General features: G+C 39.2%; 3 protein-coding genes across 5 annotated transcripts; all 3 read right to left on the bottom strand.

Annotated features, from left to right (window-relative positions):
• Nucleotides 1-37,831: 37,831 nt before the first annotated feature.
• Nucleotides 37,832-101,246, bottom strand: SPAG6 (sperm associated antigen 6). Of its 2 annotated transcripts, XM_046012901.1 has the most exons (11): nucleotides 101,116-101,246; nucleotides 100,928-101,023; nucleotides 83,829-83,995; nucleotides 80,008-80,191; nucleotides 60,114-60,319; nucleotides 59,066-59,239; nucleotides 57,752-57,904; nucleotides 54,618-54,809; nucleotides 45,912-46,028; nucleotides 41,512-41,657; nucleotides 37,832-38,856 (listed from the first exon to the last, which is right to left on the bottom strand). In XM_046012901.1, exons 1-11 carry the CDS (start codon nucleotides 101,138-101,140, stop codon nucleotides 38,787-38,789), a joined length of 1,530 nt encoding a protein of 509 aa, XP_045868857.1. In that variant the 5' UTR covers nucleotides 101,141-101,246; the 3' UTR covers nucleotides 37,832-38,786. The 2 variants fall into 2 exon arrangements, with proteins under 2 accessions (XP_045868857.1, XP_045868858.1); XM_046012902.1 differs by lacking the exon at nucleotides 41,512-41,657.
• Nucleotides 101,247-115,594: 14,348 nt separating this feature from the next.
• Nucleotides 115,595-125,721, bottom strand: BMI1 (BMI1 proto-oncogene, polycomb ring finger). Of its 2 annotated transcripts, none has more exons than XM_046012539.1 (10): nucleotides 125,470-125,721; nucleotides 120,545-120,675; nucleotides 120,103-120,199; nucleotides 119,448-119,503; nucleotides 119,303-119,353; nucleotides 119,026-119,134; nucleotides 118,902-118,947; nucleotides 118,381-118,479; nucleotides 117,940-118,020; nucleotides 115,595-117,850 (listed from the first exon to the last, which is right to left on the bottom strand). In XM_046012539.1, the coding sequence occupies exons 2-10, from the start codon at nucleotides 120,654-120,656 to the stop codon at nucleotides 117,521-117,523; spliced, it is 981 nt and encodes a 326-aa protein (XP_045868495.1). In that variant the 5' UTR covers nucleotides 120,657-120,675; nucleotides 125,470-125,721; the 3' UTR covers nucleotides 115,595-117,520. The 2 variants fall into 2 exon arrangements, with proteins under 2 accessions (XP_045868495.1, XP_045868496.1); XM_046012540.1 differs by lacking the exon at nucleotides 125,470-125,721 and adding an exon at nucleotides 124,969-125,111.
• Nucleotides 125,722-126,975: 1,254 nt separating this feature from the next.
• On the bottom strand, nucleotides 126,976-130,876 carry COMMD3 (COMM domain containing 3). The gene is made up of 8 exons (XM_046012541.1): nucleotides 130,720-130,876; nucleotides 129,290-129,401; nucleotides 129,116-129,179; nucleotides 128,992-129,026; nucleotides 128,575-128,635; nucleotides 128,429-128,485; nucleotides 128,273-128,332; nucleotides 126,976-127,341 (listed from the first exon to the last, which is right to left on the bottom strand). The coding sequence occupies exons 1-8, from the start codon at nucleotides 130,856-130,858 to the stop codon at nucleotides 127,282-127,284; spliced, it is 588 nt and encodes a 195-aa protein (XP_045868497.1). The 5' UTR covers nucleotides 130,859-130,876; the 3' UTR covers nucleotides 126,976-127,281.
• Between the last annotated feature and the right edge of the window lie 13,303 nt (nucleotides 130,877-144,179).

The following is a 144,179-nucleotide window of genomic DNA, read 5'->3' as shown; positions in this document are numbered from 1 at the left end:
TGCTGGGCACAGCCAACTGGATCAGGGAGGAAGTGAAACAGGAAGGTGCCCTGTGTCTAGGTGTAGAAGAGCAGGTGCTAGAAACAGTGAGGCAAAATTTCCAATGGTTTCACCTACTCACTTTCCACCTCCTTAAAAGTGAGTTTCCTTTCTCTGAAAATTCAGACTCTCACTTAAAGTGAATTTACTTTTTGGCTTTGAATTTTGAATGCTAAATACTAGGTTTCTGCTGAAGACTCCCTTGGGCGTCTTGGGCCAGCCCTACATTGCTGGGCCCATCTGTGGCCTTCACGGTTTTCTCTACATTTCTAGGGCACTGCTCCTCGGTAACTCTGAATACTTACAGACTTTTGCCACAAGAACTCATTAAACACAAATCTACTTTCCTGACACTCCTCGCCATCCTTACCTGGCGTAACACCTATGAGAACACACCTGGGGTTCAGAATTCAACAGACTAATTTTTGAAACTTCTATCTGCAAAATCATAGCTTCCTGAGCCTTAGTGTCTTCAGTTGGTTCTCGGAGGATTAAATTTGATAACTTGTGTGAACTATTTAGTACTTCCCCTGGCAAACATTGAACATACATATAATAAGTGATAGATAATATTATTAGCTGTTATTTAACATCTTACCTGGTGTATTAGTCTGGGTTCTCCAAAAGGTAGAACCAATAGGTTTTATACAGAGAAAGAGACAGAGACAGAGATGGCGAGATGGTGGAGGGCAGGGGTAGAGATTCGTCATAACTAATTGACTCACAAAATTATGCAGGTTGAAAAACCCCAAGATCCACAGTCTGCAAGTGGGGCACCCAGGAAAGCTAATGGTGGAGTTCCGGTCTGATTCCAAATCTGAAGGCAAGAAGAAAAGACCAATGTCACAGCTCAAAGACAGTCAGAGAATTCTTTCTTCCCCTGTCTTTTTGTTCTATTCAAGCCTGCAGTGGATTGGATGAGGCCCACTCATACTGGGGAAGGCCATTTGCTTTACCCAGTTTATAGATTCAAATGCTAATTTAAAACACCCTCACAGACACATCCAAAATGTTTAACCAAATATCCGGGCACCCTATGGCCTAGTCAAGTTGACACATAAAATTAACCATCGTACTTGTCAAATCATAAGGCAGTTTGAATTAGATGAGCCATTTCTTTTTTTTAAGATTTTATTTATTCATTTATTTGAGAGAGAGAGAGAGGCAGCGAAAGGGGGAGCACAGCAGGGGGAATGGGAGAATGAGAGGGAAAAGCAGACTTCCTGCCAAAGAGCCTGATTTGGGTCCCAATCCCAGAACTCTGAGATCATGACCAGAGCTGAAGGCAGACGCTTAATAACTAAGCTACCCAGGCGCCCCTAGATGCCTCATTTCTGGTGAGGTTGCACTGATACCATGGATGAGGCCACATTAGGGAAATACTCCTTTACGGCTAGAAAAAGCCAGGCAGACAGCTGTGGGTTAAGGGAAGGGAGTTCAATGAATGGTCTGGTTGTGTTTTTATCTCTGAAAATTCAGTCTTCCAGAACCTTAGGTGTTTTGACTTAGTCTCAGTGTTCTAGAAATTTTCTTTTGTGGGTTGTTAATTTCTCCACTTGTTCTGAAGCAGGACTGAATGAATAGTGAAGCCCAAGCTGCATCAACCTTTCTGGTTGGTTTGTCATTTTCCGAATTTAGATCACTTTTTCTCAAGCTTGAACTTGGTCTCTGGTACCATTCCTTTCCCCACTTTTTCTTCGTATAGTTTTATGCGTTCAGCTGTGTTCCCAAATATTTTTCCTAAGTGGTTATTGGATAATTGTACATAGCCAAGCCCAAAAGTAGGCTTGGGAAATATGGGCAAAGCACCTTAAGCTCCAGGCCTAAGGAGGTTATGGCTGTACTACTCTGACACTTGAATGATTTGCTGAGATTATCTAAGAAATATTTATTAAACATCCGCTTGGATCAAGAAACCATGAAGGCCCAAAGATTAATGAAAGACTGTTCTTGAGAGGCTCACAATCTTGAGGTGAAAATATATAAACAGAGCACAGGGGAAAAGAGTATAAACCAGGGTAAGTAATATTCCCCTCCCTGCTCCACTGCTTACAAGTTCTGTGACCTTGGCCAAGTTCCTTATCTTCTCTGAGCTTTACCTTCCTCGTCTTCAAATGGAAATAGTAAAATTCTTCTTGACTGTTAGTTGGGATGAGTAAATGAAACCACATCTGAAAAGCACTTAGCAGGTTAGCTGGCATTGTAGACTTTCAATAAGTGTTGGTTCTTACCCTTCATCCCTACCTTCCAGTTATACAGCAATACTCACACACACCTTTAAAAAAAATCTCAAGATACACTTAAAAGAAATATTTTCATTAAACAGAAATATTTTAATTAAATTTTTACATATAACATTGCTATATCAATTAAATGCAGACATTCAATGGCAACCATCAGTTCCAAGGACCAACTGATTCAGTGTCCATATATCACAGGGTGAGAGTTCTGGGTTGGGGGTGGTTCAGGATAATGAGCCCCTCATCTTCAGATTACACTGGGCAAGACTAACAAAAGAAAATACAAGTCTTGATACATACTCTTTAAACTTTAGAAGATATTTATCATATGGGGCAGCTGGGTGGCTCAGTGGGTTAAAAAGCCTTTGCCTTCCACTCAGGTCATGAACCCAGGGTCCTGGGATCCAGCCTGGCATCAGGCTCTCGGCTCAGCAGGGAGCCTGCTTCCTCCTCTCTTTCTAACTGCCTCTCTGCCTACTTGTGATCTCTCTCTGTCAAATAAATAAATAAAATCTTTTTAAAAAAAGAAGAAGATATTTATCATAAAAATCATCTAGGGCAATGTTAAGTTGAAGATACAGATAATAAAAGATTCTAAGTAACCAATATTGTACAAACTGATTAAATGAAGTTTATGTTTTCTCAAAAGCACTGTTCTCTGGGGCCCCTGGGTGGCTCAGTGGGTTAAAGCCTCTGCTTTCGGCTCAGGTCATGATCCCAGGGTCCTGGGATCGAGCCCCGCATCTGGCTCTCTGCTCAGCGGGGAGCCTGCTTCCCTTCCTCTCTCTCTGGCTGCTTCTCTGCCTACGTGTGATCTCTGTCTGTCAAATAAATAAATAAAATATTAAAAAAAAAAAAAAGCGCTGCTCTCATGGGTATCACCACGCCTTGTTTAACCACAGCGATAAGCACCCCTGGAAACTCACTGTTTAACTCATGGAACTTTGGACTTTGTGGAAGTGAACAAACTTCAAAATCTACTTATTGTTAATGTTGTTGGTGACTCTGCTTGGAAAACTTTTTCCCAAATTTGCTTGGCAACTAAAAGTTGTCTGCAAATGGTAATAATACTAAAAATACTACAGCTTACTAGTTGATAGATTCAGCTAGTTATCACTACAGATAGCCCTTTGAAGAAATGTGTGCGCCTACAAATTGGCTGAAAGAGCAAATGTCTAAATATAAAAACTCTATTTTCTAATTGGTTTTACTTAATTTTTAATTTTTTAAAGATTTATTTATTTATTTAAAAGGGATAGGGAAGGGAAAGAGGAAGAAGGAGTGAGAATCATAAGGAGACTCCGCTGAGCCCAGAGCCCCATGTGGGGCACAATCTTACAACCCATGAGATCAAGACCTGAGCCAAAACCAAGGGTTGGATACGTAACCAACTGAGCCGCCCAGGTGCCCCTTATTTTTTTTTTTAAATAAAGATGTTCCTTTGGAAAATGTTCTGGCACAGATAAATAATAAAACTACACATTTGAAAACTTTTCACACTGAGATGAGAAGTAATCATTTTAATTCTGTGATTAGAATAGTTATTGTAGGGGCGCCTGGGTGGCTCAGTGGGTTAAGCTGCTGCCTTCGGCTCAGGTCATGATCTCAGGGTCCTGGGATCGAGTCCCGCATCGGGTTCTCTGCTCAGCAGGGAGCCTGCTTCCCTCTCTCTCTCTCTCTCTGCCTGCCTCTCTGTCTACTTGTGATCTCTTTCTGTCAAATAAATAAAATAAAAAATCTTTAAAAAAAAAAAAAAAAAGAATAGTTATTGTACCATATGAGACACCGGCATGGTTCAGCTGCTTAAGCATCTTACTCTTGATTTCAACTCAGGTTAGGGACTCCTCACTCCACGCTCAGTGCCTCATCTGCTTGAGATTCTCTCTGCCCCTCCCCTGGCTCTCTAAATAAATAAGTAAGTAAATAAATAAATAAATAAATAAAATCTTTTAAAATAAATAAATAAAATAGTTATTGTACCATAAAATGTGAATGTGAAACATAAGGTATTTTTAAAAAAACTTTCTATTATTTGTAAACAATGCAATAAACATTTCAAGCATACATTAAAATATATATATGGTGATTCTTTCTGTGCCCTTTGCTCAGCCTCTGCAACCAACCCCCAGGCCAACCCTGCCCCATTCACACTGCCATCCACTTCCTCCCACCTATAATATTTTGAAGCAAATTTCAGACATTATATAACCTCACCTATTAACATTTCAGTATTTATCTCTATAGTCTACTGTTTCCAAATAAACACAAGACTATTCTCACATCTAAAACAATAATCAGCCCTTAAAGTCACCAAATATCTACTCAATGATCAAATTTCCAAAGTCTCATACATGCCATAATTTAATATTTTTAAAATCAAGATCCAAATAAAGTCCTTGCTTTGCAATTGACTGATAGATCTTTTAAGTCTCTTTTAAGTTATCGGTCCTCCTCCATCCTTCTTTCACCCCCTTGCAATTTATTTTTCAATAAACTAGGTTATTTGTCCTAAAGTTTCCTCTCTCAGGGTTTTTCTGATTGTATCCTTGGGTGGCATTTAGCATCTTTCTCTGTACTGTTTTCTGTAAATTGGTAGTTGGAAGCTTGATCCATGTGTATAATTTTTTAAGTGTTTTCTTTGGCTTTCATCCCCTTTCATTCATTCAAGTGTTACTGAATACCTACTATGTGTCTGCCATTGAGGGCTGCTATGGAAACAAAATGCCTCAGGAGTTTAGATAAGAGTGAAGGAAATGCATGCAAACAGAATTTTAATCAATGTGTTCAGTGTTTTTAAAAAGTGTAAGATAACTGCAAAAGAAGCCCCAAGGAGGTAGAAATTAACTTACCAACAGAGGCTTCTCTGAGGAGGTGACTTTTGAACTAGGTTTTGAAAGATGGGTAGGAGTTTTCCAGATAAGAACATAGGAAGAGAGGAAGAAGAAGCAATGTCTAATCTAAGAGATCACCCCAAGTTAAGGCAGAAAATTATATAAGAAAATAAGTTCAGCTCAAAGATCTACCTAAGGTAGGAAAACTGATGGACTGTTCCTGAACTACATAAAATATCTTTAGCTCACTCTCCCCTATTTCTGCTTCAGGAAAACCCGTTGCTAGTTCCTTCCTTCTCAGTGTCCAGAGAAGTTTGTAGCTTCTATAGAGTTGATGGTCTTGCCCAAGGGGAGCAGAAGCAGTGTATGGAGAGGATTCCAAGAGCAACAGAGAAGGAATAAGAGGAGATAAAAGGTCAGGGGATCTGAGCACTCATGACAAATTCTGGGTAGTGCCCAGCTAGCCTGGCCTGTGGCTGGGGTCTTTGGCAGGTTCAGTGATGGGCATAAGATTTTACACACATGTTCTGAGACAGCCTTTGGGAAGAAGGTCAAGTGAGTGAAGTTTATTCTTGTCATTTCCTCAGCCCCCTTAGCACTCCATTCTCATCTCCTCTCATCTCTCATGTCCCCCTCCTCCTTCCTTCACCCCCGCCCCCGTTAATATAAGGGCAGAGTCTGATTCTGCCAGTATGAGAAGATGCCTGGAGTAGAAAGAACTGGAGGCAAATGTAGGGGGTAGGGATGAGCGAAGCAGAAAGCTCCTAGGGCAGCTTTCGTGGCACAAATTTCCTGATTATTCCAGGGTGCCCTCTCTGACACGGTGTCAATCCCCACCCCGATTCCTGTGCTAACCACATAGGATCTCCTATTCCCAACCCCTGCTGGACTACCTGACACTTTATTTTTTTCCCATTACTTTTTTATCTTTCTTTTTTTTTTTTAATTTTTAAAGATTTTATCTACATTCAAGTTAGTTAACATATAGTGTAGTATTAGTTTCAGGAGTAGAATTTAGTGATTGATCACTTATATGTAACACCCAATGCTCATGACAAGTGCCCTCTTTAACACCCATCACCCATTTAGCCCATTGCCCCCGCCCTCCTCCCCTCCAGCAACCCTCAGTTTGTTCTCTACAGTTAAGAGTCTCTTATGGTTTGCCTCCTTCTCTGCTTTTATCTCATTTTATTTTGACCCATTGTGATCACTTCCACGAACTCTGGTCATGCTGATTGCCATCATATGATGCTCCCATCTCTCCCCTCTCTGACTGGCCAACTCCTACTCAACCTTTAAGGCCAACTAAGGGGCCACTGCCCCTTGTCCTTATGGAGCCTTCCACTGTGTCCAGGCTGGAAGAACTGCTCCCATCCCAGTGCTCGCACAGCACATGTACAGATCTTTGTTTCTCTGCCCACCACTCTTCACTGTGACCATCTGCTTAGAACCTCCATTTCTGTTCCATTTGCCTCTTTCGGTATAGGGACCGCGTTCCATTCACCTGTTAGTGTCCATGCCTAGCCTAGGCACACAAAGATATTCAGTAAACATTTGCTATGTGACTAATTGAAAGTATTAACTAGAAAGGTGTGGCCTGCATCTTTTGCTTCACTCTCTCTTTTTTTTTCTCCCAATTATCAGAGGGTATTACAGATAGTGATCTAGAAATAATGTCCTGACTTTACTCTTGTGGCATAAGGTATAAAAGTAAGGCCCACTCTTATTTATGTCTTGACATCTAGGGAAAACTGGGATATTGTGAATGGCCTACATGCAAGTTCCCCTCCCTACTCTGTTCCAGAGGATAATGTGCCCTTGCCAAACAACCCACTCTATCAAACAGATCAGGTGCCACTCCTGTTTATCCCTGTCTACTGGGTTTCGGTTCCCTCCAAACCCTCGAAATTCAAACTAGTCAAAAACCTCCTCCCATGGGAACCAGGGACACCCCACCCTCTTGAGACTACAAATAAGTCTGTCCCCAACAACTCCTGGTTGTTCATTCTGTTCCCCAGAGAAGACCGGCCCTGTATATGGTGCCCTCCTCTCCCTGGCTGTCAGTATAGATGATGAACAAATTGTTGTCAAACTCATCTCTCCAATGTCAGATGTGTGTCGCTCCCCAAAACTCTAGGGTGGTAAATCCCTCCCTCGCCAATAGTATGAATAGGAGGTAATTAAAACAACCATCAGTTCCAGAAGGACAGCAGTGATAGTGGAAAGTGAGAACCAGCTTGGCAGGGATCTAGACCTGAGAGTCCTGATTCATCCCCCTTGTGAGTTTCATATCATATTGGGTTTCTGAGTTCCTGAGGTAGGACTGGAGATCTGTTTGGGCTTCCCAATGCTACTGATAAAAACTTAAGAAAATGGGCACCACATATCTGAGTAAAGGCTATAAAGGATATGAATGATAAACACTACATGTTGTGTAGTCCAGCTATTTTAAAACATGGCAGCCATGGAGTGGAAATGTAAGTTTCTTATAAGATTTTATATATTTATTTGAGAAAGAGATTTAACTTTTTAAAAAAGATTTATTTATTTATTTATTTGAGAAAGAGACAGAGAGAGCACAAGCAAGGGAGAGGGGCAGAGGGAGAGGGAGAAGAAGGCTCCCTGCAACAGGGAGCCCAACACCTGGCTGGATCCCAGGACCCTAGGATCATGACCTGAGCCGAAGGCAGATGCTTAACTGACTGAGCCACCCAGGTACCCCTGGAACTGTAATTTTTAAAAAGGTCTTTGGTTGAGAAAATCTGGCTTAAACCAAGGTAAATTTCAAGGATTGCTGAAGGTTAAACTCTAAGAGAGCCCTCGGCTAATTTCTTTATATGCCATTGCTTTTCCCTCTTTAACCCAACTTAATCCAAGGGGAATCAATTCAGAACCAAAGCACTGCCCAGCTGAGGTAATCAAAACAAGAGTAGATACCTTTGGTTTGAATTGTTTGCATAAATGCCTCACTTTCCACCTGGCATTAGTGTTGGGTTGGGAGAGTTATTCTGAAACTGCATTTCAAGTTTGTGAAAGAACAGGATCCTTCTAATCAGCAGCTTTGAGAAAGAAACCACAACTTCAAGACACAAAGACATTTCCCTTCATTTAATAAATTATTTACCATATAGTAATTTTTAAGACATAGGTATTAGAAAACATTGTTGAAAGAAATTGAAGAAAACACAAAGAAATGGGAAGGCATTGCCTGCTCATGGACTACACACGCACACACACACACACACACACACACACACATACACATATGTACATATACATAATGGAATATTATTCAGTCATTTTAAAAAAGAATGAATTCTTGCCATTTGCAACAACATGGCTGGAGCTAGAGATGGCTGGAGCTAGAAAATATAATGCTAAGCAAAATACGCCAGTTAGAGAAAGACAAATACCATATGATTTCACTCATGCATGAATTTAAGAAACAAAACAGAGAACAAAGGGGGTTAAAAAGGGAGACAAACCAAAAAGCAGATTCTTAACTACAAAGAACAAACAGATGGTTACCAGAGAGGAGGTGGGGGGGGCGGGTAAAATAGGTGAAGGGGATTAAGAGTAAACTTATCTTGGTGAGCACAGGGTGATTTCGATGAATGACTGTATTGTACACTTGAAACTAATATAACACTATATGTGAACTACGCTGGAATTAAAAGAAAGTAAATAAATAAAACACCTTTAAAAAAAAGATACAGGTATTAGAAAATTGGGGAGATAACAACCATCCAAAACTAAAATGAAGAAAAACCCAAGATTCAGAAATCTATCAGAGTGATGTTCTTTTCAAAAAAAACTTGTTGTTGAGGGACGCCTGGGTGGCTCAGTTGGTTAAGCAGCTGCCTTCGGCTCAGGTCATGATCCTAGCGTCCTGGGATCGAGTCCCACATCGGGCTCCTTGCTCGGCAGGGAGCCTGCTTCTCCCTCTGCCTCTGCCTGCCACTCTGTCTGCCTGTGCTCTCTCTCTCTCTCTCTGACTAATGAATAAATAAAAATCTTTAAAAATATATAAAATAAAAAAAAAACTTGTTGTTGAATCATTCTTTTTTTTTTTTTAGTGTTTTAGTAACTATTTTCAAAGGTGACTTTATGGGTGCCTGGGTGGCTCAGTTGGTTGGGTCACTGCCTTCGGCTCAGGTTGTGATACCGGAGTCCCAGGTTGGAGTCCTGCATCGGGCTCCCAGCTCTGCAGGGAATCTGCTTCTCCCGCTGACCTTCTCCTCTCTCATGCTCTCTCTCTCTCAAATAAATAAATAAAATCTTTAAAATAAAAAAAAAATAAGGTGACTTTATGTTAGCAAAAAGTCCAGATTCCATCCATAGTTGAAGTCCATAGTTCTCTGCCTAATTGCCCGAGATCAGAAGGGTATTACTTAATAATACTGGGCATTATCAGATGAACACATCTGATAAATGTCTGGGACACTTTGGACAAGGTTTCAATTCATTTTTTTCTGGAGAAAAACAGTATACTAAACATAGAGAACTGACAGTGTCCACTTTCCAAATTTTCTAAATATATTTTGACATTTCCATATTACTATAGGTTGCAATACTATGTATTATTATTTCAACTCTATGGAGTACTTTATGAAAGCTAGCAATAATTATTACCTCAGCCTGAAGGGTGGTCTTGTTAACTTTGAAAAACCTAAGTAAATAATAATGTTTCAATAGTTCCATAGTCTCCTTGTCCTTTCCCACCAATAATCTCTTAGATAACCCAAAGATAGCATGGCAGACAACAGGTGCTGTGACACAGTCCAAATCCTCCCACACACACATGCAGTGTTCAGTTCTATTTATAAATATTGCTCCATCCACCTTTATTTTAGACAGCGACTTATGGAATAGTTACAGGAACTTGTCCATAGTCTCTCAGAACTAGAAACAGAGCACAGAACACTTGCTCTTGACTTTTCATGCTGACTACTGGACCCTAGAAACTTCTAGAGTACTAAGGGATATGACAGCTCTCATAGTCCAGTCCTCATTTCCATATATACCCACATATAAGTGAACCTCAGGAAAACACAGGCTCAGGGCATCCTTTTCTCCAACCTTCTAAGAAGCTGTGGGAAGGGAGGAGTGACAGGAAGCCTATGGTCAGGAGTCTGGGTTCCAGTCCTGTTTTTTTTACTAACTAGCAAGTTCCTCTTTCTGGACGTCACTTTCCTTTATCTGTAAAATGAAGATACTGGACGAAATAATCTTCAAATGTTCTTTCAGATCGAAGTTTTTATGTACAGTAGATTATTTCTGAGAATAATCACAATAGTCCCCTCTACTTCCTATTTCCTGTTCTTTAAAAAATTTTATCTAATAATCATAATAAAGTGCACACATTTTGACAAAGGTATACACCTATGTGTACACCACCACAATCAAGGTACAGGACATATCTATCACCCCAACAGGTTTCCTCACGCTCTTTTGCTGTCAATCTGCACCCTCCAGCCCCAGGCAACCAGTGAAGTGCTGCTTTCTGTCACTCTAAATTAGTTTGCCTTTTCTAGAATTTCATACAAATAGAATCACACAGAATATACTCTTTTGTGCCAGTCTCCTTTAACTCAGCATAACCACATCTGTTTTGCAATGTGCCTCTATGATTGTCCCATCAAGAACAGGATCTATTTCTCAATCTCTTGAATCCATGCTGGCCCTGTGACTTGCTTTGACCAATAGAATATAGGCAGAATAGGGGCGCCTGGGTGGCTCAATGGGTTAAAGCCTCCGCCTTTGGCTCAGGTCGTGTTCCCAGGGTCCTGGGATCCAGCCCCATATCAGGCTCTCTGCTCAACAGGGAGCCTGCTTACTTCTCTCTCTCTCTCTCTGCTTGCTGTTCTGCCTACTTGTGATCTCTGTCAAATAAATAAATAAAAATTTTTTAAAAAGAATATAGGCGGAATAATGTTTGTGCGATCCCTTCCACGCCCTTGGAGGACAGCCACCATGTAAAAAAAATGTTTGAACTAGGCTACTAAATTATGTGATACCACATGGAGCGGGAGAGGGAAAGAGAGGCATGTGGAGGGGAACAAGACATGTGGATGAGGCCACCTTGGATCTCTAGCACCAGTTGAGGTACCCCAGCCAAGAATGGAGCAGAGAAGAGCCATTCTCACTGAGCCCTGCCTGAATTCCCAACCCAAAGACTTGTGAGCAAATAAAATGATCTTTGTTTAAGTCACAAAATTTGGGGGTGGCTTGTAACTTCAGTAACTTAGTTAATTGAAACAATGAGTCTTCTGCCCTGTTTTCTTTAAAGGTCCATCAGATTTCTTTCAGACCCCCGGACTATTTGCTAACTATGCAAATGTTTTACCTTAAATCGCTTGCATTTCTCTTACTCCCTTTTCTTCTTATTTGAAATTGAGGTATAATTGACACACATTATGTTTCAGACATAGATTCAAAATTGATACACTATGAAATAAAATAAAATGACCACCATAATAATAGTAAGTCTAACTAACATCCATCACCACACACAGTTACAGAATTGTGTGTGTGATAAAAACTTCTAAGATTTCCTCTCTTAGCAAGTTTCAAATACACAATATAGTATGATTAACTATAGTTGTCATGCTGTATATTATATCCCCAGGACTTTTTTATTTTAATAGCTGGAAGTTTGTACCCTTTGACCCCCTTCATCTATTTGGGCCTCCACCCCCTCAGGCAACTACCACTTTGTTCTCTATGAGCTTGGTTTTTTTGGTTTCTCTTTTTGTTTTTAGATTCCATATATAGGTGAGATCTCACAATATTTGTCTTTCTCTGCATGACCTATTTCATTAAGCATAATGCCCTTGAGGTCTATCCATGTTGTCTTGCTACCTTTTCATATTATTCTTCCCTCAAGTTTCATAAATTGCACTACATGCTAACTAAACGATAACCCTGTTACTTACGTGGGCTTGAAAATTGTAAGGTGTTTTGATTTTGTTGTTGTTGTTTTGAGTTTTTCTTTGATTTCATTTCTGCAGGGTTAAAAAAAAATCTCAAATTCTTTCCCTCTTCCCTTCAGATTCACTGTCTGGCATTTGATTTACAGCATTTCTAGAGAAAAGAATGCCGTGTTTGAGAGCCAAGAGCACTCACTTCATACCTAACGAGATGTATGGTTCAGGGCAAGTTTAAAATCTTCCTGCACCTGATTTTCTCCATGTAAGCTATCTCATGGGCTGGTAGAGGGAAGATAAACTGCCAAAACAGATGGGAAAGCTATTTGAAAGCAAAAGTATTTTTCATTTCCATAACTCTGACAGTCCTTCTGCAATGATATTTGTATGCCCTCCATGTGTCAAGTTCTCTGTCATAGAATTAAACACACAAGACACATTCACCTACTGCCTAGAATAAAAGATAAACATTATTTCTGCCTTACGACTTGTTGTTGGGAGAAATGAGAGATGTGCCTGCGTGTATGGGTGTGTGTGTGTGTGTGTGTGTGTGTGTGTGTGTGTGTGTCTGTGTGTCTGTGTTTTACCTTACTTTTCTTTATATGATGTTTTGTTGTGGGCCATTATGACTTATGATGCTCAGGTAAAATCTGGTGAAGAAAATGTTCTCATAGAAGGATGAAAGCTGAGGTTTACAGGAAGAGATGCATTAGTTTGTGGGAGACTTAACTTAAGGCTTGAGATTTTTAGAAGCCACACCCAGCAGTAGAAAATTTATGGGAGTCACACCTCTCTCCCTAAATACAATCCTAAATCAAAAATTTTATAAACCATAAAATAAAGGTAAAGAAACCCAAGAGTTTCTGATCTGCACCATGATAGTTAACATTGAAGCTTTGTTTAAAATAGCAAATACAATCTTTCTGATTTATTTTTCTTTGTTTTATGGTGTCCCTGTTTGGGGGCTATATCATGATAGCAGCAGTAGCATCACCTGTGAACTCATTAGAAGAGAAGTGCTAATTCTTGGCCCCAACCCCTAATCTACTGAATCAGAAACTCTGGGTATAGGACCTAACAATCTGTGTTTTAACAAGTCTTTTCAGGTGATTCTGAAGTACTGAAGTTTGAGAAATACTGCCTTAGATACTTGAGCTGCCCACTGCACTGTTTCTCAGACTGGCTTTCATTCACATTTGCTTAGAGTTTTATAAAAATGCAAGAGTTGAGACTCTACCTCCACTGATTCTAATTCATTGATCAGGGACAGGCCCAAGAAGCCAGTATTTTTTAAAGTCTCCCAGGTGATTCTAACATGCTAACCAGGGTTGAGAAAAACAAGCATGTTGGGGAATACAGCTCTAACTCCTAGGCTTGAGCAATTGGTGGGGAGGAAGATGAAGAAAGATAGGGAGGACAGGGAGGAGGTCTGCTTCCTCAGTTCAGGCTGAAGACAAAGAGCAGGAACATAGGATAGTTCAGAAGAACATTTAAGCAAATTTGAACTATAACACATTTAAATGTGAAGGCCATAGTTAGTAGTTAAGCCATACTTGTGTGAGGATTTTAGACTGAATGAAGAGAATTTAGAGAAAACTGGTGATAAAGAGCAGAGTTAGTACAACTATGATAATATAGGCTTGAAATTCTTACTGGTATTATGTTGTGCACTAAAACCTTGTTCTTGGGGCGCCTGGGTAACTCGGTTATTATGCGTGTGCCTTCAGCTCAGGTCATGATCCCAGGGTCCTGGGATGGAGTCCAGCATCGGGCTCCCTGCTCAACAGGAAGACTGTTTCTCCCTCTCCCACTCCCCCTGCTTGTGTTCCATTTCTCGCTGTTTCTCTGTCAAATAAATAAATAAAATTAAAAAAAAATAAAACCTTGTTCTTCATTTTATTTTCTGAGTCTCTACAACAGCGTTTAGTTTACACCTTAAAAAAATAAAAATCTGAGAAAGGAACACCTCTGTTTTTAAAAATTTAATACTGCTATTCTCCATATTATGTTTTATTGTATGCTACTATAAGATCGGTATGGTCAGATAAAATCTAGGTGAAAGAAACATTTTCATGGAAGGTTGAAAGCTGATTGGAGAGTAATTATCTTGTATCATAGCTAACTGGAGGAATCCAGGAAAGTTACTTTTAAACTTTAAAAAATTATAACCATAAAAAGAAAATTTGAGAGGGGGTGCCTGGGTGGCTCAGTGGGTTAAAGCCTCTGCCTTCGGCTCAGGTCATGATCCCAGGGTCCTGGGATCGAGCCCGCTTCCTCCTCTCTCTCTGCCTGCCTCTCTGCCTAGTGTGATTTCTGTCAAATAAATAAAATATTAAAAAAAAAAGAAAATATGAGAAATGATTTTTTTTGGCCAAAAGTTAGGTTTTTAAAAGGACTTGATTTTTAAAAGATGCAGTGAAAGGATGGAAAGAAGGGGTCTGGAAGTTGAACAATATAAAACGGAGAGATTTTTGTTGGGGTTTTGTTTTGTTTTTCTGCTATCTCTACAGCATCTGGAACGATGCCTGACAGACAATATTCAATAAACATAGTATATTTGTTGAATGAATGAATGCTTTCTCAAGGTACCTCCGGTTCTACATACCAGGATGCCATGATTACTGGATGACTGAGGCATTGATATAAAATCTTAAATTTATATTTTATGAAGAAACTTTCCAACCTGATAGGTATACTCTGACAGGTATTATAAACTTTCCTAGCCAAGGCACGATTGTGGTCCTTTCCTAACCAAAGTTCCAAAGAAAAGGAGGTTGAGACAGGAATAATTCCTCAAAGGAGCTAGCTATTCTGATTCTCTTCACTGTCAAACACTGCACTTTCACTTCCTTCAAAACTGAGCCTGGGAGGCTCAGCCAGTTAAATATTGGACTCTTGATTTTGGCTCCAGTCATGATCTCAGGGTGGTGAGACCCAGCCTTGCACCAGAGCTCCCTGTCAGCACAGAGTGTTTATTCCTCTCACTCACGCACTAGCAAACACCCTTCCCTCACGTGAACGCATGCACACTCTCGCTCTGAAATAAATTTTTTTTTTTTAAAAAAACCTAACCCATCATTTATTAATCATCATCCTTTGGGGCCATTTTTGAAAGGGTGTTCAGGTAGTAAAACTGATTTAGCCAGCTAATTCTCATGTGAAACACACTCTCCAGATGTGTACTATATATGACATAAAGACTGAAGAACAGACAAATATTTATGGAACATTGACAAAAAGCCTTGTGCTCTGAATGTCTGGAAGCCCCATGTCTTGCTCATCAGACAGACCACCTAAACTCCCAGACAGACGTGAGCATGTGCAGAGGGTTACACAGGAAGAGTAAGAAAGGACCTCATTTTCCTCACAGACTTTTGGCAGGCTCACCTCAGAAAATCAATCCCTAGGATGAAGGAAAAGTGACCTAGAAGTGCAAACTCTTTTATTTTCCTAGTCTTCTTTGGAAAATGGAATGGTGACCCTCTTTCCGCTCTTATCAATTATTGCTCCACAATGAAAAGAGCAGGTTTGAAGAGATCGGTTTTCCTCGTGGCATGTGGCTTTTGGGTTTGTGTTTCTCTCCCAATGCCTTTAAATCACGTATCATGTCTGTTTGGTAATCACTGATTTCGGTAAATATTTACAAAGCCCCAAGTACTTTGCCAGGTACCATACTAGGCTCCAGGGAACAACAGTAAACAGTAAACTCCCAGCTCCCAATAGGTTCCCATCCAGTGGGGAGAGACGCCAATAAACGCGTCAATACACAACATTATCAGGGGGTTATAAATGCTCTGAAGAGAAAATAAAAGAGCAGTATGGGAGATAAGCGGGAACGAGCTGAAAATCCAAACTTTGGTGCTATCAGAACATATTCTGCTCCCCTCTCTCGTCATTGCAGGTTGTTGTGTGATCACACAATAGAGGCTTCTCAGCGGACCGCAAGCCCCTTTCTTACGTCCAGTTGCCCCTCACCTTCTCCCACCAGGCACTTTCGTTGCGTATTCATTAAAAAGCCACACAATTTTGGGATCCCCAAATAACCTGAACCTTTAACAGCCCCTTCCCCCTCCCCCCCCGTCCCGCCCCTCCCCCCCCCGTCCCCTCCCGCCCCTCCTCAGCCTCAGCCCCGCTGTTTCTGTCAGGGCCTGCGTCTGAGGCCCCCGGGGGGGTCAACAAAACAAATGCGGGCTCTCCCTGTGTGTGGGCATCGCCCACCTCCACAGTTTTCTCATTATTTCTGGGCGAGCAAAGACTGTTCTAAGGGTCCCAGAACCACTCGGTTCCATGAAAAATTTTAGAGTAGCTGAAGACGAAAATATTAAAGGAGATTAAGGCGGATGGTAGCTCTTTACGGCGGCAGACACTAGGGCTCAAATCTGAACGAAAACGTGCGGAGGAAAATGCAGATTTTTCCTTTCTTTAATTGATATGGAAAAAATTGCCAGCGGTGCCCCGCGCGGTCCCCGCGGAAGGCGGCCCGGCGGCCATTCAGGAGAGGCCGTTTCGCAACAGCTCTTTTACTGCAGACAAAGCCTCCTTGTAAGTCCCTCCGCTGCCCCCGAATAACCACGTTCCGAGTAAGAAAAATAGCGCTGCTGCTCCCGTCAGGCAGCCAGACAATAGCGGCGGGCGGGCCGCTCCACGCCACAGGGCAAAACACCATCATCTTTGTTTCCACTGCATCCCTAAAATGAAGTCTCCAGATATTATCGCAGCGAGGAGGACGTGGAGGCGGAGAAAACGACTCCGGCCCACCGTCCTCATTCGTTCCTTTCTGGGGGCAGGGACGTGGCGCCCAGCCCTGGAAGTGGTGGACGCGGCGTGCCACCCGCGCGCTTCGCCCTCTCCTCTCGGGCGGAGGAGGCAGCGCGGCAGCGACGGTTGACGCCGCGCCCACGCCGACGACTCGGCACCCGCCCCTCATCCCCCGGGCCGGGAGGCCGTGGCGGGAAGTAGCGCCGTCCGCGCGCGGAGGGAAACGTCCGGGCGGAGCGGGGTGAAACGCCCAGGCACGCGGCACGAACGGGAGCCCTCGCCGTGACGCGTCCGCACAAATGCGGCCGCCGCGGCCCTCAGCTGCCGGACTCCAGCCGCTGTGGCTCCGGAACTCCGCGGCGGCCCCGCCTCCGCTCCTGGAAGTGGCCCCGGCTGGCAGCTCAGCCGCAGCACGCCGCCCCGGGACGGCCGAGGGGGCGGTGGCTCCGACATTGGAGGGTCTCCGCGGGTCCTAAGTCCCGAGCTGTCTGGCCCAGCCTGTGCAAGGCCAGGCTCCATCTGCCCGATCGAGCTGGACAGCAGGTGTCACAGGCCGGGCTCCGGAGCAACGTGTGCGGAGCCGCCAGGCTGAGTGACCTTTGGGCCTAGGCCTGGGGCCCCTCCTCAAACTCCACCTGGGCTCCCTGAGCCTTGGGTCCCTCCACTGTAAAGCAGGATGGTGGTGAGGATCCCAGGTGAGATAAATGCCCCACGTTTAGCATTCAGAGTAAGTTCTCCAAAATAGGAATTAAAGGGACACACTCTTCATGCATGGAACCCCATGGATGGATCTGAAAAATTTTGTGCTATGGGGGAAAAGGAAAACACAAAAGGCCTTAGTCTGTATGATTCCAGGTATATGAAATTCTACAAGAGGCAAAACTGGGGTGACGGAAGGCAGTGGGCTTGGGATAGAATGCAAAGGAGCAGAAGGCAACTCTTGGGGGGCGATGGAACAATTCCGTATCTTGATAGGAGTGCTGGTTACAAGTTAGTTGACAAAATTTATCTCACCGTTGTCCCCGAATGGGTGAATTGTATATCTAAACTACACCTTAAAAAAAGGAGGGGGGGGGGGGTGACAGTTAAAGTATTTGCTAGAGGTAGTTGAGGATTAAGGGACGCATTGGTTTACAAGATCTAAGACCTCGGTGTGTGCTCTTTCTGGATTAAAGGACTCCTCCTCCCGTAAGAATCAATGATCACTACCACTAGGACTAGCTCAAGTCCTAGAAGGATACACTATACCGGACCCAGTTTATGCATCTCCCCAGATTTGCTCAGTCCCACCCTCAACCCCCTCTTAACTTCTTGCTCAGTGCAGAGGCGGGGCCTCTGCTTCTGTGGCTTCCTCTTAGCGTAGCCTCCCCCAGGTTAAGGGTTGGGCTTCAGCACTGCCTCTCAGAACATGGGTCTGAGGTAGGAGCCTCTGGCTCCTCCCATCAGTCCCAGACTCAGGTGAAAAAGCTTGAGGTTCAACAGGCTCTTGCATCCCAGGCAATAGCCTGGAGAGGTCCTGTCGCATACCCAGAAGAGTGGCCCATTAGAGCACCAAGGGGCACATTTGCACCAAAAAGGACAGAAAGCAAGTAGCCAGCATATAAATTCTTCCCCCTTTTCCTCCATAGACAGGTCTCAAGACAAGATGATTTTGCATGGTTTGTCTGGAAGCTTTTCTTTGGGACTGAGCAATCAGCTCTACTTTCTTGTGAAGTTGTTTTCAGCTCAGTGATATACTGCCTTGAATTTGCTTCCTTTGCATTTCCCCTTACCCTTGCTGCCCTGGGATTGTACCTCCTAATAAAATCTTAGCACTTAAACTTGGCCTCAGGCTCTGCTTTCTAGGTAATCCTTCAGCAGCATTTGGGCTTTAGGTCTGTGTTTTACTGAAAATTTCACAGACACAATAACAAACAAAATTAAGGTTATTTTTGGCTCTGGCTTACTGTCTTGTTAACCCTAAACTGCTACTTTAAAAGGCAACCAGTTAAGACCAATACTGAATACATAAATTTATATATACATGCCTCTGTTTAAAGTTGGTAGAGATAAAAGTTTGCTTTTCCATTTATTGGTTCCTAATGTCTCAAAGTAAATTCCTAGAGCACAGACAGATGTTTTAAATGTTTGGAAACTGGAAACTTAAAAAACTTGAAATGCATGTAGGTGCAAAAGAAATATATGTGTATTTCAAATATATATATTCAAAAAATGTTTTCCATCATAATCATGAAGTTACTAGATGGGGGGTGTCTAGTTAATTTTTGGTTTATTCATAAAGCCATGTTCTGTCTTCTCTAAAATTTTATGTAAAAACCTTTTGAAGCAACTTTTTCTGGAATGCTTTGCAAAATAATTTGTCTTTGCATTATTTTAAATATTGAAAACTTCAGTAAGTTTGTGTTTTTAATGATAACAGCCGCTTCCTTTGTGGCCTGTGTTTTGCAACTTTGTCAGACCTTTCCCTTCCCTCCCACCTGGCTTGCCAATCATCTGTAACTTGATCAACAGTTACTTGAGATGGGACTGGCCAGGGTCATATGTTAAAAAGGACATTTCCACTTTCTTGACCACAAAATTCTTCCTTTCCTGGTCACTTAAATACTGTTACGTAGTCTACAAACATGTGGATCTGATGGTTTTCTGCTACATATGTTGGCAAAAGTCACACTTGAAAATCTGCCTTTCTCTTGGCACAGTATTTTTTATTACTTCTTTTTATTGCTTATAATGTGGCCTATCAGAGTGTTTAAAAAATTATTTTTGAAAAAATGTTCTGCCTTCACCTACATCGTCATAATAAATTGATTTTTGCAGAGAAAATTTTGTCATCATGTGAACAATTTTTAATCTTTGTATTTGAAAATTCTGCATTTCTATTTGGGATTAGTTTCAATTACAAGAAAATATGCAGCCAGGCTATACACAGAAAGGATGTAAACATATTTTCACAAAACAGAAAATCATTTAAACATATCTTCAGTTACAGTATGCCATATCAGACGACATCCCATTAAGCAAATGTGAGCTACTCTAAGTCCTAGCACTTAATTCTTTTCAAGTATATAAAGGCAGATGATGTTCTAGCAAATGCACAGGGTTTGGTTTTATATATACAACTAGGCATTGGGCCCTTCAGATAAGCTGTAAGCTTGCTGCAATTGTATTTCCATTACTCAAACATTTAAAAAATTCTTTAGAACTTTGCCACAAGAGACTGAGTCACAGTTTTTTAAATGACATCATTCCATCAGAGATAGAAAGATCTTCCTCTTCTGAGATTATGTTTAATTTTTAGAAATACCCAAAAGTCATTTGAAATCAGACCAACCTTAGTAACATTGTTTAGCAGGAGAAAATTCAACAAGAAAGAATAAAAATAAGTAATGCTTAAATTAACATTGAGAAAAGGAGAATTAAGGAAGCACTGAAGTGGAAATCAGTGAATTAGAAAGCAAATAAAAAACACAATTATTGACCAATTCCAAAAGTGATTTTTTTTTAAAAAATAGGAAGAAAGCAGGGAAATATCTGGCAAACCTATTTTTTTAAAAAGAGAAAGTATAAATTAGGAGACATAATAGCTATGGAAAAGTTTTTTTTTAATTATATGAGAATACTATGTGTAGTTAGCTATATGCTGTTTTTTTTTTTCCTAGAAAAACACAAATCACCCACACAGAATCAAGAAATAGAAAAAAATAAGTAGATCAAAACCAGAGAAGAAATCAAAAAAGGTTCAGCCCCATGGGCAAATCTTTGCAAATTTTTAAGGACATATATAATTCCCTTTCTAAATGCATAAGATACAACAATTTAACCCATTTTATGAAATAAATATAATTACATAAAGCCTGTCAAAAATATTACAAAAATTACACCCAAAATACAAATTCATAAGAAATTCAATACCAAAATTCCCCTTGAAAATATGACAAAACCAGGGACATTTGACTGGCTCCATTGATAGAGCATGTGACTCTTGATCTGGGGGTGGTGAGCTCAAGCCCCACACTGGGTGTAGAGATTACTTAAAAAAATAATAAAATCTTGGGGCACCTGGTTGGCTCATTGAGTTAAAGCCTCTGCCTTCAGCTCGGGTCATGATCTCAGGGTCCTGGGATCGAGCCCTGTATCGAATCGGGCTTTCCTGCTCAGCAGGGAGCCTGCTTCCTCTTCTCTCTCTCTCTCTCTCTCTCTGCCTGCCTCTCAGCCTCCTTGTGATCTTTGTCTGTCAAATAAATAAATAAAATCTTAATAATAATAATAATAATAATAAAATCTTGACCGTGCCTGGGTGGCTCAGTTGGTTACATGTCCAGCTTTTGGTTTCAGCTCAGGTCATGGTCTCAGGGTCGTGGAAATGGAACCCTGTATCAGGTTCCACACTCAGCAGAGTATCTGCTTGAGGATTCTCCTTTCCTTTACGTCAGCCCCTCCCAACATGCTCTCTCTGTCTCTCTCAAATCTTTAAAAATAAATAAATAAAATGTTTAAAAAAAAATTTAACAAATTATATTCAATGAAGCTTAGTAATTTTTAACATGATCAGGTAGATTTTTGTCCTTGAAATGCCAGGAATTTTAATAACACCATAATTAAAGTAAGAAATCATACATTGGGGCCACATATGAAAACCCCTGTCATCTTAATAGGTGATAAAAACTAACACTCCTGATAATAACAATAAAATTTTAAAAACTTCTTGGCAAATACTAAACTGATAGCTAACATCATATCCTTTAATTAAGTTTTATAAAAAATAATAATGCTAAGGGTAAGACATTCAAATTGTAAGGAAGAAGAGAAAGTAAAATTAATTCCTCAAACTCCCATTACCACCACTCCTCATTCTCTTTTCCAGAGGTGATGTCTATTAATAGTTTCTTACATATCCTTCCAGAAATTTCCTTGCACATAAAAGCATATGACCATACCCTTTGAAAAAAACAGAATCATACTCTACATATTGTTATACACTTGCTATTTTCATCATATAAAGTACCCTGGATATCTTCCCACATCAGCACATAGGTCTACCAAAATTTTATATAATGCTGAGTTAGTGAATATACCATAATTTTTCACTTACCTACTAGGAGCATTTTGTCTAGTTTTTCACAATTATATACAGTTACAGTGAGCCTTCTTGAAAAATCTGCATGTTGGTGCTGGTGTAGGATTAATGCCTAGCAATGGAATTGGTGGTCCCATTTTTGGATAGATATTTGCAAATTAGCATGTAGGAAGGCTAGATTAATTTAAGAGTATATAATATATATGAGTATATGCAAAAACATTGATAATTATTGAGGCCTGGTGACAGGGACATGAGAGTTTTACTATTTTACTATTCAGTCTATTTTTATGTGTGTTTTAAAATTTCAGTGCTTAATGACATGACAAGAGAGGCATTCTCATTAAAATTAGGTAAAAAGATGCCTGCTATCAATACTGTTCCTTAAAATTATGCTAAAATAATTCTGTAATAAGGCAAGAAACAAATAATAAGTAAGATATTGAAAAGCAGAAGAAATTTACCTTTATTTGCAGATGATACTTTTGCCTCAAAAACTCAAGAAACTTGATTGAAAAGCTGTCATAACAACAAGTATTAAAAATCAGTAAATTTTTCAGTGATCCAGCAATAACCTGTTGGGATATATGTATTTTTTTAAGATCTATTTACATATAAATCATATTGGCAAGAACTAGAAAGGATCTATACCAAAAAGAAAACAAAACTGGGGCGCCTGGGTGGCTCAGTGGGTTAAAGCCTCTGCCTTCGGCTCAGGTCATGATTTCAGGGTCCTGGGATCGAGCCCCGCATCGGGCTCTCTGCTCTGCGGGGAGCCCGCTTCCTCCTCTCTCTCTGTCTGCTTCTCTGCCTGCTTGTGATTTCTCTCTGTCAAATAAATAAAATATTAAAAACAAAACAAAACAAAACGAAAAAGAAGATTTGAATGGATTGAGAAATCTATTATGCTCCTAGAGAAATGTATCCATTCCTTTATTTGCCACTTTAATCAAAATCCCAACAGGATTTTTTTTAAGATGAAAAAAAATCATTTCCATTTAGAGGAAAAAACTAGGAGTAGCCAGACTACTTAGAAAAGGAAGAGTAGTAACAGGAGATTCATTGCACCACATGTTAATACATGCTATAAAACTGCGATAATTACAATGATTTTGAACTACTGAGAAAAGATTGACAAATAGATTAATATTTCAGAAAAGACAGTCATGAAAGAAAATTCGACATACCAATAAATGACACATCAAGCAATGAGGAGAACATAGATTATTCAATAACTGGTACTAGAAAAACTGGCCAGTCATCTGGGAGGAAAAAAAAAATCAATTAGATGCTCATTTCATGCTACATATTGAAATATATCCTAGATAGAGTAAGGAGACAAATGCAAAAATGAAGCTGTAAAAGTACTAAAAAAAAAAAAAGTGAATAAATGATTTTGGATGGGAAGAAACTAACCACAAAACAATGGAAGATATCATGCAGTTATATTTGCTTAAGCATTGAGAACATCTATTATATCAAAACTTACACGTAATATTAATAAGTTGAGAAGTAGAAAGATATTTGTCATAATTATCATAAAATGGCAGAGTTAGTATTTGTACCAAGACCCTTAAAAGCCTTTTCAAAAACAAATCCCATCAGCTTTAAGGCAATAACAACATTCTTACATTGTGAATTATGTGTTTATGTATTACGGATTCAGATGGACCCACTTTGGAGAAGAAACTTCATTTGGAAGAATCATTTATCCCATTTCTAGAAAGCTAGGTTTTTGTTGCTTATACGTTTTGTTTTGTTTGTTTCCATGTCGTTTCATGTGATGATAGTTGGATTACAATTGCTTTTTGTCCACTTTCTTTTTCAAAGGCTCCCCTAGAATACTATGCTTCCTGTCTCCTCTGAAGGAGGTCCACTTGATTTATCTCATTACGATCCCGGGGCAGTTACTCTTACTCTCCCCATTTTCCAGATTAGGGAGGGTTTATCTTTGTGCCTCCAAGTACAAATTGGCAGCAAACTGAAATATCGAGGTAAACAAATCATTCGAAACGTAGTCATTGGAGGAGAAGCCAAGGCAAGTGAACAATATTAAAGAAAGAGGCAGCTCTTAAAAATACCTGCCAGTGGGGTGCCTGGGTGGCTCAGTGGGTTAAAGCCTCTGCCTTCGGCTCAGGTCATGATCCCAGGGTCCTGGGATTGAGCCCCGTGTAGGGCTCTCTGCTCAGCGGGAAGCCTGTTTCCTCCACTCTCTCTCTGCCTGCCTCTCTGCCTACTTGTGATCTCTGTCTGTCAAATAAATAAATAAAATCTAGAAAAAAAAAATACCTGCCAGTTTATATGTGTGCTCCGCCAGGATTCTTACATCCTGCCGCAACCTTAGCTGTCACAGACCATCCCCAAGGGATATAGCCTAGCATTCCATGTTTCCTAAATGGGAACAGGTCCATGAAGGCCCAGTGCTGGAGAGAGATGAAGTTGTAGATGGAAAGAGATGCCTGCTTTTGTGCTAACGCTTATGGGGGCTTAAAACAACGACTGTTCCAGGTATCCAAGATTCTGACCTTGTGATATGCATGAATTGTCTCATGTAACCTCCACCAAACAACACCAGGATTTAGGTACTTTTATAATGTCCATTTCCCAAGTTAGGAAACTGACGTCCAAAAAAGTTAAGTAGCTTGCTAAAGTTCTCACATCTGGAAAATCGTATTTGAGCCGGGCAGGCAGAGCTGGATGCGGCCACGCGTAACCACGGATAAAGTCCTTTCATCCACAGACGTTCGTTTGACCCTCACAACTTTGTGAAGTCAGGAAAAATTCTTCATAGTTTACACTAAGGCAGTGGGAAGCCAGAAATAAATGGGTTATTGGAATTAGTAATCTTTTTTTTTTTTTAATGATCTTAAGCCGACAGCAGAGCATGGATGAGCATGTGATAAGAAATGACTGCAAGGAAAACTAGCCTTAGAAGGCTTGGATCAAAGAAAGAAGTGCCCCAAACTTTAAGTAAACAAACCACAAGCTGCATCAATGGGAAGGGAGCTGGGAACAGGCAAGGGGAGGTTTTCCTGGGCACAGCCAGCTCAGGACCCATCAGGCTTATAACGATGCTAGATGATAAACAGCAAAAGAAATCACATCCATCATGTTGAACTCGTCTACCTTCCTGAAATACTAGCTCCTACTCCATGTCACTGCTGGTCTAAGAATCCTGTTGTTAATTTATGTCTCTGTTTATGTACCTGGCCTTTGCTAGTTCAGATAACAAGGCTAGAAGTTGTGTAAACCATCAAAACAAAGCTCCCATTGCGCAATAGGATTTTCACCTAGTTTTTAAATACGATCATGATAATAAAGTTTAGATAAATACTTTTAGAATTTATTTGCCTATAACCAAACGGTATTAGTTAACTTCTGAACTTGTTTATTATTTTTTATTTTGCAATGTTGCAAATACAAAGGAACTTCACAAGAAGCATACGTGTTCTGAGAAACTTTTATAAAATAATCCATGTTAAATACACTGGAACTGCATTTGAAAGTAGGAAAATAAAGAAGTCTTTTGCTGTATGACTCTCACCTTATCTGATTTTGTTCAAGTTTGAATTGATAGGTATCAAAAAAGGTCAATATATCCTAAACTCATTTCAAAATATTCTTAAAGTCAATAGGTACCATCGACTATAAGGGAAATTCTTTTACCAATTCTACAGTACAGTATTTTTTAAAAAAGATTTTATTTATTTGACAGACAGAGATCACAGGTAGGCAGAGAGGCAGCCAGAGAGAGAGGAAGGGAATCCGGCTCCCCGCTGAGCAGAGAGCCAGATGTGGGGCTCCATCCCACGACTCTGGGATCATGACCTGAGCCGAAGGCAGAGGCTTTAACCCACTGAGCCACCCAGGTGCCCCCTACAGTACAGTATTAACCTCAAGTTTTATGTGATGTTATATTGGTATCATAAAATTTGTCTTAAGAACATTATCTCTTTATATTTTCATAAATAAATTTCCATCTAAATCATCTCTCAAAAGTGAGTAAATTCCATGTAATAAGTCCTTCCTAACTTCCCTTTCCTGCTCCAAACACACATTCATCTATAATTTTTGGCCAAAATCTTTCAGTCAGCGACCTGTAGCAACCAAACAGGTTTCCATTATTTCATCTCAAATAATTAAAAAAAAAAATGGGGGGATTGTTCAGACTAAAATATTTGGCTATGCCTCAAGGGAAAAAAATAAAAGGCACTCTTAATCCATGGTCCTAACAACATTGTTCTGTTTTTTTTGTTTTGTTTTGTTTTGGTTTGGGTTTTTTTTTTTTTTTATTGTTGGTGCTGGCATGAATGAAATGTAGGATGATTCATCTCATGAGAATTTGAACGCTGGTGGAAAACTGTACAGAAAATCCAGGTGAGTTGAAGGAGAAAGAGATCAGGGATTTGTGAGAAAATTCAGTCAGAAACCGAAGAGAGGCTCTGTGAATGCAGGAAAACAAACATAGCCGGCTGGAACTCTAATATTTGAAGCCTGCTAAAGGCCAGTGACATAGGACACCAGGATGGCAGAAAAGCCGAGGGTGAAAAGTTTCCGAGTTGGCTATTAAATAGATGTAACTTACGGACGAGTGTGCCCATGTGGGATTTTAATTACTCAGACATCTGTTTAGCGAAGTGTACTACTAAGTAGGGATCAAATACAGAGATCAAATTACGTGGGGAGGAGAGTGGAGATGACATTCATGACTCAGAAAGGAGAGCTATCGGCCAGGGGAAAATCAATCCCGGCTTTACATCTCACCAACAGAGAAGCAATTATTTTAGATGTGGGGCTGGTTAGCATCCTAGGTCATGAATTTAATTAAATAACCCTCGAGTGGCAGAAAACAGAACAAACCACTGTATTTAACTGTCAGTAAGACATGCTGCAAATAAATGGTCCAAATTCCTCCTTCCTTCCCTCCTCCCACACAGATTTTCTCTTAAATTCAGAGCTCTCTTCCCTTTCCCAAGTTAGCTCGCCCTTCCTGCCCGTGCCAGTAAAAATCCTCTAAGTTAATGGCTTGAGCCAGAGGCAGGTTTCAACTTCCACATTTTGACAATGAGATGCTTGGGAAGATGGAGAGAAGGGGCAGGGACTCTGTCACTGTTCCAGTTCCCTCCTCAGGCTCAATGAAATTCGGAGAAATAACCCTGGAATCAAAAGAATTCTGTGGCCCTTTTGTTGGCAGTTAGCACCTTGGAAAGAAAAGAAACTGAGGGAGGGAGGCTGAAAACAATTAGTTGGAACAAGAACTGTCAGAGAGATGCCTAAGCAGGGAGGAGAGGAAGAGAAGACATGCAGTTTTTAGGATGAATATTTAAAACCCACCCTTCCTGGGCACTGCCCTTTGCAGGCCTTGCTAAGCTGGTCCGTCTGCAGTCCACGTGCAGCCTGTAGCTGAAGAAAGGTGATTCTTTCTGGAGGCTTCACCCCAGCTCTCCACTCAGCTCTCCTGCCCGCATCCCCCCGCGTCCTTCTGTGACACCAGCATTTAAGCTGGTTTCCTCTACAGCATCTTTCTTCGGTTCTTCTGTTCAGAAACCAACCAGAGAGAACCTAAGTCCAAGTGTAAGTTTACTGGAAGGATGCTCAGGACCTCGGGGAGTCCAGGGAAGATGCGACCCACCAAGCCTTCCTCTGAAGCCCAGCATCAGCCACTCAGCCACCAGCTCCCGCTCAGTGTTTCTCTGTGTCAAACCCGAAATTCCCCGTAGAGTTTGCCTCACGCGCACGGAGTATGTATTCCAGCTCACACGGTTTAATAAACTCTGAGAATTATTCTGCGTGTGGGTTCAGTCCTTCCCGATCTCATCTTGAAGTCCTGAGAAGAGCTACTCGCGGCCACGCGAGGCTGAGCTGAGTGGCCGTGGCTGGCAACAGAGCCAGATGCCACCGCCCAGTGTGAACAGCGCGGCAGCAGCCCCCACAGAGCGCAGCTTGGAGAGAGCCTGTTCCCGCTCCGCCGGGCTGCTTCCCCAGTGTCCTGGCCGAAGTCCCAGCATGGCTTGAAGGAACTCTGCCCTGCTACTTACTGATCTACTGAGTGCCAGCCCAGCCGTGCTGAGTGGTAGGTCAGATGCAGAGATGAATTGTTCCTGACCTCGTGCCTGTATCTCTCGTGTGAGCAGCAGTCTGAAGACTTCTAAGAATAAATTTCCACGTGAATACTGTTTAACTACCCCCCTACACCACCCCCACCCCTGCCCCTGGATGAGAAACCCAAAGATTTTTGCCTGAGCTGTGAGGCAACCACATCGTAAACGAGGTTACGATTTCACCCCTTATATTCAGAGCCTTTGTTAGACTAACTCAAGGAGAACCAAGATGACTTTACAATTAGCCACAGCCAGGGGTCACTTACTTGTAGGATGTGACTTGGGGGGCGGGGCGGGGGAATGGGTATAATGTTGCGTGGGTGTGGAATTACTTTTGGAAATACAACTGATATTTTCTTCCCCATCTGAGTAAGTTAGGAGCTTCTCATTACCGAGAGCTACTAAGGCCCAAGAGAGGCTAGTCAGTGTTAAATGTGCAAAGTGTCTGAAACTGTGGTTTGGGTTTAGATCTGAGAAAATTTGATGTTCTGGTTTGGTTTGATTCCAATTTAAACTAGCTGCCTAAGTGTTCTTAAATTTGGGGGGGGGGGTTGACTTAAGGTGTTAATTTTAAGAGCTAGCAAATTATTAAGGCTCATTCCGGTTGTGGGTTGAGTATTTAATTCAATTCATATTTGTGGTAAGGATAGAAAAGGTCTGCCTAGGGAAGAGCTGCAGCTGGGGAATGGGTGCGTTGGCCCTTGGCCTTGAAGAGGAGCATCCATTACCGTTTCTCCCTTGTGCTGCTCAGATCCAACTGCTGCTTCTTTCCTTGTTTTACTCAAGTGTAGTTGACACTTCGTGTTACATTAGTTTCAGGTGTACAACCCAGTGATCCAACACCACTCTACCTTAGGCTGTGCTCACTACAGGTGTACTACCATCTGTCCCCATCCACGCTACTACAGTACTATTGACTGTACTCCCTGTGCTCTACCTTTCCTCCCTGTGACTTGTTCATTCCATAAGTGGAAGCCTGGACCTTCCATTCCCTTTCACCCATTTTGCCCAGACCTTCACTCTTCTACCTTTTGGCAACTATCAGTTTGTCCTCTGTATTTATGGGTCTGTTTCTGGGTCTTGTGTGTTTCTTTGTTCATTGGTTTTGTTTTTTAGATTCTCTGTATAAGTGAAATCATACGGCATTTGTCTTTCTCTGTCTTATTTCACTTAGTGAAATACTCTCTAGGTCCATCCATGTTGTCACAATTGGCAAGATTTTATTTTTTTATACCTGAGTAATATTTCAGTGTGTGTATATATATATTATATATATATAATATATAATATGTATATATACATATTATGTATTTATATATATTTTTATTAAATATAATAAATATAAATATATAAATTATGTTTTTATATAAATATGTAGTTATTTTTATATATATTAATATATTATATTATATATTAATTATATATAATTATATATAATTATATACATAATATATTATATAATATTATTTTATATATATAAAATATATATTATATATTATATATTATATTATATATTATAATATATATATTATATATTATATATTATTATATATAGTAATATAATAATATATATATTATATATTTATATATATATTTATTATATTTATATATAATATATATTATAATTATATATATAATTAATATATAATATATATTATAATATTTATTATATATAATATATATTATAATATATTATTAATATATATATTAATAGTTATATTATATATAAATATTATATTTATATATTTATATATTTATATAAATTATATATATTTATATTATATATAAATATTATATTATATATTATAATATATATTATATATTATAATATATATTATAATTATATAATAATTAATAATATATATTATTAATTATTATTATATTATGTTTTATATATATAATATATATAATATATATAATATATATAATATATATAATATATATATAATATATATATTATTAATTATTATGTAATTTATATATAAATACATAAATATATAATATATAATATAATAATATATTTATATATTATATATGTGTGTATTTATATATAAATTACATATTTATATATAATTTATATAATCATATATTTATATGATTATATACATATATTTAAAATATATTTTATATACACATAAAATATATTTTATATATTATTTATAAATATATAAATAAATATATAAAATGTATTATATATAAACATATAATATATATAAAAAATATATATACACACACTCCACATTTTCTTTACCGATTCATATATTGATGAACACTTGGATGGTTTCCATATCTTGGCTTTTGTAAACAATGTTGCAGTAAACATAGGGGTACATATATCTTTTTAAATTAATATTTTCATTTTTGGGAGGTAACTACCCAGTAGTGGAATTACTGGATCATATGGTATTTCTACTTTTAATTTTTTGAAGAACCTCTATACCGTCTTGTACAGTGGTTGCACCAGTTTACATTCCCCACCAACCATGCACAGAGTTATTTTTCTCTCCACATCCTCACCAACACTTGTTATTTCTTGTCCTTTTGTTTCTAGTCATTCTGACAGGTGTAAGGTGATAGCTCATTGTGGTTTTGATTTGCATTTCCCTGATGATGAGTGATGTTGAGCATCTTTTCATGTGCCACCAACTGTTTCTCATAGTAAGTTAATCCACCTAATGACCCGTAACTCTAGGATTCTGGTTGGCCTTACTGGTGAAACTTACGAGCAGGTCCGTGGGAAAACTACAGTTGTTACAGCTGCAGTGGATCTCAAGCTTTCAGCAGCTGATACTTTATTTCCTTCCCCACCACCCATTCTAGATTTGCCTCAGCTAGCTCCAATGTTGGTCTAGGCATATTGCCTGGTAGGGTCTTGGAGACCCTCATCTCCAAGAGTTTTAAGACCTGGTCATCATTCCCATCTGAGATCATGTCTTCTGTTCTTGTCTGTTTACTGTTAAAACTAGGAGTGGGAGCATCAGGAGACTCCCCTGGATCATTTGTATGCCAGACATGGTTCCCTCTCTGCATTCTGTAACGGATCTCTACCTTCTCCTGATGATCAGGATCAATGATCTCTCCTAGTTTAGTCACTCCTTTCCTTCCTGCTGGTCTCTTAGTGTAGGGAGACTGAAGTGACTTGAGTTGCAGCTATAGTACAAAGCACAGTGGTCAAACATTCTTACTTCTCAGATGGTGATGTTGGCTGGATCCTGTGGATAGAAAGGGAAACTCTTTCTTAGATAAGATGAATACCTTCTTCTTCCAGAGTAAAAGATGTTCCACTGGAGTCGGTTTACCTCCAGATGGTTGGTTGATTGCCGTGAGGGATGGTGCTGGAACTGGGAGGTCAGCATCCATTTCTCTGAATGACAGGTTGGATATTTGGTAGCACCAGTGGCTGGATCAGGCTTGGTGAGTTGAAGCCCCATTCATGGCCACCGTGGCTACTCAAGTACCCATTGTGTCAGCACTACAGTAGCTGGGGGGAACACTACAGTAGCTGGCTGGGTCATGAGCACTGTTTAGTGCCTTTCTGATAATGGCACTTTGATATGCATGAACTTGGGACACAGAATTCTTCACACTTTGTGTCCACACCTTATCCATGATATTCCAGTATTTCTCCTTCTAAGACGAAATTGCCAGATTGCCACCCATTTGCTACTGTCCATGAGCCTGTGTATATTCTTACCTTGAACTATTCTTGTTTCCACACAAAGCAGACCACCAGGTACGTTGCCAGAAGCTTACCCTCACTACTGTCTTGCCGGGTCCCCCAAGTAGGCTGTAGCCTCTCTTTTTGGCTTGCACTCTTGTGCTGAGCCAACTCCTCTGTAAGCAAATGTTGTCCTTTCTCCCCTTGGGTCAGCTAACCATAAGAAACACCCCCATGTAGCTCACAGTAGTGAGCAATTTGTGAACCCATAGTTGTGAAGGCCAGCACAGTAGTGGTGGAAGACACGGAGATCGGGGTCACTACCTGGAACAACTGACTTGTGCCCTCTGGCCCTCCTGCTCATGCCTAGTCCTGGATCTTATACTCCCATTTTATGATAGATTGCTGCTGGGTCTGATAGAACCTAGCCTATAATTACCTCTGGTTGCAAAGTTACTTGATAACCCATAGCCAGTTGCTCTGTCTAAATCAGGGCCATCAGTCTATAAGAACTTCTTTTCAAATGGTGTAAAGTTCTTTATATAGATGGCATGACCTTGCTCCCAAATCCCAGAAGCCTATGCTGTGGTTCCCCTATTGGGATTAGCAGTAACTCTGCACGGAGTCCTTTCTCACCACAGATCCCTCTAATATCACAAGGCCTGCTGAGTGGTCTGGCAGGGCTCCTTGCCCTGGGGCCTAGCCCTGCTGCAGTCTGAGGACTGAATCCCTGGTTGCCATTCCAGTTTTGCAGTTCATTGCAATAATTGCACATACCTTGCTTCTGATAGCGAAGTAGTCCCCTGGCCTCTATTCCTTCGGGACCCCATCATCCCTATTAAGGAGCATGGTTTTATAACGTTGTCTCCACCAGTCAACCCTTGCATAGGAAGAGCATTACCACTGAGATTCTCAATAGCTGTTACTCCCTTAAGAGTGCATTTCTTACCATCTTGGAAAATGGTGTGTTCTCTGGGCTTCTCTTAGAACAGAGTCTGCTGGGGGGTGAGTGTTGCAACCCTATCTAGGGTATACGCAGCAGCACACCTATCCCCCTAGTCATCTGATATCTTCTTCCTGTTGTCAATGGCAGTTGCACCATTTCCACTTCACTTACTATGGGAAGTCGTTTCCTCCAAGCTTCCAAGAGCCATCCCAGCACTTAGGTCCTTGCCAAGGAGATAAACCCTGTATCTTGGGAGTGTGTTCCCATTATCAATAAAGTTTTCCTTACGCAACTGAAGTCAATCTTCATGACTGTACTGCTAGGTATGAAAATGAGCCAAGTTTTTGCCTTTTGTGTACAAAGATGCCCTACAATGATCCCTTTAATGAAGGCTATTTGGCTAGTAGAGAGTGTCACTCATCATATATCCCAGCCCAGGTTCTGGGATGAAGAAAGGTGAACAGAGCCCCAGCAGAGCTGCTTTCGAGAGATCCACCATCCTACAGTAATGATGTCATATTCTGGAACCAATTTTTAAAATCAAGGTTAAAATGCAATATAGATTATTCCAGAACATATTTTGACTTTGTATATATACAACCCCTATTTGGTCTTTGGTTTTTATAAATACCAGAATAATGGCTTAATTAGTAGCTCTGCTAACTTAAATTGCAGATTTTACTGTAGAACATACTTTTCTGTGTGGCAAGTAGGAAGCAAGAGAAGTAGTAAGCTCAAATGTTTCCAGATTTTGTAACAAAATAGAGAGGAACTATCCATAGAGATTAACTTCGACTTCTTGATTTCTTTTAAATGAACTGCTTCATACAATAGCATTGTTTATCTGGAATTCTCTTCCAAACCCCATTTACAAAAGTGAAAAGAAGAGTAGCAAATATGATCTACTGACCACTTATGTGCACAGTTGTGCAGGTTGTGTACTGCACAAGGGCACCTGCACGTCTAAGGGGATGTGGTTCACATCATAGAAATCATGGATTTGCATATTTACTAAGAGAATTTTCCAGCAGATGGCAGTAAAGTGTCTTAGTCCAAAAATCAGAATATTACAACAATTTCTGCTAGATGAAAGTAAAGTGTCTTGAGGACAGTGCATCTTTTTCGAATTACACAAAGATACCATATAGTTTAGTGCTGTCGCTTCTTACTACATGCCAGGCCCTGTGCTCATTCACCCTGTTTAATCCTCAGGATCCTATGGGTACTTACTACTGGTAACTTGCTGAAGGCCGCTGAGTCAGGGTAGAGCAGTTTTGAGATTCTAAAATGAGTCTCTAACTCTAGCGCTTGTGCTCTTCTGTACTAAATGATGGTCTTTCAAAGGCACCTAAGTGGCTCAGTCGGTTAAGCATCTGCCTTTGGCTCAGGTCACAATCCCGGGGTCTTCAAGTCCCATGTTGGGCTTCCTGCTCAGCAGACAGCCTGCTTCTCCTGCTCCGCTCCCTCTGTCTGTAGCTCCCCTTGCTTATGCTCTCCCTCTGTCAAATAAATTAAATAAATATCAGAAAAGTAAGGTGTAGGGACTTGAAGAGACATGGCCAACAGAGAGCTGCACAACCCTGAGGCTCAGCCCAGCCGCCCACTGGTGCTACCGCAGGCTCAGCACGGTGTGGGGTGCCTCTGGGAAGAGAAGAGCACAGGGCACACTTCATCCAAGAAAAAGGTCATACTTGAGTTCATGAAGAGAAAATAATGGGAGAATGATGACATTCTCTTCAGGATTTTAATTATATTTGTGTGATTTAAATTATACGTGCTACAGAAATTCAAAAAGCAGAGAAGTCAATATAGTTTACAGTAGTTCTCAAAGGACTGGACTTCTTTATGTCCAAAAATACTTTGAGTAAATACCATCAGTAATGTGTACATTTTATACCTTAATATAAATTTTAGCAGGAGTGTATCACCACCAATTCTGTATACATGGGAAAAATTACAAGCTTTAATATATGAATATGTACACCAACCCACCTTGCAAAATGATATATTTTCAGTGTAATATTCTTGATCCAGTGTTGTAAAACTGATAAGCCATAAATAGCACTCAATTTAAAATCTCTGTAGCATTTAGGGGTGCCTAAGTGGCTCGGTCAGTTAAATGTCCAACTCTTGATTTCAGTTGAGGTCATGATCTTAGGGTCATGAGATCAAGCCTCACGTTGGACTCTGTTTAAGATTCTCTCTCTCCCTCTCCAAAGTCATAGCTTCAGGTATGAACAGAAAAGACTTTATACTTCATGGTCTGTTTCATAGAATCACTTATGAAATTATGAAATAAAATGCTAAAAATATAAAAGATCAAAATCTCTATAACAAATACTAGTCAGTCATTAATAAAAGGAGCCCATTTATAAATATTTTACATTGACCCTTAATTTACCACCGAGGAGACCTTTCCCCTATTAGACCCACTGAATAAAAAAAGTGAAAAAGCTCCATCTTCTATGAAACAAGGTATTATATCTTCTGCTTTTTATTTTAAAATGGCATGGATAGCATGAATACACTTTCCTAAAAAAAATTTTTTTTAGCTATACAAAGGCTCAGGGAGGTATCTAGGATAATATCAGCTATGTTAATGATAATTATTTTCTGGGTTATGAGATTTGGAGTGATGTTTTTGCTTTTTTCTTTATCCTTTCCTATATAGCCTAAGTTTTTAAAAAGATTACTTACTCAAATACAATAAAACTTACCATTCTTTAAAGCAGTATCACTGAAGACTACCTAATTTTATGCCCTATGAAGTCCCCTTAAAAACAAAACATAAGTGGGGTATCTCACCTGGGTGGTGCAGTTGATTAAGCGTCAGACTCCTCATTTCGGCTCAGGTCGTTATCTGGGGGGTGGGGAGATTTGGCCCTGTGTGGGGCTCTGTGCTCCGTGTGGAGACTGCTTAAAAAATTGTTTCTCCCTCTCCCTCTGCCTCTCCCCTCCCACTCTTGCTCTTTCTCTCTCTCTCTCAAATAAATCTTAAAAAAAAAAAAACCTAAGTATTCATATTACTAGAAAAATAATTGCATAAACAAATCATATTTTAGAAGTTCAAAGTTCCTTAATGGACTAGTAAATATAATAGTTACAGTTATGACTGTCATTTAATCCTTTTAATTCCTGAAACAGGATAGCCACAAGTCAATATTCTCTAGACAGTGAATTTGTGGCAAAATAAGCTACAGTATATACAGTATATACAGTATATATATGTACATATATATACAGTATATACCAATATGTATATATTATATACAGTAAGCCTCAACATTCACTAGCAACTAACTTAATCAAAGAGTTGGCAATTTGAAAGCAGACAAATCATTCTTTCAAGGTCAGTTCTGAACTTGACACCTTGGAATGGGGATGGCCTCACCCAGGAGTTTAAGGTCAGGGTTTATGAGCAGGACCTCAAATCAAGATTAGAAATGAGCAAATCTTTTATCCTTTAAGGGGGTAGTTTAAGAGGAAGAGATTAGGAAAAAAAAAGTTTTTAATTCTAAAAACTTGAACAGTGAATCGTGGAACACTACATCAAAAACTAATGATGTATTTATTGTACAGTGACTAACATAACACAATAAACAAATGCAAAAAAAAAAAGAAACAACAACAACAAAAAAAACTTGAAAAGAAAAACAGGACAACCTCCTGTAAATATGAAAATGTCATTTGCTTTTACATGAAATATGCTTGTTTTGTGTTCAGTGTCTCGTGCCTATTTTACTCCCTGGGTCTGGGAGAATGTGTATATATTAGAAAACTCCATGAGGGCAGACAATGTAGCTTTTCTTTATCATAATCATCTGGTATCAACTCCACTTACCTAAAAGGATGTGACCTGGTGTGCCCAATCGCCGGCCGAAATGTGTGATCCGTTATTGACTGTCAGGATTCCCCTTAGATCATGCATCAATTTGCACAGAATGGTACAGTTTACAAAACTGTTACCTGTATCATTGGAGGTTAATTCATAAGCATCTTATGAGTAAGCTGAACAAGTATTATCACCTCTTACTATGTAATAGACTAGAACCTAGATTTTCAACACCGCTGATATGCACCTGTTTTCATAACAAGTGAACTGTATGAATAATAAGTTTCAACCAATAATAAGATTCAAACATCCTATTCCTGATTTGAAGTCCTAAAAAATAAAGTGCTGTTATTATAAGCTAAATGAGATATCCTAAGGATAGTTGAATTTTATATCAACTGCAGGGGGAGAGAGAAAAGTGAGACAGGGTTGGTCTGCCTGGAGAATGAGAATCATCAAAATTCAAACCAGGAGTGAAAATATCAAAAGAGAACACCATCAGTGAGAGACACTGTTTTGTTCTAGCACAATAGAAAAATTTTAAAAACTTTTTTTAAAAGTCTCATGGTAGACTTTCCTAAAAATAAAGCAAGCTTCATTTTGCTTTAAGTATTTTAAATTAAGAAACATTTCATAGCATATATTTTCCAAATTTCATGGTAAAATTATAGCACTCATCTAAACACTATTAAACATTGTATTTCTTTGTTAATTTAATACTATTTGATAGGTATGAAATGATGTATGAAGTGAAAAACTTCAACTACATCAACATACAATGGCAAGAAATCGTAATAGGAAAGTCACCATTCCCAAAACAGCTGAGCAGGTTTCATTCCAGATAGACTAGTTTTTGTCATCACCAACATGGCCATAGAAGAAAAACTGTACTAAGGAAGAAACATGAAAACTATCTTTATTTTCTCATATTGTTAAAAGATTTGGAAGAGAAGCTGGGTTGGCATGAAGAGAATGGAAAGCTACACAACTGAAAATAAAAGTTATTTTCTTATGCAATACATCCAAGAAATTACTGCAAAGAAATAAAGTAGGGTCCAGAAGGTATTTAAAAGTCAAATTGCAAGTAATCCTAGGCTGATATAAGGCAAAAAGAAATTGATGATCTTGGGTATGATGAAGTTTAATTTAAAAAGATGCAACGACATTAGGCACTGTTAGGAAACGATGACAGAGATGAATCCAGAAAATACCAAAAATAGATGGGTAGGTTCTTTTGGGGGATGGGGTGAAAGAATCCAAGAAGGAAACCTGAAAGCTGGCCAGGTTGGGAGCACTGTGGCCTAGGGGCTCTCTGGTTATCAGACACCTCCTCTCTAGGCCTCCAGGGAAGATCACTATAAGGAATGTCCTTGTAAATCAAAAGACACACACACAGACACATCAACTAACCATGTAATCCCCAAGGTCAGAAGTACACCACAAGAAAAAAATGCAAAGAAGATTCGAATGTTGTTTTTATTTAAAATTTTACTGAAACTCCCTCTCACCCCCTTTCAGCTCTCTAAGTGAAAATGCATGCAAAGTCTAAGTCTGGTGGTATTCTTTTTAAATTATTTCTTAAATCCCTAAAAATGTGGCTTTTGAAACTTGGGGAAGTGAAGCAAAGACAGGGTATACTGAGGACCCATTTCATTTGCCTGCCTCCTTGTTTATTTATGAGCTGGGCTAGACTCAGAAACCTTTCAATGAAATGGGAAGCATGTCTGCAGTGGAATAATGCTTAACACTGACTTCCTCTCTCTTCAGCCCCATGAAAGATAAGGAACAGTTTCAGGGAGGTGAGAAAAGAGCTTAGAAAATTTGGCATGACAAGAAGAGCTTCCTAAGTTACTAGGAGAACCTGACAGGTTTCCATAGAGTCCCTGTGTTTGGATAACGCATTGATGAAAAGAGCATCAGAATCTCTTCAGGTGCCCTGGACTTCTGTCATTAGTTTCCTCTTTTGGCTATTTCCCTTCTATGTCCTGCTGAGGAATTTGCAAGGCCAGTTTTCCTTGTCTAGGTCTAGGAGGAATTGGCCAAAATAACTGAAAGTTTCATCTATATGTAGTTGGAGGTGTGAGTGTTTGGGGGCTGTAGAGAGGGGTTTAAAAGAACAACAACAAATGCCTTAACACCCTTTAGTGTCTTCTAAAAATTTACCCTGAGAGCAAATCCTAAGTAAATGTCCAGTAGTTTCTCATCTATTCAGGCCACTAATTTCTTAAAGTATTACATAAATTTAGAAAATATTATCCAAAGGTATTTCACACTGAATAAATCTAGAATGTACTGAGTTCAAACATTTAGAAAGAGCTTTAACAACTGCCATTCATAAATACTCCGTTGTGAATCAGAGAATAAAGACGGAACTTCGCTTAGTTAGTAAGTGGTTGATAGCTGTCCACTCTCTGCAGAAGTGTATCTGAATATCCAGGAGAATAATACCTGAAAGAGAAAATTTTTCTGTTAGATACTTGGGAAAAGATTCAACACGGTAGGCACAAAAGATTCAATACACAGTATTTATCTAAATTAATTCTATCAGTGAAACCTCAAATACACTTGGAATAGTTATGCTCCAGTAATGCTCTGTGCATAGGGTTAGAGACTCAAGGAAGAGAATGCCAACACACAAGACTGTGCTAGATAAAGAGCAAAACACTGAAGGGCTTTTAATGCAGTGGCAAAGAAGAGGTCTTTTCAAAGCAAGATACTTGGATCCAGTGACAGTATTTTATTACAGAGACTGTTTTTATTATGTCATATGACTGATGTTGCTTTAGTGATCATAGCTTATAGGTTTTTTAAATAAATTAGACATTACTAATCAATGACTGCATTCTGAATGCCTTACAGGTTATTCTCACTATATATCTTAATCAGATCAGGTCATCAATAAAACAAAAATTTCTGGGAGTATAATTTACATTAAAGAACTATTTAATAAATGGTTACAAATATCCCAACATACGAACTTAGGAAATTAGTCATTTTCATTGATTTGGGGCATCTGTAGTACTAAAATGTATATTTATAAATTGAACATTTTATAAAATAGATAGTATAAAAGTATTAAATACATTGATTAATGCACTATGGAATGCTTCATATCTATGGAAAGGATTTATAAGCACATAAATGTCAAATAAAATTTGGCAGCATTCTAGAATATAATAAACAGAAAAAATCTAAGTACAATTAAAAATTTTCCAAAATGCTCAAAACAATTAAACTTCCTAAGGTGTTCTTTCCAGATAAAATCTAATGATTTGCTTTGTCCTTGTTAGTAATCTTTACTTATTCTCAGATTTTGACTTAAAAACTCACAATTTATATTACACTAATTTTTCCTACAATTTGTCAAGTGGAGGTGAACAAAACAGAACAGTATTTTCTCAATAGTGTATTTATAGGAGGCATAGTTAAAAAGACACATGCATACATACATAAAACTTACCCTAAAAAAGTTTCTCCTCTAAGGCCATCCTACCCTTGAAAAAACTGTCCTTCAACAGTGGGTCTCTTTGAAGTACTCTTACGCTGAGGAAATCACAACTGTTTCTCTGAGTTAGTCACAAATTTTAAAAAAGGCCTCACCCGACTAGGCCTGATAAATGTGTCAGATATGAGATAGGTATTTTTATATAAATGGTAAGAAGTAGATTTAGAAAAATCAAAACTTAAAAAATTGTGCTGTTTCATGTGGTAGCCACTAGCTACGTGTGATTATCGAGCATTAGAAATGTGGCTAGTGTGACTCAAGAACTGAATTTTTTTATTTAATTGTAATAAAAATGTAAAAACTGATACTCAATTCAGTTATTTTTGGTGAAACTTTTTTTTTTTTTAAAGATTTTATTTATTTGACAGATAGAGATCATAAGTAGGGAGAGAGGCAGGCAGAGAGAGAGAGAGAGGAGGAAGCAGGCTCCCTGCCAAGCAGAGAGCCCGACGCGGGGCTCGATCCCAGGACCCTGGGATCATGACCTGAGCGAAAGGCAGAGGCTTTAACCCACTGAGCCACCCAGGCCCCCCTGGTGAAACTTTTTTAAAGAGAGAGCGCACATGCACTTGTGTGTGTGTGAGTGGGGGGAGGGGCAGAGGAAGAGAGAGAAAGTGAATTTTAAGCAGGCCCACACCCACCCCCGTGGGACTAGATCTGACGACCCTGAGATTGTGACCTGAGCCAAAAATCAAGACTCAGGCACTTAACCCACTGAGCCACACAGGTGTCCCTAGGTGAAACTTTCAGGTGTCTTTGGAACAACTTGTAAATCTACCTTTTCAACTCTAAACTTTATATAGTCCAAATACAGGTAAGTATTTCTAATAAAATTTAGCATCTGAATTGAAAGAAACTGGAAGTGATAAAATAACCTATTAGACAAATATGGATAAATATGGCCTTTAATTCTGAATGTTTTACTGGCATTTTTCAAGATTCAGTTGTTTAAATCCTTCTATCTTTTCTTGGTAAATTTGCTTTTATTTATTTTGGGTTTAGTGGTATAGTTTTTCTTTAGACTTACAAGGACTGAGGGAGGCTTAGGTTTAATGCTCTACAAATCAACGTTATTTTAAAAACGACATTTTGAAAAGAACTTCCTACTACTTTACTATGAGGCACCTGCATATCACAAATATTATTTTTTTCAAATATAGATAGTAACTTTCTTTTCGCCACTCAACATCTCTTTCCTATTTGCAATACTCCTGTTTATATAAATGTGAGCATAAGGCTGAAAAATAATATGCATGGAACTATGAAAATCAGAATCTACAGGCCCTTTCTAAATCATGGTCACATTAAAGATTGCTAATTTAACTTGCACTCTGTATTCAGGCACTCTCTGGTGAAGTGTGTGTTGGATTAGTATAGATATGTCTCAAACAACATTCCCGTTTGATTTGGAGAGGTGTGTGTCCATCTGAACATTATTAAATTTGTAGGGGAAAAGAGATCACAGGAGAAGTAAATGTATACATTGGTCTTATGGAGTATTTCAAGACCACATTTTGATGCAGTGGATATAAAATCTAGATTTGAAGACAGAAAAACTACATTATAATACTGAACTACTCAAAGTCCATTTTTCCCACCTTACTATTTCCTCTGGGTAACAGTTGTTAATACTGTTGATGTATTCTTGAAGGAGAGATCCAGGCTCTGCTTTTATCTCTTGAACCTTTTTAAGTCCACCGCTTGTTACAAAAAGTCGTCGAGCTTTGCTGTCATGTGGCAGTACCTTGAAAAGTCAAGCACACAAAAATGTCAGCTTTTCTTTTCTAAGTGGGATTATTGCTGGTGAAAACAAATAATCTACCTGAGGAAATGTAAAGGAGAATTTATGTGCAATATATCTATAACAAAATGAGCCTAAATTTGCTGATGATTACAAGTAAAATGTAGTCTCTTTAGAAATGTATTAGCTTTTTATGTTGTGAAGATGGAGTAAAGGCCTTGAACATGAGCAAAGGTAATGGGGATATCCACTCATACACGTAAAAGTAAAGCAGTGTCCCTCCTTCGCTTACACCCATTCCGGGTCTCTCCTCTACCCACAAAATTAAAAGCAAGATTCTTCAGCACGTGACTCAGGTCCTAAGTACCTCTCCAGCTTCCTTCCCTGCCAATCTCTATCCTAAATTTCATTTCAGTAAGCTCAGCAGGTGTGTGTTGGGCCATTTCTTGCCTTTGCCTATGCTCTTTCCTCTTCCCAGAATGCCCTTCCCCTCCATGCTTCTCCCCACATTTGTTTGGCTCTTACTCATCTTTTTAAGATTCAGCTCAGGCATCCTCTCCTTTAAGAAACTTTCTCTGGGACATTCCTACCGACCCTCGTATCCCTGGATGAGGTAGATAACTTTCTTCTCTTACAGCGTTCTGTTGAACCGCTGTCGGTGCACCTGCTGCATAATATGTCAACTATCAGCTTCTATGTCTGTCACACATAAATGTCATTGGAGACAGAAATTATATATTCATTCATTCACTCGTTTATTCATTCATTTCTCTAGTGCCTGGTGCCTAACAGATGCTCAATAAATGTTTAACAAATGAAAAGACATACTAAGCAGGGAAAGGAAATTGAGGAGATGTTAAAAAGGCAAGAAAAATCAGAAAAGTAAGGAATCCACAAATCCAAGAGAAGATATTTTTTAAAATATTTTATTTATTTATTTATTTGACAGAGCAAGCGAGCACAAACAGGGGGAGGAGCAGAGAGAGAGGGGGAAGCAGGTTTTCCGCTGAGCAGGGAGCCCGATGTGGGACTTGATCCCAGGACCGTGGGATCATGACCTGAGCTGAAGGCAGATGCTTCACCATCTAAGCCACCCAGGCGCCCCCCAAGAGAAGATTTTAAGAAGGAATCAATGAGAACTTTAAAAAGTCACTGGATTTGACAGTGGATGTTCTTGTGTTGAGGGGAAACAGCCAGTGGAGATGAAGAAAGAAATTATGCAAGACAGCAATCACTGACCAGATGAGAAAAGTCCTGGAGAGGGGGTGGTTTTGCATTATGGAAATCCCTGCTCCCTTCTTTGGTCATTGCTACTATGCTCTCTGACAGAAACACCCTTTCTTTCCCCCTCCATTCTTTCTCTTTCTTCAAAGACCAGCTTTATTTCCTTGTAGTTCCTCCATTGAAGGCCTCTCTGAATACTTTAGATTGCATTCATTTCTTCCTTTTTAAATTAAAAAAAGAAATTTATCATGAAATCTATCACACTGAAGTGCTTTCTAATTGCTTTGTCTGGTCTCTCAGCTAGATTATAAAGTTCTTCAAAGAAGATCTTTTTTTTTTTGTCTATCCACCAATGTTTAACAGAGTATTGGGTACATGTAGATATTTAACAAATACTTAAAATTACAAAAGGATCTTGCTAATAGAATGATAATACACATCAACTGGACAATAAAAGATGACACTAGTCGGGGGCCTGGGTGGCTCAGTTAAGTGTCTGACTCTTGATTTCGGCTCAGGTCATGATCTCAGGGTTGTGAGACAGAGCCCTGCGTGGAGCTCCATGTTCTCAGCATGGAGCCTGGTTAAGATTCTCACTCTCCCTCTGCCCTTCCCCACCCCCCTGAGCTCACACACACACTTGTTCTCGTTCTTTAAAAAAAAAAAAAAAGATGATACTAGAATGTATTTCTAAAAAGTGAAATAAGCCTACAGACACATATTTTCTAAATACTTTGTTTGGCCTGGAGAGTTTTCATTACCTCCTATCGCTGACCCCAGCCACACTAAACTAACGTCTTTTTACCTACTGCCTTGCTTTCTCATCTCCTTCTAGTGCTCTGGTATCCTTAGATTAAGAAAACACAAAATTCTGCCTGAAGCAAAACAAAGGCCCATTTGTAAGAGTATATCATCTGCGGTACTGTATTTTATCTCGGCTGTCTAACGTCCACAAATCCCACTGGTTTACTCTAGTGATTTATTTTGAACTCAGTTCAGGTTAGTATTTTCACAGTGAGTTCAATAAACTAGAATACCTCATTCAATCGTATCAAAGATCAGACATAAACCAAAGCTTTCAGAAATAAGGTCAGCGACTTATTTTCAAGAGCTGATGACTTGTAGATGAACCACTCATCAACCTCCTCCCTCTCCCTTTTAGTTGATCAAACTGGCTGCTCAATTTCTTACCTAGTACCCAAAGAGGGAAAAAAGGTTTGATTATTTTCTTAGAAGGGGAAGACAGAACCTAAGTGTTGATACTCAGAACTATATCCTAGGGCAGCCTCAGCAATGTAAAACGTTCTGCTATCTGGTGACTATGGTGCTTGGGGGCCAGCCAAGCTGCTGAAGATCATGGAAGACAGAGAACTGAAGGCTATTAGCAGATAGTATTGTCTTTCAGATGAGTACCTGAAACTGGACCCATTAACGGCAGAGCCTAGTTTAAAAGTTGTAACAATATGTAATTTTTGCTCATTGTTTATAGAAATAAAGTATACAAATAGTAACACCTCCTTTATATAGCATTATACCTAACTATTCACATGAATTTCCCCCCCACACTCATTTTTATCAATTTTTAAGAAATTAACCTTAACCACGTCTATGTTTTATTCTTAAAAACAACATTTTAGGTTTTTCAATGGGGAGAGGGGGTTTGAATGCTTAATATGTGCCTGGGATTAAGCTAAACCCTTTACAAATAATATCCCATTTAATCTTTACAGTGAACTTATAAAATAGGAATTCTTATTACCCCCATTTTATTGGTAATCATACTAAGGTTTATAAACATCAAGACTTTGCTAAAGATCCTACAGCTGGTAGGGATGCCAGGGTGGTTCAGTCTGTTAATCATCTGCCTTCCGGCTTAGGTCATGATTCCAGGGTCTTAGGATTGAGTCCTGCATTGGGCTCCTTGCTCAGTGGGGAGCCTGCTTCTCCCTCTGCCTGCCTCTCCCCCTCCTTGAGCTTGCTCTCTCTCTCTCTGACAAATAAATAAAATCTTTTTTTTTTTTTTTTTTTTTTTTTTTAAAAAGGAGGCACCTGGTGGCTCAGAGGTTAAAGCCTCTGCCTTCGGCTCGGGTCATGATCCCAGGGTCCTGGGATCGAGCCCCTTATCGGGCTTTCTGCTCAACAGGGAGCCTGCTTCCTCCTCTCTCTCTGCCTGCCTCTCTGCCTACTTGTGATCTCTGTCTGTCAAATAAATAAAATCTTTAAAGAAAAAAAAAGATATTACAGTTGGTAAATGGGAAATCCAGGCACCCTAATTCCAGAGCCTGAGCTCATAACCATTATGGGATACTACTTCCAAAGACCCCATTTTCTTAAATCAAATCTCCTGATCACAATGTAACCAGTTATTTATAGCTTAGGGTTGCCACCCTGGCCATCAATGGCTGTGGGGATACAGTCGCTCTTTCTCAGCCTTTGCTATCAACAGTCGATCCTGCTGGCTAAGCCCACATCCAGCAGCTTGACCTTTCTACCTTACTACTTTTACTCTGCAATGATCTAAGAAATTTGATGGCTATATTTGTTAAAACTGTTCATAAAGTAAGTCAGTAAACTCCAAATGACTGAAAGCATCTCCAGTAAGGTGCATGGACTCTGTCATAAATGGTCAGTGACCTTTTTTATTTTTCTTTATAAGATCTTTGCACTGTGCCCAGGTAAGTGAGATTAACAGACACCAGGATAATTACTAAATTACTTCTGAATATAAATTATCTGCATTATGAGGTGTTTATAGGTTCGTATACTATCTACTACCCAAGAACACTGAAAAAGACAGTACGAAGGCTGTAATGAAAATGTGAGGAAGAAGGAAGTGTGAGTCATTTATATGTGAATTTTATTAACTCATGTAAATTTTATTAACCTCTGTTACCCTTCCTATCACTACAGTCAGTGAGAGTTAAGAAGTAAATGCCTGTGCCCATCTTTCAGAAGACATTGACCCAACAGAAAAAAGTTAGCAAGTCGTTTCAATTTTCTTTCCCCACTTCTAGAAAAGAGAGCATTTCTTACCTTACTGAACTGTCCAACCACGTGCTTCAGGATATTGGGAGGGGCGTCATACAGAAATGGCTCAAGGGCTGGTAAATAGGTGCATTTTTGTAGGATATTCTTTATGGCTTTTTTACTCTGTTGAAATACAAAGCAAAATATAGACCAAAGTAGCAATCAAAGCTTGACCAAAATCCACGCCTCACATTCCTAGAATGTGAAAATGAAATGAATTTCCAGGTCTAACCCACAGTTGTTTCATTGTTTAAAACAGTTGTCAGAAAAACTTCTGACATTGGTTTTATCACAGAATACCCTGCCAGTTGTCTTCATGTTAAATTTTAGAATATACAGTGTATTACCGATATCTTAAAATCACCCAGGAGTGAAGTAAAATTAAAAAGCATAAAGCTATAGACTGAAAATTAATATATATTTTATTAGTATAAATTATATAAACTGTGAAATAACCAACATGTCCTACTCCTTCCAATCAACAAATAGAAACTAGTTTGTTGTAGAAAGTCATTATCAAACATTGTGTATTCTCTAAAAGGTTTCGTGGCTTACAGGTATATAGTCAGGAAGATCCTACTATGTTCATTATTTGGTGAACATTTGCAGATATGCTCCTGTCGCTCATGGGAGAAACTGCCCCATTCACAGGTAAAGCAAAACAGAGGCTCTACTTAACTGTATAGGAAAGCTCCCCTCAGCAACAGGAAGTGTATCACCCGCAAGCAACACCACAGGCACCTTCCTACTCTCTCCAGCACTCTGTATTTCACAGTGCCTCCGGGTGTGACAGAGGATCCTGATGTGACTGCAGCCAGCTCTCCGGCCATAGCTCCCTGTGCCTCAGCGTCCTGGTCTTCAAGCCTGCCCTCTTCACTTTGGAAAGCTTCACAGCCGAGTTTGTCTACAGCTGTTTTCCACTGGAATTCCACACCTGCTTGTGTGTGTGTGTATGTGTGTGTTGTGTGTGGTTTTGCTTAAAAAAAAAAAAAAGAAATATACTTGATTTATGACTACATTGACTTGTAGATAGGAATGTATTTCATGGTTAATAATCAGCTATATTTCCCAACATGAAAGAAATATCAGTATATTAGTTAAGATTTTATTTACTGGTCAGTTTCTGGGCTTAAGATTTATTTTTTTAAAAGATTTTATTTATTTATTTGACAGACAGAGATCACAAGTAAGCAGAGAGGCAGTTAGAGAGAGAGGAGGAAGCAGGCTCCCTGCTGAGCAGAGAGCCCGATGCGGGGCTCGATCCCAGGACCCTGGGATCAAGACATGAGCCCAAGGCAGAGGCTTAACCCACTGAGCCACCCAGGCGCCCCATGGGCTTAAGATTTTTTAACAACCTTATTGAGATATAATTTACATACCATAAATTCACTCATTTTAAGTACACAATTCAATGGCTTTTTAGTAAACTTACAAAGTTGTGCAATCATCACCACAACCTAATTTTAGCACATCTTCATCATTCCAACAAGGAACCTCATTTGATCTGTAGTCACGCCCCCACCAGACCTGGGCAATTGCCAACCTACCTTCTGTCTCTATATATGGACTATTCATGTAGATGGAATCATACAATAAGTGAACTTTTGAGTCTGACTTCTTTCACTAAGTATAATGTTTTGGGGGTTCATCCATGTTATAGCATGTATCAGTGTCTCATTCCTTTCATTGTCAAATAGTATTCCATTATACAGATACTATCACATTTTGTTTATCCATTATCAGTTGATAAACATTTGGTTTGTTTCCACTTAGGGTGATTTTGAATAATTCTGCTATGGAGATTCATATACAAGTCTTTGTGTAGAGCAGATGTTTTCATTTCTCTTGGGAAGATACCTAGGAGTGAAGTTGTTGGGTGATGATGGTAAATTTATGTTCACTATTTTGAGAAATTGCCAAATTGTTTTTCAATGGGACTGCAACATTTTACATTTCAACCAGTAATGTAAGAAGGTTCAAAATTCTCCATATGATGATCAACGCTTGTTATTATCTGTCTTATTAACTATAGCCATTGTGGGCGTGATGTATAGTATCTCATGGTTTTGATTCACATCTCTCTAGTGACTAATGATGTTTAATATTTTTTTCTTATACTGATGGATCATTTGTTGATGAAATGTTTATACAAATGGTTTGCCCACTGTTTAATTGGGTTATTTGTCTTCATATTATTGAGTTATAGGAGCTCTTTTCTTTTTTAAAGATTTTATTTATATATTTGACAGGTAGAGATTACAAGTAGGCAGAGAGGCAGGCAGAGAGAGAGAGGTGGAAGCAGGCTCCCTGCTGAGCAGAGAGCCTGATGTGGGGCTCGATCCCAGGACCCTAGGATCATGACCTGAGCTGAAGGCAGAGGCTTAACCCACTGAGCCACCCAGGTGCCCCGTTGAGTTATAGGAGCTCTTTAAATATTTTGAATATAAGCCTTTCTTGAATATATTATTTGCAAATAATTCAAGTCTGTGGCATGTCTTTTGGTTTTCTTAGTGAAGTCTTTTAAAGCATATCAGCTTTTAATTTTGATGAAACCCAACTTATGAATGTTTTCATTTATCATTTGAGCTTTAAGTGTCCTTTCTAAGAAATTAATGCCTAATCCAAGGTTTCAAGGACTTCTCCATTTTCTCTTAAGGGTTTTGTAGACTTAACCCTTATATTTAGATCTCTGATCCATTTTAAGCTACTTCTGGTGTATGGTATAAGGGTCCAAATTAATATTTTTGTTTGAGAATATATTAATTGTCCCAGTTCCATTGGCTGAAAACACTATCCTTTTCACATTAAGTTGCCTTGGAACCTTTGTGAAAAATCAGAAAAGAGTCTATTTCAGACTTTCAAAATTCAGTTACATTGATATATATATGTCTTTATGTAAGCAAGTTTCACACTATCTTGATAGCTATAGCTTTGTAGTAAGTTTTAAAATTGGGCAGTGTAAGTTCCTTTACAAGATTGTTTTCACTAGTCTGGGTCCTTGCCATTTCCATATGAATGTTGGGATCAGCTTCTCCAGTTTTTGGGGAGGGAAGCCAGTTGGGATTATGACAGAGATTGTATTGAATATATAGATCAATTTGGGAAGTATTGCCATCTTAACAATATTGAAACTTCCAGTCCATGAACATGGAGTGTCCTTCCATTATTCAGAGCTTCTTTAACTTTTTTCAGCAATGTTTTATAGTTTTCAGTGTACAAGCCTATATTTCTCCTATTAAATTTATTCCTAAGTATTTGTTGATGCTATTGTGAATGAAACTATTGTCTTAATTTCAAATTTGTATTTTTACAGCTTATTTATTTATAATCTCTACACCCAACATAGAGTTGGAATTCATGACCCTGAGACCAAAAGTTGCAATGCTCTACCAACTAAACCAGCCAGGCACCACACATGTTTGAATTGTTCATTACCAGCATATGAAAATATGACAGATTTCTATATATTGATCATATATCTGGTAATCCTGAACTCTTAGTAATTCTAGTATTTTTGTACATGTGTGTGTCTGTATTAGGATTTTCTATATATAAGATCATGTCATATGTTGGGTTTAAAATTTATCAGCCTTGGAGCGCCTAGGTGGCTCAGTGGGTTAAAGCCTCTGCTTTCGGCTCAGTCCTGGGTCCTGGGATCGAGCCCTGCATCGGGCTCTCTGCTTAGCAGGGAGCCTGCTTCCTCCTCTCTCTCTGCCTTCTTCTCTGCCTACTTGTAATCTCTGTCCATCAAATACATAAATAAAATCTTAAAAAAAAATAAAATTTATTAGCCTTTAGGAAAATGTGCCTTATGTTTGGTTATTTATGGCACTGAGCAAAATAAAACAGTTCTTACAACTTCATACAGAATTTATATGGGGTAAACACACCCTTTATTCTCCTATTTCAGTAAATCAAGTAATATATTACTTTGGAATAATAACAAATTATGAATTTTCCTAATTGTCACAGCATTTAGTCTTTATCCTTAGGTATGTATAAATAGATGATGATGTCTGAGAAGAAGTTATGAGCTGTCTATTCAGGGCAACTTGGGTTTAGCCTGGTTTTCCTATAAAGTATCATAGCATGTAAGTTCTACATTCATTCATTTTCTGTCATTTCTAAAAAGTGACTCTTTCCACATAGATAAAAGCAATTGTAAAAATCACATTAAGTAACTAGCAACACTATTTTTCAATCTCTTGACACACACAAGAATAGAAATTAACAAACTAAAAGTGTCAATACAATGCAAATATTTGATACGATTTCATTGTTTTTCACAGAAAATGAAAGATATAACAAAACGTATCCATTGTTGCTTGCCTTAATGGATGATCTTTAATGAAAACTGCCTAAAATGAATGTTTCTTATTCAAAATTAATTTTGCTCTGAAAGCATTCTGGCCCAAAGAGTTAAACTTATTGAAAGGAAAGGGAGATGCAGCACCTCGGTGGCTCAGTTGGTTAAGGATCTATTGATTTTGGCTCAAGTCATGATCTCAGGGTGGTAAGAGCAAGGTCTGAGTGGGGTTCTGTGCTGGGCATGGAGCCTGCTTAAGATTATCTCTCTCAGGATGCCTGGGTGGCTCAATCGTTAAGCATCCGCCTTCGGCTCAGGTCATGATCCCAGCATCCTGGGATTGAGTCCCCCATTAGGCCTACCTGCTCAGCAGGAAGCCTGCCTCTCCCTCTGCCACTTCCCCCTGCTTGTATTCTCTCTCTCTCTCTCTCTCTCTGTCAAATAAATAAATAAAATCTTAAAAAAAAAGATGATTTTCTCTTCCTTTCTCTGCCCCCTCCCCCAAAATTTAAAATTAAAAATAAATAAAATTAAAAATAAAACATGAGACTATGGGTTAGGCAAAGTCTTTTTAGATAAAGCTCCAGAAGTACAAGCAACAAAAGAAAAAATAAGTAAATTGCAACTTTTACAATTATAAAGATTTTTGCTACATATACTACCATCAATAAAGTAACAATAACCCATTGGATGGAAGAAAATGGTTATAAATCATACATCTGATGAAGATTTGTATTCAAAATATATAAAGAACACTTACAACTCAATAATAAAAACAGAATAGCCTAAATTAAAAATGGACAAAGGGTCTGATTAGACATTTCTCCAAAGGAGATATACAAATGGCCAATAAGCACATGAAAAGATTTTTCAACATCATTAACCATCAGGGAAATGCAAATCAAAACCACAGTGAAATGCCAATTCACACCCACTAGCCTGGCTACAATTTTTTAAAAAGGCAATAACAAGTCTCGACAAGAATGTGGAAAAATTGGAACCCTCATACATTGCTAGTGGGAATATAAATGGTGCGGTCACATTGGAAAACAGTTTGGTGGTTGCTCAAAATATTAAAAAGAGTTATTGTTTGACCTAGCCATCCTACTCCTAGGCTTGTTCCCAAGAGAAATGAAAATGTACATCCACATACATCCACACAAAAACCTGTACAAATATGTTCATAGCAGCATTATTTATTATAATCAAAAGAGTAGAAACAGTCCAAATGTCCATCAACTGGTCTATGGGTAAACAAAATGTAGTACAGTGATACAATGGAATATTATTTGGCAATAAAAAGGAACAAAATACTGAAATATGCTACAACATGGGTGAACCTTGAAACTTACATTGAGTGAAAAGAAGCCAGCCGCAAAAGACCACTTATAGTGTATGATTCCGTTTAAATGAAATGTCCAGAAGAGGCAAATCCCCAAAGACAGAAAGTAATTTAATGGCTGCCTGGGGCTAAGCAGGGAGGGGATGGAGTGACTGCTCAGGGGGGGAATGAAAAGGTTCTTAAATTAGATTGTGGCGAGGGTTGCATCTGTGAATATACTAAAACCATTGAATTATACACTATAAGTGGGTGAACGGTATGGCATATGAACTACATTTCAATAAAGCTGTTAAAAAATGAAGGGAAGCAACCATGACGACAAGAACACAATTATTAAATCAAATAATCTTAGAAATACTTTCATAACTAAGGTAATAGAATGAACTTACTCAAATGCCAAACTAAGATGGACCATTTCAATATGATGCCTCTAAATCAAAATAAATGAAAATGCAATTGTGAGAATATTTTCAAATATATGTAGGTGAGCGTATTAGAGAAAAGATGGATTTTTCCCCCATTTTCAATAAGGTGCAGGCAGATATAAGGCTATGTGAAAACATGCAAGCAATTCCAAGGGACTGCTTCATTGGTTCTCCTGGATCAGAACCAATTAGAGAATGCTTACAGAAACTGACATGCCTTTGGGACAAAATGAACTTCAACATGGCCTTTAATTTGAAAGCTGCCACAGAGTGACAAATGAGAAATACCATTAGACAGTTCCTAAAGCTCTTGGATACATTTTTCCCTACTGAGATAATGTCAAATCAAACAGACTTGGACTTTCACTCTAAAGCCTTTAAAACAACAAATGTTAGAATCCAAGAAACCTTGGGGAAGCAAAAATAATAATCAAGTCCCTACAATAAGAAAATATTTGGATGGACTTAAAACCTTGGAAGGATTGCTGACAGGATAATGATTAATAAAGATCCCACTTTTTAATTTACTACCCATTATATTTCCTGGAAGTAAATATTTTATCAAATACAGGCAGAAGGAACCTGAACTTCTATTAGTAAACCTGAATGTTTTAGTAAAACTACTTTTGTGAAACTTAAACACAATAAAAATGATCTTACTTCAAAAGGTGAAGTTTTCAAACTTATTTTATTCTAGTGATATTTATATGACAAAACAGCATAATAATTCATTAAAAACCAAGTTACATAAACTTAGTAGTATATAAAAAGCATTTAGTGCTACCTAAGACACTATTTGCAAGAGTTTCTCAAACTGTAATTACTATTGATTCCAGTATTAATTATTCATGTTGTAGCTGATATATTCCTTTTTTTACAAAACTCAAGGAAAATAAAAGTTGTTACACACAGGAATATTAATAATTTACCTCCTGATAATCTAGAAGTTGAACATGATTACTATTCTATTTTGTGCACAGCTTATACCTGCAGAGACCCTGCAGAGGAGACCACGGTCATTGGACCACCAGAGAAAGGAGGGAGGAGGAACGAAAAGGAGGAGGAGGTGGGGACGGGGAATGAAGAGGGAAGTGGGAGGATGAAAAGGCAAGCTTGATAAATGGGTTAAAGAAATATGAGGCGAAAAGTGAACTACATAAATAAGTTAAAATTATACGTATGTAAATCAGCTGTACTTGGACAACTCAAAACTGGAAATGTAATTGTGGTTTCTCACCAGAAAGCCAAAGAATCACAGAATTGTTAAACAGGGAAAGACCTTAGCATATTGTCAACTTATTCTCTACCAAACTTTGTAAAGGAATACACTGAACACTGTGGAGAAATGGAAGGGAAGCCCCAAATCTATTAAGTCATTGATCTAGAAAGTCTTACAAAAATTGAAAAAATGCTAATGTAAGAAATTCCCTCAATGAAGCTATAGAAAAATAACCTGTAAGCATAACCAAATAAACATAAATTCATTTCTATAAAATTTATAAATCCAATAAATGACTCGCTATAAAACTTTCAGAGTTCCTCAGCTATACAGTTCAAATAAACTTCCTGCCTTACTATAGCATCTACAATTGCTTCAGCAAATGTGCTTTCTTATTTGCTAATTTATTGTTTTAACTAAATTTAAATGTCATTTAACTTACTCTTGTTAATTTTATTTTGAATTATTATTATCTTTTCTGTCCTCTTTCCTCAGTCTAAATCAATTCTAAAAACTACTTTTTAAAAAAGGTACATGTTTTCTTTTTTTTTTTTTTTTAAGATTTTTATTTATTTATCTGACAGAGAGAGATCGCAAGTAGGCAGAGAGAGAGAGAGGAGGAAGCAGGCTCCCTGCTGAGCAGAGAGCCCGATGCGGGGCTCGATCCCAGGACCCTGGGACCATGACCTGAGCCGAAGGCAGAGGCTTTAACCCACTGAGCCACCCAGGCACCCCGGTATATGTTTTCTTAAGGGAGTTATGATGGGAAATATTTTTTTCTTTCTTTGAAATTCTAAAATTGTTTAAAAACCCATCCTAATTAAATTTATGTTTTGTGAATCATTCTCGTAGCCATTAATATTTTTTTTAAGAAACCTTCCTTCTTAAAAAAAAAATACATGATTTAAAAATGTTTAACTTAGTGAATTTATGGACATTTTCCTTTTAAAGAACAAACATAAAACATATAATTAAAAGATCAAGCAGACTTAGGAGAGGTAGATCATAGCTTCAGGAATACCCTCTGACCATTACGCCTTTCAAAAGCACCTTAAATTCCTCTGGATGCAATTTTTCAACGTTAACTGGACTAAAGTTCTAATTCACCTCCAAAATCCTGCTATTCAATTCCTAATTCATAAGGAAAGTCAACATAAATATAGAATGCAAAAACCAGACATTCATTTTACGAACCGCTTTGTACCTACAGAGAATTTTCTTTAAAATATGTCACTGTTAGAGATAAGGGTAACCCATTTTCAAAGAAAAGCTACCTCAGTTCTTCTGATAAATTTGTATTTCTTGACTAATAAAATCAATATTACCCATAATGATAATGAAAACATTTAAGATTACATATTTTTAAGAATGAGTCAAATCTAACACATCTTCGTACAACTGTTAAAAATTAATCACTTACTTTTACTTGAAGATCCTCAGAACTTTCTGTTGACATATACAGTGAAAGCAGAACCGGCAAGGTGTTTGTGACTGCAACAGCGCGGGCGTGCTCTGGAGTGTGTCTCCCAATCTGTCCTAAGGCCCAAGCCGCAGCAGCCTTAATATGATCTTCTGGTTCTTCTGACAAGCAGACTGACAACTGGGGCACACCCTGCAGCGTTGATCAAAAGAGCAAGTGTTATGAATCTAGAGCAGGATTAAAGACTCTTCTACGTCTCTCAAACATTAGAAGAAATCATTTTGTCCTTGATCCCTTTTTTCCTAAACGGTTCAATAAATGAGCACATCACAGGGGCTGTCATTTTTCAAGTCAATAAAATGACTAGAACTAATTTACCTTAATTATCTGTAACAATCCAACTAAACTATCTCTGCTAGCGTACTCCCCAAACAGAGAGGCATTTAACCAAAATGACAGATGCCCCCAGTATACTATAGGCAAAACCAGATTCCACTGTGACAAAATAAAAATGTTTAGGATTTTAAACCTTTTATTGTCCTTTGTTAAAAAGTTAATTTAGAATCCTTTAAAAAAATAAAATGCCCTTTAGCAAGTATAATAGATCTGAGAACAAAATAACTACTATCCAAAATCAAATCCAAAATCAAATGAATGAGCAAGAACCCTATTTAAGTAACTTTTAGATGAAATAGATTCACTAAAACCTTTCCTGAAATAGTAAATAATTTTCATTTATTTTGGCCAACTTTTAAATGATAGTTTTGCACATTTTAACATGATTAAAATATCAAAATAGCAATGATTACTTTTGTTACACAGATATCATGTACTTATATTTTGCACAGGCTTCAATTTTATCTCAATAATCAAAACAGTATTAACTAAAGGGTCTCAAATACACATTTTATATTCCCAAGGAAGACTCAAATAACCAAATCAAATTATCATTCCAGATTCTATATAGGCATAATTTTCTAACGAATTTGAGACTATAATAATTATCACCTTAAATTTAGTATCACAAAAGCCAATATCAAAAGGTCAGGCTACCATAGCAAAAACCAAAAGATTATGTATATTTTCTCTTTGCCCACCTTAAAATTCAGTTATCATAAGACTAACTGCCTGAAGAAACTGGCCATATCTCTTCATCAGCTTCTTTCTTACAACTAAAAATGTGTGTCTGACAAAACAAAAAAGGTCAGATCTGTCTCCAGAATGAGGCAACTTTCCAGAAACCCCATACTTCCGGGATATATCAAGAATGAAGGCAAGAGGAAGAAAAGACACTTTCATCCCCACCCCCCAAATTCTGACCTATGGGCCTCCATTGTTAATGACTATCAAATGAGATAAGGCATGAAATGTGCTTTGAGAATTATGAAGCGTTGTGTAAATGGGAGTTGTTGTTACTGGTCCTTACGGTGCCGCATAGGACAAGGAAAGAATCATGCAGCCCTGGGCGCGTGCCTCAAACTGCTGCTGCCCCCACCCCAATCTTCACTAACTGAAAGGCAAACTAGGTGGGAGAGGCCAGCGGCAACCCTAGACCAAAGGAGGGGAGCACCTCCTGGTTAGTTGAGGGAAGAAATACAGGAAGCAAAAGTAATTGCTTCTTTCATCCTTCTTCCTATGTGTAAGCTTTCTATGCACAAAAGAACTGCAATCAAAAATCCCAATAATATCCCCATGGCGACCCTTCAGAAAGCACTACTGCTCTAGTCACTATCATAGTCTTTGGTAATAGAAGAACAAAAGGAAAAGCGCAGGATAAAAAGGGAGTGAAGCAAAGAATTATCAAGGAATTGGTAGAAAATAAAGATCTGAGGTTCCTCTTTATTCTGAGGATTAGCAAGGGATAAAAAAAGAAAAAAACAAAAAACCTCGCACTTCTGTTTAACACACAGCAGGTTTTCTATGCTGATAAGAAACCCACACCCTAGAGGGTTGCCAGAGACACTGTAAGCATACGGCCTTTGAAGCATTCTTTGGGAGATCAATATTTATTCATTCAACAAATATTTTTTGAGCACCTACTATGTGCCAAGGGTACACTCCATCCTCGGTTAATACCGAGTTGGGATAAGGTCAAATCCCTAGAGCAAGGAAACAAAAACATTACTATCTGGTATGTGCTCTGAATTTCCTCCACCTAAGAAGAGAAATCAGTTCATGAAAGCTGAGGGAGAGAAGGCAGATAAAGAAAGGATACGCTAGCCTTGTCATCTCTTACCCAAATGACAGGAAAGGGGATAATGTATAGACCTCAGAGAACAATGAAAATGAGTATCAGGCACGTCATTTATAACCGTTGTGTTTTTTTTTTTTAAAGATCTGTTTATTTATTTTAGAGAGAAAGCATGCATAAGCAGGGGAAGGAGGAGGGGCAGAGGGCGAGGGAGAGCATCACCAAGCAGACTGACTACCCACCGAGCATAGAGCCTGACGTGGGGCTCAATCCCAGGACCCCAAGATCATGACCTGAGCTGAAACCAAGAGTCAGACACTCAACCAACTGAACCACCCAGGTGCCTCTATACAGATGTTTTGAATCAAAGTGTGCTTTATATGCCTATAAATATGTAGTTAATCCTTTGAGATAGATACTTAATATTTAAGTATCTATATACTTATATATTATATACTATAATATTTACAGATTATACTAAACCTCAGAAGTGTTGATAGTTTGTCAGTATTAAACACTGGCTAAGGGGCGCCTGGGTGGCTCAGTGGGTTAAGCCGCTGCCTTCGGCTCAGGTCATGATCTCAGGGTCCTGGGATCGAGCCCCGCATCGGGCTCTCTGCTCAGCAGGGAACCTGCTTCCTCCTCTCTCTCTGCCTGCCTCTCTGCCTGCTTGTGATCTCTCTCTGTCAAATAAATAAATAAAATCCTTTAAAAAAAAAAAAAAACACTGGCTAAAACTTTAAGCTTCTGCAAAGTAACCCTTACTTCAAGCATTCCTTTGGGAAACTTACTAACAAACCTTGAAAAAAAAGCTGAAAATTTCTTGAGGTAATTCTTTCACTCTAGCCAATTCAATTTTACACTCTGTGGAAGGGCATTCGTGTGTGGTTCTGTCTTAGTACATCTCACTGCAATAATCAGAGGAAACGAAACAAGCACAGACCTTGGAAATGATCACTGCCATTGCCAGGTTCTCAGAATGAGCTGCTACATAACCAAGCATCATGATGCCAGGCAGTCTTATGTTTCCTTTGCAGGACCCGATACAATCAATCACGGCAGCCACTCCCCCGGCGTTAACGATCAACTGCGAAAGCTAGGAGGAGAGGAGAATCAGAGCATCGTGACCATGAAGCATGAGATTACCTTTAATTCTCACCTTAACCTTGCCCATTTTTTTTTTTTTATTTAGGACCTAAAAAACCATCTGGTGAAATCTGAAATATCATTTAGCGAGACTGTTGTATTCATTAAGGAATAGAGAAGCAGAATAATCCTGCTACTTCAAATGTGCAGACATACTCATTGCAAGGAACCACTCTGGGGTTCAGTTTTTCATGCATCAATAGCACGACTTTTATCCTTATTGCAATAGATGTCAAAATTCCTCACCTAGACATCAAGTCTAGGGCGAGTTCATAACCAGTTAACACTGAAGCCCCCAATCACAATGTGTGAGTATGAAGCACATTAATCACTGAGTGCTAAAAGACAGTGTCAGACTTGAACCATTCTAGCCTAATTATCTCCTCTCTGCTAGCAATGACTACTAGCTGATTGCACTTCAATCTTGAAAAATCTCAACCAAATGAAGACGTTACGTGACATCAAGAATGAGGACTTTAAAGTTTCATGAAATGAAATTGATTGGTCAAAATCTACACGGAAAAAGATGCGACTTCAAAATCCACCCAGATTTGCTTCATCTCTTCTCCTTCAGCATCTGAGCAGAGGGGTTATACTAGGCTGTGGGCCTGGTGGTCTCTTCAGACCTGGAGGCATGTGGTCTCTCACTACTCCCAGCTGACCCAGAATGACAAGGATGACAAAAGTCCATGCCACCCACTGTCTAGAAATGGAAAGCAGGAAATTATTAGAAACTGAGATTTTAGGCTGAAATTCCATTGATATAACCCAGTGGTTCACAACTAGGGGCACTTTTGTCCCCTGGGAAACATCTGGCCCACATATGGAGACCTTTTTATCAGGATGGGGTTAGGGGTGCTACTGGTGTCCAGTGGGCAGAGGCCAGGGATGCTGCTGACCATCCACCCTGTCCTGTAGAGGACAGCCCCCCATGATCAACAGTTACCTAGTCCAAAATGTCCACAGTGCTGAGGATGAGAAGCCCTGCACTAACCAGATTATGTGGCACAGCACTTGAGCCCTGCAAACAAGCTGATGTTTTGCTTAAAAACCATAACTAGCTAAATATTACTGGATTTTAAAAACAATTTGTTATTTTTTTTTAACTTACCTCAGGTGTATGTTTTGCAATCTCTCTGATTAAAGTAGAAGCATTTTTCTTCACGTATTCGTCTTTGTCCTTCAGGCAGGTGAGCACAACTGGGAAAATCTCCGCTTCCACAACCATTTCTGCCAGATCCACGGAATGCTTTGCAATCTGACTAAGAGCTGAAAGGACCTGGCGCTGTTAAGCAAAAACCAAAATAAAAATACATGCTATAGAGCTTGCTGCAGAGTTCTGATTCAAACAGATTTATACACACTCAAATTCCTTTATAAGAAGGAAAAAAACAATTACTTTTCTGACAGAACTTTAGGAGTCTTGAGACTGTCAATTCCTAGTCTTATACTGAGACACTTAGTTTCTTAAATTCCCTAATTCCCAAATTAAATGCCTTCATTCTTCTGTGGACTCTTTAAATCTCTTATCTATGCAGATCATCAAAGAATATGAACTTTGGATGATAGTATTTCTTAATTAATACTTAATGATACATGTAGTACAAAAAGGATCAAGCAGAAGTAACATCTTATTTTTGGCATCATGCTGGTAACATTTCAAAGAACTTACTATTATTTAGTTAACATTAACAATTTTAGAATCTTATACAATGTAACTACTAGAATAGGAAAGTACAATTAACTATTAGCTGAAAAGCAAAAAATTTTAGGGAGCTATTAAAAAAAGGCTAAGATAAATATGGCAATTTTCATGGAATCTTAAATATAACAGTGGCGGGCTAGAAGATCTTTAGGTCCCTTCCAACCCTGAGATTCAGTCATTACGTAATTCCTTATTTTCATGACTAATGTTAATACCAATGCGACTCCTAGTTTTCAGCATTGCACATATTTTAACCAGACAGGTCCACTGTTTGATTTTTATAGCATAAGGCTCACATATATTAAAATATCAAATACACAACATACCCATATCTGCTTTCAATGATAAATTTTCTAATTATTTTAAAATGCCTAATATTAATCTACACACATTTCTATTTTCTGAGGTAATCAGAAGCCTGATTTGTTTGTTTTTTAACTTTATTTTTAAATACCTTTAATTTAGAATCAGGGTTCAGGATCATCTGGGCTAAGTGAGCAATAGCTCCTGCGTCCACTACCGTCTGCGCTAACTCCGGAGAATGCTTTGAAATATCACTGAGGGCTGAAGCAGCAATCCTTTTCAAAGCAATTTCTGGCTCCTGGATACAGAGTACTAAAAGAGGAACAGCTCCCGCATCCACCACAGCTTGTGACAGTTCTGTGGGTCCAAGAAAAGTAATTAAGTGAGTATGGGTGACTGACCCTTGTGCAAGCCATTTTTCACCCTGACAGATACAGCAAAGAAAAAAGGGGAGGGTGTACTTCACTGTCTCGACATCTGCATTTCAAATCAGCCCTCCTGGTTTCATAAACCATGTGGACCAATCCTGAGCTGAAAAGAATACAGGTCAATAGACGGACCTCCATTTACATGAACACATTTGAGGTAGATTAGGCTGAAATGGCTTGTTATTCTTTTTTTTTTTTTTTTAAGAGAGTAAGCAGATGTCAGCTGTTTAAGCTCTGACAATTCTGCACTTCTCAATAGGCAAGCATTTTATGCATGGTTTACAATAACAGAGAAAATTAAAGTACCAAAAATTTACCAACCACACTAATTAGGCAGTATTTTGTGCTATTTACATGAGTAAACATTAACATGAATCTTGTGCCAATAATGTCAATTTTTAAATTCTTTTCATCTTATAGTACTTTTAAAAGATTTTTTTAACTTACTCAGGATTAAAAGGTGAATTTTCACTGTACATATAAAATGAGATCTACAACTGAAGAACATATTTTGTATGTAAATGTTAATGTAAAGATAAAGGAATAAATTTATTTTAACCATTTCATGTCAGAAATAAAATCTTTTGGATATACATGTTTATTTGCTTGCATGTCCAAGACAAACAGCTATAAAAATAACACATTTTAAATTACAGAGAATTGGAAACAAGCAGACAGACCCATAAAATATATACGTAAAAAATGTCTTTTGAGAAGCATAAAACACCATACCTAGTTACAGATTCTCCCCTCGTTGTATTCATGGCCTCTCTTACTAAATCACATATACCCATTTCTAGAATCTCTTCCTTTCAAATTATGTTCTCATTTTCCCAGATTTGTAGTGCCTTGGTAATTTATGTCTTCATAGCCAAGCTATCTATTTAGCATATCACTTAAAATCTTTAATTAAAAAAAATACACTGTTCAATTTTTCAAAAGATTGGTGATATCACATTTTCTAAAAGGGAATAATGCTAGAAAATACAAGTTATAGTGTTCAATATTTGTTTTCCTTCAATTATTATAATTATCTTAGAAGTTCTAGTATCATGTGAATGGTTCACTCATGCTTTTATTAAACATGTATCAATGAAAGGTTATTAGGCGCCAGACTCATTCAACTCTGGTGCAGATGACACACTTCTACAAATTAACACTACAATGATTAGCAACTGTATTTCAATTTAAAAAATCTAATGTGAAATATGAAATACATTGGGAAGTTAATATGTATCTGAAGAATGAGAGGCAGATAAAAGGACAATGGCTTAAAAAAAAAAAGACAACAGCAACAGACTGGAATATCAACCTCTCAATATAACAGATTCCTCAGAAGCTTCTCTGGGATTCTGCTGCAATTGCCTTAAGATCAATAAGACAGCAGGTGAAACAGGTGATTACTGTATCTCTCCTGCCACCCCCACCCAAGGGAAATGGAAAGAAAGCATAAAGTGCGATATTTTATGTAATTTATAGATACAATTTTCATATTTTATGTTAATTAGTAAGATAAAATAATAGTAACTTAATTCAGCTCAGTCCAAATTATACATGTGTTGTATGGTAATATTGACTTTATGTGTACATATTTAAGGACACCTAGAACATATACACAGACAGTCCAGACATAGGATGGTTTGGCTTAATATTTTTCAACTCTACGATGGTGCAAAAGCAATATACATTCAGCAGAAACTTGGATTTTTTCCCAGGCTAGTGATACATACACCGCACAATATTCTCAGGTGATGCTGGGCAGCGGCCCCGAGCCTCAGCAACACCAGCCGCGTGATCACGAGGCTAAACAACCAATACACTTACAACCATGCTGCACCCATACAACCATTCTGTTTTTCACTTTCGGTGCAGTATTCAATAAATTACATGACACATTCAGCACTTTACTATAAACTGGGCTCTATGTTAGATGACTTTGCCCAACTGCAGGCTTCCATTAGGAAGTGTTTTGAGCACGTTTCAGGTAGGCTGTGCAGTAGGTAGGTGTAGCAAATGCATTTTCAACCTGAGATATTGTCAGTTTACAATGGATTTACTGGGATATAATCCAATTGTAAGCTAAGTGAGATTTGTGATAAGCTGCATTTATTTTGAGAGTATAAAGATTAGTTCATCTATATATATTTGCTCATTTTCATTTATATTTTCTAAGAGGTAAGAGTGTGCAGTAAACTACAACTGCTTAAAAGTACTACTTTTTTTAGAGATTTTATTTATTTATTTGACAGAGATCACAAGTAGGCAGAGAAGCTGGCAGGGAGAGAGAGAGGAGGAAGCAGGCTCCCCGCGGAGCAGATATCACATGCGGGGCTGGATTTGGGGCTGGATACGGGGCTCAATCCCAGGACCCTGAGATCATTTATTTTTTATTTTTTTATAAACATATAATGTATTTTTATCCCCAGGGGTACAGGGCTGTGAATCGCCAGGTTTACACACTTCACAGCACTCACCATAGCACATACCCTCCCCAATGTCCATAACCCCACCCCCCTCTCCCAACCCCCCTCCCCCCCAGGAACCCTCAGTTTGTTTTGTGAGATTAAGAGTCACTTATGGTTTGTCTCCCTCCCAATCCCATCTTGTTTCGTTTATTCTTCTCTTACCTCCCAAACCCCCCCACGTTGCATCTCCACGTCCTCATATCAGGGAGATCATATGATAGTTGTCTTTCTCCGACTGACTTATTTCACTAAGCATGATACCCTTTAGTTCCATCCACGTCGTCGCAAATGGCAAGATTTCATTTCTTTTGATGGCTGCATAGTATTCCATTGTGTATATATACCACATCTTCTTGATCCATTCATCTGTTGATGGACATCTAGGTTCTTTCCATAGTTTGGCTATTGTAGACATTGCTGCTATAAACATTCGGGTACACGTGCCCCTTCGGATCACTACGTTTGTATCTTTGGGGTAAATACTCAGTAGTCCAATTGCTGGGTCATAGGGTAGCTCTATTTTCAACATTTTGAGGAACCTCCATGCTGTTTTCCAGAGTGGTTACACCAGCTTGCATTCCCACCAACAGTGTAGGAGGGTTCCCTGGACCCTGAGATCATGACCTGAGCTGAAGGCAAAGGCTTTAACCCATTGAGCCACCCAGGCGCCCCTAAAAGTACTATTAATAGGAGGGCATCCCAGAGTCCTGGGATTGAGCCCCATATCAAGCTCCCTTCTCAATAGGGAACCTACTTCTCCCTCTGTCGCTCCCCTTGCTTGTGCTCTCTCTGTCAGATATAATATTTTTTAAAAATAAAATTACTATTAATAAAAACTTAGGTTCTTTTTTTAAAAAAAAATCTATTATCTTTGTAATTCCCATGCATTTTATCCTTTCCTTGAATAACTGTTAGAGTGCCGTATCCTCCTTTTCCTGAACTCTATAATGTTAATAAGAAAGCAAACTCTGTTCTTCTGACTTGTTACCCAATCCCAGCCTCAGCTGTTCTCTATTCTCTCCGGAGAAGTGATGGTAAATGAGGGGAAGGCTAGGGATGGCTGGAGAAAGACTTACTGTGAAGGTAATGAAGCTTCCAAGAACATGGGTTGGGCTTACCAATTCTGTACTTAAGATTTCATATACATCACATCTCCAGATTTATATGGTCCTATAAAACCTAGGATCAGAAACACACTGCTCGGGGTGCTTAGGTGGCTCAGTGCGTTAAGTCTCTGCCTTCGACTCAGGTCTTGATCTCAGAGTCCTGGGATCGAGCCCCGCAGCATCGGGCTCTCTGCTCAGCAGGGAGCCTGCTTCCCCCCTCTCTCTGCCTGCCTCTCTGCCTACTTGTGATCTCTCTGTGTGTCAAATAAATAAATAAAATCTTAAAAAAAAAAAAAAAAGAAACACACTATTCTTTATAAATGATGGTATTCTATTGCCTTCATACACACCCAGGGTATAAAGCAGTGTGTGTACAGGTGAGGACAGAGGAGGTGTACAGAATGCACGCCGTACTACGTTACACATACTACAGACTATTTCCTCCTGCCTCCGTCGTTCCTCTTTTTCCTATGGCATAACTTTCTCCCCTGCCCTACGGTTGCTTCCTCTGGCATTTCTTTGCTAGTCACTGTTGGTATCTACCCAGTAGCCTTTGTCAGCCAAGGCATGAGTAGAAGTCAACTAGAAGCATCTGTGATAGGGTTTTTTCTTTGTCATCAATAAATACAGACAGAAACTCCGACTCTTTGCTGACATGGTCAAGTGTATGAATGACGCCTGGAACTCCTACATCCATCTTGCAATGATAACGGAAGAAATCACCAATATTCAGAGGATGGCTGAGTACAAAAATGAAAAACATCTGGGTCCTCCATGACACTGATCAGCTGCATAACCAACCTTGGAACTGCCCTGACTCTGAGCTTATGTGTCATGTAAAATAAAAAATGTCCTTATTTTTAAGCCATTTGTATCTGATATTCTATAATATACAGCCAAGAATATCCTGGTATAATCCTGTCCTCTCTCATGTTCAGTCTATTTACATATTTTCCTCTCTTCTTTTGGTCACTGGGTGTTTAAAAGTGCTTACTATGTCCTAGAAACCTGACTAGATCTTGGGGAAGCAGAATAGAGAAAAAGGTGAAGGTACACCAAGGAAAAGCGAGGAATCAAGTCTGTGGAGTGGGCAGGGAAAAGCATACACAGGGCAGTGTTTCCCATATTACCTGCTTCTCCCCTTTCCTGTGTCCTACACTTCTCTATTTGGGAAAATGTAACGGTAACCAAAGCACATGCAAATTCTGGTACATTTATTTAATTATTTATTTATTTATTTAGATTTTATTTTATTTATTTGACAGGGAGAGAGATCACAAGTAGGCAGAGAGGCAGGCAGAGAGAGAGGAGGAAGCAGGCTCCCTACAGAGCAGAGAGCCCGATGCGGGGCTCGATCCTAGGACCCTGAGATCATGGCCTGAGCCGAAGGTAGAGGCTTAATCCACTGAGCCACCCAGGCGCCCCAAATTCTGGTACATTTAAAAATTACTTCCCATGGGGCGCCTGGGTGGCTCAGTGGATTAAGCCGCTGCCTTCGGCTCAGGTCATGATCTCAGGGTCCTGGGATCGAGCCCCGCATCAGGCTCTCTGCTCCGTGGGGAGCCTGCTTCCTCCTCTCTCTCTGCCTGCCTCTCTGCCTACTTGTGATCTCTCTCTGTCAAATAAATAAATAAAATCTTTAAAAAAAAAAATTACTTCCCGTAACAGGAATCTCATGGAGTTCATTTCTAACTCTAATTTGAAAATGAGTTTTGGTTGTTCAATTAATTATGATACTTATGAAATCAAAGACTGATACAGATTGAGATGCTCATTACGAGTTTTGACCAAAGAAAAGCAGTGAGTCAAGAAATTTATCTTAGTGCCTGAAAATGGCTTCATTTTAAATTTTAAATAAATCTTCAAAAATTAGTTTTTAGAAAACAAATCTTTTCTTATGCAATAACATTTGACATAATCATTACTGTTAGATAACAAGATTAGTAGTTATACAAAGAAAAATGCAGAGAAAGAGGGTTCTATATTATACCAACATGCTAAGAATTTATAGTGGATTGATGGTACTATTGTTGATGTACGTTTCTTCTCAATTTGGCAAATTTTCTTTGATGTGATTATAAATTTTTTAAAAAGAAATGTGAGCATGTCTTTTGTCAATACATACAGCTACTGCCGTGCTAACTATACTAGTATTACTATTATAGAGGAAAAATAAATATAAGCATTTTAGCTTATTTTTCAAGATGGAGGGAATTTTCTTATTTTAAAAATGATGGGGGGGGCACCTGGGTGGCTCAGTGGGTTAAGGCCTCTGCCTTCTGCTCAGGTCATGATCCCAGGGTCATGGGATCAAGCCCTGCCATCAGGCTCCCTGCTCAGGCAGGGAGCCTGCTTCCCCCTCTCTCTCTGCCTGCCTCTCTGCCTACTTGTGATCTCTGTCTGTCAAATAAATAAATAAAATCTTTAAAAAAAAATGATGGGAATGTATGTCTCCTTTAAGCATTCTGAAAATTAAAAATCTTTTGAAAATTATTAATACAGAAATATTATCCATTTACTTTTTCACACTTGCCCTCTTGCCTTAATGTATGCCCTTATTACATTTAAGTTAAAATATTATATTTTAAAAATGTGAAGCATTATTCATTTGTAATCATTTTTTAGACTGCAAACTGTCAGAGGGACTACAACTATCCAATAGCACTTTCTTTTTCATAAATAATAATGACGGTCATTTACGGCAGACATGTAGACAACTAAATATACAGTTCTCAGACTTGCCGGTCAGCTGTTTTCAGTAAGGGAATAGCTGGTCCTGTTGGGCCTCGTGAACTATTCACTATTGAGTGAAGGAAGGAAAACAGCATCCTCCATGGGACTGTGACAAGAGTGGTCACCTGCCACACTTCTCTCTGCCTCTCTCAGGTTTTCCATGATCCTTTCTACCAGCATTTGTAAAGGCTTATGTACATAAAATTCTTTGAATATTCTTAATATGAAAAATTTGGGTGAGAACTCATTGCTTCTCACACAGTTGCCCTTTCTTGAGAATTTTATTCTGTGCTGACCTGGGTTTGTGTTTTTGTTTTTTGTTTTCTAAACAAAATAAAGGCTGAACTTGTAATACTCTCTCACTAAGAGGTGTGAAGGATTACAGCTTCAATGGATCAAAACCTTTAATACAGAAAAATAAAAAATGCTCCAGACACTTTAATTATAAAACAAAGAGACACGGCATAAAGGGAGGACTTCTAAAAACACCACGACTCATAAAATTAGTACTCTCTACATCGGGCTGAATGGAATACTAGAAATGACTTTCTGTTGACTAGAAGAGACAGAAATGCCCATCAGTGTATAATAGGCATGGCTATGACAGGTAAAACAGGGAAGTCAGGGAACAGGCATTTTGCTTTTATAATGCTCACAGTGGCTTCAACCCCTTCCTCTTAATTGCTGTGGCAATTGTTTGTTTCAAGCTGGAACTACCGGTAAACTCAAATCTCCACAGGGCTCAGGCAAGTAATTCAAATAAGTGAAGTCAGAGAGTGTAAGAAAAACAATGGCGGGGGAGGGGGGGCAGTAGAAAACTGGAAAAGTACATGCACCAGCTACAAGCAGCAGCAACGACTTAGCTTGAGCCTGGTGTTGCCGTGTAGGAACATAGGCCTGCTGTTGTCAGATCTTATGTTTTGAGAAGCCAGAAATCTGATTTTTAATGTGAAATCACCTGGTTTTTTAAGTGTTGGCACTTTTTTTTTTTCTTAAAGAACACTCCATGAGACAATATAGTGCCAGCCAAATAAAACGCATCCCACATCCATCCATGGGCCAGCTACAGCTTCCAACCAGCACTTCACAACCCTGGGCTTAAAATTTATACCTTCTAAAATGACCTATGGGAGGCTCTGGATGTGGAATCTACCTTTGATTCTTGAAGTCATGTTTTAGAGTCATAAAAGAACCACTGTAAATAAAATAAATTAAAATAAAATATAGGGGCGCCTGGTTGGCTCAGTGGGTTAAGCCTCTGCCCTCGGCTCAGGTCATGATCTCAGTGTCCTGGGATCGAGCCCCGCATCAGGCTTTCTGCTCAGCAGGGAGCCTGCTTCCCTCTCTCTCTCTGTCTGCCTCTCTGCCTACTTGTGATCTCTCTCTGTCAAATAAATAAATAAAATCTTAAAATAAATAAAAGTAAAATAAAAAAATTTCAGCGGCAAATTTCAAGAAGCTGATGAAAAACTAAAAGTTGGCCTGCAATTAAAGAATTAATCTAAATATATGTTACGATACTTAGCTAATTTTGCTGCTCATGATGGAGATGTAGAAGCGAAGACTTTAAGCAAAATTAAGTGGTCTATCCGGAGAATTCATAAAAAGGACTCAAAATGAAGAGGCTCTTCAAAAAGAAAAAAGGAAAAAAAAATACTATGAATTTAACACACTAATTCCGAAATCAGTAGGCAAATCGAACACCTCAGGAACTCTAATTTCTTTTAACTTTATTGCTTTTTAAATTATTTTTGCAAACACCATTTTTAATCAGTCTCTAAACCCTACGACAAGTCATGCTAAAAACTAAAAGAACATCATGAATCATCATTTCTCTGTTTATCCATTTAAAGATAGGATGTTTTTGCATCTGGTTGTAAAATATATCACTATCACTTTAAAACCTTTTTTAATAAAGCAGGTAAAAGATACCTTTAAAACTTGGCTACACACTAAAGATGCTAATCTTATGTTATAAAAGTCACTCCATTCAATCAAACTTTTCATGATTTGGTAAAATTATAGTAAAAGCCAAATATGGTGTTGCAATTGCTAAAGCCAGTTATATACTGACCATACTCCAGTATGAGTTTGGGAATATCACTTTCAAAGTGGAAGAAATCTGTCCTGTTTTTAGTCTAACCCAGCAAATCTACTGCTGTGTAACAAATCACACCAACTTAGCTGCTTCAAACAGGAAACATTTACTATGTTGGGTTTCTGTAGGTCAGGAATCCGGGAGCAGCTCAGCTGGGTGGTTCAGGCTGGGGCCTTGCACTAGGCTGCAGTTGGGATGGGATATCCATTAGGGCTGCTGTTATCCAGGGCTCCACTGGGTCTAGAGGACCTGCTTCTAAGCACACTCACAGGAATGTTGGAAGAAGCCTTCATCAGATCCTCCCCCATTTCTGGAGCCCGCCCATAGATTCCTTATGATGAGGCCTCCCCCAGAGTGAGGGACAGGGAACCAAAAGTCAGAACCCAAGACAAAGCCTGCAGCCTTTCATAATCTAACCTCAGAAGTCACATACCATCACTTCTGCTATATCTCACTGGTAAAAAGTAGGAGGAGGCTACACGAGGATGTGACTAGGAGGAGGTGGGCGTCACTGGAGGTTGGGAGGCCATCATAGAGGCTGGCTTTATTCTTCACCAACACATCTGAGAGAGGCAACATCCCTCTGTAGGTAACAAGTCCTCTCTAATTTAATTTTTTTTAAAGATTTTATTTGACAGAGAGAGAGACCACAAGTAGGCAGAGAGGCAGGCAGAGAGAGAGGGAGAAGCAGGCTCCCCGCCAAGCAGAGAGCCTGATGCGGGGCTCGATCCCAGGACCCTGAGATCATGACCTGAGCTGGAGGCAGAGACTTAACCCACTGAGCCACCCAGGCACCCCAACAAATCTTCTATAATTCTGAGCTGAGAGACAGACCTCTCCAGTTGCAGGGTGAGAAAAGGGTGGGGAGAGAATTTGCATAGTATAATGAAAAATTTTTATGTATTTCCCCCACTCCACAGATGTCATTTTTCCTGCTCTCGTTATTGCCACACTACATCCCTCCAGTCTTCAGAGCCATCAGTCTAACTTGTACACGTGGGTTGAGAGTTTGAGAGATGAAGGGTTAACATCCATAAGTATGCTTTGAAGGTTAAATAATTCTGGCTCCTTTAAAAAGTCAAGTGAGTCAAGTAAGCCATTGATCTGGAGTTAATGGTGCCCTAGTAAGAAATTACAATCAGCTGGGATGGACGGCGCACTTACAGGGCTCAAATATAAAAAGCAGCTTCAAAATATGGTTAAGGAGAAGTAGTGGAGACATTAGAAAGAGAATGTGGGAAATGAGAGACTTGGGGATGGCCTTGGAAGTTAATAGGTAACATAAGATCAAGAGCAATTTTTAAAACACCCAAATTTTGGCTTTTTTGTTTGTTTTGACTTATAATGACTTCACAGCTAAGACTAAGCTAAATAGAAGGAGGCAAAAGCTACGAAGAGGGTTCGTGGTGCTCCATCCACGAAGAGACTGATGATTCATTACTGGGAATCAGATCTTTGACAAAATTTACTTTTTGTGCGTAGAAATGTTTTCATTTTGTTTTCTAGTTGCTAGATGAGCATATGATACTGCAGCCATGGCTGTAGCTTCACTCTGCCTCCAGTTTTGCATGCTGCTTCAAAACGAGTAAACTGAAGCGGAAAGGGTGCCTTGTATGATTGCGACATCCCTGGCACACTTCCTTTGCTCCAGCCCAGTTTTAAGTCCCTGCCTTCAAGCTGCTCAGGCAAGGGCATCAGGAGAAGGCTGGACAGTGAAGGGCGGCTGGGGCTCTGCTGGACTCTCTGCAGGAACACACCACGAGAGGAAACAGAAAAGGGAGACAAATGAAACATTGGATGATTAGAAAGTTTGCCAGGTGCTTTTATAAAAGTGACCCCTGGTCCGAGGTTCTTGGTGTGACTCCTTCTGAGTGGTTCCTAGAAGCTTCCCAGAGGCTTCCACTGCCCACATGTATTCCTGAGGATGAATTCAGCTCAACATTTTAATAATTACATAATATCCCACTGAGTAAATATACGCCATAATGTACTAAACCATTCCCCTGCTTTAGAGCATTTAATTGTTTTGTTTGATTATGATTTGGGCCATGTTGAAGTACAGTGTAGTGAACCTCTTTGTGCATTAAGATTATGTATTAGTTATCTATTGCTGTGTAACAAACGACCCACCCAGCAGCTTCAAACATCATCATCTATTATCTCACTCAGCTGAGTGTAGTGGTTGGGAAGCTCCAGTTTCTTACTGGTTGTTGGAACCTCAGCTCCTCACCATGTGGGCCTTTCCCTAAGTCGTCTAACGATCCTCGTGTCATAGCAGCTGGCTTTCTGCAGAACAAGTAATAAGAGACAGCAAAGGGAGAACAACCCTGGGACAGATACCTCAATCTTTTTTATCTGGTCACCTATTCTCCGAAGTACCCTGCCATCACTGCCGCCATATTCTAGAGGCCACATAGCCCAGTCCTGGTATGATGTTGGAGGGGCCTGTACAAGGGTGTGAATATGAGGACACAGGAATTCTATAGGGCATCTTGGAGGCTGACTCCCACTGGGTAAGCTAGAACTCCACAGGTTACACAAACACACATGCATGTGTGTATCTACTTATGATAGCGGCTCAGAGCTACAATTACTAAGGGGGAGAGTGTTGACATTTTTTGAAGTTCTTGCTATTTTTAGGTTGAACCACACAAAACTGCTATTTTTGTTAAATCGAAACCAACTGAATGTAGGTGATTGCATATAGGTCAACCTAATACAGACTGCAGAATTGGTTATTTTATAAGTAGATGTCTCTCTACCATCAGGTCTCACCATGTGTGAGTCTGGCAGTCTGGTCACTTTACAAATAAAGTGCATGTTAGTCCTTACATAGAGTAAGAGATTGCTCAAAGTTGAATCACCATTTACTTCTCCCCAAATGGTATTTTTAGTTCCAAATTACTTAACTTACTGCATACTACAGTTTAGTTACACTGATTAATAAACATGAATATTATGAATGACTTTTTAAGACCACAGCATTACCACTATATCGCCTTTTAACAAATAAACACAAAGCACTGGCATGCTAATTCTAATAGCTACAATTAAAAAGCAAAAATAGGAGAAATAAATTTTAATAAATACATTATTTAACACAATATATCCAAAATATTATAATTTCAACATGCAATCAATATTCAAAAATTTAATGAGATATTTCACATTCTTTTTTTCATATTAATTTTTGGAAATCTAGTGTGTATTTTGCACTTTGGTACATCTCAGTTTGGCCTCTAAATCTTCACTGGAAATACTCAATCCGTATTTAGATTTCAAAAAGTCTACAGCTGAGAAAGTAGATTCACACTCAGGTTGCTTTGATCATACCTAAAAAATCTCCAGTAATTGCACTAGTTTATCAATTTTTAAATTTATATTAGAAGTAGATAACAACTTAGTTCCTCAGATCCCCTCGTCCCCATTCAAGTAGGTGACAGTAACATGTGACTAGTGCACGACCACGTTGGTAAAGCTGTAGTTTAGAATCAAAGGAGATACAGAGAAATGGCTAGTAATAGAATTATTGCACAAGTTACATAACTTCAGTTAATACCTTTTCAAGGTCAGAGGCCCTTTCTTGAGCAATTGCTTTGATGCAATTGGTCCTTGCTTTGATGCAATTAACTTACACTACATTTTTAGAGCAACTTGGTTCATTCATCTACAGTCACAGATGAGAGCAAAGTAGGCCAAAAGTTAACTACAAAATCAGCCAGCTAACATGGTAATTAAGCAATAACTATTTTCCCTGCTGACAATGGATTTTAAGATTTATGATAAGATAATAAGATGATGAACATGGCTTATTTCAAAGTACAATCCTTTTTTTTTTTTAGGTGGCAGGGTGGGGCAGAGAGAGAGTCTCAAGCGGACTCCCTGCTGAGCGCAGAGCCTAACATGGGGCTCCACCTCACCACCCCTCACAACCTGAGCAGAAACCAAGAAACCAAGAGGGGAAGTCTCAACCGACTGCACCACCAAGGCACCCTCAAAGATTCTTATGCTAACAAAGTCCTAAGTTTTTAAGAAGGAAATTCTCTTGTCCATGGATGTTTGTGAAATGCTTAATTGCAGTACTTTCAAATTTCAGTCAAATACACTACGACTAATGCACTTCTAGAAATTCAGATGTAAATAAAGAGTCCCCCCCCATCTAAAAGGTGTTTTAGAAGGTTTTATACACTAGTGATTGGAAAATAAACCGAATTCAAAACCCCAAAATGTGTTATGATCCACTGTTCAAACTTGATTTATTTCTAAACTAGTGGGATAAAAATACTCTTCTCTGGATCTACTCAGCACACATTTTGTGACAGTTCTTGTGCAGATACTTGCACCAGACAGAAAACGAAGCCTCGGGCTAAAAGAATCTTGGGTGGCATCTGTAGACAAAGTATTTTAGTGGGTAGAGGGCTTTCCTTTCTCCTATAACTGCACTATCAATGTCACCGCTTTCTATTTCTATGCCCAAAGTCTGTGCAGCGGTTATCTGGAGGTAACTAGGTTCTTAAGAACAATATAAAGATTTCCTTTCCTGCGATGGTACAAAAAGCATCACTCGTAATTCACTTTTCACTTGGTTCAACTTAGAATCCCCCAGTATACTGTATATGTTCTCTTAAGACAGCACAGTATTTCTGTCTAACGTGCCCAGCTGTGCAGATGACGTTTATGCTCATCTCTATCAATTTTTCTATCTTAGACTGTAAAATCCTGGAGATATTAGTCAAATTATTTTACTTTGAAGACACGGTAACATACACATAAGTGCCTCAGATACTTTTTGATGATTATGATGATGATGATGATGGCAATAAAGAAATTGTTCACTGGCCTCATACATAAAGTTAATAGTCTCAGTGATTTGGGAATTTAAGATTACAAGAGTATATGGTATTGTTCTATATTCTGAATTCTAAAAGAACATGCACAAAAATAACCTCAGAAGAGTTTATCAATCAAGAATTTATAACTTTAAAAATCACAATAAATAAAAATACAGAAGAACTGACAACATATTTTTTTCTTCTACTAGCACACAAACACCCTAAAAATGACTAACAAGTGAGGTAACTATGGAGTAGTTATAATTAAAGTGTTTCTTTGTTTAACACACTTGGTCTCCATACCAAAAGAACACAGAAGAAACATTTATTTTCACTTCACCTTTTTCCACCAACATTTAAATAAGTAGAAGATTTATTTGTGGAAATCAATGTTAGGATCAAAAGAGGTGTAACATGTAATACATATAATCCCATATACTTCATTTGCTTCTATGCTTATGTATTCCTCAACCCCTCCAAGATAAAAGAAGTTGTAAAAACAAAAAGTCAGTAAAAAAATCAACATTATTATCTACAGGCATCAGTAAAGACAGTTGTCTGTAGGGCTTTTAAAATAATTTTTCATTACCAGGCTGTAGTCCCCTTCACCCCTTCATTCCCACAACACAAGGTCTCTTGTTATCTCAGATATTTGTCATGAATATGTGGATTTTTCAAAAGTTAATTACTGCTTCTTAAGCCTATTCCACATGATTTAGCCTATTGGTATTTATAGATGGGTGACATGAAAAGAATATTTGCAAAAATTCTGAATTTTAAAATGTTCTTTTCTTTTTATCATGTCATCATTCTATACAAGACATAAAAGAACCAGGCTGGCCAGCTCAATCTGGAGTCTTTCTTTATATTATCTGTTTAGCAAACAGAATATAATCTACTAAATGTTTCTGTAGTGTCCAAACCGGCCAATTCCTGTCAGCACTGCTCATCTTGGCACTCTCATCTCCTAACTGCCATTGAGCCGGGATGGGAATCTCTCATTTGATTTAGTCCTGTGGACATCAATCAAGTCTATAGGAGAAAGGATAGTCACACATGTGGAAACCAGCCATCAGGGATTAAAAACAGAGGTATCTGGCAAGACTTTCAGATACAACAAGGAGCTTAAAAGGAAGAATGATGGGCTCTCATACACTATACTTTCTCACACTATAAAAAGGAAGAATCTCTGAAAGATTTTGAGTAATTGCCAAGCAGTTACACTATAAATCGTTGCCTGGCCAGAATAAATCTTTCCCCTCTCTACTGCAGTTCCCTCATCTATATAATATGACAATTATATTAATGATTAGAATGTTTTAGAACACCTAACCAAATTACTGTATTCCTTTTTGCCAGGCTTGAGAACAAAGTTTACTCTAAGACAGCAAGAGTTTCTAAGAGACGGCATATCCAGCTAAAGCTCCCAAAAGAAACACTTAAAACTTATTTTTGAGACCAAATGTGGAAAATTATTCCTACAAAACCCTTGTAGGGCTCCTCCTTCCTCATCCCTCCAGCCAGGCTATTGTTCTCACCTTAGTCCCAAGTCCTACTCTCACTGCGGCCACACCCCCGCTACAAGGTCATTGGAGAGGCTGCTGTACTCCACACAGTGTGGAACCAAGAGAAAGGCTGCCAATGGGGAGCAGGGAAGCAGGGCCTGGAGAGGGCGAAGCGCCCCTCTGGGCTCCTCCACACGGAAACACTGCACCTGCAGAGACCCAAGTTTCCTTCTTCCTCGCCCCTCACACTTCCGGTCCACACAGGCTCTGGGCCTCATGGGCCCTCTGGGCCCTTGTATCTCCAAAAGCAAGACTAATCCTCAGATGAGAGAGGGTGACATTGATGAGGTAAATATGTTCACAGAATAATGCTGTGGAGTGGGAGAATCCAGCAAGAAGGAAGAAGAACCAGTAGAAGTCACCTCAGCTTTTATTTAAAAAGCCAGAGAAAATATAAAGAAATAGCTTATTTCCCTTCAAAGTAAGAGGTAGCTACATCAAGAATATTCAGTGACTGCTGATTCAACCATAGAAATGTAATGACATGATTTATACGGAGTTTAAAAAGAAAAGAAACCCCATACCATTTCGGGTTGTTAATCCCTAGTTCCCTTTGATTATGTAAAATGCTTATCTACACATAGAAGTAACTTTCAGAAATTGAATTGTTCAAATAAAAACAAGACAGATGGTGCCTATTGATTTTTCTCTTCTACTAATTGCACACTTACTTTATTTTTGTTTCCTGACACAAAACCTTTTCCTTCTATTGCCCTTAAAGGTATACTTTATTTCTTTTGCATTTCCATTTAAGGGTTCTATTTCTTGAACTGCCTAATAAAACATTCTTCTAATAGAAGAACAAAACACTGAATGAATGTCCTCCCATTAATCTAACATATTGTATCTTTAGGAAATCACTGAAAAAGAAATCAGGTTATTTAGAGGAAAACTCTCTATTCTCACTGATTCAGGATGTGAACGATGATTTCTTTTATTGCCTACTGGGCATCAATTCCCTTTCCTTCAGAGAAATCTATGCAGTAATCTCTTCTGGGAGCTTCTGGGTCCCAGATCCCTAACTACTGTGAAATATTGAAATTACAGAGGGAATTCCATGTGAGAGCCATGTTATAGCAAGAAATTGGAATGAAATCCTTAACACGGATCCTATTTATGAACTATAATCATTTAGCCTCAGACTCAACAATAGGGAGATATAGAAAGGTTATTTATAGGCACCTGCCTGAAAATATATCTGTACAGCAGTCCCTCAAAGCTCCTTTGCAGCACCTTTTGAAATACTCATGTTATAATCTGTTTGCAATAAAGTCCTCTGACCAAAAGTAACAATAACAACAACAAAAACCCAAAACTAAATATGATAACCAGCTTCCTGTGATACCAGCTTCTGATTTAAAACACTGCCTTAGAGACTTCTGGGTGGATCAGTTGGTTAAGCATCCAACTCTTGATTTGGGCTCAGGTCATAATCTTGGGGTTGTGGAAAGCAAGCCCCCTGTTGGTTCCACGCTCAGTGGGGAGTCTGCTTGAGATTCTCTCTCTCTCTCTGCCCCTTCGTCCCCCATTCTCTCTCTCTCAAACAAATAAATGAATCTCAAAAAGGAAAAACTGCCTTAGTTTCCTCTATAAATGTATATTAAACAAGAGTCCTAAGGTGATCCTATTTGGAAAACCAAAATCCAGATATTAAGGAAATCATTTTAATATACTAATTCAGAATCATTCTAAGCATGACAATAGTTTTCTTTCTCCGTTTATTTTTGTATCATTTTCTTTCATACTCTATGGGTAGTTATAATCAAAATTAGATAATACATCGGAAGCATACTGCACAGAGCCAGGCACACAGTTAAGTACTCCATAAGTGGTAGCTATCGTTTTACACATACACACATACATTGAAAAATCTGGAAAGCAAAGAAAATGTATCCTTAATTCTATCACCCTAGTAACACAAACATGTATTTCTTTGCAACTGATGTTCACACAAATTTTACATTATTATATTGCAATATATAATTTTATCTCTTTTTTTACATTACAATCATGTTTCTGTATTACCATGTAGGATTCATAATTATCTTTTTAATTTGCCAAGTGAAATTCCATTAAGTAAAAACCACCATAATTTAACCACTAAAGTCCTGCCAAATATTTGAGGGTTTTTGATATTACAAATAATGCTATAATAACATTTGCATGAATATAAGTTTCTCATTCTGTGGGATTCTTCCCTTAGAATGAATTCCCAAAGTAGGATTTTTAGAGTAACCACGAACTCTTTCGTGACTTAGATTAGTTTTGCCAAACTGCTTTCCACAAGTTTAAAGAGTTGTAGTGCCTCCACCAATGGCCATAAACATACTAATATTTTATATTTATTGAATATTTACCATATACCAAGTACTGGTCTAAGTGCTCTGTATATATTATCTCATTGAGCTCACAACAGAATTCTGAAACACCCACTTTTAGGTACCATCTTTTGCAGATGAGGAAGTTAATGTTCAGGACGTTTAAAAGCCAGGTCCAAGGTTATACAGAAACTAAGTGGTAGAACTTGGACTCAAACTTAGATCCCGTCTAATGCCACAGTGCTCTTAATCATTTGGCTATATCAGCTTTACTCTTTTTTTACTTTTAATAAAAATAAAAACATTTTTATTAAAAAATAATAGATGGGGAAAGACATCTTCACTGATGTTTTAATATGCAGTTGATTACTAGCGAAGTTGATCATTTTTACATATGTTTGTTTTAAAATTGTATTTTCTTGTTGTATTATATGTTCATATTGTTTAGCAACTTCTGTAAAGTGGTGGGGGCAATTTTGTATCCTCTATATTCTTTACCAATCAGGTGTGTCAGCATGAACTTCACACAAGAGGTCCATGTCCTTCTTGATGACTTCATTGAGCTGTCAGTATCTAAGAGGAAGTACTCCTCTTTCTCCTCCCTCTTGCCCAATATGGGCTCAATACAAATATATTCTATAAGGTTATCATGTCCATATCTCTTCATTATTATTCATTATTCATTATTCATCCATGTGCTAAGTCTCCTGCCTGGTTTAGAACACCCCTATCATGAAAACCGATTTACCAACATCTTTGAGAATTCATCAATATCTCACTCTCCTTACTCGCCACTACCTGCCTCTTTCTATCTTCAAATTTCTCTTCTAATAACTACGGTAAGGACTGAAATGTGTAGGGATTTTTTTTTCTTTTCAAATTTTTATTTGAATTTTAGTTAACATACAGTGTAATATTGGTTTCAGGAGTAGAATTTAGTGATTCATCACTTACATGTAACACCCAGTGCTAATCACAAGTACCCTCCTTAATACCTACCGTCCATTTAGCCCATCACCCACCCACCTCCCCTCCAGCAACCCTCAGTTTGTTCTCTACAGTTAAGAGACGCTTATGGTTTGCTTCCTTCTCTCTTTTTCTTCCCTTCCCCTATGTTTATGTTTTGTTTCTTAAATTCCACACATGAGTGAAATCATATGGTATTTGTCTTTCTCTGACTGACTCATTTTGCTTAGCCTAATACTCTCTAGCTCCATCCACATCACTGCAAATGGCAAAATTTCTTTTTAAGATTTTATTTATTTATTTGACAGACAGAGATCACAAGTAGGCAGAGAGGCAGGCAGAGAGAAAGGAGGAAGCAGGCTCCCTGCTGAGTAGAGAACCCGATGCGGGGCTCCATCCCAGGACCCTGGGATCATGACCTGAGCTGAAGGCAGAGGCTTAACCCACTGAGCCACCCAGGTACCCCCCTCTTTTTTTTAAGAGCAAATGGCAAAATTTCATTCTTCTTTTTTTTTTGATGGCCAAGTAACATTCCATTATATATGTACTTGTAAGATATATATGTATATATATATTAGTAGATTTGTATTTTATTTTATTTATTTATAGAGTTTATTTAAATTCAAGTTAGTTAACATATAGTGTATTATTAGTTTCAGGGGTAGAATTTAGTGGTTCATCACTTGTATATAACCCCTAGTGCTCATTAAATTAAGTGCCCTCCTTAATGCCCACTACCCTATTATCCCCCTTTGCTCACCCACCTCCCTCCAGCAATATACCAAATCTTCTTTATCCATTCATCAGTTGATGGATATTTGGGTTCTTTCCATAATTTGACTATTGTTAATCATGCTGCAGTGAACACCAGGGTACGTGTGCCCCTTCAAATCAGTATTTTTGTATCCTGTGGGTAAATATTTAGTAGTGCAATTGCTAGATCATAGGGTAGTTCTATTTTTACCTTCTTTAGGAAACTCCATACTGTTTTCCAGAGTGACTGAACTAGCGTGCATTCCCACCAACAGTGGTGGAGAAAAAGGGTTCCCCTTTCTCCACATCTTCATCAACATGTTGTTTCCCATGTTGTTAATTTTAGCCATTCTGACAGGTGTGAGGTGGTATCTCATCGTGGTTTTGATTGGTATTTCCCTGATGATGAGTGATGGCGAGCATCCTTTCATGTGTCTGTTAGCCATCTGGATGTCTTCTTCGGAAAAATGTCTATTCATGTCTTCTACCCACTTCTTAACTGGATAATTTGTTTTTTGGGGTGTTAAGTTTGATAAGTTCTTTGTAGATTTTGGATATTAACCCTTTATCAGTTGTGTCATTTGCATATATCTTCTTCCAAGACTGAAATGTGTAGGTTTTTGTGAATTTGTGATCCAAATAACTTGGCCATCATTCAAAACTTATCTCCCATAATGTATGGAAACATCATTAAAACTGCATCCATAGTTCACTAAGCAAAACCAGATTTACCTAATAAATCTAAATTTTAATAATCCTGTTTTCAGATATGCTCCATTACCTGCATTATGTCTTGCAATATATCCAAGTGCCCAAGCTGCAGCCTCCTTGACTCCAGGGTCAAAATCTTCCAAGCATATCACCAGCGTATCCAGTGCTCCACAATCAACTATCGCTTGAGCTAGTTGAGGAGAATGTTTACCAACTGCTCGTAACACAAAGGCAGCTGCTTTCTTGTAAAAACGCTACAATGATAAAATAGATAAAACTCCAAGTGAGTTAAGCACTTATAAAACCAAAAGTTAAAATAGACCAAGACCAACATAAAAATGACATTAATATAAATAAAGCTCAACAGCTTTTAAACCCAAAGGACAAAAAACATCCTGCAAAATCATTTTTTGATGTTTCCCTACTGCTTTTGTTCAGTAACTAAACTGAAATAATGTAAGTCTTAAATGACATTTCAAATGTTTTATTCTGAAACATTCATTTGGAAACTGTATGAAATGAATTATAAACATTGTATTTCCTACCAATTCATAAAATAATGAGATTTTCTGTATCTGTATCACACGGAAAAGTATTTGCTTGACCCATGGGAACTCTTAGATTGTTAGCATGTGCAACAAAACTTTCCACTGACAAATTCATTTCCTTTACTTGCCCTCAGTCTCTAAGCATGGTAGGCCTTTCATGACCTCAACTAATCTTTTGGTGTCCCAAGTTATCCTGAAATAACAACCATCTTTCAAAATGTACTACCAATTGTTGGATAAACATAAAGGCAAAACACCCATGATACCTTTTAAAACCTTTCCTAAAAATAAACTAACCAAACAAGGGGACGTGTTATTTATCCCCTCTCGGAAATGCTTTTTTAAAACAATAAATACAAATGACTTACTGTTAGGTGAATGTTAAGTAATGCTTCACACTTATAAAATTTTTATACAAAATTTATCAGATTGAGAAATAATAAAACTGAAACACAAGATTAACATGTTTTTCTTCATATAACTAAAAAAAATTAAATGTATTAGGAAGTATTTGACTATAACACTCACTATTGTTTCATTAGTCTAATGACATAATAACAGTCTCTGTCCCTTATTAGTAGAACCCAGATAACCCCCTATTATAGATTCCAAGTTTCTGTTTCTTTACACTGCCTACTAAGAGTGACTGGGTGACTATGGCATCTGTTTTGAAAGTATGTTATTTACTCTGGTTAAAAGATTAAGATACAACAAAGATTATAGGAGTGAGAAAAATACATCAAGTATATTTTAATGTATTATATCTCAAAAATTGGTATATGTTAATGATATAAGAAATACTGTATGTCAATAATGATGTTTTGATTTATTTCTTTAGTTTCATAAATGTTAACATATATAGATATTAAAATATTTGTTATAAAGGTTAATTTTATGTCGGTAACCAAATATCTACTAACTTACTATAAAACTTAGAGTTTTAAAGTAGCTTTGCATTATTTTCTTACAATCATGGAAAAATACTGGTGATACATTTCTTGTCATCACCTTAAGCTAAGGTGACTGTTTATATGGCAGAATTTTCAAATTCACAATTTACTGGCCATCAATAGTCACTGCTAACTACAGTGCCTATAATTCACACTGTCTGATCTCATTTCCCCTTTTTCCTACTTTCCACTTCTCCAAATTCCTCTCTTCTCTCCCATTCCTCGCCAAAAGAATTGCCTTAAAAAAAAAAAAAAAGCCATGCCAGGGACTTTGTACCTCATAAAGAAGAGATTAAATCCTGTGAGAAATGAGTTAAAGGACTAGTAGATGAAGGAGACAGAAGTCTGGGAATACTGACTCACATTCTCACTTTCCCCTCACTTCTACCCTAGCACTTTTTTGTCTCTTTACAACTAATGGACACTCATTCACAATTAGATCTATTGAGCACCTTCTTTTTTTTTTTTTTTTAAGATTTTATTTATTTATTTGACAGAGAGAGATCACAAGTAGACAGAGAGGCAGGCAGAGAGAGAGAGAGAGGGAAGCAGGCTCCCTGCTGAGCAGAGAGCCCGATGCGGGACTCGATCCCAGGACCCCGAGATCATGACCCGAGCCGAAGGCAGCGGCTTAACCCACTGAGCCACCCAGGCGCCTTCTTGGTGGGATACCAAAACACAGACCCTGCCCTGGAAAGAAGGAGCTAAGAGTCCAGGAAGAACAAAGTCTAACAGTACTTGACGACAGAAGGAACACCTGCAAGAAAACTAAAATTTCTGAGACTCCTCAGAGAGATAAGACAGTCAGTAAATGACTCTCCAATGTATAAAAATAGGACAAAATTTTTAACAATTGGGATTTTTTTTTAATTCTGGTAAAATATATGTAATATTTACTACTTTAACCATTTTAAAGTGCACAACTCAATGGCATTTAGCACATTCACGGTGTTGTGCAAACTTCACCATCCAGTTCCAGAATATTCTCATTAGCCCAAGAAGAAACCTCACACACGTTAAGGAGTCACCCTTCTTTCCCCTCCCTCCGACCCCTGGCAATCACTAATCCGCTTCTGTCTCTGTGGATCTGCATGTTCTATAAATTTCCCATAAGTGGACTCATACAACATGCAGCCTTTGTATCTGGCTTCTTTCTCTTAGTGTAACGTTTTCAAGGGTTAATCCACGTTGTAGCGTGTGTCAGCATGCTTTCCTTTTTACGACTGATAATATTCCAAGATATGGATGTCCAACATTTTGTTTATCCAGTCATTCTTTTGTTATAGTGAATAATGCTGCTGTAAACATTTGTGTACAAGTTTTGTTTCAACACCTGTTTTCAATTTTGGGGGGAAATCTAACTAGGAGTCTCACTGCTGGGTCATGTGGTAGTTATATTTCACTTGACTGCCAGACTGTTTACAGCAGCTGCACCATTTTACACTCCTATCAGCAGTGTACGAGGGCTCCAATTTCTCCAAAGCTTCACTAACACTCATTATTTTTTCTTTTCTTTTTTTTTATCATGGCCATTCTAGTAGGTAAAGTGATATCTTCCTGGGCTTCTGATTTGCATTTCCTAATGACTTGTGCTATTGAACATCTTTTCATCTTCACTGGCCATGTGTGTATCTGCTTTGTATGCATATAGATGTCTCTTCAAGTCTTCTGCCCATTTTTAAGTTAGATTGTTTGTCATTTGGTTACACAAGTAGGAATTTAATCTTAAAAATATGTCAAGAAATATATATCCTTAGGCTATGATAAACTAACAGAATGGAATAAACAGACCCTCTCTATAGGAACGTCCTTAACTATTGCTAGGTGGTGCTGTACAGAAACATAGAGTAGAACTGGACAGGAAGGGGGAAAATTGGGGCACTCTTAGATGACCCTTAAAAGGACTGACATGCTTACATACCTGGTATAAAATGCTTCATAAAACCTTCTATTACATGTATTCTGCTTCCTTTTGTATGCTTCCCTCCCTCCCTCCTTGCTTCCAAACTGCCTCTTACAGTTTACACTAACCAGATTTCGCCTGCATATATGGATTGCTGAAAACAACTTTTTATTTGCCTAAGGCTCCATACAGCTCTCAAAGACTGATCCTACAGGTTTAAGACTCTCATACACAGAAATACTGCTTTATACATAATCCCACTAAAAATTGTGTAGTCTGTTTTCTTATATTAACAGTAATGGAAAAAAGCTGCCTATCACTCCCAAGATAAAATACCCTAAAGTTATTATTATGTGCAGTTCAAAGACTTAAAGGTTGTATTAACATCCTGACATTCGAATGCCTATAAGCTTGCAACTATGCCCAAACTAGCAGATTTTTTAAAATTTAAAACAAAAAAATATATAATTAATTTTTTCAAAAATCTTACATTCTGTTCTGCCAATGAATAAACAAGTTGTGGAAGAATGTCACCCTTCACCACTGCTTCTGCTAGGTCATCATTATAATTAGCCAGTCTCCCAAGAGCCAATGCAGCAGTCTGTTGAATTGTTGGGACCACATCCAGAAGAAGAGGCCGCAGCAAAGACATTACACCTGAGTGGAGTTATGAGAGAACAGAAGTCAGCAAAACTGAAATGAAAAAGCAAATATACAATTCAGCATATATGCAGATAAGAAAATTGTAGGGAAAAATCAGTAAAGACAAAAAAAAATTATCCACTAAAAACCAGGGGTATATTCAGAATCATCTAACTGGCCAAGACAAAGAATAATACAACCTGCGATTATCAAAGCAAGAACATAGCATGAAAAGAAACGCTTTGGAGTTAGGTTAGTTTAAATCCCTGATTTGGCAAATAGTCGCTATGTGACCTGATAGGGCATCATGAGGAATGCAGAGAAAGACTATAGAACATGTAGTTTAATGCATACGTAGCATATGGAAAGGGGTAGAAAGAAATTGGGTATAGGTTTCCCCCAACCTTTGCAAACCCTATCTTCCAGGGCTCAGTTGGGATCCTTTCATCACTATGGAGTCTTCCGTTTATTTTGTTCATTTTTTTCCCCCTCTGATTCCAACTGTTGGATCTTTTCTGTGATTTCAACAGGCTAAGTTCTCACATTCATGAAGGGATGCAAATTTAGATTTCTGATCTTATTCCAAAGAAACAAATTCTTTGGGGCACCTGGGTGACTCGGTCATTAAGCATCTGCCTTCGCTCAGGTCATGATCCCGGGGGCCTGGGATTGAGCCCTACATGGGGCTCCCTGCTCAGTGGGAAGCCTGCTTCTCCCTCTCCCACTCCCCCTGCTTGTGTTCCCTCTCTCACTGTGTCTCTCTCTGTCAAATAAATAAATAAAATCTTTTAAAAAATTCTTTTAATTGTATAATATCCATATAATAATCACTCTAAGCATAATATTCACTCTACGGTTGAACACATAGTAGGTCTATCATCCTCATTGCAACAATAGTAAAAGTTAGCTTATATTTACCCAGCACTTATTATACATATATCTTGTTTTAAGGACTTCTTTTCCACATTAATTCACTGAACTGTCATAAAAAACCTATGAAGTTGGCCCTATTATTATGTATATTTTACAGATGAGGAAATGGAGGCTGAGAAAGGTTAAGAAATCATCACAGAACTAATAAAAAATGGAGCATGATTAGAAATTCAGATATTCTTCATTAATAGTTGCTAAATAAATATACTGAAAGTTGAGGAGGTGGGGAAAGAGAAATTAAAAAAATTACATTTTAGTCATCTAGCTATTCCAACTCTTTACAGTACCTTTGTCTTACTATAAAATACCCAAAATAGTCAACTGCTATTTGGGTTTTAATGATGCTGTTTTAGTCTAAGGTTACAAGAAAGGTTAATGACAGAATTCAAACTGGAACAAAACGTCCCTTGACTTTCTAAACTTTACTTAATTTCAGGCGGCTATTCTAACTAGATGTTATTACATCTTTTCTTTAAAAACATACCACAGTGATCTAGAAAAGCAAATATTATCAATATGCTTTTATAATGTTATATGCAGAAACATTTGAACTAGAATAAAAGGAAAACATTTATAATAACACTTAGGACTAGACCAAATTAAGATAAACAGTACTACCAATAACATAAGCAGAGAATAATGATGCTTATCATAGATACATGTAATGACGTGACCCATGGCTTTTCACAGTTTCCAATTTCATTTAGTGATCGTTTTTATGGCTAGGGTGGCTTGATGAGATCATCTTACATAAGACCATAGTTGCAAGTCTGAATCCTGACTAGCCTGAATCAGGCTGGTTAACTTTGCAGGCACACGGCACTTCTATTCATGGGGAGGTCATAGCTCATGTTCAGCAGATCAACGAGTCTATACTCATAAGTGTTGCTAATATTACTATCTATGCTTTTTATAGTGATAATTTCTGAATTACCTCACAACAAAAGTTTAAAATACAGAATATATACTAGAATGACTACCAAATGTTAACATGGGTTCTTTCTAGAAAGTTGGATCTAAAACAATTTGTTGATTTCTTCTTTATAGTTGCTTTATTACTTGATTTCTTTTTTTAGTTCTTTTAATTGTGGTACACATAACAAAAAAATTACCATTTTAAACACTTTTTAGTGTACAACTTAGTATAATCATCACCACTATTAGAAACTGGACTGTTTTCCACAGAAGCTACACCATTTTACATTCTTACCAACAAAGTACAAGGGTTCAAATTTCTCCACATCCTTACCAACACTCATTATTTTTTGTCTTTTGTTTTTGAATAATGGCCACCCTAATAGGTATAAAGTGGTATCTCATCTTGGTTTTGATTTTCATTTCCCTAGCACTCATGTCAATCAATGTCTTTTTACGTGCTTATATTGGCCATTTGCACATGTTCTTTGTTGAAATGTCTATTCAAGTCCTCTGCTCATTTTATTTAAATTTTTATTTATTTATTTTTATTTCTTTCCAGTGTTCCAGAATTCATTGTTTATGCACCACACTCCTTTGCTCATTTTTAATTGGGTTGATTTTGGTTGTTGCTGAATATAACTTAATTTTTTTAAAAGATTTTATTTATTTATTTGACAGACAGGGATCACAAGTAGGCAGAGAGGCAGGCAGAGAGAGAGAGAAGCAGGGTCCCCACTGAGCTAAAAATTAAGAGCTAAATTTGTTTACATATATTTGAATTTCATAATAAATACATTAACTAGATCAAAAAATATAAATAATAAGTATGCTTCAAATAGTTTTAAAACAATTACAATTATGGTTCATGTTATTTTTTTCCTGATGATTCTGGTATTTCCCTTTTTTCCCCTCATTTGATATGTGTGTGTGTGTGTGTGTGTGTGTGTGTGTGTGTATGAAGGCAGTGGCTTGTCTTTTGAAATATAATTGGAAAATCAATCTATACTGGGTTATACATCCTGGACATTTTGAATCTCAAAAACTTTGAACTTCTATGCTAAGAAGTTGAAGAATGAATTCGTCTATCTAGGCCTGTAATGTTTACTTTAATTATCTAAGTGTTTGTTATTAGTTACAGTATTTAGCTAATATACCATAAGTCTCCCAAGTTTGGAAAATTTCAACTTGCAGTTTTAGCAGTAAAATATTTTACCACCTTACAGGTATTTCACCTGTCCATATATTCAAGGGAATTTTTTGCTTTACATATTGTCTTCTCCATTTTTCCACTACATCTGGACCAGGAGAAATAAGATCAATAAAATGACACACAATTTCTTCCCTTCTATCCCTGTATTTAATATCAAAGTTAGGCCTCTATGCAGATGCCTCTGCTCTATCATTCTTTTCTTACATTCCTTAGTTTAGACAGTAGCATAATAAGACTTTTCAAAAATTCAAAAAAATAAAAGCTAAAGTTTCAGTTCAAAATATCTTTGTTTGGGGGCACCTGGGTGGCTCAGTGGGTTAAGCCTCTGCCTTTGGCTCAGGTCATGATCTCAGGGTCCTGGGATCGAGCCCCACATCGGGCTCTCTGCTCAGCAGGGAGCCTGTTTCCTCCTCTCTCTGCCTGCCTCTCTGCTTACTCATGATCTCTCTCTGTCAAATAAATAAATCTTTTTTAAAAAAAAATCTTTGTTTGGGAGAACCTGGGTGGATCAGTCAGTTAAGCCTCTAACTCTTGATTTTGGTTCCTGTGTGATCTCAGGGTTGCGAGATCCAGTCCCCTATCAGGCTCTGTGCTCAGCAGGGAGTCCGCTTCTTCCCCCCTCTCTCTCTGACCCTCCCCTGCTCAAGCTCTCTCTCTCTCTCTCTCTAAAATAAACAAATAGGGACACCTGGGTGGCTCAGTCTGTTAAGCATCTGCCTTCTGCTCAGGTCCTGGTCTCAGGGTCCTGGGATCAAGTTCCATTTCTGGCTCCTTGCTCATCGGGGAGCCTGCTTCTCCCTTTCCCTCTGCCTGTCACTCCCCCTGCTTGTGCGCTTTCTCTCACACAAATTAATAAATAAAATCTTTAAAAAGAAATAAATAATAAATAAAATAAAATAAGTAAATCTTTAAAAATATATATCTTTGTTTGAATAGGTCATCTTTATTAGAGAAAATATTGCCCAAATGTCTAGGCCTTGAATTGCCTCTTAGTGCTCCATAAGTATCAGGCCCAAGGACATTTTTTTTTTTTAAGATTTTATTTATTTATTTGACAGACAGAGATCACAAGTAGGCAGAGAGGCAGGCAGAGAGAGAGAGGAGGAAGCAGGCTGTCCGCAGAGCAGAGAGCCCGATGCGGGGCTCGATCCCAGAACCGTGGGATCATGACCTGAGCCGTAGGCAGAGGCTTTAACCCACTGAGCCACCCAGGCGCCCCGCCCAAGGACATGTTTTTATCTCTTACACAGATTAAGCATTGGTGACCTTGTTATTCTAATTACAAGTCTTTCCTAAAAATAAGATAATGATACAAGAGGAATGAAGGAAGGAAGGTAATACTGAGGGAGCATGGAAGGGAGAAGGGAGAGAAGCAGCATATATAGCATAAAAAGAAACTTTTCCTTACCTGCCGGTCCATTAGGAATCCATGGTGATTGATCCTTGGTGAATGAATGCATGAAAATTTAGAGTCCATGAATTACAGCACTTTGAATAGTGGCTACTACAATATCTGATAAGCATGGTCTCTAGTGACAGCTAGTGACCTCAGTGAGGTCTCTATTGAAGAAGCCACCAGGTACAAATATTAAAAATAATAATTTACATATCATACTCTCATATCTATAAAACAATTCTGTTTCTTTTGTAAAAACTGATCAAATGGTATGAAAGTGTTTCTGAAACTTCGAGATAAATCTCCACAATCTCTCCCCTCCAACTTTACAGCTCTGAGTTTCTTTTCTACTTTTCTTGGTCCAGTGCCAATATTGGACACATTGCTTGTAATATCTACATTTCAATCCAGTTATGAAAACAACAACAAAACAACCTTGCTGATCCTGCCCCCAGACATTCATTTGAAAAACAGATCATTGTCTATCAACTGGCAAGCAATAGCATTACACACCTGAGCAAAGGCAGTTCCTTCCCTCAAGAAACTAATAATCTAGTGGAAGAGATTATTAAAAAGCCTCAAAATAATCACAACTCTTTAATTTATTTTAACACAACATAGGCCTGATTCCTTTGATTGTGCACGCCAATTACAGACATAAATCAGGAAGGAAATATCAAACATTTCCAAGAGCAAAAAACTCCCATTCTCATATTACATGTCTATAGTTTATATACATGTTACCTCAATCTGCTGTGCTTTATAAAGATAGTTAACATCTCAACTTTGTTTCCTTAAAAACAGGTACCTGCAAACTGGGCCTTTGGATCCACATAAGTCTTAGTAAAGATTTCTGCTTACTGTGGATACCTCTTCACCTTGTTTTTTAATCTTTAAATTTTTTATTTGTTTTATTATGGTAAAATATACATAACAAAATTGAACACTTTAACCATTTTAAGTGGTTATTAGATATGCATTAAGTACAATTGTGCAAACATTCACGACTATCAGTTCCAGAATTTTTCATTGTTCCCTAACAAATACTCTATAACTTCCCCTTTCCCCCTTTCTACCATGTATTTTAGAATTACTATGGAATGAATAATTATTCATCGTTCAAGAAATATCTGTTAAGAATATACAAGGTACAGGGAGAATATACAAGGTACAGCAGAGTTGGAAACTCTGCCTTTGGCTTGGGTCGTGATCCCAGGGTGCTGGGATCGAGCCCCGCATCAGGCTCTCTGCTCAGGAGGGAACCTGCTTCCCCCTCTCTCTCTCTATCTACCTCTCTGCCTGCTTGTGATCTCTGTCAAATAAATAAATAAAATCTTAAAAAAAAATACAAGGTATTGAAAACCCAATTATCCTTGACCTCCAGGAACTTATAAAGCGGTCAAGAGAAATGAACAAATGTAACACATTATGATACATGCAACTAAAGGGAAGTAGCGGGTGCTTTGCAAATACATAGTGGAGCATCCAACCTAAGCCTTGGCAGACACAAGAAAGGCACCCAAAGGTGAAAGGGACATCTAAGTGGAGATCTGAAGGTTCTCAGGCAGATCACAGATCATCTGCTCAAGTAACTGGAGGGAATGTAGAAGAGAAGGACTGGAGAGTTTTCCAACCAGAAGGAACTGTATAAATTAAGCTCAGAAGAGAATGCAGCATGACCATAGTACAAGAGGGGAGCAGAGTCAGGAAAGTATGCTAGGAGATTAACAGAGACAAAAGTACTGAAGAGCCCAGTAAACTATCTTAAGGATTTTGAATTTAATCTAAACATTAACGTCAGTGTTTTTGTGCTTTGTAAAGAAGGATCACTGATTACACTAGGAAGAAAGGGTGAAAAAAGACAGCCTGGGAAGCAGGAAGACCACTTAGAAAGCTATTGTATGAATGTAGGCCAGATGTGAGGATAGGCTGGAGAATATTAATGGCGAAGGGAAAGAAAAAAGGGAAAGGTCTAGATATTTACAAGACAAACTGATTATTGTAAAGAGGAGGAAGGAATAAGTGATACTTCCAAGTTTCTGGCTTGGACAAAAGATGCATGATTATTGCAGACCCCTGAAGAAGCCATGATAAATTCACACCAGCCTGAAATGTAAAGTGGGAGGGAGCCTGATGTGGGGTTTGATCCCAGGATTCTGGGATCATGACGTGAGCTGAAAGCAGACCCTTAACTGACAGAGACACCCAAGCACCTCCCACAGTAGGTATTTCTTTTTTTTTTTTTTAAGATTATATTTATTTATTTGACAGACAGAGATCACAAGTAGGCAGAGAGGCAGGCAGAGAGAGACCCACGGATCAGAGAGCCCGATGAGGGGCTTGATCCCAGGACCTAGGATCATGACCTGAGCCGAAGGCAGAGGCTTTAACCCACTGAGCCACCCAGGCGCCCCCCCACAGTAGGTATTTCTTAACTGATCTAACATACACCTACATAGCGTTTATCATGTGCCAGGGACTTCCCTAAGAAATTTAAAATATTAACCAATCAATCCTCATTACAATCCTATGAGGTAGATAATATTTTATAACTCTAGCATCTATGCCCTCCTGTTTCTCCTCCCCAATATCAATCACAGCCCATTTGCCAATGAAGACTAGCCTATATGTTCCAGGTTTCAAATGCATAATAAAGAGTATAATCTGTTGAATTCACTTAATTCTACCATTAACATTACTGTAGTTCTCTTCCATGATTACTGCATTAAACCGAAATTTCATTCATTCTTCCAGTGCAATTGTCTGACTCCTGGCTAGGTCACAGCCACCACTGTCTATGTGTGAGATTTCAACTAAGTACGCAGATCACAAACATTATGGCATGTTCAATTCACATGTGATTGTGATTGGAGCTTACATGTTTATAATAACATGAAGAAATAGAAGATGGACCTTTAAAATAGTTTTCAAAGGAACATGTAAATTCTACATGTCCAAACCCTTTTTTCCAAGCCAAGATCACTCTCGTGAGCTCCAGAGCCCTACATAGACAAATTGCTCACTTTAGTCGCTGGCACATAGATATCCCAGACACTTCAACACTATTGGAGAATGAAGTCACTATTTTCCTCTGCTTTTTGTATCTCTTCTCCATTAATGAATGGCAACCAGAAGACTGTGAGGCCCCCTGAACTCCCCTCTCACCTCACCTGCCCCACCCATTCTACTAAGTCACAAATCGTACAGATCTGTTAAGCAGCATGACTGCTATAACAAATATGGGCACATGGTCTTCCCGATCCTGTTTTAATTCCCTCCGATCAATTCTCCACACTGCTGTGAAAATCATCTCTCAGAAACACAAAACGGATCCCCTCATTTCTCTGATGAGAGCTTTTCAATGGTTTTCTATCAATTCCAGGATAAATCCAAACTTTGAATGAGGTCCTTCAGAAGTAAGCCTGTTTTCCTCTTCAGCCACTGCCTGGCCTCTCTATAGACCTATTATCCCAAGAGGCTCCTGACTTATCTAAACATTCGCCTTTTCTATCAAGTACCACCTTTCCTCTTGCCTCTGTGCCTTTGCACATAATGTTTCCTCCACCTGAATACAGTTTTCTTCATCTAGCTAACTCCTATAAAATTCAGCCAGATAATACCTCCTTCAGGAAGTCTCCCATGAAAGTACCCCTCCAAAGCTTGAGTTAGGCACCCTTCATGTGTGCTCCATATGTCTAAGCAATAGACACTTATCAAACAGTATTTATATATCGCTCCTTCAGCAAATAAGCTCCTTAAGGAAGCTTAAGAAGTCTATGCCTTCTATTTTTGCATGATCAGCATCCAAGTATCCATCTGGCCCTTGGACCCTCAATAAATGTTGAATGATAAATGAACAAATTGCGAAATTTGACGTGCAATTTTCTCTTTTTAGGCAAATTTTAGTTAAAATAAAAACAAAATGAGCTTCTGTTTGGGGTGACTTTTTAAAAGTTCTGGAATTAGTGGTGCTGGCTGCATAACATTAGGAATGTAATTAATACCACTGAATTACACACTTAAAAATGGCTAAAATGAGGGGCGCCTGGGTGGCTCCGTGGGTTAAAGCCTCTGCCTTCGGCTCAGATCATGATCCCAGGGTCCTGGGATCGAGCCCCGCATTGGGCTCTCTGCTCTGCGGGGAGCCTGCTTCCTCCTCTCTCTTTGCCTGCCTCTCTGCATACTTGTGATTTCTGTCAAATAAATAAATCTTAAAAAAAAAAACCTGCTAAAATGGCAAATGTTGTTAAATTTTATCACAATTTTAAGAAATTAACAATGTATTGGGGTGCCTGGCTGGCTCAGTGAAAACAGCCTGTGGCTCTTGATCTCAGGGTCATGAGTTCAAGATCCATGGTGGGTGTAGAGATTAGTTAAATTAAAAAAAAAAAAAAAGTATTTAAAAAATTAACAATGTACCGAAAAACACTGAATTTTGCACTTAAATGTGTGAATTGTATGGTATGTGAATTATATTTCAGTAAGGTGATCTTTTAGAAACTTTTTAAAAATAAAAAATAACAAAATAACAATGGTTAATATATGTTCATGTTTCTTTTTTTGATATATGGGTTATTTAAACTGAACCTTTACCTCATAGTACCCCAAATAGATACAATTGTATCTTAATTGGAAGTCTTCTAGAGAACTACAAATATTGAATTAGTCCTGTCTTCTTTTGTCAATGTGACTTCTCTTTGATGATTTATACCTATAATACCCACCTGCCTACAGAAAACTGGAATGTTCATGAATGGGGTAAGTAGAGAATAAATATGGCAATTATAAAAGGATTGTCTGCTCCAAGAGTTTTCATGGTTAGTCTTTGAAGTGGTCACTTTTGGAAGGTAATCAAATTCTTTCTTCACATAGAATATTTTATTCATACTCTACTTATTCTAAAAATTTTTGAGATTGTTTTCTCTAAAAGATATATACACAAAGATGTAACCATGTAGTAGGAGCTCCTGGGTGGCTCAGTCTGTCGAGGGTCTGCCTTAAGTTCAGGTCATGATCCCGAGGTCCTGGGGTTGAGCCCCGCATCAGGCTCCCTGCTCATGGAGGCATCTGCTTCTCCCTCTCCCACTCCCCTTGCTTGTGCTCCCTCTCTTTCTCTGTCAAATAAATAAATAAAATCTTAAAAAAAAAAAAAAAGAGCCGTATAGTAGAGAGATGGGAACTGATAAATTTTTTTTAAAGATTTTATTTATTTGACAGGCAGAAATCACAAGTAGGCAGAGAGGCAGGCAGAGAGAGAGGGGGAGGCAGGCTCCCCGCCGAGCAGAGAGCCCGATGCAGGACTCGATCCCAGGACCCCGGGATCATGACCTGAGCCGAAGGCAGAGGCTTTAACCCACTGAGCCACCCAGGCGCCCCGGGAACTGATAATTTTATCAAAAATACAGGTTAAGAATAGCTGCTGCAATTCTGAACTCTAAACATATCACTGAGTTTCTTGGAAGCAAAAGTAAAAAGGGAAATATTTTTGTGTGTGTGAAATAAAGTAGGGACAAATTTTTTCCTGAAATTTCATATGTAGGCCTAGCCTGACACATAATAATTAATAAAAATTGGTTGACTAAAAGAGTGTATCTTTATATAAAAAACATTTAACATCAAAATGGGCATCGATGATAGATTTAAAGAAGCCACAGGGAAATTTATGTATTTTTTAATAAGCCCTCAAAAAAGGGCATATTATTAGATTAATTCTAGAAAGACAATTCTATAGAAAACTAATGTAAACTAGTCTATATACATAACTTACTAGTGATTCTAATGACACAGGAATAGAATATACAGAAAAGCGGATGAAAATAATTTTCTTTGAAGACAGATGCAAACATACATACACCACAAATATCACTTCTTTTTACCTAGACTTATAACAAAACTTGAATAAAAAATAACTTTAAAATTGAGCCACCCTTACAACAAAAAGCATGGAGTATACGGCAAAACCAGTATGTCACTTTGAAAATTAGGGAAGTCTGACATATTCAGAGGGGCCATCCCACCCACTACAAGCCAAGACCAAATTTTTTCTCAAGAGTGATGCTGGACTTCCTGCTAGGGCCAGTACATCTACTCAATAGAAATCCCAAAGTTCAGACCTCAGTGAACATGGAGTAAAAGTCCTTCACACAAAGCATGACTAAGTAAAAAACAAAGGGACAGATTATATAAAATCAATCAACAAATATCCAGTGCCTCCCTCTTCATTGGGCTTTACCCCCCATGTTCTCAAAAAAAAAAAAAAAAAAAAAAAGCAGTCACAGGGCAGCTTGGGCTCCGACTACCTTGGGCTCCGACAAAGTCTCCCCTGCACTCTCCCTGATCTCAGCAGGGACTCAGTCCAACAACTCTCTGAAGTATTATCTGGGTTTGAGGCTTCCATGGATTACACACTTTTCCCGGGATCTTTTTAAAGAGTTCCTGGCTTGATAAGGCTTTCCTCAGAAGTCAAAGGAAGCTTAAGGTCCTCTAGAGTTCTGAGTCCAGTGTACATCCTAAATACAACTTCCACTCCCTCAAACCTCCAGATACTTATCAATTAAAGTTAGTTCTCTGCATCTGGCCTCCACTCAAGCTCCAATAATGGTCTTCAAGGAGACCTCAAAAGCCAATTACACACAATTATGAGATAGCCTTTGGTACCCAAAAGCCTAAACAGATGACTTATTTTAATAAGTTAACATTACGATTCATTAGGAACTCCTAGAACCATCTAGAAATAGCTTACTAATACCTACAAGGTGACACAGAAAGAGTGCAATGTCAGACAGCAATTAAACATCTGCTAGTCCCAGTCTGGCCAGGACTAACTCTGTGATGAGGGCAACTATCCAACCTTCTGGGGCTTAAGAAGATACCTATTCAGGCGCCTGGTGACTCAGTGGATTAAAGCCTCTGCCTTCAGCTCAGGTCATGATCCCAGGGTCCTGGGATGGAGCCCCCATCAGGCTCTCTGCTTGGCAGGGAGCCTGCTTCCTCCTCTCTCTCTGCCTGCTTCTCTGCCTACTTGTGATCTCTGTCAAATAAATAAATAAAATCTTTTAAAAAAAAAAAAAAAGAAGATACCTATTCTACCTATCTGAGCTGTTGTAAGAATCTAATTTTTTTTTAAGATTTTATTTATTTATTTGACAGAGAGAGATCACAAGTAGATAAAGAGGCAGGCAGAGAGAGAGAGAGAGGGAAGCAGGCACCCTGCGGAGCAGAGAGCCCGATGCGGGGCTCGATCCCAGGACCCCGAGATCATGACCTGAGCCGAAGGCAGCGGCTTAACCCACTGAGCCACCCAGGCGCCCCAAGAATCTAATTTTTAAAGAGATGTGAAAACACTTAGAAAATAATTATTTCTGGGGCACCTGGCTGGCTCAGTTGGTAGAGCATGTGACTCTTGATCTCAGGGCTGTTAGTTCGAGCCCCATGTTGGGGATAGAGATTACTTAAAAAAAAAATTAAATCTAAAAAAATAATAATTACTCCTTCTTTCATTCTATTTAAATATGTTGAATATCTGCTCTATAGTAAGCATTATGCTAGGCATGGGATTTACAGTTATGGAGTAAACAAACTAAATCATGACAACTGTAATGAGTATCATGAAAGAGAAATATTAGGAGCAAGGAAAGCATAAATCAAGAGACTTAACTTACTGAGAGGGCTCAAGGAAGGTTTCCCTGAGGAATCAACAGAGCCATAAAGAATGAGTAGAAATTAATTAGACAAAGAAGTACAAAAAAAGGTTCTAGTCAGAGGAATAAAAGCCATGAAAAAACATTGAAACTTGAAGAGGAGTTAGGAAGTAAGTTTAAATAACTTTTCAAAAACATTAAGTTGTCACATTAAAATATAACCCACACAAACTTGCCATTTCTAAGTCCCACTCTTATAGGGTCATCCATAGCTTAGATTTTTCTTTTTTAATCTTCAAGTTTTTCCCTAAGAAAACAAGAACATCCTAGCCCTGGCTATATTATAAATGTCCATGTAGGAACAACGATTTGGAACACAAAATAAAATTTTGAATGATCTTGTTTTTAGGACATATTATCAGGTACATACAAGTTCAGAATTTTTATAGTTCCCTCAAATGCCTTCCGCTGAAGCATAAGTAAAACGAACAAACAAAATACAAACCCACTATCCCTATCTTTTAAAAAAGATCAGTACTTTAATTATCATGCATTCACAAGTCTAAGATTCCTTTTATATTCATGAAATTTAAATGGCATAATTGGTTAAGTTTTTTTGAAGCTGCTCTCCTAATTATCTTTTCAGTTTCAATATCCCTTGGAACAGCGGGGTTTTGTGAGAGAATCATGGTACTTGTATCTACCAGGCTATGTTCTAAATATACTATAAATGCTTACCACAGACTTTTCCTTCTCAGCAAACTGAGGTGCTAAATCATTAATCTGAACACTTTCTCCTTGCCTCAGACACATGTAACTTAAGATAATTTGTATCGGTGTATATTATTTTCTTGAATTGTAAACTCATTAAATTGCCTAAATTTGCAAATTAGCTTCATAGAGATGCCTATTTAAATGGGTATGCAGTTTTCTCTATTCCTGCTCTTCTAGTGCTTAGCCATGTTTTTCATTCTGCTATAGGTTTATGTTAAATATTACAATGTGTTAATTTAAATTTTACCCCCATTTTTTTTTTACACAAACAGCTGCTTCAGAAAGCTCATTTTATATAGCTAAACAGTTTAAAAACAAATTTCTTGGACTTTTTATATTAGCTTATTATAAAAGATTTTCTAAACAACCTAAGAGAGCCTGATTGTCCAATATGCCACAAAACACGTTACTTACATTTTATCACTAAACAATCACCTCCATTTGCTGAAATTCTACAATGGTAGAAGTAATAATGTATTATTTCTACTGTTTACAATGTGTTATATGTATTACTGATTATTGAAAGAGGGAACGTATCAAAATTCATTTTTAAATAGCTGCAAGATGCAATGGCTCAGGAGTACATGGTTGGAGGTTGCGTAAAGAGATTTTATAACAAACACTAAACTTTTTAATTCCTGTATATATTTGATTTAGAAGGAGTAAAACCTCAGTAAGAAACAAATAACTCTAGTTTATAGACACATCGTACACTGTTCTTTCTCGTAACAGTTCTGGCTAGAAATCAAACTTCTTTTTGTCCAAATACTCTGAAGACGATATCATGCAACGCTTTGTTTGCTTTAGGAATTACTTTGGGCATATGTAATAAAGCAAATATTCTTATTAGCACATCAAAAATATAATGGACAAGATCAGAGATTTAAAATGAAATAAAACTCCATTGATAATTTTCACCTTTGAGGTTCCTTTCACAGTGAATGACTTAAAAAATTCTTAACATGTGAATTACTGATTTATCATGATGCCTATATGGAAAATGGTTTCCCTCTGATCTTGGATCCATGATACATATTTATTTAAGCAGTTTATTAGGGGAGATAAGAGAAAACAAAACAAAACCTTCCCAGGTATGCAGAGAGTATGTCAAAGTCAGAAATAAAATGCATTGGTATTTTATGTTATTAAAATGAAGTCACTTGACTGAAAAAAAAAAAACTTGATCATAACATATGTGATGCATACATATTATGGCTCATTCAAAAGCATTTTTAAATCCATGTTGTTGTTGTTGTTTTTTTTTTTTTAGGAACAAACCATTTCAATAGTTTATAGGCTATTAAGTTTTCATAACAAAGCTGAGGGATTATTCTAATCAAAAGAATATATTGGAATATTCATTAGCTAACATTCATTTAATAATTTAAAATTATTAAAGGAGCGCTTAAATAAAATCTAGATAACATGAAATATGTTGAAATAAGTTCCTCAAGAAAAGAAAAATCTTAGCATTCCGTCAACAGTGGTCAAGTACAGACAACTTCAAAACATTGTTATATTCCTTTTGTATTCAATTCCTTCATAAACCAGACCATAAGTGGAAATAGGTGGCTATTTAAGATGTCACATGTAGGTCCCTTATACTTTGGTGATCACTTAGCCTAATGGTTTGGATTGATTACATTCCACAATACATTCTACATTGTACACTTACAGGAAGAGATAACCTGTCACCATTATACTAAAATGTGATATCCTATATCTTAAGTGTTACTTATACCCTCATACTACAATATCGATTTTTTTTAAATGTCAGTCATTTCCCTTTTATTTTTTTTAAAGATTTTATTTATTTGAGAGAGAAAGAGAACAAGTAGGGGAGAGGGGCAGAAGGAGAGGGAGAGGGAGACTCCCCACTGAACAGGGAGCCCATTGCAGGGCTTGATCCCAGGACCCTGGGATCATGACCTGAACAAAAGCACTGAGCAACTGAGCTACCAAGGGTCCCCTCATTTTCCCCTTTAAAAAAACGTTTTAGAGACGACTGGGTGGCTCAGTCAGTTAAGTGGTTGCCTCAGCAACTCCTAGGGTCCTGGGATCGAGTCAGGCATCTGGCTCCTCAATGGGCGGGGAGCCTGCTTCTCCCTCTGCCTGCTCTGTCTGCTGTTCCCCCTGCTTGTGCACACTCTCTCTCTCTCCTTCTCTCTCTGTTAAATAAATAAATAAAATCTTTAAAAAAGTTTTAGTTTAGGGGCACCTGGGTAGCTCAGTGGGTTAAGCCTCTGCCTTCGGCTCAGGTCATGATCTCAGGGTCCTGGAATCGGACTCTCTGCTCAGCGGCGAGCCTGCTTCCTCCCCTCTCTCTGCCTGTTTCTCTGCCTACTTGTGATCTATCTGTCAAATAAATAAATAAAATCTTTTTTAAAAAAGTTTTAGTTTAGCTGTTTACCTATAGTTCAGAAATTAAATATTTGTAAATAATAAGTGTCCATTCACAAAAGCCATTGACAAGTAGGACTGAGTGGGGGGAAGAACTAAAAATTAAGTGAATTTTAAAAATGCAATATGCTCTAATAAATTTATATTCGCTCTAATAAACTTATACATATGAAACACTGTGTCCAGCACTGTTCTGGGTAGTTTGGGGAGTATATATCCATGCATGTAAGCACATACACACGTGCAGAAGGAAGGTAATTAATCCACATGAAACAACTGCAGAACAAAAGATGATCAACTTGCAATTTCCAAAAGGAGAATAAATTAGTGGCTGTCCAGGGTTAGGGACAAGAGGAATGTAGGTGTGGTTATAAAAGGACAATAAAAGTGATCCTTGAAGTAAAGAAAGTGTTGTTTGTGTATCTTAACTACAGTGATGGTAGATACACACAGGATAAAACTGTATAGAACTAAACATACACACATACAGATAAGTACAAGCAGAACTGGGGAAACCTGAATAAAATGGATGGATTTTTATCAGTGTCAGTATCCTGGTTGTGATCTCATGCTACAGTTTTGAGGTACAGAGTAATCTCTGCATTATTTCTTACAACTCATGTAAATCTATAATTATCTCAAAATAAGTTTTAAAACACGATTATCCAATACACTTTCTATAAATACACTCCCCTCCAAGAGAAACATAGAAAGAATAAACACCAAAATCCCTCTCAGCAACACAAAAAATGATCATTTAGGTGCAGGAGTAATTCTCCTCAAAGAAACCAGAGTAAACATTATTTCTAAACATTCTTGCCCTGTCAATATGTCCTTAAATTTCTTTTAATTCCGTGTTGATTTAAGTGAGTTTTAAAGATTACAAACTATAAATTGAACTTTTCTTCTGACACAGTAGTGATAAAATGCTGCCTTACTTTGAGTTCAGATGCCGGTGGAATCGTCCTTAATCCCCCATTATCTTCTCCATCTGTTTATGTTAATTGATAAGAAGCAAATCACACAGTCTCTCTTCCTCTTTCTAGAGTTTGCATGATTTCGGACTGAGGAGGGGGAATGACAGCCCCATAAGGACTTCTAAAGGCTAGCACTTTACCTACTTTGAATGTCTTAGCAATTATTCAAGCAAATCTTTGCCCTTTCACTAATGCAAGGCGAGAAATACTGTGTCAACCGCTCTGGAATTCCTTTGGTGTGAGGAAGTCGAAGGTGATCAAAGGCGGGGTGACAAGCAAGGGCGCCCGGATAAAATGGGTCTGATTAAGGTAGATTCCCATTCACCTAAAATGACTTCCAGGCAATTCTTCTGGCCTTAACTTTCAACTTGACACTTGCCTGGTTGCGGTAAAGATGGAAATAGGGATGTCGGGCCCCTCTCACACCCGTCTGGAAGCTTCACCCTCTTGGCCTCACACCCCAAAAGACCCGCTAAAAAGGATGGTGGCTTCCGCTGCCTCCGCGGTGGGCTGGAAGAATTAGGGACGCCGTCCTGCCCCTCTCCAGAAGCTCAGTCGGCTGCGGAGCGGGGCGGCAGCGGGCCGGGGTAAGGCCGGGCTGTGGGGAAGGAGGTGAGGCGCGAGGCGGCTGAGCACCCGGGGTCACTAGGAGCCCGAGGTGCCAGACGAGGCAGGGCAGGGCCGGGGCTGCGGACTCACCCGCGTTCTGCAGCGTCTCGATGTTTTGGGGTCTGGTTGCCAGCTCCGCCACCATCTGCACGAACTGCGTCCGGGCTTTCTGGTACTGCTCGAACACTGCGGACGGGACACACCGAGGAGCAGGCGGCCCGGTGCCCCCGCGGCTCCCGCCGCCCGCCCGTCGGGGCGCCGCCCGCCCCGGGGCTCACCTTGCAACACCTGCCTCTGACTCATGGCGCCGGCAGCTCGCGGCTCGCGGCCCGCGACCAGCTCGGCGCCGACGCGGCCCGTCCGCTCCCGGCCTGCGAGATCGCCGAGGGGGCGACCGCGGCGACGACTCGGCCTCCGACGGGAGCCGTTTCTCTCTGTGTACCCGCGTCTCCCGGGCAACCGACCGGAACCGGAACGCGACCGTCTCGCGGCAACGGCCAGTCCCGGGCGTGACGTCACGGCCGCGGCCCCGGGCGTCGGGCGAAGGCGGCCGGTCCCGGGGGATCGCCACCCGCAGCGGTCCCGGGGCGCGCCGCGGCCGTCGGGCGCCGTCGGTCCTGCCGGGCGTACAGGCGTCCGCCGGGAGCCGGGGCCCTTTGCAAACCGAGCCCGCACCCGCGCCGTCTCCGGTCGGCGCCGTGGGCTCGGGCCCGGCGAGGGGGAGCTCCTCCTCACCCCCGGGGAGACCCGGTAAAGCGCGACGAGGGTAGCAGACGACGTCCGTGGAGTCGTCTTGGCTTAGACGGTCAAGAGACACCTCCCGCGGCGCATGGCGAGATCTGAGAGTTGCACTCAGCGTCTGCACCGCCGGACGGGTTTCCCCTTTAACCCAGCGGTCACGGACCGGACAGTTCTGGTTTCAGGATTCCTGGACGGTGAAGACGATACTCCTAACCTAGGCATATTGCTGTAAAAGGATTTAATAAGCCCTCCTAGAGATCAGTGAGGAACGTAGACGGGGAACAAAATGGGAAATGTCCTGTCTTCCCTGTCTCCCCTGACTTTATTCTACCTAACCACCAACTTCGCTGGTTTCCTCACTTGTGCGATTTTTAAACATTTGCCCTTGTCTTTTAAACTTAAGCTTCATTTTGTTGCTAAATGACATTTCCAAAAGAAAGGGAGAGAGACTCTCTACCTGGAAAGTTTTGATTCACAGTATCTTAACCAGACTTCCCTAGCTTGTAAGTTTAAATTTTTACCCAGAGTCTTTTAACAGAAATTAAGTACTTAGTCTATCACCGGTTTCTAGCTTGCCTGAAAACTATACAAATGTTTCAATGACAGGTGTCAACTTTAAGTGTTTCTCCACTATTCACGGGAATAGATAGCCACAGCTGCTGCTGAGTAGTGCCAAGACAGGAAAGAACCCTCTTGATATCTCTTCTTCAGTAGAAGGGAGTATGCAAACTTAGCTGGTTCTCATATTTAGGGTGAGTTCTATATAATAATCTTTAAGCTCTCAGTCTGACTTGAGCTCTCTGATGAAACTGATATTTGGTGGAGCCCCAGATAGTTGGGGAATGGACCAGCAATAAAATAGGGGAGTTAAGTGTGTTCAGTCAGGTCCCTGCTACCCCTCAGAACAGGTGCATGTCTTCTGCTCTGCAGTTCAGAAGCCAGTAATACTCCCAATTCCTTTCCCTAACTCCAAAGTCATAAGTTTCATACAATGATCTCCACATTTCTCTAAGGAAACAGGTCTTTTAAAATTAAAGTTATTTTATGTTCCCATTTAGAGATGTGGGGAAAACAGATTGAGCAAATAATTAAAGTGGCAAATAAAACCTTCATTGTAATTTTGTTTTCAGTTCCTTGTTGAATAATTTTTTAAAAATCCCCTTAAAACTAAGAGGTTCCATATTTGGTTTCAGTCCTTGAACAATTCACACTCCTAAGTTACCCAAGCTGTCATTTTTAGTAATTGCTTTACTATGATTTTCTACTTTAAAAGTGTTGAGATAGGAGCTTGATAGTGGAAAGGATGTCTAAACCTCTAAACATATTACTTATACAGGTCCACTTTTGGAATGCTGCAAAGTTTAAAAACTTAAGTTCAAATGGTATATAAACTATTTTTAACAATAGATTCTGGATATCTATCATTAACAATGTTTGTGGGTTAAATTGTATTGTTCCTGATAAAGCATAATATAGGATTCCTACTTTATATCTGAAATTGTACACATTAAAGAAGCTAGGTCTTTGCTCTTTATTCTAGCTTTTTTTGGGGAAAAGGTCTTTAAAATTAAATAGAGAAATGCAACAGAATGATTATAATACATGTAATGAATTATCTTTATCAGCAATTCAAATATAAAAAATAGATTACTTTTACTGACAAGAAAGCCAATCTATATTTTCTGACCCACTTTTCAACTTACTAACTTCAAAGTAAAATGCCATTCTGTTTTACAAAGTTAATTGAATGCCCCCATGATCACATACACAACTGTAACAAGTAGTGAGAAAGAAAACTGTTCAAAGGGATATTTCAGGGTTCTTTTTAAAGTGCTACTTAAGATTACTATTCTTAAAGTACCAGCTAACTTTAAATACAGATATACAATGTACTTGACCTATTAAAATATACATTTGATTGAGGATGAAACACATTATCTGAACAAATTGCAAAAGTGTTTCTATAAAAGATTTGTTTGGAAGACTTTGGCTCCTTTTGTAGAAAGTTAACCATGTGTAACTTTAAAATCACTTTTGCATTTAATTTTTTTACTTATGAAAATTAGACTTTAAAAAGACAACATTTATAAAGCCAGTTTAAATATCCTGTTCTAGTTCTCTAAAAATCTGGTGTGGGAATTCAGAAAAATCTCATTATCATGGGAATATATTTTACATATGCCTAAAAGAAATTTTGCTAATTTTACCATACATGTATTTTTTTTCTTCAGCTTTGAGCTGAATATTAAAAGTTAAGGCTTTGCATGTGCTGATTAGATAACATACACATTTTAAAAATTGTTGAGGTGAATCAAGTCTATATATATTCCTCTATCAAGCCAAACACATATTAAGTATCAAAGTATGCCAGACACTTGGCTAATAACAGAATGTGCCTGTCTTCTAGCGCATGAAATCCAGTGGGAGAAAGACATGTAAATAAAGTACTAATTCATTCAACAAGTATATACCACCACCTGCCCGGGTTTAAGAGCTATAATTGTTCTAAACCATGTAAGTACATTGGAAGCAAAGACAAGGCACATAGGGTAACCAACGTGAAGAAAATGAGAATATCTACATCACTTAAATAATAAAAGGATTCTTGTTTCTGAGAAAAATTAGCTGGGTTTTACCTAGGTATGAAATCTCCTTTCCTCCTCCCCCAAAGAATTAAAATGTAGTATTAGCATTTAAATAGGCATTCATTTGGCAATTGCATGTAATTATTATTTAAGTTATAGAATACAATAATCACTTTGCAAAAAAACCAAATCAAATTATTGTAACCACTCCATATTTGCATGCCTGAATTAAAAGTAAAAACACTATATACCTCATAACCAAACTAGTGGACTCAAAGCATTATCTATAATGATGACAAACATAGGACTCTTAAATGTTGCTTTGGCACTCTTTTGAGGAGAAACATCAGGATTTTACATGTAGTTCTCAGCAGACCATTCATTTGTGCTATCAGGTCTGGCAGCTGCAGAAGAGACGCCAACAGTCCTATCCAGGAGGGGAAGATGAACATTTCTGTGCTTGGGTTGTATTTGTCTTATGTCCTATTCTTCATTTTTTAAGTCCTTTAAAATCATTTCTTTACATTTTAAACTTTAAAGTGCTTACGGTTTAGTGTTAAGGTCCATAAAATGTTAAAATGACAGTGATGGAACTGGCCCAGAGTTCTAAGGACACACCTGTACATGTCTTTCTTTCTTTCATGTCTTTCCAGTAATTCAATGGATGCAAAGATTGAACTCATCTTTTCCACTCTCAAAGTAAACCATGATTAGGGGGATTCCATACACAAATAATTTCGCTTCCAAAGGCACCGTAGAGCACAAAGTGATTGATACTAAAAATGGATGCTTTTAATGTAGAATTCTGAAATAGGCACCGGGACTTGCATTAAAAAAGAACAAATTATTGCTGCTTGGCGTGTGCGCCTGTGTGTGTGCGTGATGTGAATATTTTTTTAAGGAAGTGAGTTTTCCTTAAAAATTGTACCCAACGCCTGGGTGGCTCAGTGCGTCAAAGCCTCTGCCTTTCGCTCAGGTCATGATCCCAGGGTCCTGGGATCGAGCCCCGCGTCAGGCTCTCTGCTTGGCAGGGAGCCTGCTTCCTCCTCTCTCTCTCTCTGCCTGCCTCTCTCCCTACTTATGATCTCTATCTGTCAAATAAATAAAATCTTTAAAAAAAAAAATTGTACCCAAACCCCGCATCACCAGAGAGAAAACTCTAAGCGCCCTGGCATAAATGTCTATCAGCCCCTCCCTCACAACATGCCCCCCCCATCTCTAAAATCTTGGTGTTGTTGCATTTGTCTCAGGGAAGGTAGATACAGTTCTATCCCACCTTTTTATTAGCACGGGATACAGTAGACAAAAATGGAAAGTGTCAAGTAGGAAACGACCCCAGGAGCCCACCCCGCCTGCATGAGGTCCAAGACCTGGGAGGACTCGGCCCGTGCACCCCTCAGGTGCGGGTCGAGCCACGGCTGCGCCGCTGCTCCGCCAGCCAGGAGCTGAAGGTTTTTGGCTGGCACCGCATAACTGGACACAGGCGGGTTTCCGCTCAGGTGGACGCCGGGTTCCCGGCTCGACGGCGCTGGTCCCAGCAGGCAACTGTGTTCAGCACTGATGGGGTGTTGGGGTCCCAGGGGAAAAGAAGAATGCAGTACTCCGGGACGTTCTCGGCTTTTCCTTTAGTCCCAATTTCTCTAACTCCAAAGAGCACCTCTGCTCGGTTTCTAACGAGGGAGGGGGTGCCGGGAACCGATTGGGGCTGGGGTCAGGCCGTATTTTGGCTCAGAAGGCCTCGAGGGCCCCGCCGTCAATCGCTGGGATAGGCGGAAAAGGAGGCGCGGGGAATCAGGCTCCGGGGTGCAGGCAGGAGGAAGAGGCGGGGGCGTCCCGCCCGAGGGCGCGAGTGCGGAAGCGCGGCGCAGGCTCGGCGCGGCTGCTTCCCTACCGCGGGGCCTCCCGGGGCCCGCTGCGCGCTCCGCGGCTGAGAATCGCTGGGGTGCGAGCGACGTGGGGGCGGGGGGGGGGGGCAGTCCCACTCTGTGTGCATCCTCACAGCTCCGGGGGCCGCGGGCCGGGGTATCTCGAGGGAAGGGGCCGCCGGTCCAGCAGAGCCGGCGTCTGCGGGGGGCGGGTTGCAGGAAAAAGAAGGCCTCTATCCTTTCGTTTTGCTTCCCCGGGCCAGGCTTCCAGCAAGAACCGCACCGCCACACAGGCTCTCACGGAGAGGTCCCGGCAGAGCCTCCCCGCGGCGCGGCTGACCCGTGGGCCCAGGAATGGTGTGACCAACTCTCGGGGGCCTGCCGGGAGCGGGCGGAGACCCGAACCCCGGAGCCGAGGCCCCGCAGCGCTGGCGCAGCCGGAAAAACTCGCCGTGGCCGCTCCTGTCGGTCCTGCTTCTCCCTTACTTTCTCTTACCCGGAATTCTAAAGGGAGTTGCCCCCGCCCCCGTTGGTGGGGGGAGCGAGGACGTTCGGATACTTTTTGCCACGAGTGGGGTGTGGGAACCCTGCACCACCTTACTTCAACTAGCTCCCTAGAGCCCGTGGTGCAGGCCAAATCCCAGAGACCGGTGGAAGAGCCAAAAGCTTATTTGGGGGGGGGGGGGGGGAGCCATACCTCACTGCGCATGTGCGAGCCTCATTTTTTTAAAAAATTTTGACGTCATTTTGTTATATCAAGTCCGAAGCCAAAATTTCTTGCTCATTGATTACTCTGAAGAATAACTAACTGTATGCTCTGACCCCTCAAAAATACTGCAAAAGTAATGAGAGAAAAAGTTCAAGGTTTCTGCTTTTACAAAAATGGCATAGGCTGTTTATCCACTTTGCCTATCGGTTTCCCCCACAGAGATTATCAGAGCCGACAGTGAGCTCCGCTAAAACGTAGACTAGGTTGTAAGACGCAGTGGCACAGCATCTCATTCTTTAAGAGGAGATAATTGCACCAAAATTTGCATTCTCGTTAGCCGGAGTAAGCTACAAAACACAACTCCTGTCATCTTATTTATTGATATTCCAGAGAAAAACCTGAATATTGCTAAGGCTGGGTTATTTTAATTTGCCTCTTACTCAAACGTTACCCCATATTTATTTTTAAGTGAAGAATAAAGGTTTCATATGGATAACATGGAAGATTAATGACTGCCTATATGAAGAAAATACTAGTGCCTTTCCCATTAGCAAGACAGAAAATGAATTATAAAGAAATGCTTTTTATTCTAGGAATGAATAGACCCTCTGGTGAAACAATATGTGATTGCTTATCATTTTATGTCAAGAGTAAAGTTCTTGGAAGTTTACAAATAAGCTTAGAAGTATACAAATAATGTCAGAATGTTTATGGCCAAATCCCAAATAGAAACAAACTTACTAGCAAACTTTTGGCTTAAAGAGTGTCTTGCAATACTAATGGGGACAGTGAAGATTGAGACTTCTTATAGCACAGTTAGATTAAAAAACATTGATTTTAAAAAGTGATTCTTATACATGATGCTTTAAATGTAAGGCAAGAACTTAGAGTGATACCAAGAAACTGGTATCAGTTATCTTTGTGGGAAAGGATATCCCCAGAACCCACTGCAGACCATGGTAATATAGTAGACTTGCATTGCACTAGAGTCTCTCTCTCAGTTTAGAGAACCTATATGAATTGGATATATTAAAGTTCATGAAATACATTTTTAAGTCTATTTTAAAGAATGCTTATATTATTCTGTTGTAAACTTACTTTATTGTAGTTAATTTCCTTAGGGGTGTTCTCCAAAGTGGTAAGAATTTTAATAGGGGAATGAGTAGAATGAGCATTTGGTAAAAGTGAGTGGGGTCCTTTGCATCTCATAACCTTTTTCTCCAGAGAAAAAAAATGTCATGAGGCATATTTAGAAAGAAGCAGCTGGTAAACACATTTTCCCAAGCTTACTCTGACCAAGTTCTTCAGTTACATTAGAAAACAAACTGTAATGAATCATGTTCAATGCAAAAACACGGTCCTGAGTTAGTTACTGATAACGTTAATTTTCTGACTCATGAACTAAATGCTTTCTAAACATCACTTTATCTTCCCAGTACAATTTACACTTAAGTATTTTGGTAGTATATTTATTAAACTTAGGGTTTCTCCCCCACACCCAGAAGGTTGGGAAAGGAGTCAAAAATTATGTGGTGAGATTCTATAGAAATGTAACCGATCCCAATAAATAGTCCTCTGTACGGAAGTACATTATGGAAATGACGTGGTTGTCAAACCTAATTGCTTGGTTTTTGAGTCTTCACAGAAGAAATTCTACAGCCTTAGGGGTGTAGACTCAAAAGCAGCATTCCTGGTTTCAGTTTAAATAAAACAATGAAATCCATCATTATTCAAGTCAATAGCGATAATTCACATGAATATGAATGCACTTTGATCTTATCCTTCAATTCACTGAAAGACACAGTTGTAATGAAAAAGGGAGATAATCTCTTTAACTTGGTCCAGAGCTAGTTGTTGGAGCCTTTCTTTCCTGAAAGACCGTAGAAGGGAACTTTTCACTAAAGCCTTGCTTTCCTATTTTTAAGGTGGTGGTGGGGTGTTTGGGCAAGATACAGGTCATTATGTTGCCTCCAGGAACCAAGTAGTGCTAACTTTCTTCTTTGAAGTAAACTGTCTTATTTAAGAACTTGACATTTTGTGGAGCTTGAAAGTGAACCCCTTTTAAAACATCATACCTAAGAGTCATTTGAAGATGTGTGTTGATTTAAGTTTACCATCTCTTATTTAAGAACTTGACATTTTGTGGAGCTTGAAAGTGAACCCCTTTCAAAACATCATACATAAGAGTCATTTGAAGATGTGTGTTGATTTAAGTTTACCATCAGATATGATTAAGACATATTAACTACTTTCAGTATGTCTTAAAGCTGATTTAAACTAAAAAGGATATTTTAAGATGCAGTGATTTCCTTGATAGATTTGCAACATCCCATACTAGCCCCTAAGTATTCCTGTTGAATTATGAAGAAAGTTAATGTCATGCTTGTGCCATATGAAGCTATGCAAGCCACTTTAAAAATCTCATCTTGCATATGGCTATTTAACCAACTCTTAGACACTTTAGTGGGAAAATACCAAAGTTACTAGTTCTTATATACAATTTATTATTTTCCTTAGAATTCTGGAAACATTTGTCAGATAATTTTAGTACAACCTACCACATTTGAAATAAATTAGGTAAAAATATGCATGAATGAGAATATCTGATTAATGGCACTAGATTGGGAAAATGTTAACCTTTTTATCGAGTTCATTAAAGGTATCCAAGCTTTATAGTAGTTATTAGTAATTTTTTTTTTAAAAAGTTGTTGAACTTCTGGAATCCTCTAGAAATTTAAATATTTGTTGAGTTTTGTTAAAAGGACTCTGGAGCACACAAAGATTTATAAGACAGGTGCTTGTCCTCTAGGCGCTTTAAACTTAGAAATTTCAGCATGTCTGTGATTTACATGAAATTTTAATCCTTGAAGAACACTCAGCTAACTTAATGACTATTCAAAGAAGGGACAGTTATCAAGAGTGAAGAAATTTGGCAATGCACATATTTCCCAAGTTATCCTTGGCTAAATAAAATACTGTGCTGGATACCTGGATACTTTTAAGATTTTTCTTCAATAAAAACCTGTTTAAAACACTAAAGTTTCTGCTAAAGAAAATTAAATCAGTGTCCTAGAACCACAGATATTAGGAAAGGCAGAAAGATTCCTGAGGGTTAAGGTCAATCTTTTTTTTAAATGCATCACACCACTCTGTCTACACTGCCAAGAGTTGATGTGGTTCATCAAATGAAATGAAGAGAGGGAAATGCTCCATCCACTTTTGCCTAACAATTGGACGTGATGTTGGAACAAACGCTAAATACTCGTGGTAGACAAAATAGACCGAAGATTGTAGCGTTTTCCTGTGGTTCTAACCCAGAGTAAATCCACTGTTAGCAAGAGCAGACAGAACCTAAGCTCTTCTTTGTGTCCATGTTACTAGAAAGGGAGTGGGCGTCTTGCCTTGACTTCTTTCTTTACCACCATCCTTATTTCTGACGTCAAGAAAAGCTTTCTACTAGGCTGGCCATTGACAAAGCATTTCAGCTCAAGTTGGAGACCAGGGCACCTGGGGCTGGGACTAAGCAAAGCGCCCCTATCTCGGGGGCTCAGGTGCCTGTGCATCGAGGCGCGCGCTGCAGCGTGCTCTCCAAGCCGCCCCTATTGTCTGCGGTGGGGGCAGGGCCAAGCCAGGAGCTGGCTTTTGCTCCGAGCTGAGGGTACCGGAGGATGAGGACCCCGAGCGGGGGCGAGAGATGTCAACGAGGGCAACCCCCAGAGTTTCAAAAGCTCGACCCCGAGGTGTGCGAGGATGCAGCGGTACCAGCGGCGGCGGCAGCGGCCCTGGCTGCGGATCGCCGTCGTGTGGTTGCTACTGGCAACCGAGCCTCTGCCTAGCGCGCAGCCCTGCAGCCCCTGGAAGGAAGGTGGCTAGGGGAAGCCGCTCCGGCGCCGCCGCCACGCCGGCTCGGCAGCCCAGAAGGCTCTCGCTCCCGCCCGCGCCCTGCGGTCCCTTCGGGCTTTGACCGCAGCTGTGAGGCACGGAGGGCAGAAGGGCTCATCGGCTGGGGGTGTCGCTGCCTCGGAAGCGTCAAATTACTGGCGCCCTCTGTGACTGCAACATGGCAGCCCAGGCTCGAAGACTGGGGTTTCTTCAGTCCGCCGGGGAGAGTTGGGGGCGGCGCGGACTCTGCCGAGCGGCCACCGGCGCCCTTCCGGGCCGGAGTCAGCCCTGCGAGCGCCCCCGACCCCGAGCCCGGCGGAGCAAAGGGCTGCCGCGCGCGCGGACTCGCCTCGCGTTCACCCCTTGGCCCTTTGTTCTCCTCTCGGGAGGCGCCTCTCGCTTCGGGGGCTTTTAATGGAAACCCTCGAAGACCCGGCAACCCTGGGAGGGACCCCAGGCCTCCTGGCACTCTACGGATTTGTCTAGCTTTCCCGGCCCCCGAAGGGCCCCGGGGAGAGCTGGAAGCTCGAGCGAGGGATCCAACCCCGGCATTCCCAGAGGAGCCGCCTCTCGTCGGGCGGCTTCCTTCCGTCTGGCCCGGGCCCCTCACGCCCGAGAGGTGCGAGGCGGGAGACCAGGGCCGCGACGGCCGCCCGCGAGAAGACCACGCCCGTCACGACCGCGGGGGAAGGAGATTCTCGGCTCTGGGGAGAGGAAAGCTGCGGGCTCGCGACCGCCCCCGTCTCTGACAAACGGGGAGGAAGACACCCCTTTAGGGGTGCGCTGGGCTCCGGCTCGCTTCACTCCAGCCTTTGGGCACGGGCGGAGGCCGCCGTCGCCCCGAGGAAACACCCCCCGCCCCGGGTCGAGGGGCGAGCGGAGCGGCCCGCCGGGAGGCGGGGGAGGGGCGTCCAGTGCCCCCGAGGGAGAAGGTTAGGGAAAATTTTGAATTTTTAAAAAGCGCGGCTTAAAAATGACCCTGCCACGTTTACAAGCCAGTTGTGACGTTCAGCACAACGTGCTACTGAAGTACCCAAATCCGCCACCAAATGGCGGCTCCGGCAGTCTGCGGCGCTGATAAAGAGGACTCGCTCGGCGTCGCCCATTTTAGGCCGCTTTCACTTCTCTGCCGTTACCCCGACTGCCCTTCGCAGGTTGATCCTTTCTCTCCCGGTGTTCGGGTGCCAGTGGGAGGCCCGGGTCAGAGAAGCCTGTATACCCTGGGGGTCCGGCCGGCGCAGGCTCTGTCGGAAGCCGGCGGCGTCCGGGCGTCTTTCGGAGGCGACGTCCCGGCCGCGGACCGCGCTGAGGGCGCGAGGGCGCCAAACCTCCCGGGTTCGCCTGGCCCCGAGACCATCTAGGCGTCGCCTTTGGGTCTTCAAGGTGTGAGGTTCCTGCCGCGAAGCCACCCCATCCTGGACACGGCCACCCGGCTAAGACCCAGGGGTCTGGAACCATCGGCCTTCCCCGTCAGCGCCTTCGAAGCGCGGCCTTCAGGAACCTTCAAGATGGCAGCGTTACGTTTTGTTATTAATTGAGTCTGCAGTCTATCCAGCAAACACCCAAACTGCGAGGACACCTCGTTGCTGAAGGAGACAGGGCATAGGGTTTGAAGCGGGAGGAGGAGGAGGGGCAAAGCCGGGACGCGCGTCTGCGGACTTCGCGGGCGACGCCCCGGCCTCCCCGGTCGCGGGTCCGTTCCTACCCGCGCTGAGCTCGAGGCCCGGGGGCGGTCGCCGAGCCCCGGCGGCCCGGCAGACCAGCCGATGTCTCGCCCAGTGGGCAAGCCTTCGGCAGGAAGGTGGCCACCTTGGGAGGCCTCGCGCACCTCACGGTCGCCGCCCCTTGCCGCAGCTTCCGACTTTGGAGAAACGACTTCTTTTCGCCGCTTCCCAAGCCGGCGGGGCCTGAGAATCTTGCTTTCAAATTTGGCGGGATCCGAATCCGCCGAACCCAGAGCGGCGCGAGGCGAGCGGCGCACGCGCAAAATGGCCTCCCGGCGCCCCGCGGCCTCGGCTCGCTCCGTAGGGCCTGGCGGAGCCCCCGCGGCGCCGTGGCAACCGAGGTCTGGGCTGTAGCTCTTTACACTCCTCTGAGAGCGGCTAGTTGAAAAATAAGGACAGGGAGAATGGCGGTTTCCTCCTGAACGTGCCCTTTTGGTACAGGCTCCCTGACCGAGAAGACAGCGCGGCCGGGAACGGGAGCTCATTTTCTGCAGGCGGTCGTCCTGTGCCTTTCCGCGGGGCGCCTGAATATAAGAAGACTTTTCTTTCTTTCTTTCCTTTTTTTTTTTTTTTTTTTTTAAGCCGTTGCCCATCCCACCCCAGTCATCCTCACTCCCCGCTTTTTCTTCCAAGCGGCGCAGTGCTCTCCTGTCTTCGGCTTTGTTTGGGTATCTTCCACTCTTGGGGGCATTTAGACCAAACACTGTAGTTTTTGGACAGATTTCTCAGTCTCCAGTAACGTCTTTATCCATCTCGGTAACGTTCCCATTCGTTCCATCTCGATATTCCACGCGCTTCCCGAGCATCCTGGTCCGCAGCCTTCCAGAGTCTCTTCTCTCGGTGTGAGCTCTGGCTGACTTAGGGGGTTAGAATTGTGAGCACCAACTCGGCACCGCACTTGAAAGCATGTTCTTTGTGAAGCTGGATTTTAGGATGGCCCAGCAATCAGAGCAAGAAGTAATATATTTCCTGAAATGTAGGTGACTCTGAGGGAAGGACACCTGCTATTTTTGAAAGTTCTTTCTGATAAGTCTCTGGAAGGTATATTTTAAGAGTCCAGAAGAATGGGAGTAATTTAACTCATTGGAAGTTTTACTGAGTGCTTACTGTTTATTTGGAGGGCTCAATGAAATTTCGGGATGAGTTTTCCACATGCGGTTGAACTTCTTCAGAAAACCCATAAGGATCCTAGAACAGCTTTTGCAGTGATAAATGACTTGATGTCGTCGACTTGATGAAGACAAGGTTGACAGTGAGGTCTTCATGTGAGAACTCTAGAAATTGCACACTAAGAAAAAGAAACTGGTGCAAATAAAGGAAATCCGTTTCAAGAACCAAAAGAAGAAAAAAACGTTAAAAAAATTAACTGCGGAAACAGGAAACACTCTACTGTGTAAACATTTTCGGAGACTTTCATAATCAAAACTGGGCGATCTTGAGATTTGCAAGCAGATCCACTGGCTCAAGGAATTCGCGGGGTGATTTCCCAAATCTGACTTACTAGGAGATTCTAACATGTGATACTTTCTCTTTCTTGTAAAGACCTATCTGAATTCTGTGGTCCCAATTTAATATAAGGTTTTATTTGGGATGAGTCAGGATTTTTTTTAGAGCGATCTTAGAAATAACCACCTGTTGTGCTATTCATTTTATACTTGAAGAAACATCCTCAAGTGAAATGACGCTATTTAACCCAAAAGCCTTATGCAGGAGCTGCCTTCTGTGCTCTTTACATATCAGATGTCTTTAAAATATATACGGTTGTCAAATAGGATCTTCTTAAATGTAATTTCCTCAAGACCTTAGGTTTGGATAAAATGCTAGGAAGACCGCATGAGGGAAACAACCACCGTATTGCAGAATATGATGTAGCCTCCATTTCATAGAAGCACTAGACTAAACCAGAATTCCCAACTATCATTCCACAGGCAATGAGGGAAAATAAAAAAGATGTATTTACCAAACCTTTAAAATATAAAAGAAATGGGAGAAAAAAAAAAAAAAAACAACCAAAACCCAGTTCCATCACCCCAAGATTCTAAGACTTGGTCCCAAGTGGATTGTTTCTAAAACTAAGATTCCATCCCCTCAAAAGATGACCATAAGCTATTTTTTTTAAAAAACCGAACATCTTCATTTCTTCTTGGCGGGTGGAAAGTAGCATTTCACATGGGTTCCTATTGAGATTTCACAATAAAACTTGATCTTTATAGGCCTATACCATGTGTCTACTGAAACCCCAAATACTGGGGAAAGAATAAGAGGAAAAGATGTAGGAATGCCCCTGCAAGCTTACTCTGCAAGTTGCATTGTACCTCCAGAAATCCTAACATCTGCATGGATGAAAATGGAAACGAAGCAATATGGTTGGTAGGTTAAGTCAACCGAAGGGCAGCTTCTTTTTTTCCCACTCAGTGCAATTAGCGGCCGGCAATTTTAAAAGCAAAAAGTACTTGTAAAGAGGTATGCATGTGTAAAGCAAGATAGATCGCTATTTACACAACAGTAACCAGCCCCTTTTTTGCATTTAAGCTAAAATCTGTGAAATCAATTTAGGCATTTTCTGTGGAATATTTTGTTAGCACTAACTTCGTGATATAGAATCCTAGAATACTTTTCAGAAGCAAATGCCAAACTTAAAGCCTACTTCTCATGTACCCTGCTTTTACTGCTAAGAGTTACAAAGTTAACAGCTTTGATATGGGTTATTACAAGATTGAAACTTTTTAAAGTGGTAGCTTAGCAAAAGTTTTAGATCTTAATTGTCAGAACTGTGAAAGCTGGCTATGGGAGAATGCAAAACATTATCTTCTGTTTTATTAAAAGACAAAGACATTTTAGATGAAATATCCTTTAACGCTTAAGAAATTTTCAAATAGAGTAGGGAAAAAAAGTCCTTTCGAACAAAATAAATTTATGTTTTCAAGTATGGTAAAACAGTGTTAAGTGAGTCATAAGTGTAAGATCTGATTTTTAATAAGCAATTTCAAAAATAAGTCCATCATTAAAAGGTTTAGTTATTAAGTCTTTTAGTTCCATGTTGATCTCACAACTTGGTTTTGTGTAAGTCAAGTGACAGGTCCACCAGCATTTGAAGGTTTTAGTCTTTGAAAAATATTTTTTCATTCTTTATATACATGATCATCCAAAGTAAAACTATCATTTGAAACTTCCATCAACTAACTTTTCTTTCTTAGATAACATCATGAAAAACTTTAGAAGCCTACAAAAATGAGTTAAATTCACCAAAATTGGCAAACATGGGTAACTTTTACTTCAAAGATTGTAGAGTAAATAAACAGATACATCTTTCAATTGGGCTATCAAGCAATTATACAACAAAGCATGGACTTCTTAGCAACATCACTATTTAAGACAGCAATGGATTCTCTTTAGTTTTACCTGTTGTAATCCACAGTAGGGTTTCCAAAACTTCTGCACATTGTGCTTTTCATATCAAATTTTTATTAAAGTCTTAGCTATTTTCTAAATGAATATCCTTTTTATTGGATTTTCCCAATTACAAATGAAATTTAATTTTACATCTATAATTAGAAACAACACTTACAATGGTACTGTACAAATTTAGGTCAAAATAAAAATATATGTATTTTGTGGTTTCATAAAACTTCATTTACTGTATCTTTAAAGAAAGCAGAAATAACAGCAATATATGTAAAAGTAATGATTTAATGACTATAAGCAAGACAAAGCAATAGAATTGTGCTTCTTTTCAGACTGGGGACAATGAAATGTTTAGCTACAATTTTCCCATACAAACATGAAACGATATTCATATAAACACCCTCACAAATAACTGATGGGTGATGAACATACACCAAGTTCGACCAAAGCAAAACACAAACTGAAAACGGCTGTGGTTATTCATACTTTAAATTGAACATGTTCACTCTATTTAAAAATTAATACCTGGAGAAGCTAAAAATAAATTGCTTCTATTTCAAGATATTAGAGAGAGGGCATATGTCATTGTTTATAACTGTTAAAGCAACTCCTTAAATTTGAAGTAACTGCTAAACCACATGCTAAAATAATTTTAGATAAAATGCCTTCTTCCAGAAATTTGCTGGTTTACTTAAAAATTTGTTTTAGAATTACGGTGATCAATACGCATTTTAAAAACACATTCATTCCATCAAAGGCAATAGGAAATGAAGACACTGTTTCCAAAGTCTTTAGTTAAAAATTTTTCTTCACTGCAACAATTTTAAAAGTAAACATGTATTACTAGAGAAAATCAGTATTATGATTTGCCAATTGCTTCCAATGGAATAGAATTTAGAATTAGAAATCCACATTAAAAATGTTCTATGCTGATAAGGCTCAAACATAGGGTATCTGCAAAGGTCGAACCAGTTGGGAGAATTTAACAACCATTTCTGAATGCATGAAACACAATATTTTCTTTATAGTATTTATAAATATATCATACAATACTGTTTCCTGTTATGTCATATACCAATATGGCATTGTACAACAAGCATAATGCCATCTGATTCTTACAAAAGCGAATCATTTAAACAAGTCAGTAAAATAAACGGTAGTACCCGCTTTTAGGCATACAGATTGTAAAACTGAAGTTTACTTTCCTTTGATCGGTTTTGTGTAACAACAGAGAAGTAAAAATCAAACAGGAATCAAAATGGCTAAATATGCAAGAAGTCGTTATTCACAGTGACATGGCTACATAGAATGCATTATTCTATGCATATTCTTTCTGTTTGTTGAATTTCAAGATAAAAAGCACTTGTTTTCTACAGGTTCACAAAACAGCATAATAACAAGAACAATCAAGGAGAATGTAATGTAGGCGTTAGTTGAGATTAACAAACTATGGCCCAATGTTTATATCCACTGCAGAATTTTTCAAATCTGAACAATGGTTACAAAAACCATTTCACATCTTGCCTAACACACAGAAAAACATCTTGCCTGCCTTCTCAGAAACCAATTCTCTTTAGAGGAACACTCTTTTCCATTAACGTCCATATGAATATCACATCTAGTCCATCTTTTATAGCCAAATTTAATGTCACTACAAAAGAAAGCAAATTGGACGACAGTCACATGTATTAGCATCTCTAAAGCTGTAATGGCATGAAGATATCTATATAAATCGGGGATTTAAAATTTTTTTTCCTTAAGAGTCTTGGGTATCAACCAGATGAAGTTGCTGAGGACCCATTTACTGAGGATTTTCGAGGTCTATTGGCAAAGGAAGATTGGTGGTTACCGCTGGGGCTGCTGCTGGTTCCATTCATAGTGCTGGAGATGTGAGGGAACTGAGGATGAGGAGACTGAACGGGAGTGCTGGGGCTAGGCAGACAGGAAGAGGTGGAGGGGGCACCTCCTGCGGGGCTGTTGGCCTTGTCACTCCCAGAGTCACTTTCCAGTTCTCCAGCATTTGTCAGTCCATCTCTCTGGTGACTCATCTTCATTCTTTTACAAGTAGGTCGAACTCTGTATTTCAAAGGAAGCGGACCATTCTACAATGTGAAAAGGGGGGGAAAAAGATCAGTCCTCTTTAAATACAGTTTTACCACAATAATCTCGGAGTATTAGTTATGTTACCTACCCTTCTCCAGGTATAAATGTAGGCAATATCCATTAGTGTATAGTAATCCTTTAAAGGTTCCTCTTCATACATGACATCAATCTATTGGAAAATAATATTTCAATTACTAAGTACCATGAAAAACAAAGATAGAGACATTTTCTGTCATCTAAATGCAATCCAAAAATGCTTTAACAAACATTCTCTTCAAACAGCTGGACAAGGAAAGAATCCCTCTTGACATTCAAATGAGGAAAAATATTTCCTGAAATTACTAAGGAATTTGTTTTTATAGCATAAAACGAAATTCATACCAAACATTGTAAGAGACAATTCCAATTAAGTTCTAAATCTAAAATAAAAAATCTGTTGCTTTTTTCGGGTTCAGAATCCAAAAAGGAAAAAGTCATTGAATTAAAAAAAAAATCTACATTGAATGCACAAAAACTATAAAGTAGATACCTGGAAAGTGTTAGGTATGTCCATTTTACTTCTGAGAAACTTTCTTAGGTGCATCACAGTCATTGCTGCTGGGCAACGTAAATATCTTTTATCATTCACCTAAGAATACATTTAGAAAAGTTATTTTTTAAAATTTCTAACTTTCGGGTAAGAAAAAAATTTCAGTTAAGTTGCCTCAATATGATACAAAGTATGAATACCAAAACTGAGACTGACTAAATTCTCAACTTGGAGTTTACTTAAATACAAAATAAGGAGATTTCTAATATAATAAGAAAACTTTAAATACATCAAAACATTAATTATTTAAAGTATTTTGTAAGCATCATAATCATATATAGAGCAAATTCTATCTAATTATTATCAGATATATATCATTCTTAAACATCAAATACAATCATTTTTCTCCTATTTGACAGCATCATCTAGCCTAAGAATATCCTAAAGGGCAACATACACCTTCATAAAATCTAGAATCCAAACAATGTTTCCTCTGTATGTTTTTGCAACACGGGACATACCTCCTCCTTAGCTTTCTCCTTGTCTTTGTTTACTTTCCGATCCAATCTAAGAAACATAATTTTATTAGTGGAACAATGCATCTATGAACAGATTAGCATAAAACACATTTCCAACAGAATTTACCTGTTCTGGTCAAAGAATTCAATGGATAAACTTATTATCTCATCATCAGTTATAATTCTCTTATCTTCATCTGCAACTTCTCCTCTATCTTCATTAGAGCCATTGGCAGCTATAAAGACATTTTGAAATTCCATTTTAAAATTGAACATTTAATTAAAATATTATATATGTAGGAAAACGGAAATGGTACTTTTAAGTGAAATTCAATTTTTATATATTATTGAGTAATAAATTCTCCCGCCAAATAAAATGTCTTTTCCCTCTCTAAAGAGTTTACCATCAGCTGAAGGATGAGCTGCATAAAAATCCCTTCTTCTCTTCATTTCATCTAAAGAGAGGGGGAAAAAAGACTTAAACATTTGTCACAGCAGGTAAAGCTGATGAATACTTTGTAAAAATTCATTTGTAAGCATGTTACTCACTTTTGAAAAGCCCTGGAACTAATTTGTATACAATATCTTGGAGAGTTTTATCTGACCTGAAAAAGAATTAGAAAACTAACTTATTAATTATAATTTCAAAATTTTTAAATGCTCATAAATTATTATAGATTCTTTTTCTTTATAGTATAGTATCTTATGTGATTGTGAGAGTCTTCATCAGATAACAATTGTGAGAATAAAAATTCTTCATGTAGTAGTAACCTTTTAAATCAGTGGAAAAATACTTTTACATTCATTAAGAAATTCTTCATATTTCACTGAATCAAGAGAAGTGTGCCTTTCAAATTGCTAAGTTAGCTAATACGAAAGAGAACAGAGAGAAGAAAATGGAAGCACTTTAAACACACTCATCCCTACCTGTCATAAACTCAATAAAGCAATGCAGAAATGGAGAACTAATTCAGGTTTAAAAAAATGTTTTAAAAAAACACTTAAAATCCACCTCGATAATACTGAACTTTGCTTAAAATTAGTCATCATTAAAATGGCAAGATATGAAGAGCAACCTTCACAAAACACACGCATTAGGTGGAGACTCAATGGTAAATGTGTGACAAAATAAAACAGGGTAACCTTCACTAAATTATGCAATTCCAATAACAATTAGAGACAATAATTTTAAAACTTTTCGTACCTTATATTCAGTAGTGGTCTGGTTTTGTGAACTTGGACATCACAGATAGGACAATATTTGCTGGTCTCCAAGTAACGCACAATACATGTTTTACAGACTATATGTAGAAAAACAGAAGTTTTGTAAGTTTAGAAATTAGATGTTAAGCATTGAAATTAGTATCAAAAATGGAAAACTAGGGGTAGCAAAATGCTAAATGTCAAAAGGTATCTCCAATGACCTAAATGAACTCAATTAACATCCTAAGAATACTTATACATTGCAGTTACACGTTTAAAATATGCATTAACAGAAATTCACCAAACCCAAGAGTAGAAAATGACTCCATCACTTTGTAACAACATTCTCAAGGATTGTGGGAATTGTTAACAGTTTTCAAACATCAAAAAGAAATAAGAAATACACATGACACACAAGAAAAGGTCTAGAACTTTGCACTTACAGGAATGTAGACATTCTATTATGGTCGTGGCATCAATGAAGTACCCTCCACAGAGCACACACATGAGGTGGGGATTCAGCTCCGTGATCTTGATTCTGGTTGTTCGATGCATTTCTGCTTGATAAAATGCCCTGCAAGACACAAAAATATTGGCCATAATCCACAGAAAGAAAAACGAGATTATCTCCCAATTTCTAGTAACCGAAGGCTCTGAAATGCTGAGGAGTTCATAAAACTCGTTTAACACTGTACAGCTGGACTGTCCCAACGTTTTCAACAGAAGGAATTAACTAATGAGACCTGAATCAATTATAGTGAAATGACGAAAAAGGATTCAAGTAAAGTAACTTGTGGTCCCTCAGTTCATTCCAGGACAGAGAAGAAAAGGTCTGGGTGGGGGCTGGGTATTCGGGTCTCTTTCTTCCATTTGTCCTCTAGCCTAGCAGCCCCAAGGCTGCTGCAGACGCCACACAGTCCCCGCAGATATTTACCAACCGCCAGGGCTTATCCCAGGTCTCCAAATTTATTGTAAAACTTCCTTATGGATCTTCAATCGAAAATCCGGGAGACTGCCCTGGCTTCCCAGGGGTTCTTGTTTTAGGCGGTTCCAAAAACCAGAACCTGGCACGTTTTCACGCGATACAAAGGGAAAACAAATTCTGCCCTATCTGCATCCCTGGCATTTCCGGAGCTGGGTGCTGGGGCCGCAGAAGCACCTCCAGCCGGCCTCGGGCTGGGGCCTGAGCGCGCGGACGCCCGGGGGCCTGGATGCGAGGGGCGGATCCGGCGGCGCCCTGGGCTCCGTCTCGCTCCGGATTCGGAACTCGCCCCTGTCGGGGTTTCCATAGCAACTTACACTTACACTTGGCATCCGGCCACCGCTGCAACTCCGCGCGAAGCCGGGCCGAGCCCGGAGCTTCGGCGGGCGTGCGGGTCGGCGGGGCGGAGGCGGCGGCGGCGGGCGCGGGGGAGGGGCCGGCGCGGCGCGGGGGCGGGGCCGGCGCGCGGGGGGTGGGGGGGTGGGGGTGGGGTGGGGTGCGGGCCGCGCCGCTCGGGGGTGGGGCAGCCCCACGAGGCCCGCGGCGCTGGGGAGCAGGATCCCGGCCGCGGCAACCGGGCGGGCAGCCTGGGGGGCCCCCTGAGCGTGCGAGTGGTAAAGGAAAATGCAAACCGCACTCCCGGCCATTTCGGACACTCTTGGGGGCCTCTTTCCAAGTCGACTCGGTGCGAAGAGCTTCTTTCAGATCTTGACTCGGTCTCTCCTGTTAGTAATCACTAGGTCAAAAATTTCACGAAGGAACCTTTTGAGAATTGCCAACTGTGCACTTAGCCCGAAACCGTCAGAGCTCAGATTGCAGAGATGTTTATTGAACTGAACCTCTTTAAAGTTTTCTTCTCTAATATGAAGTTCTCCTTCAGATTAGATGAGCGATACAAAGTTTTGCTAAGGCTAAAAAGTGAAATCTGTTTTACAAGAAGACAAGGAGGGGGCAAAGCCGTGTTTTATTTGAACTATGCTGGAGGCAAGACAAACTACTTTAATCGGTACGGGAGTGACAATAAGTAAAGAACCATGTGACCAGTCCATTCCCAACGCTAAATCAACACCTTGTCAACCCAGAGCAACGATAGGAGAGAAAAACAAATGTCATTTTCTCAACCTAACCTCCATACAAATCCCCACACGATGGAATAATATCCCGAACAGACAGCATATATTATAGAAAAGTCACGGTGGGAGACTGTCAGCAACAATACACCAGCGGACAATCAGGGAAGTCAATTATTTCGTGTAGTGCTCTGGAAAAATATATTTCTCACCCCCCACTTCATTCATTTCGGAACCTAAAATAGGACCAAGCTTCTAGACCTGTTTGAAGTACATTCTTAAAACCGCTTTCAACAGAAATCTAGGAACCTGAGAAACTTGGGAGATACAATTGAGGTTTTAATTCTTAGGGAATTTTAATGCAGAAGGAAATACCAATCAACATACCTCAATGGCTGAAACTAATGGCTTTAGAGCACTAAAAAAACGGTAAAAACAAAACAAAGTCTCTTTTATGAGAGTGACCATACTGGCAACTGGCAACTTCAACCAGAAAACTTCACCTGTGATTCCTCAGTTATCTTTTAATTACTTTTTTTTACAAGACTATTGTTCACATATTGTTAAAATAGATCTAAGTGGGGTTGCAGAGAAGTTGTGGATGGAGCACTGTCCCTAAACAGTAGCAATATTTACATCCATTGTGGTTGACTAAAGACAAACCTTAATTCTTAAAGAAAACTCTCCTTGTGAAACCACAGGTCCTTTCCTAGAAAGATAGCAAGGTGATACTTATATCTCCTTGTGAAAGCATCTCACACTAATGCCACCGAACATGAAGTTTAGAAAGGGACTTCAATAAAAATAGTTGCCTTTATTTCTCCACTGTACAGAAAACACCAAGCACAAATACTAATACACAGGTCAAACCTCAGTGGAGGGTAATCTACTGGTTGGCTTTTAACATTTAAGGCACAGGTACCTGACTAAACCTTTCAAATTCATCTTAAGTCTTAATTCACACAACTCTTCTACCTCAGTTCTGAGGAATCTGGCCACAGTCCTATTACCATCTATAATGCTAGTAAATACCACTTTGTTACTTACATAAAAATCAGTTCTTTATCTTTTTATACCACTTGAAAGTCCTGGCAATCTAAGGATGAGTTCCAAAACGTTTGACATGCTTGGTAGATTTAAGAAACAATCTTATTGCACCTTAGAAATGAAAGCCTTCCACGTTCCAACACAGAAAACTGCCAGGTAGGCAAATAAAAATGCACCAAACGTACCACAGTAAAAATACTCAATAGTTAAAATTTGCCACTGTAACATACTTGGTTGGGACTGTCAGTTTAGTTGAGAGGCCTAACACCAATAGTGTCAAAATGAAGCAAAACAGAAGCAAGTTCTTATGTTAACAATCAGCTTGACTATTGCAATCTAAGAAATGCAAATGAACTCCATAACCCCGGTTGGGGTTCACAGCCCAGCAGAAATATGGGTAAAGTTTGGACTAACTTGACTCCAAGAGAATTTTGCTCAGTTGGGTACTTAATGCACAGCTCAGAACTTGGTGGTAGAGTATTAATTAATTTATCAAGTACAATTAAATGCTCATTTTTTTTTTTACAAAAGCGTATATGTGTATACATATGCCTAGTGTCTTTTATATGGCTTTAATGATACTGTTACTAAGCATATAATTTGCACAGGTAGGTTATTTCAAACACCTCTGCACTCTGGGGCAAATGTACAGGAATGAACTCAAATATTAAAAAGTTTGTAAATTTGCTCATAAAATCAATCTCTAAGGGATTCTGATCAGTCTACTTAAAATAAAATTAAAATATTAACATAGTCACATAAGTCACATACTGTCAACAGTTCGCATCCTTAACTTTCAAGTCTTTATTAAAGCCTGTAATGTGTTTTCAGAACTTGAGGGTTGCGCTTCCTATAAAACATACTTTGAACTACTCATAGCATTCTAGGTACCACCAACCTACACTTGGATTTGGATAAACATGCCCAGAATTTTGCCTACTTTAAGAGAAGGGGTTAAATACATGCTTCTCTTTCAAATGTTGGACCGTGACCACTAAGCCCACTAAATCCTTTTATTGCAATTGAGAATGATCAAAGTCTCTCTACTTGTTTACTTCCAATCATTAACTGTAAATTTCTGGGAAAAAGATCATGCTATATCGCTGTCAAACCCAAAAGATTGTGTAAACATATGTAGTCAACTTTTTGGTCCTCCTTTTCCAAAGCATCTCTTTACCAACACGACCTTTAGCAAAACCTATAAAACGTAGTGGACTTAAGTCAAGGTTCTAAGTGCATCCCATAGTAGAGGTTGAGAGAAAAAGTGCAGTCACCAAGGAGAAAACACAGAAAAAAAGAATGGGGGGGGGGGGGGGAGGAAACCTCTTGCAAGACTAACGTCCAGTCACCATCATCACTCCAAAAAAAGCTCCAAATTTGAAATGCCCACTTCTCAGTGCGCACGTCCCAAGTAGTGTTTAGAGAACTTATCTAAGACTCCCAACAAATAACACCTTGAAAACTTTACCATTTTAAACACAAATGCAGGAGACCTTGGAAACAACTGGGAACCGCCATCTTACAAGCCATCCAATTTCACACAAGTGTCCCTCCAACTTAAGTTAATAACATTTTTGTTTGAGCTCTTTCCAGTTTAACATCCACCTTGGCAGGATCGCTGCCCCCCACGTAACCCGTCCCTATAAAATGAGGGCATTCTCTGGATGTTTAAACCCCTCAAAAGCCCTTTCTTCGGGAGAAGAGGGAAGCCACTTGACCCGAGCAGCTCCCGATTTCAGGAACCCGTCCCCGTTTCATCAAAATCTACCTCTCAACAAAGGGCGCCGTGGCGGGGAGAGCCGCAGAGACTGGAAATAGAAGTGTTCTTCTCGGGGGCCATGTGCGTCGCGAGGGTGTAGAGGGGCGCTCGGGGGAGAAAGGAACTAAAACGTGGGGCCGCGCGCGGCGCGTCCGGGGCTGGAGCGGGCGGCGGCTGGAGCGGCGCCGAGCCCGGCTGGCGGCGGCGGCGGCGGCGGCGGCGGCGGCGCGGCGCGGGCTGCGGGTCGGTCCCGGCGCCGCGGGAGTCGGCGGGCGGCGGCGGGCGCGCGCTCGCGGGCGCGGGCGGCGCGCGGGGCCGGGCGGCGCGCGGGACCGGCGGGCGGCGGCGGGCGGCGGCGCGGGGCTCGGCGCCCACGCTGTCAGCGCCCTCCCGGCCGGCGCGGGAGAGGCGCGGGGGGGCCGCTCCCCATCCACCCGCGGCCGGCCCGAGCCCCGCGCGGCCCCCGCCGCCCCCCGGTCCCGTCCCGGAGGCGCCTCGCCTCCTACGTACCCGGAAAAAGCAGCCGGCGAGAGGCGATCGAAGCGGGCGGAAAAGACAATGAAAGTTAAAAGTCGTTCAGCAGAAAATGAATGTGAGCCAAGCGGCCATCTTGAAGCGAGCTGCAGACGCCGCTGTCAATGGGCAACGAGCGCAGCCGAGAGGAGCTGCGGCCGCCGCGCTCGGCTCATGCTGCCTCCCGAGCCCGGCCTCCTCCTCCTCCTCCTCCGCCTCGGCCTCCTCCTCCTCCGCGGCCTCCTCCTCCTCCTCCTCCTCGGCCTCCAACGCCTCCTCCTCCTGGGCCTCCTCCTCCTCCTCCTCCTCCTCGGCCGCCGCCGCCTCCTCCCGCTCCGCACTCGGGGGAGGGAGCGCGCGGAGGGGGCGCGATCAGTATTATTCTGCGGGGCTGGGAGGTGTTTCTAATCCGGATCGGGGCTCCCTCGCCAACATCCCCATTGTCTCGCCCCGATCTCTGCCTTTAATACTACGATTATTATTTCATAGTTGCTGTGGGGGGAGGAGGGCGAGTGGGGGGCGCCGTGTGTGTGCGTGCGGAGAGGCGGGGGGAGGGGAGGAAGGATGAGGAGGGGGGAGGGGAGGGTGGAAAAAAAAATGCACCGCTGAAGGCAGAGTGGAAACTGACACCGGCTCCAAAATGGCTCAGAGTCCGCCCGCCCCCTCCCCCCGCCCGCCCCCCCACCGGGTCACGTGCTCCCCTCATTCCTTAAGGGCGGCCTGGGAATTAGTGTCGGTGTAGTCGGGCCCGCGGCCGCCCCCTCCCCTTCGAGCAGCGCGACCCGGCCCCCTCCCCCTCGCTCTGCGCGGCGGCGGCGGCGCTGGCGCGGCTGCGGAGACATTTCTCCACAGCGCCACACGCGCCACCCTGCTCTCGGCGCGGGCATCGCTCTGGCCCCGCACACAGCTCAGCCCACCCCACCCCCCGTTATTTCTTTCTTTCCGCCGCCCGCCTCCGCCCGCGGCGCACACGTCCACCGGCTCTCGCCGAGGAGAGCGCCCGGCCACCGCCCCCGCTCGGCCCCGCCAGCCCAACGGGCTGCGGCCCAGACTCCGGCGCCGCGGCGCGGAACCTGCGCCCGAGTTGGGCTCGCGGAAACAACAGCGCCCGCCCCTGTCTTCCCGCGGCCGCGCCGGCCCCCTTCCCCGCCCGCCAGCGGCCGAGGCGGGGCGCGCGCGGGCAGTGGCTCGCTCCGGGCAGGGGCTCCGCGCGGGGGCTTCTCGAGCCGGGGCTCAGGAGTCCCGCAGTCGAGGGTCTGGCTGCGGGCGAGCCCCCCGGCGCAGGTAACGGGACCAGCCGGCTCCCGCCGCGGGGCAACCAAGTCCGCTCCCCAAGTCCCGAAGCTGGGGTCTTCAACAAACCCCGGAGATCGCATCCTTTCCCACTGTGTTTAACTTTAATCCAGAGAAAAGGCGATCGTTAAAAGTTAACGCTAATCGTATGTATGTCTTCAAAGTAATAATTAACACACAAACTCAGATCCAAACAAACTCTCACCACTCTTTTTGTGGGAACAACTTATTTATTCAGAGTGTAATACTGTCGACTTCTTTTTGTAAGACTTGAAAAAGACCAAAATGGGATCAATGTACAGCTTATACTAAAGGTATCTGAAATACTTAGGCAGAATTTCCCTCAACTCTTACAAGTATAAAAAGTGTCAAAATTGATGAACGACATAAATCCAAAAGGAAAAAAATTTTTCTACTTAAGAGTAGGACATCCAGCTCGCACAGACGGTGGTTCGGCCGACGACAAGGCGTTCCTGGTCTTCCTCTAGACCCGGGCGAATCGTTAACTTCCCCAAGTTATAACTGAGTTGCTCTTTCCAGACTTTTCGAAGCATCTTTAAGTTTCCCCACTAAATCCTAAAAGACGTTTATAATGCCACGTTTTTAGGACAAAACACAAGAGAGAAGTATCCAAGATTGAGAAAGGTGCAAGAAAAAAGTCGGGGCACTTTCTAAACGAGTTTAACATTCACGAGGATTTTTAACCTTTGACAAACCACTATGGATCAAAAGAAGATTTTCCTCTAAAATATCTCATCTTCAAGTGGGATACTTGTCCTCAGATGTGAAATATAATTTCCAACTGAATCCTCACAACAGGCAAGGTATATCAAAACTAAATTTCTCAAGTTACTTAACAAAATCTATGTTGTATTCACACTTTCTGAAAGTTTAAAGTTTGATTAATGGTTACATTAAAACAATTCCACAGGAGATGCCTTTTGAAAAATTCAAAATTCATCAAAATTTCAAGTAATGCTCTTCATTTTTTTAAGTGGTAAGAAATAAATTCGTTATCATTGTCCATTAACAAATGTAGTCTTGAATTTTTCCAGTCTTATACCGGCAATACAAAGAATTTTAGAATTTTATGTACTTCCTCCTTTATAAGAAGTGATTTAAAAATTATTGAAAATCCTGTTTGAAAGTTTAATTCAATTTCCGAAAACAAAGAAGACATTTTCAAAGACATGTTCTTAATTTTGCTTTGTCTTATTGGAGCAAACTAACCACAAATAGAAGAAATTTACACTCAATACTACAATTCAGAAATTTACTTAATCAGAGGGAACAGCAAATATAAAACCAATTCTTTATGAGTAACATCTTAATTTCAAAAGTGAAGCCTACTTTAAATCTTGCTTTTAAGATGTTTCCCATTAAATCCTAACCAACCTTCATTATCTACTGACAGATGATTAGATAATTTTTCTTTTGAACTTTCCATAAGCATAATTCTCAATTAAACATCTATAAACAGGCATATTCACAGGTCCTAATACTGTACCTGTAATTGTTCCATGTTGCAACTAAAACTAATCTCTGGGTGAGATCGGGAATCAGTGTTCTAGGGAAGGAAAAAAAAAAGGCTGTTTATGTAAATCAAGAACATTTAAAATTTCATTTCACATTTAAATTTTAGATAAGGTTTATATGTAAATACCTCTACATTTAAGGTCACCAAATATGCAGGTCTGTACATCTTATGAAGTTGATTGGTCTAAAACAACACAATACATAATTTCAGTCTTTAACTCTATTTTTTAAGTTTCCTAAATTCCCCCTAGAGAACAATTTATTAAACTTTACCTTTATCTGATATTCCAAACGCCAAGAAACATCAGTTATATGGGGGAGAGATCTGCCTATACTAAAAAATACAATGATAATTTTGTACATAGTATCTACATAAAAACTTCCTATTTTTACCAGGAACGGTGTCTACCTCCCACACCACACACATACACAATTTCAATTTACTCTGAATTTATAACATTGTTAAACTTTATTTTCAAGTTCTGAAGAGTAAAGAGCATTTTAAAAATTATCTCAATAAACTTTATCTTTAAAAACATTAGCTTAACTTCAATTGTTTCACTTGCCCTTTAGCCCCTTTCTTTTGGTCAAGATCCCTGTCTTTTTGTCCTGTTTTGTTTCACACCAGCACTCTCCATTCATACCTGCAAGTGAAAAGTGGCTCAGCTTGACACCTTATACAGTACCTACCTTCCCAGTAGGCTTTCTAGGGAATTCTTATTATTCTGGAGGGGGGAAAGAAAAAAAGAAAACACATCTTTGCAAAGAGAAGAAAAATAGTAATTGTTAATTTAAAAAACTTTAAGTAAGTAACCTGATATTCCGTGCAAAACAGTTCTATTCGCTCTCTATCAAATTTACAGTCTTCTAGATAAGTGCTAAAGGGAGGGGGAAAAAAAGCCAAAGTTTAGTGTCCATTTTAAAAACTGAAATTGAAATCTTAAAGGTACTATTTGAAAACAAATGGATATTTAAATAAATCCTGTACCTTAGAGTTGATTTGTCAGCTCTTTGCTTTCCTGCCTCCAGTATGTAAGTTGCAGCTGCTGTGTGACAATGTTTTAAAACCACAGGATCGATATGTTTCAAGTCTGGGTGATCTAAAATAAATTAATTGCTAGTGATGCCTGTGATAATAAATTCTTTATAGTCATGTTTCTAAAATGGATATTTTCATTTGGGCAAAAATCCCCTTTAACAAGAACACAAAAAGAATTCAACTATAAGGAATGGCAAATATTAAGTGAATGAGATGAACAACAAGGTCAATGGAAAACAATAAAGAACACACATCAATAATTCTGCTGTTACCAGTCTCAATTATCATCTTTTATTTTACCTTAATTTCTTACTGTTTTTTAAAAAACTGTAGCCCCAAAGAAAGAAAATAACTACACAGTGATCATTACAATGATGGGTGAAGTGAATTCAGAGGAAAATAAGAGAAATATTTTACATGATGTAAATGTAAGAATGAATAAACCTTCCCTCTAAAGAATGGTTACTTTTAGGATAACTGGCTCCCAGGACAGTAATATATCAGGGGCGGGGCACGAGTTCAGAATATAAAATACAATTTTCAAAATATTTTCAGATTTTGACAGCTATCCTTTTTTTTGAGATTAACCCAGGTGGTGGTTACTATTTTCGTTTAAAGAACTTCCACTTTCATACTTTTTGTACAAAGGTTTAGATCATGAAACTACAGAAAAAACAAAATTTGAATTGTTGGGATATTTATATTTAAGAAAATGATCTAAAAGCGATCTGTCTTAAAATATGCCTTCAATCCATACTGACACGGCACTCCGCAATCACTGACCGGACCACTTCAAAGGGACTCATCTCCTGGTAACTGGTGCGGAACAGAACATTCTGCATCATATTTTAAGATTCTAGGCGTGAAACCTGTGCAAAATATATTTAACTAGCGTGTTGGAGTGATCACAGGAACTTGAGGTGTTCTCTAAGCTGGAGAATGTCAGGAGTCTGTGACCTAGTAATTACTTTGGAAACAGACTCTTTAAAACCTTTGCCAGCCTAGCACTGAACGTTTGAATTGCAGGGAGGTACCCTGATGAAGTCCAAGTGTCAACCAGCCTTTGCCTCAGACCAGGCTGAAAACCTTAGATGTTTAGGCCACAAACAAGACTTGAACACGGGCTTTACAAAGGAACAAAGAGACTGGGAGGAGAAATCAGACCAGAAACGTGTAGCAAGCTATGTGCAGGTGCCAACTGGGAACACAACAATGGTCAGGGTCCGCTCCGGGTTCACATCCCCACACTCCGTCCGGAGCGAAGGGCAAAGCCGGGAGACTTCCTCTTCCCGGGGTTTTCCCCCTCTCGCTCGGTCTCGCTCCTCTTCTACGAGCGCCCCTCCACCCAGGCCGATCTAGCGCAGAGCCGAGCGGCTTACCTAACACGGCCTCGTCCGCCTGGGCGTCCAGCAGGCTCTGGAAAGCCGCCCGGAGGAGAAGCGTGAAGGCGTTGGAGTCGAAGGAGCCAGAATCCGCCAGCATCTGGAAGCCTTTCTGCACATACTCCGAAAGCTCCATTGTGAGCGCGCCGTGACCTTCGACACGCGCACCACGTGACACGCGCCGCGCGCTCAGCTGATGCGGCCGCGCGCGCACGCGGCTCGGGCGGCGGCGCTGGCTGCGGGCCTCCCAGCCCGCGGCCTCCCCGCCTGCCTCCCGGCTCGCGCCTCGGCCAGCGCTTGGCCGCCCACCGGCCGTCGCCCACCACCCCCCGTAGTCCCCCGCGCCGCGGCTTCCGTCCAGTCCTTCCTTCTGCGCCAGCCGCGAGAGCTGCGGCGCCTCGGCAAGAAGGGCGGCCCCGGGCGCTTTGTGGACGCGCTCGGTGCTTTCTCTTCCACGCGCTGCTCACCTAGGTCTGTCACCAGCTCCTGCGGGGCTCCGCTGGAGCGTTTCTTGAAAGACCCCCTCGGAGCGGGGTGGAGGAAGGTGTCGGGATCCCAGCCCCAGGGATCCCGAAAACTATGTCTTCCTTGTTCCTCAGCGAGAAAGCCTGCGGGAAGTTCCCATTTGAGGCGACTGGTTGTGTTGTGTTTTGTTTTGTTTTTGGTTTGAATTTTTGTTTTGTGTTGTTTTACTCAACAGCCTAACCTCCCAGCATTACCCTTTTGTGAGTGGGACTGTAGGCAACTAAGTATATAATTCTTGTTTATTTTTCTTTTTTCATTGTCATTTCTGGGATGTGGCAATGGATGCCTTCCTGCATGGACGTGTGTGTGTACGCATATATGCATCCATGTAGGGCGCGTGTGTTCCTACTGTACCTAAACAACTGAGGGATTAATAAATTATCCACAAACGTATTTGACAGAATTATTAGAACCTTACATGCCGCTGCAAATAAATATCATCCAGAAGCAAACTGACACCAATGTTGTGCTCCTGTACTCATTACATCTCTATGGTTTTAGTTAAAGAATCTTCACATGTTTATATCAGGCATTTATCTTCAATACAGTTAGGAACGGCGAGGTCTTGACTAGAAGCGATTACTGTCTCGGATATCCAAAACTTTAAAGAGTCCAACATTGTATAAAGTTTTTAACTTCCCCTTTACATTTCTACAAAGTTGGAGAACAAGAGTGATTCTTTAGGGGGAAAAAAACGAGAAGCAAACTAGATTATGCATTTTTGATCAAAAGAATTTACAAAGGAAAGTTAAAAAGCAAGTTCTTTTCGGGTAGAGGGGAGGGATAAGGAACAAGAAGGGTGTTTTAGTCTTCAGGTACAATTGTTTGAAACAGACTCATCGTGAAATACTTCTGTGGGAATAATTTAGGTGCTTATTTGGGGGAAAAAATGTATCTAATGAATACAGGCAACATTTAACCTTCAGCAGTATATAAAGAGCACCTGGTTTCACAACAGGACACAAATGGAATAATTTAGCATCAGTAACAGATTGAGTAGCTACTGAATTTTCTTTTGAAGGCTTTGAAATGCATGTGAACTAACTTCACTTCGATGAGCATATAGGAGCAGTGAAGGGTTTAAGAGTCTCCCTAGAATCCTTATGAAACAAACACCTATGAATCACGTTCACCTTTTCTCCAAACTCCTTCTTGTTTCTCATCAGTAGTAAAATGTCAGTTGAAAAATTTCCAAATACCTGATTTACATAGGGGATATTTTACAGGGCAGAGTTATGTAAATGTTAATTTTAACAACACACAAGATCATTATATTTATTTCACATATATTTTATGACTTTGCATAACACTGATTGTTAATATTCTAATATATTTGAGTTGATAATTGTAATCCTATTCAATGTAGTGTCAAAAAAGAAAGCATTAATGCTTGAGCATAGATTTAAAAATGTTATCTTAAAAGAGGAAAGTACATACCATAAGTGGTTGTAACTTTGAGGTCATAAAAATTAAGAAATTCACAGGGATTGTTTTTCAAAACAGCTATCATGTTACTCTCTTATACAGACGTAATAACTTTCTCTTACAGGGTATTTATTTGTTCTCTTTTGCCTAAATACATGTTAGGCCCAAGTGATGAATACATTCACAGCTCACACAAATATTTTAATTATATGTTTTTTGATATTAGAAAAACTGAATTTTTCTACCATGGGTACCTTTATTTCAACTTCTTTGAAAGAAGCACAGGATTGTTTGTTTAAATGTAGATAGAATATGTATATTCTTGACCAGTAAGTCATTGAAATACATTGAATATGATCATTAAAAAGCATGATTGCACAGGTGTAGACTCCACTGTTTACAGCAATAAAATCAATGCACTTTATATTGTTAGAAAGCTACCTACGAATACATTCTGAAAGTGTAAAAAAACTTTAAACTATTTCCTTTGATTACTGCAATGAGCATTGGAGCTTTCACTAGACTAAAAAATTCTGCAGGCTCAAAGCCAACACACTAAATTTGGCCCCTTTAAATAACAGAGACTTTTTAAATAATACTTATGTGCAGCTGAAAATAAATACTCAAATTTATCTTCATTATATAATACTTTTTCCCTTCTAAATTGCAAATGTTAAGATAGACAATGCTGATAAATTTGTTTTTCTTTTTGAGAATCTAGAAATTACTCAAATAATTAGGAAGTGTTTAAAACAATGTTTTAGAGTATTTTAAAATACATTGTATCCTTTGAGCTGTTAATTTTTTTGTTTTTTTAAGAAACCAATTTAATATTGACCTCTGCATTGTGAGTACAATTAAAATGTGCTGGAGCATTTACAAGATCTATGTGGTCAACTTTTCCCAAAGGCCTCATTGATATATTTGTTAGTTTTTTTAAATCAAGTATTTTTCAGGAGTCTTCCTCTTTTTTTTTTTTTTAAGATTGTGTGAAGACTGTTACTTTTGTGCAAAGAAAGTTGAAAGGAAGTATGCCTTTAGAATGAAGAGTTTATTGAATATCCATGGGGAGAGAGGAGGGAAGACAGTATGCCTAAGTGCTCATGAGGCATCTAGAAGTGTTAACTGGCATACATACTGTGTGTTCTAGTGAGGTTTTGTTTTACCCTTGGCCATGGAATATCTGCTCATTTCCTAGAGAAAAAAAGTTTAAAACACTTAAATATTACCTGTACACATGAATCCATCTTCTCTCTGCCCCCTAATACTCATTCTGTGAGGGTTAGTGATCTGATCATCAAGCCTTGAAATACATATTAATGAAAATAGAATTTATTTTAAAGCTATTTTGACCAAAAATGGAGAGTTGACAGGAATATTTAACTGAGTTATACATGGCATCTCTGTATAGGTCAAAATTATTGCAGTGAAGTTTGTAAATCTGCATGCATTCTTTTATTAAATATCTTAACTTGGTAAGGCATAGATCAGGACTTGGAATTTGAATGGTCAAGTTTTTGTACATTCATAATCACAGAGTTCAGTTGTTTCAGATTAAATCTTATGTCCCATATATTATCAAGAAACCACACTGAGAATTCAGGGGGACAACAAAACTTTTATTTTCAAATTAAGCATTTAATCCAATCCCTACTAATTTATAATTGTCATTGCTACAATAATTAATACAGACAAATATAAGCTTTTTTCCTCCCTTATATCATATAGCCTATCTTATATATTGTGGAACCTGGAACACAGGAATGAAAATCAATCATACAATGTTCCTGCTTATGGTTTTCCATGAATGTATTGGACTTTTCCCCCAAAATTTTTATTCAAAACATTTAGACTAAATAGTATAATTTCTATTTAAGCAATATTTTCATCAGTACCATTTAAAAAATATTTCTTTTTCCAGATAGTTGTATCAGGGAAATATCAAATATAAAACTTCAAAATGTGATATAAGAATAAGTAAACTTAAATATTTTAAAAGTAAGTTTTAATAGGTTAAATTGTTACACTAGTGAGAAATTAAGTTTCTTAAAAAGATAAATCTCAAAGCATTTTTTTGAAGTTAGGAAACTATGATTTTGTTAAACTTAGCAAATAGGAAATTCTACTGTCAAGATATTGTCAAAAAATAAGAATTTTCTTGAATTTCTGAGGTAAAATTTGAAAATTATCATCAAGATTGCTATGCCATGATTTTGATAGCCACTTGAGTCAGAATAAGATAACTCTACAGAATTAAAGGAATGAACAGAAGAATCAAGTGATAATTTTTAATATCAAATCTTTGTATCTAACCAAAGTATAATTTTGAAAAAATTTTATGCTTACTAGATAAGCTATGTCTTCTCTTTAGGGTTCCTTCAGGAAGTTTGAACCCTTATTCTGAAACAAAGCAACTAATGTCTTATGGAAATATCTGAGTTGAACTGACTAAAATTGTGGTGTTCAGCTAGGAAGATATGAGAAATTGATTTTTTTTAAAGAAAATAAAAATAAACAAATGCAGCTTGGCAAGGGATGAAGACAAATTTTAATTTAAAGATAAGTAAATCAGAAAGAAACAAAGAGAGCAATTATACTCAATATTACATTTAAAGAACAGATTGAATTATGTGTCTTAGAATTCTCTGCATAGACAAATAAAAACTAACAGTTTACCTTTAACTTCAGTAAGTGATTTAAAAGATTACAATTTGCTTATCTTTTGTATAGATTAAGGAAAGCAAATTTGCTCCTTAAGTCACACAATTTGTATGTATTTTACCAGTGAAGTGTTATGAAAATTAAGAGCTAGCCAATCAGCCAATAAATTCTGTCAAATAGACAACTCAGATAATAAGCATAGTTTGCTGATCAACAGCAGGCTGGGTTTTTTTTCTCTACTTAAATTATAAAGATCACCACTTCAGTTTCCTACTCCATTGATTGGTTTCAGCCAAAATGACCCATGGCTTAGCTATAAGAGAATTAAAGTGAAAGATGGACACATTGAAATAAGATGTACTGTGTGGTGATTAACATAACACAACAACAACAAAAAAGACATAAATTTACTTCGATTAATGTATCTAATTATTCCATGAGTATATAGACTGTTCTTTAAATTGTTAGTATATTTTTAGAGAGAGAGAAAGATTGAATATTTCCAAAAAGAAAGAAGGAAAAGGAAGGAAAGAGAAAGACGAAGGAAGAGAGGGAGGGAGGGAAGAAAGGAAGGAAAGAAGAAAGGGGAGGTAATTTTTCTCTTTATAAGGAGAAATATCATGGAAAGCTTATTTACTGTTTACTTTCTCTGACACAGTCCATTACAGTGAAATTGTCTTAGCTACGCTGAAGTCAACTGAGCCTCACAGTAATGCTCAGAAGGGACTGGAAGGTCATCTGTCATGGCTAGAACTTAATCAGTTTCAAGATGTCCTACGTTTAGATTACAACAACAGAGAACAGATTCCCTTTCTTTTTCATTCTGGTTTTGGGATCTATTCTAAAAGTATTTTCTCATACCTCAGAAACTGATGTTTGAGCCAGGTCCATGAATTCAAGCAAAAAAAAAAAAAAAAAAGGAACAAATGGGCCTACTCTAAGGAATATTACTGTTTAAAGCCAATATTTCCTAAAGTTGGTATTTTAAACACATGCTTTTTACCTACTAAATTTTGAAATTTAAGTAATGTACAAATATTCATATTTATTTTGTGTGAAAAGGCATAATTTAAAAAAAATGATCATCACTAGACCATCACTTATGAAACAGATCATTTCAGAACCAAAGTTGTATTTATAAGAAGGCACAATCTAAATTAAATACATTACAAACACTAAAAAAATACACAACGACTTCTAATTCATTTAAATTAAAATTTTAAGTCAGAATTAATATTTTAAAAGTGCTTACCTGGCAAAGAAAGGCCTATGTAAAAGTGCGTTTTTTGCTGTTGGCTTTTTTTTTTAACGTGGGGCTTGAACTAACTATAATGAGATGAAGACCTGAGCTGAAGAATCAGATGCTCAACTGACTGAGCCACCCACGTGCCCCAACAGTATTCTAATATTTTGAAATACATATGATATTTTAAACAATACTGGTTAAGAATTTAGCATTTTAATTACAGTTGTTTTAATATGTTATTTCCAAGAGAGTATTTTATCTTCTTTGCCTGTAAAACATAGACTTGACAACATTTTACACAAAATTCAGTCTAGAAATTTTTTTTTTAAGATTTTATTTATTTGACAGAGAGAGACACAGAGAGAGAGGGAACACAAGCAGTAAGAGAGGGAGAGGGAGAAACAGGCTTCTGACAAGTAGCGAGCCCGATGCGGGAATTGATCCCAGTACCCCGTAGCGAGCCCGATGCGGGAATTGATCCCAGTACCCCGGGATCATGACCTGAGCAGAAGGCAGACACTCAACTGACTGAGCCACCCAGGCACCCCCATTCTAGAAATATTTTAAAGCATTTAACACTCTCACTTTTATTATTTGCATAGATAAAAGTATTCAGAAAATAGTTTATGCATAACTGATTTTTACACCGTGGTAAATGCTCAGAAAGTAACTTTATAGGGGCACCTGGTGGCTCAGTCATTAGGCCTCTGCCTTCTACTCAGGTCATGATCCCGGGATCCTGGGATCCAGCTTTGCATCCTGCTCCCAGCTCAGCGGGAAGCCTGCTTCTCCCTCTCCCACTCCCCTAGCTTGTGTTCCCTCTCTCCCTGTGTCTCTTTCTGTCAAATACATAAAATTTTTAAAAATCTTTAACAATTAAAAAAAAATAAAGTAACTTTATAGATGACTATGAAAACCGGCACCTGTAAAACAGATGAAACTTTTCCATCTCTCCCTCTATAAATAAGTTTTCTCTCCTTAAGCTTTTGATTGTTTTATTAAGGTTAAAACATATAGCTGTTCTAACTCATTCAAGTATTATTTTCTTTATTTTTTTAAAGATATTATTAATTTATTTGACAGAGAGAGAGACAGTGAGAGAGGGAACACAAGCCGGGGGAGTAGGAGAGGGAGAAGTAGCCTTCCCACCAAGCAGGGAAACTGATTCGGAGCTCCACCCCAGGACCCTTGGCTCATGACCTGAGCTGAAGGTGAAGCTTAACAACTGAGCCACCCAGGCGCCCCTCATATTTCTTTATGTAAGCATTTTGTCAGTATTTTATGAAAAGGGATTGGAGAGTAAGACTTATAAAATCATTTTAGTGTTGTTAAATACCAAGAAAATAATGACTAACAACAGAGTGAAAGGGAGAATTGTATTAATATAGTCAATTTAGTCCAGGTAATTAGGAACCTGGACCTGGGTTACTGGGATCTGGGTAATTACTCAATTTTCTTTTTATTTAGTGCTGAAGGAAACAGGCTTGGATCATTTGGAGCAATAGTATTCTAAATCAAAATTAATCAGATAATTGGCAATGTTAATGTGACTTGCAGTGCTCTGTAAATTACAGACCAAGAAATGAGGAGAAATTTGGTAAAGAATAACAATGTAGATGGAAATACATGGGCAAATGAGGCCTATGAAAACTCTAAATTTTCATATGCTTTTCTTAAAATTTGTAGGGGATGGAAAATTGTAAATGAGATCCACTACAGTACATAAGTGAGTAGCTGACAGAGGTTTAAGTAACTTTCGTTTGTGTTAAAATAGTAATTTAATTAAAATTTTTGTGAATTAAAATGAAGTATTTTATAAGAGTGATATGAATTAGAGATACATATTTTGTTTTAGAAATTTTTTTAAAGATTTTATTTATTGGAGAGAGAAAAATGAGTGTGTGAGAGAGAGAATGCATGATCAGAGGGAAGGAGAGGGAGAAGTAAACTCCCCACTGAGCAGAAAGCCTGACCCTAACTCGATCTGGGCCTTGATCCCAGGAACCTGGGATCATGACCGGAGTGGAATGCAGGCACTTAACAAACTAAGCCACCCAAGCTCCCCAGTTTTAGAAATGTTTATAGACAATATGTATTCTTTACAAAAATATCCTGCCAACAGCATATACTGGAAACATTTATTTTACATTTGCCAATTATAATAGAAAATAATATTCCATATATATTGTAGTTTTGAAGTTTGCCTTAAATTATTTTTGCAACAAAGTGGACATAAATGCAAATCCAAATTTCAGGTGTTTGTGAAGTATTTTAATCAATGATTAATGTTTTTAGAAACCTAAAGCATTTAAAAAGTAATACTTCTAAAAAAAAAGTAATACTTCTAAGTTAATTTTAATTTTATTTTGCTTTTATTGTTTCTAAAAGTTGCTATGATCAATATTTGTGTGTTTGTAGAAACTATGACATTCCATGATGACTAATGTTCAAGTTGAGTCATAATCATAGTCTGTTATATTAAAATCAAGAGCGACTATAGGAAAGTAGTCATTTTGCAAGCAAACATCCTGTCCAGTAATGGCGGGTGGTAGGGGGAGCATATGTCATAAAGTAACAGACTTAAATCTTTGGCTCAGCCTTTGCTCTCCTTCCATTGGCACAGATTGCATAAAGACACTCTAATTGTATTTGTCTTAAGCTTTTTCTTTTAGCTTACCTTTATTTTATTAAGATTTTAAGAATAGTATAAAGATGTTGTTAGATTTGAATATATTTAACATGATTCCTGAGGTGGTTTTAAAAAAAAAACCCTTTATGGGGCACCTGGGTGGCTCAATGGGTTGAGCCTCTGCCTTCAGCTCAGGTCATGATCTGAGGGTCCTGGGATCAAGCCCCGCATCTGACTCTCTGCTCAGCAGGGAGCCTGCTCGGCGCCCCACCCCCCCGCCCCCGCCTCTGTCTGCCTCTTTGCCTACTTGTGATCTCTGTCTGTCAAATAAATAAATAAGATCTTAAAAAAATAATAAAAAACCCTTTACACTGAAATTTTATCAGAATCTTCAGCATAGTTTTATATTATGCAAAATTTTAAGTGATCATTCCAGCTAAATATAATAAGAGAAGAATAGATAATGCTATATCATGTATTGGAAAAATATTGCACCATTCTTTGAAAATAGTTGTTATTCTCTCTTTTTCTTTAATATATCTGAATAATAATATGAATAATTATTTTGGAAATACAAGAGTTTAAATGGCAAATTTAAGGATTAGAGTTTATCTCTAGTTTCAAGTGGAATATCAATTTTTTGAATAACATACTCGATTTGGATAACAAGATTCTGTGAAAAGGAATATAAAAAATCTTTTGGAGGGTATTTAACTGGAGATGTATTCCATTTTTTTAACAGATTTTCATAACCTTGTCTAACATTTTCTTTTTATCTTAAAATAAGATAGGATCACAAGTAAAGTTCTATGGATAAGTTACAGTGCCTTCTTAAAGTATACTGAAGAACATGAGATTTTAACCTTTATGGTTGTTACTTCTTTCTTTCTTTCTTTATTTTTGCTCTTTATTAGACAAGTACCTGGCACATAATAGATAGTGAAGAATATTCGTTGAATGAATAAAGGTAGATGGAGCATGGTGTCTTAAAAAATTTAGCTCAAATCTTTATACTACCTGCTTCTTGGTCTATGACCTTGGACTTATTTTCTCAAAGTCTCATTTTTCTCAAATGCATGATGGAAGTAATAATGGCATCTCTTTCATATGGCTCTTGAAAAGCATTCAGAGCCTGGCCTTAGCATGTGCTTCATGCATGCAATTATAACAAAATAATGTAATTCTGTAATTGTCTTGTTTTTACTGGCATAGGTTTTTTTTTTTTTCATTCAAATTTACAGCTGTTGTGCACATGATGTAACCATTCGAGGACCCCAAGCACATAAGCCCCTACTTAGAAAATTAAATAAAAACCTTCTGGGCTGCCTAGCACTTCTTTGCTTTCAGGGACTCGGAAGTGAATCTGAAAGAGCTCTTTTAATAGCAGCAGTTATAAGATACCCTGGAAGATCGATGACAATAGTTATCTTACCACCATCTTTTGGCCCCCCAGAAATATCAGAGTCCAGGCCAGTATTCATTATGGTAGCCTACCTGTAAACACCTCCCTCTTAAGAAGACCTAGGGGGCCATTCCCTCTCTTCTCACTGGTTCATACTTTAATTGTTTTTGAATCATATCCGTGGTTAGCAGCTCTTTAGAAAGTCTCCGGGAGCAATGTGGCTTCCTTCACATTTTCCTCTGGAACATTTCTTGTCTTGTTTCAAGGAGTTGTCTCATACTCTAAAGTGATCCATAACTTGTGGTCCTTTGACTCTGCTTGGAACACCTTCTACAAATGCCACATACTTCATAAAGTATTGAGAAGATGAAGCACATTTAAAACAATAAGAAAACAAGAGGACACACGATTTGAAATGTGGAGGTTTACACTCCACAATTCCAAAGCACTGAACAATATAATGAGTTCTGGCAAATTTATGCTGTCTTGTAACCGCACCACACCGAAGATCTAAAGACTGCCATAATCCCAACAATTTTCCCTCTTCCCCTTTGTAGTCATTATACTTGCCCATGATCCAGGCAACCATTGATTTCCTTTGTCTCACTATAGTTTTGTCTTTTCTGGAATGTCATACAAACAGAATCATTCAGTTTGTAGGTTTTTTTGTTTAGCTTCTACCAAGGAAAATGTTTTTGAGATTCACCTATGTTGATGCAAGTATTAGTTCATTCCTTCTCATTGAGAATAATATTTAGTTATATGAATATATCACATTTTACTTACCCATTCACCAGGTGATGGACATTTAGTATCCAGTTTTTGGAGATTATGAATAAAGCCTCTATAAAGATTTCCATGCTGATTTTGTGTAGACTTATGCTTTTATTTCTCTTGAATAGCTATCAAAGTGTGGAACTGCCAGGTTATATGATACATGCATGTTTAACTTTATAAGAAGCTGTCAAACCGTCTTTGGTCATAGCTGTATCTTACTGCATTCCCACCAGCATTGCATGGAAGTCTCAGTTGCTTCTCACCATTTTTACATGTGGTGTTATGAACTATTTTATTTTTAATATATTTTTAATATTTTATTGCTTTATAATAATCTCTATACCCAATGTGAGCTCAAACTTACAACCTCCAGATCAAAAGTCATATGCTCTACTGACTTAAGCCAGCCAGGCGCTCCAGTGTTATGAGTTATTTTAGACATTTTAACAGGTGTGTAGTGGTATGTGATTGTGGTTTTAATTTGCATTTACTTAATGACTAATGATGTTGAGCTTCTTTCATGTGCCTATTTGCCATGTATATATCTTTATTAGTGAAGTGTAAATTCAAATAGCTTGCCCATCTTTTATAGGAGTGTTTTGTTTTCTTCTTATTGAGTTTGAGAGTTCTTCATATATTCTGGACATAGGTCCTTTATTCGATATGTTTTTGCAAATATTTCGATGAACATCTTGAGTTCACAGAGTGTCTTTTAGAGAGCTGAAGTTTTAAATCTTAAGTCCAATTTTTCCTTTATGGATTGTACTTGTGGTGCTGTGTCTAAGAATTTATTCCTTAGCCAAACTCACAAAGATTTTCATCTATGTTTTCTTACACAGTTTTACAATTTTAGATTTTACATTTAAGTTTGTGATCCATTTTGTGCCAATTTTAATATATTGTCTGACATATTACTTAAGTTGTAGGGATTTTGCACATAGATATTCAATTATTTTGCCCTATTTGTTGACAAACCATCTCCATTGAATTGTCTTTCTAATCTTGTCAAAATTCAGTTGATACATATGTGGGCCTACTTCTGGACCTTCTATGACACCTTGATCTATTTGTCTAACCTTTTCCCAATGCTAACACAGTCTTGGTCACTGCAGCTTTATAAAAATAAGTCTCAAAATCAGGTAGTACGAGTCTTCCAACTTTGTTCTTGTTTTTCAAACTCATTTTGGCAATTCCATTTTGTTTGCTTTTCCCACATATATTTTAGAATCTGCTTATTGATTTCTACCAAAAGCCTGCTGGATTTTGACTGGAATCATATGGAATCTATGACCAATTCCAAAAGAAATGACAATACTGAGTTTTCCAGTCCATCAATGTGACACATCTCTATTTTTATTTATGTCTTCTTGGATTTCTTTCATCACTGTTTTATAGTTAAGCATGAAGAGTTTATACATATTTTATTAGATTTATATCTAAATAGTTTAAGCTTTTTGGTGCTATTTTAAACAATACTTTTTAAAAAATCTACTTTCTAATTGTTCATTGTGAGTATGTAAAAAAACAACTGATTTTGCATATTGGCTTATATCCTATTACCTGCTAAACTCACTAATTAGTTCTAGGAGATCTTCTATAGATTATATTTGGAATTTTTCTGTGTAGATATCCTATCTTCTGTAAATAGAGTTTGTTTTTATTTTTTCCTTCCCGATTTGTGTGCCTTTATTTTCATGCCTTATTGCATTGTTAGGACCTCCAGTATGTTGAATGGAAGTGGTGAAAGTGGACATCCTTATCTTGTTTCTCATCTTCAGGGAAAGCATTTGATCTTTCACCATTAACTATGAGATTAATTGTAGGTTTTCCATAGATATGTTTTCTTAGGTTGAGGAACATGAGGAACACCCGTTATATTCCTAGGATGCTAAGAGTTTTTTAAAAATTATGAATAGTTGGTGGCTCAGTCATTAAGCTTCTGCCTTCAGTTCAGGTCATGATCCCAGGTTCTTGGGATCGAGACCCGCATCTGGTTCACTGCTCAGTGGAGAGCCTGCTTCTCCCTCTCCCACTCCCCCTGCCTGCATTCCCACTCTCACTGTCTCTAGCAAATAAATAAATAAGATCTTTAAACAAAATTATGAATCGTTGTTGAGTTTTTTCAAAGACTTTTTCTATATCTATTGAGGTGATCACACAGTTTTTCTTCTCTAGTCTGTTGGTAAGTTGAATTATATTGATTGATTTTTAAATTCTGAAAAACCTTGCATTTGTGAGATAAAGCCCCTTGGTCTTGATGTATTATCCACTTTACATATTGCTGAATATAAATTTGCTAATATTTTGTTGAGGTTTTTGTGTGTATATTCATTAGACATATTGATCTATAGTTTTCCTTTTCTCTAATGTCTTTGTCTCTTCTTGGTAGTGGGATAATGCTGACTTCTCTCCTTTTATATTTTCTGTAAGAGTTTGTGTAGAGTTAGTATTTTTTTTTCCATAAATATCTAGTAGAATTCACTGGGGAAGCCATCTGAGACTGCAGTTTTCTTTAAGGTCTTGAGCCTTGAATTTCTTTTTAAGTTGGATGTAATAGGATTCAGATTATCTTTTTTTTTTTTTTCTTGAAAAAACCTGTCACTGGTCTTTTCATTTTCTTAACATTGCCCTTCAAAGAACAAAAGATTTTATACTACTTATATTACTTAATGTAATAGACAATAACTAGCAGTTATAAGTTCTTGAGCAGTGTGGGACAGTGAAACAATGGTGTTTTAGGAAGATGAGTAGAATTCAGACCGGACCAAAGAAGACTACAGTTAGAGACTCCA

The sequence above is a fragment of the Meles meles genome, chromosome 7 (assembly GCF_922984935.1).
Source record: "Meles meles chromosome 7, mMelMel3.1 paternal haplotype, whole genome shotgun sequence".
NCBI classification, from domain to species: Eukaryota; Metazoa; Chordata; class Mammalia; order Carnivora; family Mustelidae; genus Meles; species Meles meles.
The sequence above is the reverse complement of the archived record's forward strand: the minus strand, read 5'-3'. Positions and strand labels throughout refer to the sequence as shown.

Coding starts and splice junctions, on each gene's coding strand:
- COMMD3 (XM_046012541.1), bottom strand. CDS start 130,858: ATGGAGCTTTCGGAGTATGTGCAGAAAGGCTTCCAGATGCTGGCGGAT. Junction 128,486..128,574: donor GTTTGGAATATCAGATAAAG/GTAAAGTTTAAT, acceptor GTGTTGTTTTAG/ACCAATCAACTTCATAAGAT. Junction 128,333..128,428: donor TGGTGACCTTAAATGTAGAG/GTATTTACATAT, acceptor TTCCTTCCCTAG/AACACTGATTCCCGATCTCA.
- SPAG6 (XM_046012901.1), bottom strand. CDS start 101,140: ATGAGTCAGAGGCAGGTGTTGCAAG. Junction 46,029..54,617: donor CTGAGGATCTTCAAGTAAAA/GTAAGTGATTAA, acceptor GTATTTCAACAG/AGTAAAAAAGCCATAAAGAA. Junction 38,857..41,511: donor TACCCAGAGGAAATAGTAAG/GTGGGAAAAATG, acceptor TTTCTCTTTCAG/GTATTATTCTCCTGGATATT.
- BMI1 (XM_046012539.1), bottom strand. CDS start 120,656: ATGCATCGAACAACCAGAATCAAGATCACGGAGCTGAATCCCCACCTC. Junction 119,135..119,302: donor AGCTCATCCTTCAGCTGATG/GTAAACTCTTTA, acceptor ATGTCTTTATAG/CTGCCAATGGCTCTAATGAA. Junction 118,021..118,380: donor ACATACCTAACACTTTCCAG/GTATCTACTTTA, acceptor ATTTTCCAATAG/ATTGATGTCATGTATGAAGA.